This window comes from Gorilla gorilla, chromosome 2 (genome assembly GCF_029281585.2).
Source record: "Gorilla gorilla gorilla isolate KB3781 chromosome 2, NHGRI_mGorGor1-v2.1_pri, whole genome shotgun sequence".
Lineage (NCBI taxonomy): Eukaryota > Metazoa > Chordata > Mammalia > Primates > Hominidae > Gorilla > Gorilla gorilla.
In genome coordinates this window covers 101,132,336-101,276,514 of record NC_086017.1, presented here as the reverse complement: position 1 = coordinate 101,276,514, position 144,179 = coordinate 101,132,336, and the positions used below count along the sequence as shown (strand labels likewise).

Sequence of the window (144,179 nt, the reverse complement as noted above, 5' to 3'; positions counted from 1 at the left end):
GCCTTCGTTGGGAATGGGATTTCTTCATATAAAATTAGACAGAAGAATTCTCAGTAACTTTTTTGTGATGTGTGCATTCAATTCACAGAGTTTAAACTTTCTTTTGATAGAGCAGTTTTGAAAAGCTCTTTTGGTAGAATTTGCAAGTGTATATTTACAGCACTTTGAGGCCTACTGTAGAAAAGGAAATATCTTCATATAGAAACTAGACAGAAGCATTCTTAGAAACCAGTTAACGATGTTTGCATTCAACTCACAGAGCTGAACATTCCTCATTATAGAGCAGTTTTGAAACACTCGTTAGTAGAATCTGTAAGTGGATATTTGGACCTCTTTGAGGCCTTCATTGGAAACGGGATTTATTCATATAAAACTATACAGTAGAATTCTCAGAAACTTCTTTGTGATGTGCGCATTCAACTCACAGAGTTGAACCTTCCTTTTGATAGAGCAGTTTTGAAACACTCTTTTTGTAGAATTTCCAAGTGGATATTTAGGTCGGTTTGAGGCCTATGGTAGAAAAGGCAATATCTTCAGAGAAAAACTAGACAGAATGATTCTCAGAAACTACTTTGTGATGTGTGCATTAAACTCACAGAGTTTAACCTTTCTTTTGATAGAGCAGTTTTGAAACACACTTTTTGTAGTATTTGAAAGTGTATATTTAGAGTGCTTTGAGGCCTATGGAAGAAAAGGTATTATCTTCATATAAAAACTAGACAGAATCATTCTCCTAAACTAATTTGTGATGTGTGCGTTCAACTCACAGAGTTTAACCTTTCTTTTGATACAGCAGTTTTGAAACCCTGTCTTTGTAAAGTCTGCAAGTAGATATTTGGAGCGCTTTGTGGCCTTCTTTCGAAACGGGAGTATCTTCACATAAAAAGAAGACAGTAGTATTCCCAGAAACTTTTTTGTGATGTCTGCACTCAACTCACAGAGTTAAACCTTTCCTTTGATAGAGGAGTTTTAAAACACTCTTTTTGTAGAATTTGCAAGTGGATATTTAAAGCACTTTGGGGCCTTAGGTGGAAAAAAAATTATGTTCATAGAAAAACTACCCAGAAGCATTCTCAGAAACTACTTAGTGACGTTGGCATTCAACTCACAGAGCTGAATATTCCTCATTATACTGCAGTTTTGAAACACTCCTTTTGTAGAATCTGCAAATGGATATTTGGACCTCTTTGAGTTCTTCGTTGGAATCGGGATTTCTTCATACAAAACTAGATAGAAGCATTCTCAGAGACTTCTTTGTGATGTGTGCATTCAACTCACTGTGTTGAACCTTCCTTTTGATAGAGCAGTTTTGAAATACACTTTTTGTAGAGTTTCCAAGTGGATATTTAGATCATTTGAGGCCTATAGTAGAAAAGGAAATAACTTCATAGAAAAAGTAGACAGAATGATTCTCAGAAACTACTTTGTGATATGTGCGTTCAACTGACGGAGTTTAACCTTTCTTTTGTTAGAGCAGTTTTGAAACAATCTGTTTGTAAAGTCTGCAAGTGGATATTTGGAGCGCTTTGAGGCCTTCGTTGGAAACGGGGGTATCTTCACATAAAAAGTAGACAGAAGTATTCCCAGAAACTTCTTTGTGATGTCCGGACTCAACTCACAGATGTGAACCTTCCTTTTGATAGAGAAGTTTTGAAACACTCATTTTGTAGAATTTTCAAGTGGATATTTAAAGCGCTTTGGGGCCATTGGTGGAAAACGAAATATGTTCATAGAAAAAGTACACAGAAACATTCTCAGAAACTACTTTGTGATGGGTGGGTTCAACTCACAGAGTTTAAACTTTCTTTTGATAGAACAGCATTGAAACACTCTTTCTGTAGAATTTGTAATTGTATATTTAGAGTGCTTTGAGGCCTATGGAAGAAAAGGAAATACCTTCACATAAAAACTAGACAGAAGCATTCTCAGAAACTATTTCATGATGTTTGCATTCAACTCACAGAGTTGAAGATTCCTCTTGATAGAGCAGTTTTTGAAACACTCTTTTTGTAGAATTGCAAGTGGATATTTGGACCTCTTTGAGGACTTCGTTGGAAACGAGATTACTTCATATAAAACTAGACAGAAGAATTCTCAGAGACTTCTTTGTGATGTGCGCATTGAACTCACAGAGTTGAACCTTCCGTTCTATAGAGCAGTTTTGAAACACTCTTTTTGTAGAAGTTCCATATGAATATTTAGAGTGCTTTGGGTCCTACGGTAGAAAAGAAAATATCTTCATAGAAAAGCTAGGCAGAATGATTCTCAGAAACTACTTTGTGATATGTCCGTTCAACTCACAGACTTAAACTTTTCTTTTGATAGAGCAGTATTGAAACACTGTTTTTGTAGGATTTGCAAGTGGATATTTAGATCGATTTCAGGCCTATTTTAGAAAAGGAAATATCTTCATATAAAAACTAGACAGAATCATTCTCCAAAACTACTCTGTGATGTGTGCGTTCAACTCACAGAGTTTAACATTTCTTTTGATAGAGCAGTTTCAAAACCCTCTTTTTGTAAAGTCTGCAAGTAAATATTTGGAGCGCTTTGAGGCCTTCTTTGGAAATGGGAGTATCTTCAAATAAAAAGATGACAGTAGTATTCCCAGAAACTTCTTTGTGATGTCTGCACTCAACTCACAGAGTTAAACCTTCCTTTTGATAGAGGAGTTTTGAAACACTCTTTTTTGTACAATTTGCAAGTGGATATTTAAAGAGCTTTGGGACCAAAGGTGGAAAAAAGTATGTTCATAGAAAAACTACACAGAAGCATTCTCAGAAACTACTTAGTGATGTTTGAATTCAACTCACAGAGCTGAACATTCCTCATTATAGAGCAATTTTGAAACACTCCTTTTGTACAATCTGCAAGTGGATATTTGGACCTCTTTGAGGCTTTCGTTGGATACGGGATTTCTTCATATAAAACTAGACGGAAGAATTCTCAGAAACTTTTTGTGATGTTTGCATTTAACTCACAGAGATGAACCTTCCTTTCGAATGAGAAGTTTTGAAACACTCTTTTTGTAGAATTTCCGATATTTAGATCGATATTTAGATCGGTTTGAGGCCTATGGTAGAAAAGGAAATATCTTTTTAGAAAAACTAGACAGAATCATTCTCAGAAACTACTTTGTGATGTGTGCATTCAATTCACAGAGTTTAACATTTCTTTTGATAGTGCAGTTTTGAAACACACTTTTTGTAGAATTTGCAAGTGTATATATAGAATGCTTTGAGGACTATGGAAGAAAAGGGAACATCTTCACACAAAAACTAGACAGAAGCATTCTCAGAAACTATTTTTTGATGTTTGCAACTCTGCGAATTGAACATTCCTGTTGATAGAGCAGTGTTGAAACACTCTTTTTGTAGAATATGCAAGTGGATATATGGACCACTTTGAGGCCTTCGTTGGAAACGGGATTACTTCATAGAAAACTATACAGAAGAATTCTCAGAAACTTCCTTATGATGTGTGCATTGAACTCATGGAGTTGAACCTTCCCTTCTATAGAGCAGTTTTGAGACACTCTTTTGGTAGATGTTCCAAGTGAATATTTATAGTGCTTTGAGTCCTATGGTAGAAAAGGAAATATCTTCATAGAAAAACTAGGCAGAATGATTCTCAGAAACTACTTTGTGATGTGTGCATTCAACTCACAGAGTTAAACTTTTCTTTTGATAGAGCAGTTTTGAAACACTGTTTTTGTAGGATTTGCAAGTGGATATTTAGAGCGCTTTGAGGTCTATGGTGGAAAAGGAAATATCTTCACATAAAAACTAGACAGAATCATTCTCTGAAACTACTTTGTGATGTGTGTGTTCAACTCACAGGGTTTAAACTTTCTTTTGATACAGCAGTTTTGAAACCCTCTGTTTGTACAGTCTGCAAGTAGATATTTGGAGCGCTTTGAGGCCTTAGTTGGAAACGGGAGTATCTTCTCATAAAAAGAAGACAGTAGTATTCCCAGAAACTTCTTTGTGATGTCTGCACTCAACTCACAGAGTTCAACCTTGCTTTTGTTAGAGGAGTTTTGAAACACTCTTTTTGTGCAATTTGCAAGTGAATATTTAAAGCGCTTTGGGGCCAACAGTGGAAAAAAAAGTATGTTCATAGAAAAACTACACAGAAGCATTCTCAGAAACTACTTAGTGATGTTTGCATTCAACTCACAGAGCTGAACATTCCTCATTATAGAACAGTTTTGAAACACTCCTTTTGTAGAAACTGCAAGTGGATATTTGGACCTCTTTGAGGCCTTCGTTGGAAAAGGGATTTCTTCATATAAAACTAGACGGAAGAATTCTCAGAAACTTCTTTGTGATGTGTGGGTTCAATTCACAGAGTTTACATTTCTTTTTATAGAGCAGTTTTGAAACACTCTTTTTGTAGAATTTCCAAGTGGATATTTAGAACAGTTTGAGGCCTATGGTAGAAAACGAAATATCTTCAGAGAAAAACTAGATAGAATGATTCTCAGAAACTATTTTGTGATGTGTGCGTTCAACTGACAGTGTTTAACATTTCTTTTGATAGAGCAGTTTTGAAACACACTTTTTGTAGAATTTGCAAGTGTATATTTAGAGTGCTTTGACTCCTATGGAAGAAAAAGGAAATATCTTCACATAAAAACTAGACAGAAGCATTCTCTGAAACTATTTTGTCATGTTTGCATTCAACTCACAGAGTTGAACATTCCTCTTGATAGAGCAGTTTTGAAACACTCTTTTTGTAGAATCTGCAAGTGGATATTTGGACCTCTTTGAGGCCTTCGTTGGAAACGGGATTACTTCATAGAAAACTAGACAGAATAATTCTCAGAAACTTCTTTGTGATGTGTGCATTGAATTCACAGAGTTGACCTTCCCTTCTATAGAGCAGTTTTGAAACACTCTTTTTGTAGATGTTCCAAGTGAATATTTAAAGCCTTTCGAGTCCTATCGTAGAAAAGGAAATATCTTCATAGAAAAACTTTGCAGAATGATTATCGGAAACTACTTTGTGATGTGTGCGTTGAACTCACAGAATTAAACTTTTCTTTTGATAGAGCAGTTTTGAAACTGTTTTTGTAGGATTTGCAAGTGGATATTTAGAGTGCTTTGAGGCCTATGGTAGAAAAGGAAATATCTTCACATAAAAACTAGACAGAATCATTCTCCAAAACTACTCTGTGATGTGTGCGTTCAACTCACAGAGTTTAACATTTCTTTTGATAGAAAAGTTTTGAAATCCTCTGTTTGTAAAGTCTGCAAGTAGATATTTGGAGCGCTTTGGAGCCTTCTTTGGAAACGGGAGTATCTTCACATAAAAAGGAGACTGTATTATTCCCAGAAACTTCTTTGTGATGTCTGCACTCAACTCACAGAGTTAAACCTTCCTTTTGGTAGAGGAGTTTTGAAACACTCTTTTTGTAGAATTTGCAAGTAGATATTTAAAGTGCTTTGGGGCGTAAGTTTGAAAAAAAAGTATGTTCATTGAAAAACTACCAGAAGCATTCTCAGAAACTACTTAGTGATGTTTGCACTCAACTCACAGAGCTGAACATTCCTTATTATAGAGCAGTTTTGAAACACTTCTTTTGTAGAATCTGCAAGTGGATAGTTGGACCTCTTTGAGGCCTTCGTTGGAAATGGGATTTCTTCATATAAAAGAAGACAGAAGAATTCTCAGAAACTACTTTGTGATGAGTGCATTCAACTCACAGAGTTGAACCTTCCCTTCTATAGAGCAGTTTTCATATACTCTTTTTGTAGAAGTTCCAAGTGAATATTTAGAGCGCTTTGAGTCCTATGGTAGAAAAGGAGATATCTTCATAGAAAAACTAGGCAGAATGATTCTCAGAAACTACTTTGTGATGTGTGCATTCAACTGACAGAGTTTAACGTTTCTTTTGATAGAGCAGTTTTGAAACGCTCTTTTTGTAGGATTTGCAGGTGTGTATTTAGAGGGCTTTGAGGCCTATGGTAAATACGAAATATCTTCATATAAAAACTAGACAGAAGCATTCTCAGAAACTAATTTGTAATTTTTGCTTTCAGCTCACTGAGTTCAAGATTCCTTTTGATAGAGCAGTTTTGAAACACTCTTTTTGTAGAATCTGCAAGTGGGTATTTGGACCTCTTTGTGGCCTTCGTTGGAAATGGGAATTCTTCATATAAACAAGAAAGAAGAATTCTCAGAAACTACTTTGTGATGTGTGCGTTCAACTCACAGAGTTTAACGTTTCTTTTGATAGAGCAGTTTTGAAACACTCTTTTTGTAGAATTTCCAAGTGGATGTTTAGAGCACATTGGGGCTCATGGTAGAAAAGGAAATATCTTCATAGAAAAACTGGACAGAATCTTTCTCAGAAACTACTTTGTGATGAGTGTGTTCAACTCACGGAGTTTATCCTTTCTTTTGATAGAACAGTTTGAAACGCTCTTTTTGTAGAATTTGCAAGTGGATATTTAGAGGGCTTTGAGGCCTATGGTAGAAAAGGAGTTATCTTCACATAAAAACTAGACAGAAGCATTATCAGAAACCATTTTGTGATGTTTGTATTCAAATCGCAGAGTTCAACATTCCGTTTGATTGAGCAGTTTTGAAACACTCTTTTTGTCGAATCTGCAAGTGGATACGTGGACCTTTTTGAGGCCTTCATGGGGAACGGGGTTTCTTTATATAAAACTAGACAGTAGTATTCTCAGAAACTTTTTTGTGATGTCTGCACTCAATTCACAGAGTTAAACCTTCCTTCTGTGAGAGCAGTTTTGAAACACTCTTTTTGTATTATTTGCAAGTGAATATTTTGGGCGCTTTGAGGCCTATGTTAGAAAAGGTAATACGTTCGTAGAAAAACTAGAGAGAAGCATTCTCAGAAACTGCTTTTTGATGTGTGCGTTCAGCTCACAAAGTTTAACCCTTCTTTGGATAGAGCAGTTCTGAAACACTCTGTGAAGTCTGCAAGTGGATATTTGCAGTGCTTTAAGGCCTTCTTAGGAAACGGGAGTATCTTCACATAAAAAGTAGACAGAATTATTCTCAGAAACTTCTTTGTGGTGTCTGCACTCAACTCACAGTGTTGAACCTTCTTTTGAGAGAGCAGTTTTGAAACACTCTTTTTATAGAATTTGCATGTGGATATTTAGAACGCTTTGGAGCGTATGGTAGAAAAGGAAATATCTTCATAGAAATACTTCACAGAAGCATTCTCAGAAACTGTTTTGTGATGTGTGTATTCAACTCACAGATTTTGACCTTTCTTTTGATAGAGCAATTTCAAAACACTCTTTTTGTAGGGTTTGCAAGTGTATATTGACAGCGCTTTGAGGCCTAAGGTAGAAAAGGAAATATCTTCACATAAAAAGTAGATAGAAGCATTCTCAGAAACTGTTTTGTGATGTATGCATTCAACTCACAGAGTTAAACATTCCTCTTGATAGAGCAGTTTTGAAACACTCTTTTTGTACAATCTGCAAGTGGATATTTGGACCTCTTTGAGGCCTTCGTTGGAAAAGGGATTTCTTCATATAAATCTAGAAAGAAGCATTCTCAGAAACTACTTTGTGATGTTTGCATTCAACTCAGAGAGTTCAACATTCCTTTCTACAGAACAGTTTTGAAACACACTTTTTGAAGAATCTGTAAGTGGATATTTGGACCTCTTTGAAGCCTTCATGGGAAACCGGAATTTCTTCACATGAAAACTTGACAGAAGAATTCTCAGAAACTTTTTGTGATGTGTGAATTCTACTCACAGAGTTGAACCTTCCTTTTGATAGAGCAGTTTTGAAAAACACATTTTGTAGAATTTGCAAGTGGATATTTAGAAAGCTTTGGGTCCTATTGTCGAAAAGGAAATATGTTCATAGAAAAACTACACAGAAGCATTCTCAGAAACTACTTTGTGATGTGTACATTCAACTCACGGAGTTTAACCTTTCTTTTGATAGAACAGTTTTGAAACACTCTTTTTGTAGAATTTGCAAGTGTATACTTAGAGTGCTTTTAGGCCTGTGGTGGAAAAGGAAATATCTTCACATAAAAACTAGACAGAAGCATTCTCAGAAGCTACTTTGTGATGTTTGCATTCAACTCACAGAGTTGAACATTCCTCTTAATAGAGCAGTTTTCAAACACTCTTTTTGTAGAATATCCAAGGGGAAATTTGGCCCTCTTTGAGGCCTTCGTTGGAAACGGGATTTCTTCACATAAAACTAGACAGAAGAATTCTCAGAAACCACTTTGTGATGTCTGCATTCAATTTACAGAGTCTAACCATTCTTTTGATAGAGCAGTTTTGAAACACACTTTTTGTAGTATTTGCAAGTGTATATTTTGAGTGCTTTGAGGCCTATGGTAGAAAAAGAGATATCTTCACATAAAAACTAGACAGAAGCATTCTGAAAAACTATTTTGTGATGTTTGTATTCAACTCACAGAGTTGAACATTCCTCTTGATAGAGAAGTTTTGAAAAAACCTTTTTGAATAATCTGCAAGTGGATATTTGGGCCTCTTTGAGGCATTCATTGGAAACGGGATTTCTTCATATAAAACTAGACAGAAGAATTCTCAGAAACCTCTTTGTGATGTGTGCATTGAATTTACAGTGTTGAACCTTACTTTCGATAGAGCAGTTTTTAAACACTCTTTTTGTAGAAGATCCAAGTGAATGTTTACAGCACTTGGAGGCCTATGGTAGAAAAGGAAATATATTCATAGAAAAAGTAGACAGAATCATTCTCAGAAACTGCTTTGTGATGTGTTCGTGAAACTCGCAGAGTTCAACCTTCCTTTTGATAGAGCAGTTTTGAAACGATCTTTTTGTAGAATTTGCAAGTGTGTATTTAGAGTGCTTTGAAGCCTATGGTAGAAAAGGAAATATCTTCATGTAAAAACTACACAGAATAATTCTGAGAAACTACTTTTTGATGTGTGCGTTCAACTCGCAGTGTTTAACCTTTCTTTTGATAGAGCAGTTTTGAAACACTCTCTTTGTAAAGTCTGCAAGTGGATAGTTGGAGCTCTTTGAGGCCTTCTTTGGAAACGGGAATATCTTCACATAAAAAGTAGACAGAAGTATTCTCAGAAACTTCTTTATGAAGTCTGCACTCAACTCACAGAGTTGAACCTTCCTTTTGATAGAGCAGTTTTGAATCACTCTTTTTGTAGTATTTGCAAGTGGATATTTAGAGAGCTTTGAGGCCTAAGGTAGAAAACGAAATATCTTCACATAAAAATTAGACAGAAGCATTCTCAGAAACTGCTTTGTGATGTTTGCATTTAACTCACAGAGTTGAACATTCCTCTTGGTAGAGCAGATTTGAAACACTCTTTTTGTAGAATCTGCAAGTTGATATTTGGACCTTTTTGAGGGCTTTTTGGGAAATGGGATTTCTTCATATAAAATTAGACAGAAGTATTCTCAGAAACTTCTTTGTGATGTCTGCACTCAACTCACAGAGTTGAACACTCCTTCTGAGAGAGCAGTTTTGAAACACTCTTTTTGTAGAATTTGCAAGTGGATATTCTGAGCGCTTTGAGGCCTATGGTAGAAAAGGAAATGTCTTCACAGAAAAACTGGACAGAATCATTCTGAGAAACTACTTTTTGAGGTGTGCGTTCAACTCACAGTGTTTAACCTTTCTTTTGATAGAGCAGCTTTGAAACTCTCTTTTTGTAGAATTTGCAATTGTATATTTAGAGGGCTTTGAGGCCTGTGGTAGAAAAAGAAACATCTTCACATAAAAACTAGACAGAATCATTCTCAGAAACTACTTTGTGATGTTTGGATTCAACTCACAGAGGTGAGCATTTCTCTTGATAGACCAGTTTTGAAACAAAACAAACTTTTTGTAGATTCTGCAAGTGTATCTTTGGACCTCATGGAGGCTTTCGTTGGAAAAGGGATTTCTTCATATAAAAGTAGACAGAAGAACTCTCAGAAACTTGTTTGTGATGGGTCCATTGAACACACAGTGTTGAACTTTACTTTCAATAGAGCAGTTTTGAAACACTCTTTTTGTAGAATTTGCAACTGTATATTTAGAGCGCTTTGATGCCTATGGTACAAAAGGAAAAATCTTCACATAAAAACTAGACAGAAGCATTCTCAGAAACTACTTTGTGATGTTTGCAGTCAACTCACAGAGTTGAACATTCCTCTTGATAGAGCAGTTTTGAAACATTCTTTTTATGGAGTCTGCAAGTGGATATTTGGACCTCTTTGAGGCCTTCTTTGGAAACGGGATTATTCATATAAAACTAGACAGAAGAATTCTCAGAATCCTTTTTGTGATGTGTGCATTGAACTCACAGATTTGAACCTTCCTTTCGATAGAGCGGTTTTGAAACACTCTTTTTGCAGAATCTCCAAGTGAATGTTTAGAGCAATTGGAGGCCTATGGTAGGAAAGGAAATATCTTCATAGAAAAACTAGACAGAAGCATTCTCAGAAACTACTTTGTGAAGTTTGCATTCAACTCACAGAGTTGAACATTCCTCTTGATAGAGCAGTTTTCAAACACGCTTTTTGTAGAATCTGCCAGTGGATATTTGGACCTCTTTGAGGCCTTCCTTGGAAACGGGATGTCTTCATATAAAACTAGACAGAAGAATTCTCAGAAACTACTTTGTGATGAGTCCGTTCAACACAGATTTTAAACTTTCTTTGATAGAGCAGTTTTGAAACACTCTTTTGTAGTATTTGCATGTGGATATTTAAAGCGCTTTGGGGCCATTGGTGGAAAACGAAATATCTTCACATAAAAACTAGACAGAAGCATTCTCAGAAACTAATTTGTGATGTGTGCATTCAACTCACAGAGGTGATCCTTCCTTTTCAGAAAGAAGTTTTGAAACCCTCTGTTTGTGAAGTCTGCATGTAGATATTTGGAGGCTCCAAATGGAGCGTTCATGGGGAACGGGGGGAACGGGGTTTCTTTATATAAAACTAGACAGTAGTATTCTCAGAAACTTTTTTGTGATGTCTGCACTCAATTCACAGAGGTTCAGAGCCTTCCCATGCTTCAGATCTCTCTAACTTATGCTGCTGTGTCACACTGCCTCCAACCTGAGAAAGTTTTCTGCTTTTAAAGGCCCATGCGATTAGATCAGACTACAGGGATATCCAGGAAAATCTTTTCATCTAAGATCCTTAACCTTAATTACATCTGCAGAGCCCCTTTTACCATGTAACCTAACACATTCAGAGGATCCAGGAATTAGAGCATATGTGGAGGGTCACTGATTCGGCCTCTTATAGTGAAGGTTTTCTTTTGAGGTGGGAGTATGGAGTGAAAACAGCTTTTTGTATCACTTTTAATCAATTTTACATGTAAGTCACCATTCTTAATTTATGTAGAATACTAACGTTTCCTGGAGGTTTGTAGCTAATTTACTTTACTAGTTTAATATATCTTAAAGTTGAAAAAAGGTATAAGAAATGAGTTCTTAACAGAAATATAAAAAGTTACTGATTTTCTTTTTAATGATATTGAAGGAAGATAGAAAAATCGTTCCTGTCTTATCAACCAGCTACCTAGAACAAGGCAAATAAACACTGCTGTAAATAGTAGACTTTGTAATGAGATTACATGTAGTGGCTGAGATGTACTGAGGTACTTTGTGTGAGAGCTGTTCAGTAATACATGTTCACACACCTTTTAGCATTCTAAGAGTTTGTTTTATGTATTGTTTATTGAACACATATTAAAGGAACTCTTACTGGTTGCCTCACATGATGTTAGGTTCTAGGGATACATTTATTTCTGCCTTTGTAGGACTGAATAGTTATCAGTAAAAAGAGAAGTTTAACTAAAGTAATTATAATAAATCATGATGACTCTTGGCATAGTGGAGGTATGTGATTATATGAGAGCACATAGCATCCTGGAAATAATGAAACTTTGCTTGTCACAGTGGTCTTGTAGCTTATCTCCAACCAGACATTGTAGATTTCCCTTAGTCCTCTGACTCCAAAGTTTCTCAGGAATTTCTGGATTGTGGATACAGGATACCGGGAGCCTTGTATGTATGCAGTAAGCCAAGAACCAAGATACCGCTGGAAAGTAAAATTTATGATTTCTTATGCTTTTTTAATAGTTTTAATATCTGCAGTTGTTAAATTTCCTATTCTTCACTCATTGGGTTTCTTTAAAACATTGATCACTCTCTGGTTAAGTTACAAAGGAAAATTAGTGATTTTACACTGTGTTAGTCATAAAACACTAACAGTACAAAATAATAATGATGTTATGGGAAATAATATTTTTAAAAGGCCTGAGAAAGCATTGTGGCAGTATTTGTGATATATTAGCAACAAAAAGCAACTTGTTGAATGCTATGTAATAGAACTTTCTGTGATGATGGAAGTGTTCTATACCTGTACTGTTTAATCCAGTAGCCAATAGCCACTTACAGGTATTGAGCATTTGAAACATGGCTAGTGCTACTAAAGAACTGAATTTCAAATTTTATTTAATTTTAATTAATTAAAATTTTAATTTCAGCAATCAATTTTAGTTAATGGTATCTGTATTTGATAGTGTAGTTCCATATTGTATTTGAAATTTATTTAAATAATTACATATTTTTTTAAATCATAGTAGTGGGGCTTAGACTTTCAAATCTGAGGTAGCCCTGGAAAAGCTATATGTATGGAGCTGTTATAAGCAATTGTGGCCACTGAGGGTCATGAGGCTCCTAAGTCAGGGCAGCTCTCACATCTACTGGTGGGGATTTTGCCTCTGTACCTGAATGAGCTGTCCACCTGTGCAGGACTGTGGTAAGGATTCCATGGAAGAGGAATACTTGAAGCTGCCCAGCTAGCAAGCTGTGATTTCTGTCCTGGATCTTTCCGAGTAATCTGATGCCACAAGGGGTCTATGGCATAGTCTTGTGAGTCTAAATGTTTAGTTAACCTAAGAGCACCCCCTGGCATTCCAGAACCAATTAACCTTTATTTACTCAGAGTAAACACAAAACAAAATTAATAAATTGAGCTGAGGAAAGGCAGACGACCAAGACTCACCAAAAGTTTAATGCACTCTCAATTGTTTCTAATTACTATTTGGAAAGTAGTGCTAGAAAGGATAATACAAGATGAATTTTAAATGCCCACTTTTAGTAGTGGTATCTTGGTTCTTGACTTACTGCATACATACAATCTACCAGGAACAGTCATCAAATGTGTACAGTGGTGGAAACAAACAAAAATGTGTATAGCGGTACATCTTCCCAGGTCTTATTGAGGTGTGTCCTTAATCATCCAATGTAAAGTCACTCTCACAAGTGCTTTATAATATTTTCTCACTATGTTATGTTTTCTTCTCAGCAACATCACTAGTTGGAATGATAGTTTTAATTTGTTTGCTTGTTCAGTATTTTTTTGCCTAGGGTATGAGCTCCATTAGATGAAGGAATTTGGCCATCTTGTTTACCACTATCTCCCCATTACTTATAATAATGGCATAATAGGACCTCAGTAAACACTTGAATGAATGAATAAATGAATGAATGGATGAGTGAATTATAGAAACTGTCAGGTTAAAAAAATTTTTCCTTTAATTCCGTTTTCCAAGCTGCTAAATATTGAGACTGAATGAGATGGTAATTTGGACAAAAAGCTGATGGATTTTCTGTTATTTCCAAAGGATAACTATGATAAAGAAATGCTTTTTATCTTCGTAGAAATGTACTGCTCTTTTTACCTTTTGTTTTGGGACATAGAACTCTTCTTTATGCAATCAGGAACTAATCATGGAGGACAGAGAGTACTTTCTATTCCTCTGCGTGATCTCAGAAGTGCTCCCTCTTTTTCTTACCAATGACTTATTATTGGGGAACCTGCCCCGATATTCACGTAGGTTCTTTTCTATTTTCCTTAAGCATCAGCCAGCTTGAGAAATAAAGGGACAGAGTACAAAAGAGAGAAATTTTAAAGCTGGGTGTCCAGGGGAGACATCACATGTCGGTAGGTTCCGTGATGCCCCACAAGCCGCAAAAACCAGCAAGTTTTTATTAGGGATTTTCAAAAGGGGAGGGAGTGTGCGAATAGGTGTGGGTCACAGACATTAACTACTTTACAAGGTAATAGAATATCACAAGGCAAGTGGAGGAAGGGCGAGATCACAGGACCACAGGACCGAGGCGAAATTAAAATTGCTAATGAAGTTTTGGGCACCATTGTTATTGATAGCATCTTATCAGGAGACAGGGTTTTTGAGATCAACAGGTCTGACCAAAATTTATTAGGCAGGAATTTCCTCTTCCTAATAAGCCTGGGAGCGCTATGGGAGACTGGGGTCTATTTCACCCCTGCAGTCTCGACCATAAGAGATGGCTACACCCAGGGGGGCCGTTCATAGGCCTACCCCCAGGCGGGCATTCTCTTTCTCAGGGATGTTCCTTGCTGAGAAAAGGAATTCAGCAATATTTCTCCCATTTGCTTTTGAAAGAAGAGAAATATGGCTCTGTTCTGCCCGGCTCACCGGCGGTCATAATTTAAGGTTCTCTCTCTTATTCACTGAACAATTGCTGTTATCTTGTTCTTTTTTCAAGGTGCCCAGATTTCATATTGCTCAAACACACATGCTGTACAATTTGTGCAGTTAATGCAATTATTACAGGGTCCTGAGGTGACATCCTCCTCAGCTGACAGGATTAAGAGATTAAAGTAAAGACAGGCATAGGAAATCACAAGGGTATTGACTGGGGAAGTGATAAGTGTCCATGAAATCTTAACAATTTATGCTTAGAGATTGCAGTAAAGACAGGCGTAAGAAATTATAAAAGTATTAATTTGGGGAACTAATAAATGTCCATGAAATCTTCACAATCCACGTTCTTCTGCCATGGCTTCAGCCGGTCCCTCTGTTTGGGGTCCCCGACTTCCCGCAACAAGTTATTCAAATGTTGACCACTTGTATTCAAAAACAAAACCAGAAACAAAACTGTTACATACCTTGCTCTTTTGATCTATGAAATGAAACCCTTAAACATTATGAGGCATTGTCAATGGCTATGTGAGACTGAAGTGGCGTATAAGGAAAGGATGTAATATGACTGTTGGACTGTGACTTTTAATAATAATCCTCATTAACTGTTCCAGCACCTCCTACCAAAGCTCCCAAAACATTGTGGCAGTTATTGGGGAACAAATGTGAGGGGATAATCCTAGAATGCCATAAATGTGTAATAGCTAATCTCAGTAGCATTCCACATTGTGTAAATTATTTGTGGGGGAATGGGAAGACGTTGTCCATCATTTTAACGTATTAATTTTGCTGGATGTTGGAACTTTATTCCCTCGACCTCTCACTTTTTCATGACTAGCCTATTATGAATCCTTTCTTTATTGTAGTCATTTGACTATCCTGGACCCAACCCAAAACCAAAACTGTCTGTATTTGGCTTCATCATATTACTAGAATATATACTAAGAATATAGAGAGTAAAGGAACATAAAATTTTTACTCATGAAAATAGATATGTTTGTTGGGGGTCTTAAAGTTATATGGTGAAAATACCAATGTAAAGCTGTAGTTTGAATATATGTTACAGGGGTGTATGTGTGTATTTTACTTTTAAAATCAATTTTATTGAGGTACAATTTATACACAAAAAATCCACCCATTTAAAGGGTATAGTTCAATGTCTTTTGACAAATGTACAGATATTTTTATAGAAAAATGAGATGCAACTTTCACTTATCTTGGAGTTCATTGGATTTTGGTTATAACTTGAAATAAATAGGAAAATATGGGCCACATGGGGAAGATGAGGGAAACATAAAATAAAGTAGCAGTTGTACTATTTATAGTTCCTACCTGATATGGAAACCCTTATGGTCCTGATTTTTATGGATATTTTAGCCTTTTGGAATCATACAATTTCTCCCAGTTATAAAGAAAGATAGATCATTACACTGCATGTTGTCTGATGGTAGTTTTCTGCGGAGACTTTTTTTAAATAAAGTTGAATAAAATTTATGCTTGTGGAAAAATAATCTACATTCAACCAATTTAAAACAGAATTTTATTGATTGTGTTCTCATTTGGAATAACTGCAGGGAAAATCACCTGGGCTAATACAAGCTGGATATCATTTACTAGGGATTTAGCTGGAGAAAAAAAACCCAAACTCATTTCAATTTCAGTGGTGAGAGCTGTTGACTGAATTTTCCTGTGATATCCTTCACCACAGGAAATGATATATTGTAGCTTTGGTTCCTTTGATTTCCTACCCACCTAACAAATCCAAAGTGCAGGGACTGTGCTTTCTAAATGTCTGAGTGGCTTAGTTTATGTGGATAGGGTTTTTTTTTTTAACACCCTAAGTGGGTAAAATTGTGATTGCAAAAAATAGATATATGGGTAATGTACAGAAACATTTATTTCCTCTTCCTGAAATTGTTTTTCCATTTGTGCTATTATTACACCTGGCTTTATGTGAAAAGGCTGTATTGGAACTTGGTATACTTTTAAGGAATGATGTAGGAGATTACAGTTCATTTTGAAACATGTATTAGCTTACTTTTTAATGGTCCAAATAAATATGTTTCTTTGATGCAGAGATCAGTTTTGATTATTTGTGATGCTTTCTTCACTGCTTTTTTATTTTATGCTAATTTAAAAAAATATGATAAACTATAACCTGCCAGATAGAAAGGAGTAAATGGTGTTAACCTCTTTAGGCTTAAGAATACTGGGAAATGCTTGACAAAGAATGGAAATATGTTTTATATGTTATTGTTTTATGAACGTCAGAAACTCTGTCTGCTGGTGGGGAGGGAGGGCAGAGAAATACCCCCTGAGGATGAGGGAGGAATTCTTTCCACTCTGGCTTAGGATTTTGCTGTAAGCCACATTTGCATCCTGTCTATTATGGCTTCTTACAAATGAGAGAATGGACAGTTGCAATTAGGTATTGAGGTTGAGGTTGGCCAAGCAGCCCCAAAGCCTCGCAGATAAACATGTCACAGCTTTCTTTGTCCCCAGAGAAACAATTCAGGTTACCGCTAAGCTAATCAGAATTCAAGATTGCTTCCCTAATAGTATAAATGGCAAACTATGACTTAAATATAAAAATTTGATTCCCAAGTAAAATGTTGTAAAAACAAGCACATTTACAGTAAACTTGAAGCACTTCTTTAGTTGGCCTAATTGCAGCCTGTATTTTGTTTATGACTGGCAGAGATTGATCTTAGTGTAGCAAATAGAAGTCAGGGCAAGTCATCTGGCTATTCTATAGGTATACCTAGTCCTCCAGTGAACTATTTGATTGTTTTATGTCATTGTGTCCTCACTATACAATAATGCTATCCAGTAGAATCATAATGAGAGCAACAAATGTAAGCCACATATATAATTATATATAATTTTAAATTACTCAGTGAAATTAATTTTGATAACATACCTTATTTAACTCTTATTCAAAATAGCTTTTATTTATTTATTTTTTTAAGAGATGGGGTCTTGCTCTTTTGCCCAGGCTCAGCTACTTGAACTCCTAGGCTAAAGTAATCTTTCTTCCTTAGCTTCCTGAGTAGCTGGGACTACAGATATGTGCCACCGCACCCAGCTCAAAATATTTTAATATGTAATCACTATGAAAAATTGTGAATGAAATATTTTACATTTTATGTACTAAGTCTTTGAAATCCAGTGTGTACTTTGTACTTGTTGAACATCTCAATTTAGTTTAAGCTACATTTCAAGTGCTCAACGGTCACATTTGGCTAATGGATACTATATAACAGTAAAGCTTTATAAAAATGGATTTCATTTAAATCTCTACTGTTTAAGTTGAATATTTGTACTTTGGACACTTCCTAAAAATGTAAATATAGACTATAATGATAGACTCACAAAATCTTCCAGATATCAGGTTATTCAAGGACATCTAAATTCTCCTATTAATAGTTTGAGGTTAAACATTTTATGTGATAGTATGAAGAAGGTTGGAAGGAAATTATTTTTTCTAGTATTCATAGGAAGAAATTGGTGAACGTTAAGAACAGAGAAAAAAATCCAAAATGTTTAAGAATAATAAATTTAGGCCGAGATGATGATGATGTTTATTACAATTTAAGTGAAAAATCCTGTGATAAACACTACAGACATTTCATTTGTCCTCACAACAACTTTTTGAGAGCAGCACTTTTGTGATCTGTTTTATAATCCCTGTTTTGCCAGTGATTAAGATGAAAGCAATTAAGAAACCTTTGCAAAATCACACAGATAGTGACTGTATGCAAACTTTTGCATGACTCTTGAATTCTGAAACTTACCCTCTTAATCACGCTTCTCTATTTATTGCCTGGTTCTTTTATGCCTCCATGATTGCCTTGGGCAAACTGGACATGGAGAAATTATACAAATGAAGAGAAGTTGCAGCCAACTCCTAAAGTGTTGCAACTATTCCACTACTTTCTGTTTACTCTGTCAAATTTTCATCAGTAGTCTGAAAAGGAGAAAATGACTGGAGTTGTAATCATCCATGAAAAGCTGACTTTTGCCCTCCCATTTTGTCAGTAATGCCCTGTGGCATTTATGTCACAGTAGTGGAGCTGGTGAATACCACTCTTGGAGCTGAGGTGTGATGATCTATCTTCTGCTAACAATCAGTGCCACAGCATGAAAAGATTATTATTATTTTTCTTAACCAGCTAATCTTGCCATGAGACCCATAAATCCACTTTCATGTAATTTCTGCTTTTTGTTTTCAACTCTGAGTTTCAACACTCAAAAACAATTCCCTGTTGAGTACCTAAGTGCTCATATTGATATTCGTGGTACATTGAACAGGACTTAAATTTCTGTTGTTTCTACAAAGTCCAGGAGTAGGTCTGCCTTTCACTACAATTCACAGATCAGATGTGTGCAGATGTATCTCTTTCAGATTTATCCTTTTATATATCCATGGTATTTTTGCTCTGTACATTAGACGTTTGTGAGACAGTATTTGGGGGAAACTCTAGTTTAGTGTGGGTGTGATTAATTATGCCTTGCTGTCTTGGTCATTCCCCAACCCCTGCATTCTCCAAAATTAGATTGATTTAATTGGATTTAAAATGGGATCATTTAAATTTGGTTGCGTAAATATGTGTTTTGTGTGTTTTGAAAGTCTTAACCTTTCTCTTTTCAGCCTATAAATTATTGAAATTCTGTTAGCTTTATAATTTTCTGTTTACTGTGATTTTAAGCTATATTGGAAAACTAGCCATGCTGGCCTCTTATGTTTAATGAGTGAGATAATATGACAGGGAAAATTCCTCAGGTGCGACTGTGTTTTAATTAAGTTTTATGTAAGTTTATTGAACAAATGCAACCATTAAAAGATGCTTTTGGCTGGGCACGGTGGCTCATGCCTGTAATCCCAGCACTTTGGGAGGCCGAGGTGGGCTGATCACCTGAGATCAGGAGTTCAAGACCAACCTGACCAACATGGAGAAATCCCGTCTCTACTGAAAATACGAAATTAGCCAGGCATGGTGGCACGTGCATGTAATCCCAGCTACTCGGGAGGCTGAGGCAGGAGAATCACTTGAACCGGGGAGGCAGAGTTTGTGGTGAGCCGAGATCATACCATTGCACTCCAGCCTGGGCAACAAGAGCAAAACTCCATCTCAAATTTAAAAAAAAAAAAAAAAAGGATGCTTTTATATATTTTGTGTATCATGAATTCTCTTATAGCAGAATATATAATTTAAGACCATCACCAAAAAACAAAACAAAACAAAAACACCAGATTACTTTTGCGTAGGCAGAGTTCGTTATACACAATTGCAAAATTCTGTTTTCTTAGAAGGCACTATTATATGTACACTTAGGTGTTTAGAAACCTGGAGAAAACCTCAAATTTTCATGAAAACAGAAACTTAGCACTATATTATTACAAAGGAAATAGGACTTAAAGGGGTTTTTTAAATTATATTTTAATGGTCTTTGATTAAAGACCTATCTCAGTACCTACCTAATTTCCTACCGAATTTCTCCCCCACCCCCTGCCCACCTGCCTTTGCTTGTGTTTTTTCTCTAACCTAACCTCTTCATCTATAAACTACTTTTTAGAAATTTTCTTGGCTTTGCTTCTCTTTTCTGCCCCTCCATCTGTTATGTGATAACCCTCCAGATCCCAAGAAAAAGACTTTATTATTCCAAAATGCTATGCCCTTATCACATTCTTACTTTAAAACCCCTTCAACAACCTTAATAAACTTTAATCACATACTTTTATGAACCTGGTCAAAATGTCAGAATGTTTTAATATATTCAACATTGTTAAACTACAAATGATAAAGATATTAAAACAACCAGGTCTTTGACTTTTTTTGTGATTATCACATCCTACTTCTAAACCTCCAAGCTTAAATTATTTTCCGACTACAATCTCTAATTCTTCCACTTTACTCCCTAGTTGCTCATTCCTACTGATTGTCATCTTCCTTTCATCCCAGACTTCTATTTCAGTTCCCCAAGATCACCTCCCCCTGTGGCTCAGCAGGCTTCTCTATTCAACCTAGACCTGTTGTCTGGCATTTCAACAACATTCTAATAACATTCTAGAATCCTGTAGTCTGTGTTTCTAAAGCATAACTCTCTCTATTCAGTGCCACTGTATTGCTCAAAAATCTTTAATGCTCCACATTGCCTACCTTTTCCTCTCACCCTTCATTTAGAAGAGACCTCCCCTCTGCGGGCTTGAGGAACAATTGTTTTGAGCATTGTGGCACTCATCACATTATCCTCCCTGGACTATGTCTGGATCCTTCACTGCCTGGACCCTTCCTTGGTCACAAAGGTGCTTAATAAATGTACGCTGAGAAATAGGGGGGTCATACAGGGATTCCTGAAGGTGTGTGCATGGAGTTTTTTGTTTGTTTGTTTTAGTAATTAGAATCTTTTACATCCAGATAAGGACAACAACTGGGATGTGGAAAAAATGTGTCTTATAGAGAGAGAATCTGACAATCTAGTGATATTAGAAAAGTAGTTTGTCCTGGGTTTTATGCATTTATATGGTTCTGTTTCGGTAGTGAAGGTGTTTATTTTGCTGTTACAGTGCAGTAATTGTTACATTTTAGCAAAAATACACTATATCCTTTTACAATCCAGTGTCTTCAGTTAGATTTCTAATGTAATTGAATATGCACTGAACCACATCTTTATTGTTTTCACTACTTTTCTATAACTTGAGAAAACTGATATTTCACCCTTAATGCCTTTCACCTGATACTTTAGCAAATAAATTATGCATAGGGAGTGTAAGTAAATCACTGCAATTCCTTATCCATTACCACACATATTTATGGATGAAAAAAATTGATGCATAGCTTGCCTTGTCTTTTTTCCTTTTAAACTTGTGGAAAATTAGTGGCTAAACTGAGAATTAAGGAAATCAAATACATATTTTTCAAGATTCTCTGATTAATCAAACATTGCCCTTTATATTTGGCAAAATAGTCGTTAATGACATAATTTGAATTTTGTGACCCATTAAAATGTTCTTCGGTCTTCTATATTGAAAAAATGGTATTTGTGTTACATCTCACTTTATTCTTTTATGAAACATTAGGAGTAGGAAAGCTTTTATGCTTACTGAATCCCTTATTTAAAAAACTATGTTGGTGACAGTGAATGTCTCTCAAAATAAAGCTGTGAGTATTTTAAATGGACAGAAAACTGTTTTCTGCTGAGTTTGCATGTGTTTATAGATGTTGAAGCAATTAGAAATGTTTTTTGCATTTAAAAATAACTTTCCGTGTTTTCCCAATATAATTACTAAGACATGTTCCCTCATAAAATCGATCATTTTCAAATCATGAAAATAAGAATATATTTTGACAATTCATTAATATAGCAGCTTCATTTATTTGGCAGCAGTATGATAGAAAGCTGGCGCTGAGCTCTGAATGGAGAAGGGTGCGTCTCTTTCCCTGGCTACCTGTTAGGATTCTCCTTTAGAACCATCTTTTGGCACTTCCAGGTAAAAGCCAGTTTCATGAGCCAATGTGAATTACTTTTAAGGGTTTTTTTTATTTTATGGCAGCATTATTTGTTTTTCTTATACCTTGATTTTTGAGCTTCTGTCAATGTTTCATTATTATGAGGAAAAAAACCGTTCACCTGGAAACATTGTAAAGATGAGTGAAGAAAATTTATTATCAAAACTTGTATTTTCATAATTTCTTTGTAAGTTTATTCCTGAATTACAGTTTTATTGTTTAGGCTAAATAGTTTTTATCTTGTGGAAAGTGAAATCATGGCTTGGAAGCACTCAGTCACTCAGGCTAGAAACTGATCTGTTATTCTTGACTTTTCTACCTCCTTCATCAAAGCATATCCATTCTTTTCCAGAAAATTTCCTGAACCCATCTATTGCCTTCCTTTCTCCATCATTACCACTACTTTACTCAGGCTCTCACCTTTCCTCGCCTGGATGTAACATTGCCTACAGTATTCTTCCAGTTAGTTGCCAGTCCCTCCCCTTTCTAATTATTTCCCCACACTGCTTTGTTTCTCGAGTGTAAAGTGGATTATGTCAGTTCTTGCCTCACATCTTTTTCATGATTTTTCACTGCCTGCAGAGCATGGGATACAGGCTTCTCACCATCTGCCTTTCTTGTGTTGTTGTATCTAACAATCCCCCTGCCCCCCAGCTATCCTTAACTAGTTCAAATAGGTTTAAGTAGCTGTAATGTTTATTATCACTTCCTCTAATGCAGACATAAGCAAGCCTTTCTGATTATAGATGAGTAGAGGAGAAATGTCATTCCTAATTCTGATACTTAACATCTTCATTTCTATCATATTCTTCCCCACCCCCATGGGTTCCATACTTGCCCACACTAGGCTGGTGGCCTTCTTTCTGTTACGTATATTTTTTTAATAGAGTTTTTATTTTTTATTTTTGAGACAGGGTCTCAATCCCTCATCCAGGCTGGACTACAGTGATGTGATCATAAATCACTGCAACCTCAAACTCCTAGGCTCAAGCAATCCTCCCACCTCAGCCTCCTGAGTAGCTGAGACTACAGGTGCGTGCCACCACACCCAGCTAATTTTTTTTTTTTTTGTAGCGATAATGTCTTGCTATATGTTGCCCAGGCTGCTCTCTAACTCCTGGACTCAAGCGGTCCTCCTGCCTTGGCTTCCCAAAGTGCTGGGAATAGAGGCATGAGCCACTAGGACTGGCCAAAAATATTTTTAGAAGTTTGATGTCTACACAGTTTAAGTCTACTTATATTCTCTCTGTAGGCATTTATACCAATAAAGTCTTTGCATTCATCGTTGCTAGCATTCTCTTGCTTTCTTTTTTTCCTTGAAATTTAGCCCTTTTGTATATTCTAGTGAGGTGTGGAAGAACAAGCATTTTATACTGTCATTTAGGCAAATGTATATGTCCTCTTTATGTGTCTTCTCTTTGTATTTAGTATAGTATGCATTAATCTGGGCTGAGAACAACTTCCTTGTGGCATAGTAATCATTTGGCTTCATTTATTCAATAACTATAATTCTGTTTGTACATCATTTTACCATTTATAGAGGCCTTTCATATTTGTTTATTTGATCTGAACAATCCTGTTACATCATTGTAATCACCACCTTCAGCTGATAGACTAAGAAGCTGAGACTTATAAGGGTCAATGGCATGGCCTAGTACTTCCCAGCTGGGTGATGGCTCGTCTACAGGATCATGCTGTTGTCTCTCTTACAATCCTGTTATTTCTGTACTTACTGGTCAAGAATGCAATTGCTCTTTATGCTGGAGTATGCTTTACTGATTTTAATTAGCACTTTGGATACATTATTTCATTTGATTTCCCCAGTATTTCTGTTAATTAGGCAGGGCTGGCATTATTAGTGCCATTTTACAAATAAGGATGATGCAAATCAGAATGGTTAAGTGACTTGTCCCAGTTTGCAGAACTGGTATTTAAAGAACAAAAACCAGCCGGGCGCAGTGGCTCACGCCTGTAATCCCAGCCCTTTGGGAGGCCGAGGCGGGTGGATTACGAGGTCAGGAGGTCGACACCGTCCTGGCTAACACGGTGAAACCCCGTCACTGCTCAAAAATACAAAAATTAGCTGGGCGTGGTGGTGGGCACCTGTATTCCCAGCTACTCGGGAGGCTGAGGCAGGAGAATGGCGTGAACCCAGGAGGCGGAGCTTGCAGTGAGCCGAGATCGCCCCACTGCACTCCAGCCTGGGTGACAGACAGAGCGAGACTCCATCTCAAAAAAAAAAAAAAAAACCCAAGAACGTGTCTTCATACTCCTAGCCTACTGCCATTCCCAATGCCCCATGCTGCCTCTTTCCTCTACTGTAAGACATGTTGGAAAAAGAAATAACATTTTTATTCCTGAGATTTCACTGAAACAATTATCTGGTTATGCTGTGTACTAAAGTCTAAAACATTAAAGTTAAATGGCAGCTATCAATTTAACTTTGCATGAGTTTTATATGCCATTGTGCTACTGCAATTAATGGAATGCATAGAATCCAATAACACATTGTCAGAAAGGTGTTACTCAAGGGAAAGATAATTCAAGGCAAGGGAAAATAATACAAGAGGAGATGTGTTTTAGGATATGGTCTCATAGGGGAAGAAGAAGAATTTTTTCTTCAAGCCCTATAGGTTGGAAAGGACCCATGTAACAAAAGACAGATTAATAGGAGAAAAACAAACAAGTTTATTAACATTTTGTATCAGTTTTCTGTGCTTATAACAGAATATCTGAAATTGGGTAATTTATAAAGGAAACAAATTTATTTCTTGCAGTTATGGAGGATGGGAAGTCCAAGGTCCAGAGGGTGCACCTGGTGAGAGCTTTCTTGCTGGTAGGGACTCTCTGAAGAGTCTTGAGGTGGTGTAGGGTATCACATGGCGAGGGGGCTGAGTCTATTAACATGCCAGCTCAAGTCTCTCTTCCTCATTTTGTAAAGCCACAAGTTTCCTTCCCATGGAAACTCATTAATCTATTAATCCTCTATCCATTAATCCCACCTCTCAATACTGCCACATTAGGGATTAAATTTAAACATGAGTTTTGGAAGGGACAGATATTCAAACCATAGCACATGTGTGTGCTATGGAAGACATATGCATGGAAAACATCCAGAAAGTAAGTAGTTCTCAAAAAAGGTGCTTTCAGTTCAAGTTTACATAGCAAATTCAACTAAGAGCAATACATTTCTAGAGAAGTGACATGGCAAAGGAAAAGGACTTTGAGTCTCTGGTGGCAGCAACTTGTGAGAAGGCAAATAAATGGCAGATAAAGACCAGTTGGTAAAGCTTGTTCATATAGTTTCCTCTGGTATCATCTCCACATAATAAGAATCTGAAGTTATCTTCACTGATCAACCTTTGTTCTCACTGTAAAAGCTGGGCAGGATGACTTTTGTCTTTGTAAATCTGTGTTTTGCTTTTAGGCAGATAGAGGGAGGGCAGAGAGCTTTCCTGAATCTGCTTCTTCTTAAATTGCCTTCGCTCAGTAATCCTTCATATTTTGGGGGTGGCATCTTCTGGTTTCCCTCAGTATAAGTCTACCCATTCTGCTCTCAGAGTAATTCTCAGGTCCTTCTTAGCCTGTAGAAAGAGGACTTGCGGGGAGGGGAAATCTGTACCTTTTTTTTTTTCTTTTTTTTGATACAAGGTCTTACTCTGTCACCCAGGGTGGAGCATGATCTCAGCTCACTGCATCCTACACCTCCTGGGCTTAAGCCATCCTACTGCTTCAGCCTCCTGAGTAGCTGGGACTACAGGCACACACTACCACGCCTGGCCAATTTTTGTATTTTTTGTAGAGACAAGGTTTTGTCATGTTGTTGCTTAGGCTAGTCTTGAACTTCTGGGCTCAAGCCATCTGCCTGCCTCAGCCTCCAAAAGTGCTGGGATGACAGGTGTGAGCCAGCTATATTGTGGTTTTGCTTCATAATCCATACCCATTGTTTAATCAGTAAAATTGATTGATTATGGAAACAACAGCCTATCTACAGAGCATCTTGAGCGTATATGTGGTTCAGCAGGAAGAATCTGTAACTGAGCAGATAGAAAGTAGTATCTGGATTTTTTGTTTGTTTGTTTGTTTGTTTTTTTGAGACAGAGTCTCGCTCTATAGCCTAGGCTCGAATGCTCAGGCATGATCGTGGCTCACTACAGCCTTGATCTCCCTGGCTCAAGCAATCCTCTTACCTCAGCCTCCAGAGTAGCTAGGACTACAGGCATGCCACCATGCCCAGGTTTTTGTTTTTGTTTTTTTAATTTTTATTATTTGTAGAGACAGAGTCTTACTCTGTTGCCCCAGTGGAATTCTTTATGATCATAATGACTCTTCACTCCAGGGTTTCCCTTTAGTTGTGGTATTTGTATAATCTTTGGTTTGATTGTGAATTTCTATGTAATCTAGCAGCTGTTTTTTGCTATGTCGCACCTGCATGCACCTGAGTCTGTGTTCATGGAGTTGGGCATGAGTAGTGTGTTGTGTGAAGGAGGTGAAACATTACTGAGGTGGGTGGCTTAAGGTAGTATATACCAAGTTATGTTTCCTAATTTGAAGATAATCATGCAGGAAAATTTATTATAGGGAAGAGGATGATACGGTGCAGTGAAAAAATGGGGAATTAGGAATCAAAAGGTTTGAGTTCTCACTGTACTGCTGACTTGCTTTCTGATCCTAACAAGTTTCTAACTCCTCCAAGCCTCCATTCATCAAATGATATACAGAAACGCTCTTTCAGGGTGTTGCAAGGATCTAATTAGAGGCTATTGAGGACTCTTTGTACACTGTAAAATGCTATTCAGATATTATTTATTTTAATAAACAGTGATTGCTTTGTGTCAGGCTCTTTAACAAAAATTCTTACAATTCAGACCTCCTATCAACACTGCAAAGCAGGCATTATTATTGCCATTAGTCAATAAGGCACCTGGCATACAGAGAGTAACTAAGTAACTTGCTCACCTACTACTTTTAAGTGATGATTCCCAATTTAAGTTCCAGCTGCTTTTTTGCTATGTTGTCGTGCTGTTAATAAAGGATAAATGGTAGAGGTTTGAACTTTAACAACTTGGATTATGCTTCTAAAAAAATGGAAGTGGTGCTCTAGACTAGGAGTCAAGAGGTTGAGACTGTTACTATATTTTTCAATTATTTTGGGGTAAGTTACTTAAATTAATTTCATTAAATACGTTTAAAACACTTGGCTATGTTTCTGCTAAGGTTTACATGTAAAATGCTTTCTTATTTTAATCATATTCATAATTTCAAAAATTTCCTTCGAAGGGATCGAAAGTATTTTGTGAATCTGTTTTAATATTTTTTTTCCTTTTTTAAAGTCATTCCTACACTGGCCATGATTACAGTACCCAGGGAAATGTTGGGAAAATTTCTTTAAATCAGATTGATTTGGTAAGTAGAACATTCTTTTAAACTTAGAACTTTATCAGTGGAGGGAACATAGACTTTCTTAAATCAAAGACTTTTGGGTGAGGAGATAGAATACTATTTCACTGCTTGCTGATTAATTTGAAAGAAAATCCCATGTCCTACTTATATGATTTTAAAAAAATCATAGGAAAATGATTTAATCAGAAAATTATCTGTACTTTTATGAAAACAGAATTTAATCAACTATTCCAAACAGGAATTCTTTTAAATAGCTAAATGGAGTTTGTGTTTACATTTAAATACTGTATACATTTAATAAAGGGGAAATGGAAAACACTAAGTGTATTAGTTTGTTGGGGCTGTCATGACAACAGAAATTTATTTTCTCACAGTCTAGAGGCTCGAAATCCAAGATCAAAGAGATAGTAGGTTTGATTTCTTCCAGGGCCTTTCTTGTCTCACAGATGGCTGCCTTCTCCTTGTGTTCTCCTGTGGTTTTCCCACTGCTTGCATACATCCCTGGTGTCTCTTCTTTTTGTAAGGACACTTGAGTATGTGAGACCAGAGCCCCACCCCCATGGCCTCCTTTAATCTTAATGAGTTCTTTAAAGGCCCCATCTCTAAATATAGTCACATTTGGAGCTACTAGAGGTCAGGACTTGATATATGAATTTCAGGGGGAGAGGACAATTCATCATCTAGTGTAGGCTACGAGATTAATAGGTAGCTTATTTTAGCATCATTTGACTTTGTGGTTCCATAGGGTAGCGTACTTTGCCATACTTGTAGAATTTCTCTTTAATACATAACAGCATTTGCACTCCATACACAAAGGGAAAATAAGCCAGCCATAAATAATCTTGGGTTGGACAACAACCAAATTATTCACAATAAATTAAAAATACACAGGGATTTTAATGCTTGGAAACAAGAACTGTAATAAGACTAGTAGAGAAAGACCGTGAGGTTGGATCAGAATGAATAGGTCATCTTCCATTTGAAAAATGATAAAAAAGTACTGGCAGTTAATATGTCTAGAAATAACAATAGGGTTGCCTACTTTACACAGTTGATTTGTTGATTTGAAATTTGTTCTCAAAGATGTCCCATCTTTTAATATTTTTATTAAACACATCTCTAACAGTCCCCTTTCTCACTTCCACTCATGTGATTTGTGCTTATATAATGTGAATGGTTGGAGGTTAATTCTGTTCTTAGTTCTAGCTAGATGTTTCCCCATTCACAAGCAAATGTGAATTTGGTTGGATACTGTTGGAGTTCATAGAAATATTAATTCATTTAATGGATATGTATTGAGCCCATCAGTTATGTAGCAGCCATTGTGCTGTGGATACAGAAGTGAGGAAAACAGAAAATGTCCCTGCCTTCATGGACCTTACATGAGGGAGAGGGACAACATAATAAATAATAAATGAGCAATATAATGTTAAGTGCTATGATGATGATCCTGTCATGGGTCTGTTCCTGAGACCCCGTGGTGAGTAATACAGATGTATCTTTTTTTGGACTGCCTCCTAACTCTGTATCTATATTGTTTGATCTTCACAACAGCATGTCATTTGCATATCCCTTGGTATTTGCAACTCTTCTCCAAATGTTTTCTTTAGTTTTTTCTTCTAACAAATCTGGCTTTCTCAATGCTGTTTCCCCTGTGGGCCTCTTCAAGTAGAGACAATTTTCCCCCCGAGTTCGTATATAGGTATGCAGTGAGTGTCTTTCTTGGTCCACATTTCTCTGCCTTCCATTGTTACACCTCCAGCTCCTTTAAAGCCCTTGTGATCTTATTATATCATCTGATACCTCCTTTGTTGCTATTCCACCCCCTCCCCCCACACCTGTATTCGTTGATGATTTGAACACCTAGCTAATGGTCTTGTGTACTGGCGCTATTCTTATTATTGTTCTTGGCCTCTGCAAGATCCAAGTTGATAATTTATCCCCTATCCTGGACTTATGATTCTTTTGTTTGCTTGTTTTGCATGATCATTTTTTCTATCTGTATATAGCCAGACACTATCTTTTTAATTTTTATTATTTGGACTACTGCCCACACCTCTTAAGTATCCCTCCTGCTTCCGTTCTTACTCTCATACAGTCTTTTCACTACATAACAGCCAGAGTTCTCTTTGTTTATTGAATCACATCAGTCTTCTGGTCAGAACCCTCTTGTGGGTTTTCATCATATGTAGACTTAAATCCAAAGTCATGTTGAGGCCTCTGAAGCCATATGTGCTCATCATTTCTATTTTATCTTCTGCTCCATTCCGGCTCACTCACTTGCTCTGGTCACATGGATCTTATGCTCTCTTTTAGCACACCATGTTTATTCCTTCTCAGGATCTTCATTTCACTAGAATCCAACTTACTTTGTCTTACTTGAAATGCCATCTCCTCAAAAAGTCTTCCCTGGCCACCCAAATTGAAGTACCTCTCCCCTAATCACACTTGATTTCATTTCTCTATTTCACTTCCAGTGTTTTGGCATCAGATGTTATCTTTTTAATGTCTGTATTCATTGTCCGTCTCCTCCTATTAAAAATAAGCTCTTCGAGGACAGGGTTTTTGACTTCTTTGTTCACTACTGGTTCCCCAGGGCTGTACACATAGTAAGTGTTAAATAAATATTTGTTGATTGAATGAATAAGAAATAATCAAGGAATGTGCCAAAAGAAATAGAAATCGAGTTGGGTCTTGAATGATGACTTGGCTTTGGCTACATGGCATGTGCATGAGAAGGGTGCACCAGGCAGGGCTAGCAGAGTGAGAAAATTGAGAAGCTACAGAGCATGACTGTGTGGTCATGGGATAGTGAATAACTCAGTGGACTGGAGCCGAGGACTCATTTTGGTGTAGCAATAATATACTGGGCTTTCCCAGGCTCCCTGTCACAGTGCTTCTGTGGTTCTCAAGTTTTGCCCTTGTTGGAGCCCTCCTTTTATCATTTATTTCATGTGTTTAACTTACATAGTAGTGAATATAATAATTGTTGTGTCTTTTTCCTTAACTGAATTAAAGGGGACAATTAGGTCCTAGCTTATTTTCCAGAACACTTAATAAATAATTGTTCTGTTATGAATAATTGAAAAGTAGTTATTGGCCAGGCACAGTGAGTCATGCCATCTGTAATCCTAGCACTTTGAGAGGCCAAGGTGGGAGGATCACCTGAGGTCAGGAGTTCGAGACCAGCCTGGCCAACATGGTGAAATCCTGTCTCTACTACAAATACCAAAATCAGCTAGGCATGTTGGCAGGCACCTGTAATCCCTGCTACTCAGGAGGCTGAAGCAGGAGAATCGCATGAACCTGGGAGGCAGAGGTTATAGTGAGCCGAGATGGCACTGCTGCACTCCAGCCTGGGCAACAGACTGAGATTCCATCTCAAAAAAAAAAATAAAAAAAGAAGAAAAAAAAAAGAAAAGTAGTTACCAGATATTGAGGAAACCTTGCATGTTCATACTAAGGATGTTGAATATTGATTGTATGTATTAGAACAATGTTTAGAAAAAAATCAGATATTAATACAAAGGAACAAAAATGGTCTCATGAAAATGAGCTGAAAGGCTTTCTAGTTAGTTCTACCAAAGGAGGATATAGGTCTGAATGAACTAGACTGGGGATGGAAACATTCAGAAGTTGTTACTGTAAAAGAATGAAGAGAAACTAGATGGTCACTAGAGGGAGCAACAAAGTCAAGCAAAGTGAGACCTGCTCTTTCTTTCTTATAGATGAAGTGAACTTGCTAAGGCATATGTGAGGGAGTAAGAATTTAAGTCTTGGGAGGTTATTTAAGGAAGTCATAGAGAATGCAATTGAAACCGTAAGTGAAAAATTAAAGTAGGCAATGATATTTCATTTTTGGCACTAAGGCACTAACTACACTTTGTTCCTTTTAACTTGGTTTCTTTAACATATTTATTTGAATTTTCCTTATGAGAAGTTTCTCTTATTTTTGTGTTCTGCTTTGTATTTGAGTTATCTTAAAAGTTCATCTGCTATTCAGCAATTGTACTTTTATCTCAGGGAAATGAAATCTTATGTTCACATAAAAACCTCTTAAAGAATGCTCATAATAGCTTCATTTGAAATAGCCGAAACTGGAAACAACCCAAGTGTTCTTCAATGAGTGAATAAATAAATTATGATACATTCATACCATGGAAAACTAGTTAGTAATAAAGAAATGAGTTTATATACAACTTAGATGAATCTTGAGGGAATTCTGCTGAGTAAAAAACAACAATCTCAAAACAATACATATTATATGATTCTATTATACTCTTGAAATGACAAAATTATAGAGATGGAGAACCAGATCAGTGGTTGCCAAAGATTAGGGAGCTGAGGGAGGGGAGCAGGGTGCAAAAGATAGATGGGGGTGGTTATAAAATCATGAGAGATCCTTGTGGTGACAGAACTGTTCTGCATCTTGACTGTGGTGGTGGATGTATGAACCTACATGTGACAAAACTGTATAAAATTTAATACGGAAGTAAGTGCATGAGTACAACTGAGGAAACCTGAATAAGACTAGTGGATTGTATCAATGTCAGTATCCCGTTTGTGATAATCTACTGTAGTTGTACATGATTTTATCTTTGGGGGAATTTGGATATATGCTATCTGTTTGTATTATTTCTTGTAACTGTATGGGAGTCTACAGTTAACTTCAAAGAAAAAGTTTAATTAAATTAAAAAAACAGGTAAAATAAATTTTAATAGTATGTTATTTAATCCAAAGTATCTAAAATATTATATTAACTTGTAACCAATAAAAAATATTAATAAGAAACATCTTATACAGATAAGAGTCATCTGTAACCACAGTAATAAAGTGGCACTTTCTTACGGTGTTTGTTTTTTTATTCCAATTACATTGAATTAGCAACCATAACAAATATTACAGGGGACCTGATAAGTCTTCCACTGAACTTAAAACTCTACTGTTTTTTCTTGTAGCTTTCTACCAAATCCTTCCCACCTTGCATGTGTCAGTTACATAAAGCCTTGCGGGAAAATCACCATCTTCGTCATGGAGGCCGAATGCAGTATGACCTATTTCTGAAGGGCATTGGTTTAACTTTGGAACAGGCATTGCAGTTCTGGAAGCAAGAATTTATCAAAGGAAAGATGGATCCAGACAAGGTAATTTTGAAAAAAAAAATCAGAGTGGTACCTGATATTTTAATTTGGTCTGAAAATGAAACGGTCTATTTTTTTTTAAAATATGCTCCCTGCAATGTAGTTGAAAATTCTAAAAGGATAAATGTGTTGACAATTCAGTTTAGATAAAAAGAAACTTGCATATTAATCTAATATAAAAGACTGGGAAAGGAATGTTTTCCTTTGTAGGTATACTGCCAGTAGTAATTATAAGACTGAAATTGCTTTCAGAGTTATGTATCTGTAGGAATGTATGTGTGTCTATACATATGCACATAATGTTTTGAGCACTGGGAGATATCATGAACAAATAAAATGAAACAATTTAAAATATTTTCTATTATGTTATGCAGAATCTTTTATAAGCTTTTGTTTTTTTTTTTTTTTTTTTTCGAGACAGGGTCTTCTTCTGTTGCCCAGGCTGGGCTGGAGTGCAATGGTGCAATCATGGCTCACTGCAGCCTCGACCTTCGGGCTCAAGTGATCCTCCCACTTCATCCTTCCCAGTAGCTAGGGCCGCAGGTGGACACCATTATGCCTGGCTAATTTTTTTCTTTTTTTAATTTTTTGTAGAGATAGAGTCTCACTATGTTGCCCAGGTTGGTCTCAAACTCTTGGGCTCAAGCCATTCTCCTGCCTTGGCGTGCTGAAGGGTTGTGATTACAGCTGTGAGCCTGAGTCATCATACCTAGCTTATAGAACATTTTTAGATGGACAATAATTACTATAAACCTGAACAACTTTTTAAAAACCCTATCTGCAGTGCTTATATTCCCAATCCTATGCCTTATTTCTCTTTAATAGTGCCAGCTAATAACATTTTACTTGGAAATATGATTTCTTGCCCCTTCTATGCCATGACACTGTGGTATGAAGAACATTTTTAACTGTTTATTTCTTGATTTGCTGCCTCCTAAAAGTAAATTATAGAAGAAAGAATATTTACCAGGTACATTTTATAGTACTTTATTATGTTTTCTGTTAGTTTGCAAGCATTGCCAAAATAAAATACCACAGACTGGTTGGCTTAAAAAACAGAAGTTTATTTCCTCACACTTCTGGAGGCTGGAAGTCCAAGATCCAAGTATTGGCAGATTTGGTTTCTCCTGAGGCCTGTCTCCTTGGCTTACAGGTGGCCTTCTTCTTGCTTTGTGCTCACATGGCCTTTTCTCTGTGCATGTGCATCCCTGGTGTTTCTTCCTTTTTTTATAAATACACTAGTCTTACCGGATTAGGGCCCCACACTCATCTGATCTCATTTAACCTTAATTATCCCTTTAGAGGCCCTATCTCCAATTACAGTTGGATTTGGAGTTAGGGGTTCAACAAATGACTCTTAGGAGATCGCAATTCAGCTCGTGTCTGTAGCTATATACTTTATTAAAAAGCTTAGATTTTTAAAAATAACATTATAAAAAGCTGTTACAGTTTTTTCAGATTTGTTTTAAAAACTGTCTTCATCGACAATTATCCATAGAATCTTAATGAAGTCATTTAATAGGATTTTCTTTGAGCAGTTTTGGATAATGTTTTTTATATTTCTTTTAAAGGTAATTTATTCTAATTATAGAAAATATAAAAAATACAGAAAAATTCACCTGTTATCCTCCAATTTGAAATAATTAGTGTCAACATTGTAGCCTTTTACTCTAGTCTACAGAACTAAACACCACTGATTTTCACCATTCTAAAAATTGTCATTATATTATGATTATTTTTCCATATTTTTGACCAATCTTTGAAAATATCTTAATGAGTTACATAATATATCCTTTGAAAGTGATGTAATTTGTTTAATCATTCTCCTATTGTTGGACATTTGCTTGTGTCTAATTTGACTCTGTTATATATGTTACTAATATAAATAACAGAGTCAAATAGCTAATATCCTGTGGACATAGATAATTGATTGTAGTTTTGATTATATGTGTGTGTGTGTGTGTGTGTGTATATATATATGCATTCACCAGGAAATAAAATTATAAGAAACTACACACAGCTGGGCAGGTTGGCTCACGCCTATAATCCTAGCACTTTGGGAGACTGAGGCAGGTGGGTCACCTGAGGTCAGGAGTTCAAGACCAGCCTGGCCAACACGGTGAAATACCGTCTCTACTAAAACTACAAAAATTAACTGGGCATGGTGGAAGGTGCCTGTAATCCCAGCTACTGCGGTGGCTGAGTCAGGAGAATCACTTGAACCTGGGAGGTGGAGGTTGCAGTGAGCTGAGATCGCACCACTGCACTCCAGCCTGAGTGACAGAGCGAGACTCCATCTCAAGAAAAAAAAAAAAAAGGAAACTACACACAATTTTAAAGTTTTAATGCATGCTGTGAAATGACTGTTCAGAAAGGTTTTAAATTAGACCCTCTTCAAGCGATGTGAGAATTTTGCTCTGCCATTGACATCATTATGCATTATTAATTTAAAACAGTTTTTGATCTTTTTATTAGGAATTTGATGTCTTAAGTAGGTAGATATATTAGGGTTCTCCACAGAAATGGAACTGTGTGTGTGTCTGTCTTTCTATCACTTACACACACATGCACACAGACATACACACACTCTCTCTCACACACACACAGAGTGAGAGATAGAGAGAGAGATGGGGGTTATGGAAGTTGACAAGTCTCAAGATCCGCAGTTGGCAAGTTGAAGACCCAGGAGAGCCAATGTTGTAGTTCTAGTCTGAATCCAAAAGCCTGAAAACCAGAAGAATGATAGTGTACAAGGTGATCCTTGAAATACACAGGAGTGAACTGCATGGGTCCACTTATATGTGGATTTTTTTCAATAAGTATATTGGAAAATTTTCTGGGGACATGCAACAATTTGAAAAAAACTTGCAGATGAAACACATAGCCTAGAAATATCAAAAAAAGTAAGAAAAAATTAAGCATATATGAATGTATAAAATATATACTAGTCTTATTTACTAACATGAGATATACAGAAATTTATTGCAAAAAGTTAAAATTTATCAAAACACATGCACACAAATGTACAGACCATACATGGTGCTATTCCCAGTAGAGAGAAATGTAAACAAATGTAAAGATGCAGTATTATAACCTACATAAAATTAACTGTAGCACATTCTGTACTACTATAGTAATTTAATAGCCCCACCCTGTTGCTATTGTGGTGAGCCTATAAGTGTTGCAAGTATCTGCTTAAAATGCTCTGTGATGCTAATCATCTCAGCATAAGCAGTTTGCACAGTAAATTGTATATTACAGTAAAGTGATCTCTCACAGTTCTCGGGTATTTTTCATCGTGTTCAGTGCTATATCATAAACCTTGAATAACACCGTGGGGCTCATAGGAAGTGTCACTAGTAATGCTGGAAATGCTTCCCCAAATCAGAGAAAAGTAATGATATTACAAGAAAAAGTTGAATTGCTTGATATGTAATATAGATTGAGGTCTCCAGCTAAGGTTGACTGCCATTTCAGACAGATGGTTCATCTTGAAAATAGATAATGTAAACTTATGGTATTGATCAATGTAGTACAGTACTGTAAATGTATTTTCTTATGACTTTCTTTCTCTTTTTGTATTTTTAGTTGAGACGGGGTTTCACCATTTTGGCTAGGCTGGTCTTGAACTCCTGACCTCAGGTGATCTGCCTGCCTCAGCCTCCCAAAGTGCTGGATTACAGGTGTGAGCCACTGTGCCTGGCCTATTATGACTTTCTTAATGTTTTTTTTCTTCAATTTACTTTATTGTGAGGTTACAGTGAATATATATAATACAGTGAATATATGTAATATTCAAAATATGTGTTAATCAGCTGTTTATGTTATCGGTAAGGCTTATGGTCAACAGTAGGGTTTTAGTTGTTAAGTGTTTGGGGAATAAAAAGTTATACATGGATTTTTAACTGTATGGGGTGAGGGGTGGAGGTTGTTGCCTATAATCTCTGTGTTGTTCAAGGGTCAGCTTTAGTTCCAGCTCAAATACCAACAGCTTCGAGACCCAGGAAGAGTCAATGTTTCAGTTTAAAAAATGAGGTCCCAGTTTAAGGAAGTCAGACAGAAGGAAATTCCCTCTTACTCACAGGAGGTCAGGATTTTTGTTCTGTTTAGGCTTTCAACTGATTGGTTGAGAATTATTCACATTAAGTAGGGCAATCTGCTTTACTTTAACTACCAATTCAAATGTTAATCATATCCAGAAACACCCCCTCAGACACACCCACTGTAATGTTTGACCAAATGTCTGGGCATCTCATGGCCCAGTCAAGAACTGGGTTGTTGTTGTTGTTGTTGTTGTTTTTGAGACAGAGTCTCGCTCTGTCACCCAGGCTGGAGTGCAGTGGCACAGTCTCAGCTCACTGCAACCTCTGCCTCCCAGGGTTCAAGCAATTCTCCTGCCTCAGCCTCCCAAGTACCTGGGATTACAGGCATGCACCACCATGCTCAGCTAATTTTGTATTTCTAGTAGAGATGGGGTTTCGCCATGTTGCTCAGGCTAGTCTTGAACTCCTGACCTCAGGTGATCCACCCGCCTTGGCCTGCCAAAGTGCTGGGATTACAAGTCTGAGCTACTGCCACCATGCCCAGCTGGCAAGCTGCGTTGTTTTGAAGTGAAAAGAGAGAAGTTGAGCTAGCATTTTAGCTTGGTTTGTGCTGTAAACTGAGAGAAGAAAAAGGAAAGTAGAAAGGGAAAACCAGCTGCACCAGCCTATATGGATTCTTACCCTGAGTACTAAGTCTTTGGCTTGGACACTTGTTCATTGACCTACCTTCTTTTATGTACATCTGGAATAGCCTGTGTAGCAATATCATCAGTAGTCTTTTTTTTAACTTGTATGTTTAAATTTTTTTATTATGGAATTTTTATTTTGCAATGCAAACTTTTTTCAAAAATTCTTATAAAAGAAAATAAATAATTTTTTAATTTTCTAGATAACATATAGTCTATATTTTTGTTAGCTTATTAGTTACAGCAAATGTTATTTTGACTAAAGGATTATAAGACACATTTCTGACTTGCTATGACTATTTAGTGTTCTGTTGTTACATAGTCCGTATTGTAAATGTTCATGTTTTTCTCAACTATATCGTTTACATGTTTTCTCAATGACATGTAATAAACTAAGGCATACTAAATTACAATATTCTCTAATTGAACCATTGTATCTATTTGCTAAGTGATACATACAATTAAAAATATTCTTAAGAGGTATAAAAATTGTTGGCTTAAAATACTGCTTATAGGATATTTTTTAGGATGATTATAGAAGATGTTAAACATTTATTATAGTGTTAATTAAAGGACTTGGGTGTTGAACCCAGCTCGAATGATTTGAAATAACAGCTTCTGTTTGGACAGCTTATGTCCTAACAGTGTAAGAAAAAGGATGTGGAAACAGACAATTTCAACTGGAATTTTTCTGTACTATTGTTTCACAAATGATCATAATGTCTGATTTCTTTCTCTTAATATTTGTGTCCTCATTGTGACTTATTTGGGATACATTGCTATGTGAGTCTGAGCAAATATTTTGGGTACTTAGCCAGTACTTTTGAGTCAGCAGAGACTGGTATAATATCTCCAGCAATTTTGAGCTCTAACTCTGCAGCTACAACTACCTTTCCTAGATATACTGCCTGGAACCAAATATTTCTTTACCCTAACTTCGAATGCAGCTCTGTTCTTGAATTGACTGCCTGATCGGTATCTGTCTCTTCCTCCCATCTCTACTTACTTGTGCTTGTTGCAGGCATTTTTTTTTTTAACACTTTGCTTTTAAAACTAATGTTATACTTAATGTTGGAGGGGAATGTGTTGTCTGTATTCTAAAATAATTTACACCTGTATTAGTGTTTGTAACTGTCATCCAAAGTATAAATATTAAAGTATTGTGTCTCTAGATACCTTTTATTAAGGTTAAGCAGTTTTTGTGTTATAATGCACATAATTTCTGTTATAAACATTTTTGAGTAGTAATAATGGATTGTGGAAGCAGCTTAAAGTTCTGATGCTCACTGTTATTTTTTTATTAGGAATTTGATGTTGTAAGACTTAAAGAAGGAGGAAAGAATCATGAAAAGCAGCTCAACAGTCAAAGACAGGTTTATTTTGGAGAATAAACCTGACTGGGGCTTCTGGCCGAGTTTGGTCAGTAATGCTGTCTCTTACAGACTGAGAGTATTTATTGGTGAGAGAGCTTGGAATGTTTCTGTGTGGGGGAGAAGTTTATGGCAGGTTTGGAATGTCTCTGGTGGGAGAGGAGATTATGTTGGGGCTGACATCTCTCCAGCTGGAGGGGAGGTTATGTCGGGGCTGGCATGTCTCTGGTAAGGGAGGGGTTTGGTGTGTTTCTGGTCACAGATGTTATTTGTGGTTTATGGTCATGCTGACTTTAGCCATTAAGCTGATGCCCTTTGGATTTAGGCAGTTTTTGATCAACGTAAATTTTAAAATGACGGTGCTTGTCCAAGACAGCAATGCTCCTGCTCTGTCAGATGTATTAAGTCAGTCCTATATATGTAAAAATTAGCCATCTGTCTATAAAACGGTTATTCAGAGTTACTAGTTTGGATTATTTTTCTTGCCTTTTGAAACTATTTTCCGGCTAGCATATATATTCCAATAAATGATATTGGTTATTTGTTACCAGATTATGTTCTTTTAATTTTGGGTGCTTATGGCTACCTTATATTTATTGCTTATTTATTCATTTATTATCTGTATCCTACAATTAGAATGTAAACTATATAAAAGCAGGTATCTTGTCTTTCTTGTTGACTGCTGCATGTTCAGGCACCTAGAACATTGCCTGACTCATAGCAGGCATTCAATAAATGTTTATTGAATAAACTAATACATGGAAATTTCCATATTATTTACATGGAAATAAATTTTCATACATGTTCATAGATATTATTTATTTATATTTTGCTGAATACATGGTAAATTCTACCAAATCTTTAAAGTTTGGCTTTTGATATGAGAAAAAATAATCTTTATCTGTTTTGGTTCTTTTTAGATAGAGCTGTTTCTAACAAGTTATAGAATTTAAGTCATTTTAGTTGCTTTTTTATTTCTAAGAGCAGTAGATCTCAGCATCAGCATCATTTGGGAATTTGTTAGAAATACAGATTCCCAGAATCAAATTTGTTGTCGTCCATGTATTTTTCTAAATCAAAATATGGATTGGTAGAATATACAAATATACAAATATTTAACATAGTATCATATTACGATTCTTATAAAAAGTACAGAGAAATATATTTCTGTGTACATGTATATACTTAGATACATACATATGTACATATTCCATCTACTTGGCATAGATCATTCAGCCGATTTTTATTGTGTGTTTATCATGAACATGTACCATTCTGAAGATACTGAAATAAAAGAAACAGCCCTTATTTATGAAGACTCTCCAAGACCTTATTTTATTTATTATAATTATTTTTGAAATGGAGTTTTGCTCTTGTTGCCCAGGCTGGAGTGCAGTGGTGTGATCTCAGCTCACCACAACCTTCACCTCCTGGGTTCAAGCTATTCTCCTGCCTCAGCCTCCCAAGTAGCTGGGATTACAGGCATGTGCCACCAGACCTGGCTAATTTTTTTTGTATTTTTAGTAGAGGTGGGGTTTCTTCATGTTGATCAGGCTGGTCTCGAACTCCCGATCTCAGGTGATCTGCCCACCTCGGCCTCCTAAAATGCTGGGATTACATATGTGAGCCACCATGCCTGGCCCCTCCAAGACCTTATTTATGAGAGTCTTCCAAGAGATTTATTTGGAAAAACCAGACAAATACAAATGTACAGACAGAGAAAGAAGGGAATTTCATGTTAAAGGGACAACACTGTAAAGGACCTTAAAGTGTAGTCCATCCTGTAGGTGGTAGGAACCTGAACTGTACCAGTGTAATTGTGGCAAGAGGGGAGTCTGGAGACATAGATTTTTTAGCCTAATTACTAAAGATAGATTGAATTAGTAGGCCAGTAGGAACTGGTCTTGTTGGGTAGGTAGGTGCCAACCAGGATCCTGTCAGCCAGGATAGGGTCGATTGGTAACTGGAATTTAGTCAAATATGTGTAGTTTCACAACTTTGAATATTTACTAAAATAATATAATGAATGTTGGATGCTATGCAGGTTTACTGAAAAGCGGAAAATAGTATGAGTAAAGTTTCCACTTGGTTCAAATTAATTTCGCCTAACTTTGGGTTTCTGATTATATAGGCCAACATTGATTTTTAAGAAACTATTTTGCTTTAAAGTAAATTTAAAAGTTTTAATCTACTTGGTTATAGTTTAATTGAGAATGAAGGAATTGGAAAACAGTTCCAAAACACGATGGTAAAAAGGAAAGTATTATTAATGTGATGTGGAGTAAGAAAGTTATTAGAGTGGATGGTGTTAGAGACCAATCTTGAATTAAGATTTGGGGAAAGTGAATGACATGGATTAGTTGAGAAAGAACTGACAGCAAGAATACACAGTGAACAAGGAATGAGGGGAAAGTAAGCAAAACGTTGTTAACTCTTCCATTATTTTCTTTATTTTTATAATTATTTTAATAAAATAATTTTACAGTAATAATTCTTCCATTTATTACTCGTTCACTTAGGCTTTTTATTACCTATTTTTGGGATTGTTGTGGTTTTGACTGTTGTGATTTAAAATTCTCCATTTCCAGACTTTTTGTAATTTACCTTCTCAGTATATTTGAATATTGTTTTATTTAGATGCCTATTATACTTGAGGATAGAGATTTTAGTATTAAAACATCAACCATTTCCAAGAGAACATTCCATTGTTGTATGATCTTATAGCAAACCAATTGCTTTTCACAGTATACCTTACTCCAAAAAACATTGGTTTCATAATGTAGGGTTTTTATCCTTAAATTGTTGAATATGAATATTGATATATTTAAAATGTTCAAATAAAGCTCTTTGAGTTAACCCTTGTCAGTGAAGGATGGAGAAATTTGAAAATTGCACTTAGGTTGCTGAATCAGATTTTTTGGATTTGTGAATGATTCACAAGAAGTATTTAAAGTTTTGAACATCTTATTCCTTAATTTCCCGTATTTCTGAAATAAGTGCACCTATGCTTTATACGAATAAAATTTAATTAGTCAGAGTAAAGTTTTTCATGTTTTTCTTAGTTGTAATTATAATTTACAAGCCTGTCTACCTGAAAAAAGCATCACCCTGGGTGCAAGAGATATAAAATCAAACCTTTATTTATTTATTTTTTATTTTTAAAATTTCAACTTTTATTTTAGATATAGGGGGTACATGTGCAGGTTTGTTACCTGAGTATATTTTGTGCTGTGACATCATCTCCCAGGTAGTGAGCATAGTACCCAATAGGTGGTTTTTCAGTCCATCCTCCCTTCCGCCTCTAGTAGTGCTCCGTGTCTATTGGTCCTATCTCTATGTCTGTGGGTGCTCAATGTTTAGCTCCCACTTATACGTGAGAGCGTGCACAAAACTCTATTTAAAGTATGAATACCATGAAAATATTCTTTTACTTGGCACTTGGATATTAAATCTCTTCGGCGACTAGCTTTGTTAAGTATTACATTGAACTGGATAATTCTTCTAATAAATTCAAAGCATGTGTCCTGTCAGATTGCTCATAGTGTTGTTATTCTGAATTGCTTTAAGCTGGTTTTATTGGATATTAAGTACAACATTGATAATGCACATTTTCTGTAGCTGCGGTTTCTGTCCTTGATGACAGCATGCTTAAGGTCTATTATATGTTGTTATAATTGGGTCAAGGAACATTTAGCACTGTTTAAAAAGCTTATCTTTTCTTCCAGAATCTAGCTTTCGTCAAGACTTAGAACAAACTTGTGTTGTTAAAAATTGACTACTGAAGGATTAAATATTTGGCTGGTGGGATGTGAATATATGAAACATTTATTGTTAGGATTTTTTATTTCAGGGACCAGTAGATCTCAGCATCAGCATCATTTGGGAATTTGTTAGAAACGTGGAGTCTCAGAATCAAGTTCTGGGGTCAGGGCCCACAATTTGTGGTTTAACAAATCATCCAGATGAAATTGATGCACACTAAAGATTCAGAACCACTGTTTTAACTACTACCCTGTCATAGTCCATTTTCTAGTGCTTATCACAGAATATCTGAAAGTGGGTAATTTATAAAGAAGAGAAATTTATTTCTTCTAGTTATGACTGAAAAGTCCCAGGTCATAGGGCTGCATCTGTTGAGAGCCTCTTTACTTGTGGGGACTCTCTGAGGAGTGCCAAAGTTAGAGCAGGACTGCCAAAAGTTAGAGCAGGAACCAGATTTCCTGGTCTTAGCATACAAGAAAATGGAGGCGATGGGAATAGAGTGTGTGTTTCTAAAGTTTAAGAAGTCAGGCAGAAAAGAAATAGAGCATACTAGGTATAGAGGGTGACTGTGCCAAGCAAGGTTTTCAAGTTGGGGTGGGCAGGAGCAGTAAAACTCATGGAAATGGAGGATGTGCTGAGAATACTTGAGGAAACAAGGCCTGAGGAGATGGAAAGAGAATTTAAAACATTTATTTATTATGTGATTATTATAATATGAACCTCTGTTTCCTATGTGATGTTCCCTGAGTGTAGAATTTGTTTCTTTCTTATGATGATATACCCAGCACTTGAGATGGCACTGACAAGATTGTATATGCTCAGTAAAATTTGTTGAATTACTGAAAGAATTGCATTAGGAGTTTAGTTTATCTCACACCTGATGGATATATGAAAAATTATGAATTGGTAAAGGAGTGTTTAAAAGTGGAAAGAAGAGCTGTGGGAGCTCACATCCACTGCTCATCTTTCCAATAAAGTAGGCAGGGGAATCGCTTACCAGAAGGATTTGGTGTATTTAGGGCTTAAAGAAAGTTGAAGAGTCTAGAATAACACCTTCCATAAGTGTGCTAAGGCATTAACTAATAAAAAAAAAAAAGATTGCTAAGCTACAGAATGGTTACAGTTTGAGCTCCTAGCATATGCTAGGCACTATAATATTCTACATACACAATTTTATGGAATCCTTAAAACAATCTTAGGAGATAAGTATTATTTATGTTGAGTTTACTAATGAGAAAACAGTACTAGGCTATAAATTTGTAACTGGCTAAGTCAGCACTATTATGTTGCTTTCTCTAGCAGTGTCTTATGGCCTTAGAGCAAAAGCAGAGATGGCATAAGGTAAAGTTTATTCAGGTTTAGGAGTTAGCAAAGCAGGCATGCTGCTTTAAATTCTTCCTATGTTTTCTGTTTAATTTAATCTCACACCACCACCATGAGGTAAATATTATCTTCCTTCGATTGAGAGTTTAATGCGTTTTCCTCAGGCAGCAAAGGTGGTACATGATCAAACCTGGGTTAGACCCAGGTCTATTTTATTCCAAACCCTGAACTTCCCCCAGTACTCTCAGAAGGAAGACTAGACTTAGTGTTTAGGTTGACACTGATAATGATAACTATGTAAACTTAAGAGAACACAATTAACAATAGAGATTTTTCAGTTCTTGAGGACAATAGTAATGTCTGCTAAAATATTGCAAAGAATTAAGTATATATGTGAAATACTATGTAATCTGTAATGTACTAAAGAAATATTGAATAATTTTAAAATGTTGATAAAGGGGTTATTCTATATCAGTCACATTTTCTCAATATATTTGTAAGCCTGTTAACTTCTAGACACAAATATTGTTTTCTAATTGCCTATGTTTTGGTTTTTCTTTCAAAGAAAAACTTGTTTTGTTTGAATGTTCGTGTTAGTGAGATCCTAGGAAAGTAATTTGAATGTAATGAAAAAAATAGTTTCTTATGGCTTATGCCTGTAATCCCAGCACTTTGGGAGGCGGGCAGATGACCTGAGGTCAGGAGTTTGAGACCAGCCTGACCAACATGGAGAAACCCTGTCTCTACTAAAAAGACAAAATTAGCTAGGTATGGTGGTACATACCTGTAATCCCAGCTACTCGGGAGGCTGAGGCAGGAGAATTGCTTGAACCCAGGAGGCGGAGGTTGTGGTGAGCTGAGATCTCGCCGTTGCACTCCAGCCTGGGCAACAAGAGTGAAATTCCGTGTCCCCCCTAAACCCCCCTCAAAAAAAATTTCTTGCAAAAACAGTCTAATCTTTGTCAGTATTATTTTTGGGCAGCAATTTTAAAGGTACCCTTAACAGCTACCAAGTCATTTAAAACATATTTTTGAAGCTTTATTGCAGTGAAATTTGTTATATTCTCTCTTATAAATATTTTGGTGTATAATAAAGATATGTGTATGTTAAGGGTTTAATTCTTCTCTTGATGCTTTCCATAGCATGTGGAATACCAATTCTAGATTATACAGTATAAGAATTAATATTTAAACATTGACTTGAACAGGTTGGGCTTGCTTTCATGAATTGTCAAGAGGCTAGCTAGTCAAAATTCAAATTAAATTATGTATTGGGTTAAGTCTATCATTAGAATAAAACAGGTGTTATTATCCTTCTCCTAACACTATTCTGGCAAATATTAGCTTTAGTAAATTTAATTGCTCTTGACGTTGTACTCCAAATACTTTTCAATTCTTAAATTATGGAAATAAGATAAAAAATAGAAGACTTCAACTCTGTCATTCATTTATAAATGTCATTTTGCCAGTGATACCTTATGGATTATGCTGATATATTAAAATGAGATTAAAAAATAAAATGACATTTTATTCAACATTTTAAAAGGTGGGTCAAATTTTTGTTGCTAATATATGTGGTACTCTTAGGGGAAAATGACAATAAAATATGTATCTTCTTAAAAAGATGCCAGTTTAAGATATCAAGAGTATGTTTTAATTGGCCATGTCTCTGGACAAATTGGGTACATATAAGCTCCAAAATGGATCAGACTTCTGATACTGAAGGATTTTTCTTTGGAAGATTTATTAATATTAGGAATCTCAGGGGCTTGAAGTGTGGGGAAAGTATATTCCTGGCTTTCTTTAACAACCTGTTGTGTGTTTGTCACCCATCTTTTGCCTGTAAATCTTTGTTGAACTTATTATTTTGTTTTTACTTAAAAAAATTACTTTGAACCATCTTTCCAGTTTGTTTACTTCTATGTAAAGTAGGATTTTATTTTATTTAAAAAATAACCAAACAGTTATTTTGCACCTGCCTGTGCGCATTACTCTTTATAGTAAGAGAATATATAAGTTTAAACTGTTGTGGGGACCCAGAGAATGGTTGGGTTTAATAGCTTTAATAGTGTGATTGTTGTTGTTGTATGCAGCTCAATCAGAAAAGCAGGAATCCTAATCAGGAAAGGGCTAGAGGGATGTTTACTCAAGGGGAAATCTAGATGGTTACTGTTCTGTATTGATAAGAATGTCACCTGTTAAGTGAAGTCAGCCTTTTAATTGAGAATAAGTTCAGAGAAGGAGACACAAAAACTCAGATTTAAAAAATTTGAATGATAAGGATGATATTGATTAGGCACCCTACGAAGTAGATTGCTTTTCGACTTTGATCCCAGAATAAGCTTGTCATTTTCTTTTGTACTATCTCAGACATAACCTGCCTTTTCCTAGGGGACTGTTTAAAGAGTGTATTTTGTTCATCCGTTCAACAAACATTGAGTGTCTACTATGTCCCAGGCGGTCTTCTAGCTACTAGAGGTATAGCAGCAGTGAACAATATAGAAAAAAAAAATTAAAACTCTGGAGCTTACATTCTGGTTGAGGAGAGACAGTAAACAAGTAAGTGAATTATTGATATATTACTTGGTGATTACTGCTATGAAGAAATTTTTTCATGAAGAAGATAGGGAATGCTGTTTAGTGCCTGGATGTGGTTTTAAATAGGGTGGTCATGGAAGGCTTAAACAAAAACATGATGTTTTGCCACAACGTAAGTTTTATGTAAGAACTCTAGGCTTGGCATTTTTCTTGTCATATCTTAGTGGGATATGAATAGCAGGTCTGAGTGTTCACCATTTTACAATGAAGAAACTTGAGGCAAAGAGAACTGTCCAGGTGTACTCAGAATTAACAGACAGTGGATCTTATAACCTTTTGATATGATTTCAGTCTGTGGAGGTTTGAGCTGTAATGCAACCAGATTTAGCTAAAAAGTCAGTGGGTTCGGGGAAGGCCAGCAGGAGGCAGTGGAGCACCAGCACAAGCTGAGGCCAACTCCCATTGGTGAGGCTTGGGCAAATGTAGCTTAAGTCAGGTGAGAAGCACTGGCTTGGTGGCCTGGGCTTACATGAGGCCTACACTAAGCTCACTGCGTCTCTGCTCTCAGTGAGGAAGGTAGTTTCAGACCCTTTATTTTGGAGGGGCTGTCATTTAAAACAAGGTACCAGGCTCTGTCTGTGACTCTAGGACTGATAAGGCAGATTTCCTTGCTCTCAAGTCTTTGATCCCTGTAGCCTACCTACTAGGATTGAGTAAAGCAACACTGTCTTAATCATGCCTAGGCTCAAGGATCTTGTGATTTAGTCAAGTTCTTAGAGAGGGGAAAAGGATTTTCTACTAAAATCTCAAAAGAATTCCTATATTTTTATCCCCCACTGGAAAGATACTCCAGAGGGAAATGAATGATGTCTACAATAAGGTGTGTGAGTCTTGGGCACAATTAATCTTTTTACCTACTATATGCTTTAGTTTGTCTCCACATCTTTAGACCTCAAGGCCTTTTATTTCAACCTCTCATTTCCTTTTCCTTTGCACTGGTTGAGACATTTTTTTAGCTCTCCAGTTGCATTCCTGTATGCCATCCTCACCCTTTAAATTTTCATGTAAGCCTCAAAAAAACAAATATTTCTACATAGTTTCTCTCCACCTATCTTTTCTGCCCCTTCCTTTGGCAGTTTTTAGACTTTTTTTTGTACGAAGAAACCCCTTGTTTTCCGTAGTCTTTCAAAACAACACTGTGATGAACATTCATCTCAGATTTTCTCCACTGTAATATTTAAAAATTGCAAATAAATTGTATTTTATTCTATTAGATTTAGACAGTGTACTCAAAAGCAAAATGTTTGTCAGAATGAGTAAATATGAAACAATACCATTGTCACTAGCTTAAATAGTGGTTAAGTGATATTGTTCAGTAAATCCATATGTAAGGATAAAGTCAGAATGGTAAAAGCTTGACATTTCACAGGAAATGTGTGGATTAAAGGGATTTTTATTTGTTTAAATATAGTCGCTTTGTAATTTAGATAGAATAATACTGTTAAACCAATTTGAAGATAAGGTGTGCTTTCTATGTTGATGTTTTTAGGTTATATTATAATTTGATGTCTCTTTACCAACAAAGGAAAGATATACATATATAGATTAATTCTCTTGGATATGAGTTTTATCACAATAATGCTTTTATTTCTACCTTTAGTTTTAAAAATACTTAAAATTGCCTCTCGAAAAATCTATATTTAAAAAAACATGAATCCAGGACATAGTCATTTTAATTACTGTATTTGAATATAATGTTCACTAATGAGAATGATCTCAAGGTAATTCAAGAAGAGATCATGAAGTCTTTGTTTTTCTAGGAAATTTCCAATTTTTTCTGTCTTTAAAGGTGGACTTATTTTTAAAGGTGGACTCTTTTTTTTGCCAACATTGCATGCACTTTCGTTGCCCTTCTTGTTTCCTGTTATGCTTGCTGTAACTCACTGTGTAAACCTTGAGGCTCCATTACTTGCTTTGAGGTTTGGTATCCTATTCTTTAGTGATATTGTGACTGCAGAAACACTGCAGTGTGGTCTTTAGAATTTCAAGGGTGTCATAGTACTTAAGGCTACTTTTTGTCCTCCTTTTTTGCTTCCTTATTCCTTGCAAAGCTTTGCCTTGGCCACAGGTGAGTTCAAGTAGCATGTTTCCACAGTTTCTAAATTCTTACTCTAAGGAATTAGGGACAAGATGATTTCCCCAAATCATCCCTATCCCATGTATGGGCCTTCTAGGAATAGTACCATAAAAATCTGTCTTTATTAATAGGCCCTTTCTGACAAATCAACACTTAAACATTATTTTAACACAGTTTTATGATGATGATTATCTTCTAGAGTTTTATGTATTTTAATCATTAACTTATTGATTGTGCCTTGAGGCCTCTTACATAAAGGATGCAATTTGAATAATGCCTTGGTAAAACCATTTAATCTCTGTTTACAACTATATTATGTTTCATCCCAAACAGTAATGATGACTCCTTTCTATGGATAACATGGCACATATTGTTTACATGTAAATGTTATTTTAAAAGCTATATTTTGTTAGACTTAGATTTTCACATTCAAGATCATTCCTAAAGATTTATGTGATTTTTTAAAAGATAATTTTAATCTACCTATAGTGTGTATAAATTTATTACCTAGAGAAAAGGAAGAAATTATACTGTCTGGTAGGGGAGAGAATTCTGAATAATTAAGGGGCAACTAGTTGGAATTAATTTTAGTACTCTGGGGATGAACTAGATTTAGTTTAAGCCTCTGTTGATAAGAGCTCTAGAATCCTTTCTGTTTATCACAGAAGGCCCAGCCCTGTGTTAATCCTTTCCTGAGCACCTTAGCCAGCAGTGACTAACACCTCTTTCAATCTCCACTAAATTTTAAGTGTCTAAATAGCAGGGATTCTATCTTAAAGTTTTTATATTCTCCCCACCCATCTCTTGCATAGGAAAGAATGCTCTGCACCTAGTCTTTTCTTAATATGTATTCGTTGGCCAAAAATGGACCTAAGTGTGTTAAGCCATTAGTTTTCTCTTTGAAAAATTGAAGGATATGCTACTTCATGGTTTTTTCCTTCATATTTAAATCTTGCTGTTGTCGTAAAGACAGACTTTTCATTTAAAAAGTATAATTGCTAAGGAATGTGTTTTCGTTCTTTCAGGGAACCCTTCCAGCCAGATCATTTGCTTTTCTGACTGTTGTGTATAGACAGGCTTGTCCTTAGAGAAAGCAGACTGTGAGTGCCACAGTGAATGCCTTGTATTATTTTCTCTTTACAAAGATAAACCAAAGCTCTAAAAGAGCACATTGTCTGCTTTATTTGTAGGGAAAGAATGTGTATCAAAAGGGGATATAATATTTTGTTGACAGAGACAAATGGACTAAAAAATAATGTTATTTTTCTTTGAAACATTTAACATTTTAAGTGGCTTTTTGAGAAGATGGCTGATTTAAAGTAAACTTGCTATCCTTTGGCATGGTTGAGGCATTTAAAATAATTTGTTAGAGTGGGGAATGTTAACCTTTATTAAGTCCTGCAGTATGTCTGGCACTTTGTGTAAATATTGTATCTATTTATTTATTTGAGACAGAGTCTTGCTCTGTCACCCAGGCTGGAGTGCAGTGACATGATCTTGGCTCACTGCAAGCTCCACCTCCCAGGTATGAGAGATTCTCCTGCTTCAGCCTCCCAAGTACCTGGGACTATAGTTGTGCACCACCACGTCTGGCTAATTTTTGTATTTTTAGTAGAGACAGAGTTTTACTGTGTTGGCCAGGCTTGTCTGGAACTCCTGACCTCAAGTGATCCACCTGCCTCGGCCTCCCAAAGTGCTGGGATTATAGGTGTGAGCCACCGTGCCTGGCCTACTTTGTATAAATATTCTTATTTAAGCTTTAGAAATTCACCATATAAAAATAGGTATAATTACCTGGATTTTGCAAAGAAACACCCTGAAGATCAGTGAGTTTACTGCTAGGTAGAAGCTCCGGGATTCACATGATTTTTCTGTTCATTGGATGGGTCATACCACAAACACTTGATAAGCTTTATGACATTGTCTTCTTCCTTTAGAAAAATGAAAAATAAAAACAAAATATTGAAAGGAACAGAGAATTAGACATTGCTGAACACCTGGCTAAATTAATTATTCTACTTGAGCCCTAACTTTAGCTAAGGGGGATAGAAAAAGTCCATGATTCTCATTTTTGGAAAGAAATATAATTTTCTTGGACAAGAAGAGCTTTTATTTTCATATTTATTAAACTCTGTCTGTATACTAATGTTTTAAGGACTGTCAGTAATCAGGAACACAATGCCACCATTCACAATTGCCATAATAAGAATAACATACTTAGGAATACAGCTAACAAGAGAGGAGAATGAGCTCTACAATGAGAATTAGAAAATACTGCTCAAAGAAATCAGAGATGACACAAACAAATGGAAAAATATCCCATACTCACAGATAGGTAAAATCAGTATCATTAAAAGGGCCATTCTGCCCAAAGTAATTTATAGATTCAATGCTATTCCTATCCAACTACCAATGACATTCTTCACAGAACTAGAAAAACTATTTTAAAATTCATATGGAACCAAAAAGGCCTTAGTAGCCAAAACAATCCTAAGCAAAAAGAACAAAGCTGGAGGCATCATGTTATCTGACTTCAAACTATACTACAGGACTACAGTAACCAAAACAACATGGTACACAAAAACAGACATAGACCAATGGAACAGAATAGAAAGCCCAGAAATAAGGCTGCACACCTACGACCATCTGATCTTCAACAAAGCTAACAAAAGCAATGGTGAAAGGACTGCCTATTCAACACGTAGTGCTGGGATAACTGACTAGCCATATGTAGAAGATTGAAACTGGACCCTTTCCTTACACCATATAAAAAAATCAACTCAAGATGGATTAAAGACTTAAATGTTAAACCCAAAACACTACAAACCCTGGAAGACAACCTAGACAGTACCATCCTGGACATTAGAAATGGACAAAGATTTCATGACAAAGATACCAGAAGCAATTGCAACAAAAGCAAATATTGGCAAATGGGATCTAATTAAACTTAAGAGCTTCTGCACAGCAAAAGAAACTATCAACAGAGTAAACAGACAACCTACCAAATGGGAGAAAATATTTGCCAACTGTGCATCTGACAAAGGTCTAATATCCAGTATCTATAAGGAACTTAAATTTAAAAGAAAAACAAAAATAAGTCCATTAAAAAGTAGGCTAAGAACATGAACAGATACTTTTCTAAAGAAGACATACATGTGGCCAACAAGCATAGGAGAATAAGCTTAGTATCACTGATCATTAGAGAAATGCAAATCAAAACCACAGTGAGATACCATCTCATACCAGTCAGAATGGCTATTATTAAAAAGTCAAAAAATAATAGATGCTGGTGAGGTTGTGGAGAAAAGGGAACACATACACTGTTGGTGGGAGTGTAAATTAGTTCAACCATTGTGGAAAGCAGTATGGCAATTCCTCAAAGAGCTAAATACAGAACTACCATTTGACCCAGCAATGCTATTACCGAGTATAAGAGGAATATAAATCATTCTACCATAAAGACATATGCACGCGAATGTTCATTGCAGCACTATTCACAATAGCAAAGACATGGAATCACCCTAAGTGCCCATCAGTGACAGATTGGGTAAAGACAATGTGGTACACATATACCACATTTTATGGCTGAATACTCTTCAGCCATAAAAAAGAACAAGATCATGTCTTTTGCAGGAACATGGATGAAGCTGGAGGCCATTATCCTTAGCAAATTAATGCAGGAACAGAAAATCAAATGCTGCATGTTCTCGTTTATAAGCGGGAGTTAAATGATGAGAACTCATGAGCATAGAGAAGGGAACAACAGACACTGGAGCTTCCTTGAGGGTGGAGGGTGGGAGGAAGGAGAGGAGCAGAAAAAAATAACTATTGTGTACTAGCTTAGTATGTGGGTGATGAAATATCTATACACCAAACTGTTATGATGTGAGTTTACCTATATAACAAACCTGCACATATTCCCCAAACTTAAAAGTTAAAAAAAAGAAAAAGAAAAAGATATGACTGTTGACCTCAGGGAACATAGTCTATACTAGACTGTTATAACTTGTATTTTAATATAACTATTGAATTGCCTTGTAAATAATAATAACCTCTTGGGAGACAGATACCACATTTTGTTAGGTTTAAATTCAAGTAAGTATTGGATAGTCAGAAATATTTCACAAAACTTAATAAATAAATAGACATTAGTCTCCTGAGAGGGAAGTTCTCTTGTTTTGGAAGGCACTGTGGTGTGGCGGGGAGAATGTAGACTTTGGAATCAAACCAGAGCCCAGACCTATTTGCCAGTTATTTGCCATGTGACTTTGGTTAAGTCAGCATCTCTGGACTTAGTTTTCTCATCTTTCAAATAAGGATAATGATGGGATTGATATGAAGATTACGTATGATAATAACCCTTAGTATTGTGCTTATTAGCACAGTGTCTGATACATAGCAAATGATCAATAAAATGCCCTCCCCTAAGTTTTTATTTAATATGATGTAGAAAGTAGTAAGCATAGTAGGAGGACAAGCTCAAGAGTAAGATATATCTACCTAGAAGACTCAGAGAGGGCTTCATGGACAAATTGATATTTGAATTGAACCCTGAAGGATGGTAAGATTTGGACATACAGAATTGGGATGCATGAATATTTTATGATCCATGAAGTATTCATATAAAGGTTGTTGGTAACATAATAAAGGACCTTTTAAACCATGGTTTGGCTAAACACATAGAACCATTACTCAAGTGGAGAGTCTTACGCTGAACCTTTGTAAAAGCTGAGAGCATGTTATTAAGTTTCAGTTAAAGTATTCCTGCTGGATGCTGAGAAATTACAGGTTGGTTTTATTGCTGTCTTCTGATCTTTATCTTTCTTTATATATATATAGAAGTTAGAAAATATATATGGCGGTTCCTTGATACACGTGCTTTTATTTCTTTTAAAATGTCAGATGTCCAAAGCAAGTTGGTTGAGGGTGCTGAGCTCTTTTCAGGGTTCAATTTTCTAATCAATGCCAAGATGCTAACTTTTAGGTAGTCATTAACGAGATACATTTTGGGGCTGGGCATGGTGGCTCACACCTATAATCTCAGCGCTATGGGAGGCCAAGGTGGGAAGATCACTTGAGCCCAGGAGCTCAAGACCAGACTAGGCAACACAGCAAGATTCCCTCTCTCCAAAAAAATAAAAAAATTAGCTGGGTGTGGTGATACACACCTATAGTCTCAGCTATTTGGGAGGCTGAGATGGGATTGAGCCCAGGAGTTCAAGGTTACAGTGAGCGATGAGCATGCCACTTCACTCTAGCCTGGGAGATAGAGTGACACCCTGTGTCTTAAAGGAAAAAAAAAAAAAGTTTTGGGCTTTGAGGTGATACAAAGATATAAGATCAGTGCCTCTCAAACTTTTTATGTTTGTCACACATTTTTTGAATATTTGAATTTTTGGTAGCATGCTTAAAGTGTCTAAGTTGAATCCATGGAAGCTATTGTTGCAGAAATCACTTGGGTCACCCTTCAGCACTGTGTCATCATCCAAGCAGAACTGTTGACTGCCCTGACTTCAGTGTTTTCCTATTCTAGTGAATTCTTGCAGTCTTTTTTTTTGGCTTTACCTTGTACTTCTTATCTGCAGCTAGTTATGTCTTTCTCAAAATTGTATCTAAGGGCCTACTCAGGTCAAGGTTCCATCTGATTGATTTCACAATAACCAACTTTCCTCATTTTCAGCAAAGATAAATTTACTTGCTGATTTAAAATAATTGAAGAATTGGTTTAGAATAGTACATAGGATACTTGACGGGATAGATCCTAGACAACATAGATGTAGGTATTTAACATCGCTGAGGTGGTACTGGCATACCTAGAAGATATTGCAGGTTTTGTTCCAGACCACCACAATAAAATTTAAATAAAGGAAGTCACACAATTTGCTTTCCCAGTGCATATAAAACTCATATGTATACTACACTGCAGTCTATTAAGTGTGCAATAGCATTATATCTAGAAAAACAATGTAGACACCTTTATTTAAAAATACATTTTTTGTTACTAAAAATGGTAATGATCATTTGAGCCTTTGGTGAGTTGTAATCTTTTTGCTGGTGGAGGGTCTTGCCTTGATGTTGATGGCTGCTGACTGATCAAGGTGGTAGTTGCTGAAGATTGGAGTGGCTCTTACAATTTCTTAAAATAAGACAGCCATGAAGTTTGCTGCATTGATTGACTTTTCCTTTCATGAAAGATTTCTTTGTGGCATGCAGTGCTGTTTGATAGCATTTTACCTATAACAGAACTTCTTTCAGTATTGCAGTCTATCCTCTCAACCCTGATGCTGTTTATAAGTTAAGTGTATGTAATAATCTAAATCTTTTGTTGTCATTTCAACAGTGTTCACAGCATCTTCACCAGGAATAGTTTCCATCAGGAATAGAAACCACCTTCTATGCTCATCCATGAGAAGCAACTCTTTATCCACTAAAAAGTTTTATCATGATGTTGCAGCAGTCAGCTCATCTTTAGGCTCCACTTCTAATTCTAGTTCTCTTGATATTTCCACTGCATCTGCAGTGACTTCCTTTCCTGAAGTCTTGAACCCCTCAAAGTCATCTGTGAAGGTTGGAAATCAACTTATTCCAAACTCCTGTTAATGTTGATATTTTGATCTCTTCCCAAGAGTCACAGATATTCTTAATGACATTTAGAATGGTGAATTCTTTCCAGGTTTTCCATTTACTTTGCCTAGATCCATCAGAGGAATCACAATCTATGGCAATGATATCCTAATTAAATATATTTTTAAAATAATAAGACTTGAAAGTCAATATTATTCCTTGATCCATGGGCAGCAGAATGGATGTTGTGTTAACAAGCATGAAAACATTAATCTCATCATACATCTCCATCAAAGCACTTGGGTGACTAGGTGCTTTGTCATGAAGCAGCAATATTTTGTAAGGAATCCTTTTATCTGAGCACTAAGTCTCAATAGTGGACTTAACTGTTCAGTAAACTCTGCTATAAACAGATATGCTGTTACCCACATTTTGTTGTTCCATTTAGAGGTCACAGGCAGAGTAGATTTAGCACAATTCGTAAGGGCCCTAGGATTTTCAGAATGCTAAATTTTCTTTTACTTCAAGCTACCAGTTGCTATAGCCCCTAACAAGAAAGTTAGGGGCTAATTTGAAGCCAGGCATTGACTTCTCCTTTCTAGCTGTGAAAGTCCTAGATGACATCTTCTTCCAATATAAGGCTGTTTTATTCACATTGAAAATGTGTTGTTTAGTATAGCCACCTTTGTCATCTTAGCTAGTTCTTCTGGGTAACTTGCTGCGGCTTCTCCATCAGCACTTGCCGCTTCACCTTGTACTTTTATATCATGGAGATAACTTCTTTCCTTAAACCTCGTAAACCCACCTGTGCTACCATCAAACCTTTTTTTTTTTTTTTTTTTTTGTGGAGATGGAGTCCTGCTCTGTTGCCCAGGCTGGAGTGCAGTGGCATGATCTGGGCTCACTGGAACCTCTGCCTCCTGGGTGCAAACGATTCTCCTGCCTCAGCCTCCTGAGTAGCTGGGACTACAGGTGCACACTGCCATGCCTGGCTGATTTTTTGTATTTTAGTAGAGACGGGGTTTCACTGTTGTTGCCCAGGCTGGTCTCGAACTCCTGAGCTCAGGCAATCCGCCCTCCTTGGCCTCCCAAAGTGCTAGGATTACAGGCGTGAGCCACTCTGCCCAGCCAATTGCTTTGAACTTTTCTTCTATAGTTCCCTCACCTCTCAGCCTTCACAGAATTGAAGAGAGTTACAGCCTTCCTCTGGATTAGGCTTTCACTTAGGGGAATGTTGTGGCTGGTTTAATCTTCCATCTAGACTACTCAATCTTTCTTCACATCAGCACTAAGCCTGTATTGCTTTTTTATGATTCACATGTTCACTGGAGTATCATCACTTTTGATTTCCTTGAAAAACTTTTTTTTTGCATTCACAGCTTGGCTGTTTGGCACGAGAAGCTTAGCTTTTGGCCTATCTCACTTAACTTTCTCAAAGAGGCTAGCTGTCAGCCCATCTTTGTTTTGCACATGGCTTCCTCACTAGCCTAATAATTTCTAACTTTTTACTTTAAGTGAGAGATGTGCGAGTCTTTTTTTCACTTGGTCAGAGTCCTTATTAATTGGCCTGATTTAAATATTTTTGTGTTTCTGGGAATAAAGAGGCCTGAGGAGAGGGAGAGAGACAGCGTTATGCCCAGTTGATGGAGCAGTCAGAAGACACACAACATTTATCAACTAAGTTTGCTGTCTTAGGTGGGTGTGTTTGTGACACCCCAAAACAATTCCATTAGTAACATCAAAGATCACTAATCACAGATCACCAAAACAGACATAATAATAAAATATAGAGAATGAGATATAATAATGAAAAAATTTGAAAAATTAAGAGAATTACCAAAATGTGACACACAGACACAAAGTGAGCATATCCTGTTGGAAAAATGGCATGGATAGACATGCTCGATGCAGGGTTCCACAAACCTTCAATATGTAAAAAATGCACTATCTATGAAGCACAATGAAATGGGCACAATAAGATGAGGAATGTGGGTATTATATTCTTCTTAGATAGTTTAGCACTCCAGGAAACACCTTAGTTCTTTATTTTACACTCAGGTGATCTCATCCTTTCTTATGGCTTCACATAGATCTATATGCCAATAACTCCTAAGGGCATATTTTCAGCCTAACCACCTCCCTGAGCTCTAGACCCAGATATCCAAGTGCCTACTTATGATCTACAGATGATCTATGTTCTAGATTATACAAACATCGTAATACTTAGGTGGTATCTCAGACTTAAAGTGCTTAAAACTAAGCTGTTGGTATACCATTCTGCCCCAAACCAACTCATCCTATCGTCTTTCCAATCTCAGGTAATGGCAATCTCATTGTTTTAGTTGCTCAGGTTAAAAACCTTCATGTATATAGTCTTTTACTCCTTTCTCTCATACCGATGCTCTCAGCAAATTCTTCTGGCTCAACCTTGAAAGTATGTCATTATCCAGTTTGTACTGCCACAATATTGGTCCACACCATCATCATCTCTTATCTAATTATTGCAATAGCTTCCTAATTCCTCTTCCAGCTTCTGTCTCAGAAGATTTGATCAGTGTAATTATAAGCAGAGAGTACAAGGGCCACTGTTTGGGCCAATTTTTTTCAAAAAGGGGATTTAAAATTTCTTCAAGTCCTAGGACAGAATCTCTTAATGCCCTATAGAATTTCATGTCCCACGTCTTGAGAGAGGTGATTTTCTCCTCTATGTATAGTAAATTGACCATAATATTAAGAGCTTTCCAGTATAACCTCTGTGAATATCTGATTTTGGGGATAGCCTTTTGATGGACAGTTGCCCTATATATCCTAAATATGTTACTAATCTTAAAATAATGAGAATATAATGAAGTGTACTCACCACTGAAAGTCTACTGAACATAATCATTTTAATCATTTAGAATGAACTTCAGGATTTGGAACATGCTTCAGGCTGATCATTAGGAACATCAATTATCATTGTATAGTAGAGGAAGCACTGGTTAGTAGAGATTTCCAGTTGAGTTAGTGTCAGAAAAAGCAGCATTCTGTCTTCTAAAATTAAAAATAGTTTAATTCTTTCTGGTTATTTTCCCCTCTGAAATTTGGGGCATAAGGTTACCTACTGATATTGTGGTAGCAGTGATGGTTGACTGGATTTATATATTACTTAATGGCAGATTTTACTTTAAAAAGGGAAGTTCAGTCATTGAATTTTGCAAACACTTTATCTGACTTGTATATGCCTTAGCTTTTTTATTTATTTATTTGGAGACAGACTCTTGCTTTGTCGCCCAGGTTGGAGTGCAGTGGTGCGATCTTTGCTCACTGCAACCTCCGCCTCCTGGGTTCAAGCAATTCTCCCGTCTCCAAGCAATTCTCCTGTGTCAGCCTCCCGAGTATCTGGGATTACAGGCACACGCCACCATGCCTGGCTAATTTTTGTATTTTTAGTAGAGGCAGGGTTTTGCCATATTGGTCAAGCTGTTCTCAAACTCCTGCTCAGGTGATCCACCCTCCTCAGCCTCCCAAAGTGCTGGGATTACAGGCGTGAGCTGATGGTACAGCTGGCCTTAGCTTTTTAAATTTTATATGAATTTCCCAACTATGTAGACATGAAGTCCTTTCTGGTTTAGTGGCAAAATAAAAGATACTAATGAGAATGTTTTTGGGACATAATTATGTAGATTTAAAGGAGTGATGTAGTTTTAATTATGCCCTTTAGCTAGTGTACTTCCATATTAAGCTCATTCATGTCTCCTTTTCCCTCTGAAACATTGCTTTTCTCGAGCCCTAAATTAGAAATCAGCTCATGGGTGTACCTGAAGTTTATGTAAGTTAAGTTGAAGGCTGCCAAAGAATGTGTTTAAACTATTAATCCAAAACATACAGTTTATAGTTAGAAAAAAATGGCCCATGGGTTTACAGTGTTCTTTGCTGGATTGACATGGAGGAAATTCCAGCCTTGTATGTGTATGTGTTCCTTTCTCTTTCCCTCCCCAAATAAAAAACATCCTTTGGTTGGAATGCATTGAAACATGTAATATATTGTCTCCCTTTGGCTATTTTTATTAAACTCAGGGAACGGGAAGTAAAATAATAATAGTAATATGAAATTATAAGTTTTCTTTCTTTTTTTTACCTTTTTACATTTTTGGTTTGTTTGTTTACTTTTATTATGGGCTTCTGGATTTAATAGAAAAGTAGCTATCTCGAAGCTATGAAATGATTTATTCACTTTAGGGCAAAACTTATGAGGCTACCAGCCCCTATTTTGTGGGTGGTTTTGTTTTTATTTGTGAGAAGCTAGATAGGGAAAATCATTGGTAAATTTTAAAAAGAAAGGCTCTGAAAATGTTTTGAGGCTAAATTTTCTCTTAAATAATAGTAAAACTGTAGAATTTATAATAGGAGTTAGTAAACTTTCTTTAAAGGGCCAGATAGTAAATAAATTTTGCTTTATGAACCATGTGGTTTCTGTTGCACTTACTCTGCTGCTGCAGCATGAAAGCAACCATCAACAATATTTAAACAAATGGATGTAGCTGTATTACTATCACAAAAACAGGCAGCCGTCTGGATTCGGCCTGTGGACTGGCCATTAGTTGGCCATCTCCTAATTTAGAATGTGGATTCCTTAATTTTTTTTCTTTATTCCTTTTTCAAACTGACATTAAAACACACTGACATTAAAACACACTGATATGTGTTTTAGCTACTTTTATATAATTTTTCTCAATGATCATCATAATAGTTTATGAAACAAGTGGAGAAAATACTTTAAAAAAAATTTAACATTATCAAAAATTCCAAATGTATACAAATACAAATTCTCACATATCTGTCGTCATACTAAACAGTTATCAGTCTTTTCCATATTTTATTTATTTATTTATTTATCCCTTCTTATTATTTGTGTTTTAGCTATTTTTGAAGCAAGTTTCAGACTAAGTCATATGCTGCTCTCTCTATATAAAGAGATTTTTTACGAGGAAATGGCTTATGTGATTACGAAGCCTGAGAAGTTCTATGATCTGCTGTCAGCAAGCTGGAGACTTGGGAAAGCCAGTGGTGTAGTTCAACCTGAGTCCAAAGGCCTGAGAACTGGGGGAGCCAGTAGGTCCCAGTCCAAGGATAGGAGAAGACCAGTGTCTCAGCTCATGTGGTCAGGCAGACAGGAGAATTCTCCCTTCACCTTTTGTTCTATTCAGGCTCTCAATAAATTGGGTGCTGCCCTCCTACATTGGGGAGAGCAGTCTTCTTTACAGATCCTACTGATTCGAATACCAGTCTCATCTGGAGACACCAAGACAGTCTCCAAAATAATGTTTAGCTAAATATCTGGGCACGCTGTGATTTAGTCAAGTTGGCATGTGAAATTAACCATCACAGATACCTATACACAGCAGTATGCACCTCTAAAAAAAAAAATACACTTTCTTACATAATTGTAGTGTTACTGTCTCATGACTTGGCAAAATTAGCAATAATTTTTGGTGACATCAGATATCCAGATCATGTTCAGATGTCTCCAATTGCTTAAAAAATGTTTTGTGTTTGTTTTTACATCTGGTTTGTTTGAACTAGGATTTACATCAGGTCACATGTTAGATTTGGCTGTTGTCTCATAAATCTTTTAGTAATCCCTTACCTCTCCTTTTCTCTCTCCTTTTTTGTTTTTGTTTTTTTCAGCCCATTAACTTGAAGAAATGAGCCAGTTCTATATGTTTCACATTTTGGGTTTATTTGTTTGCTTTTTTTGTGGTGTCATTTAATTTGTTACTGTATAACCCATTTTTTTTTTCTGTAAATGGAATTAGCTCTAAAGACTTATGTAGATTCAGGCGCAACCTTTTTGGCAAGAATCCTTCATAAGTGGTACTTTATTTTTCATATTGTGTCACATAGGAAGCATATTGGGTAGCAGTAGTTTGAACCCTCTGTTTTGTTAAGTTCTTCAACAAGTCTTCATCTAATGGTTTGTCTATTGAATGATCTTTCCAAAATCACTTATATTATTTTTATTTCTAAAGTTATTAGCTGGAATTCTTCTGTAAGAACATTTCCAAATCATCTTAAGTGTTTGGCTTCCTCAGAAATAAATAAGGGAGATCATATTTTTATTCCATTCTGTACCTTAGAATCGAGTCTCAAAAAGGTTAAATGAATTGTCCAAACATATAAACTTTGTATCCTATATAGCTCAGAATCAAACCTAAGTTTTTGATACCAATTCTAATTATTTCAGATGCACTGCCAATGGGAGTCAGTCAGTTGACATCGTAACAGGTTCTTCTTTGTTGTTGTATGTATAGCTTTAAAAGTTAAGGGATGAGAAATAGGATGATTTAGGATAAGCCCCTTTCCTGTTTTATTTTCTGCATACATTCAGGAAAGAATAGGTAATTTCATCTGACAAACTACAGATATAATTTTCAGAGCAATTAAGTGCTTGGAAATACAATTACTTGGATTCAAATTCTTGCTGTGCAACTTAGCAGCTGTAACCTGACTTTTGGCAGTTTCCTTAACCTTTCTGTGCTCCAGTTTCTTCATCTGTGAAAAGAGGATCCTAATAGTATCTGTCCTAAAGGGTTGTTGTGAGTGCTAAGTAAAGCTAATACAAAGAAAGTGCTTAGAACCATGCCTTGTACATAGTAAGTACTCAATATCATTTTGCTTTTCAGAAATAAAACTGTCCCATGGCTATACCTTTACTTCTACCAGTCATCCAAACGAAACATTAGAAATATTGTAATTTTGATCAGCATGGGGATTAGAAAAAAAAGAAAAATATTGTAATAATCATAAACTTGTAGATAGTGGTTGAGAAGATGTATAAAATCTGAATGTTTGTGTTTTAGATTTTTTGTGTTTGAATTTCTTGATGGCTTGACTTAAAATTTTTTTATTTTATGATGTAAAACCATTCTGTTTTTCACTTTTACTACAGTGTTCAATACATTACATGAGATATTTAATGCTTTTATAAGGTAAGCTTTGTGTTGGATTAGTTTGCCCAACTGTAGGCAAATGTAAGTGTTCTGAGCATGTTTAAAGTAAGCTGTGATTTTTGGTAGGCTGGGTGTATTAAAATTCATTTTTGTCATGATATTTTCAACTTATGATGGGTTTATCAGGACATAATCCCACCATAAGTCGGGGAAGGTCTCCACTTTTCTTTAGAGTCTTAAAGCTCTTCCCCAAGTGCAGTAGGAAAAGCTATCATAAGTATTGCCTTATATTCACTAGGACGTAAAATACGTTATTGTGTAGTATGTGAGAAAGCAAAATGCCCTTTGCCTTTCCCCCCCGTTTTTCATTACCTACTTGCTAGAGTTATAGATAGTATCACTTGATTGAAATTGTGTTTATAATCACATCTTAGTCATGTTGGGGGAGATTTTTTATAGACATATTTTAAAAGATCCTTTTAGCAGGCTATTTTTCATCATTTAGAGCAAGGGAAATCATATTTTTCCAGAAGTACTGCAGTGAAATCTGCCTGTAACTATAATTCTGCATTATGTTTTCATAGTTGACATCTTAAAATGTGAACGAAGGTATGTATATGCATTTGGTTTGATTTTAGACTGTTTGTTTGTTCATAGGCATTTCTTCTCTGATTTGTTATACAATATTATGAAAAGCTTTTTGCTATATATTTCCTGAGCTGTCAAAAAGTATCTGACTTTTTGAGTATGACTGAAAAAAAATACTTCAAAAGGACAATTGTGTTCAATAAATATATAGTCCATATTATTTAAAAATTTGCCCAGTATTTGAAAATGCTTTGTATTTGACCACATAAATCAGAGTGGGTATGCCCAGTCCAATTTTCTAGGTGGATAGGTAGGAAAATATGTTTTTCCGTGACCAGTAATGTCATTTATTATGTCACCCAAATCCAATGAATAACTTGGTTTTGTTTTACTGTAAAGATCCTAAACCTTCTTTTATTGGTCTTTTCCCCTCATTGTTTATGTGAGATTACGTCACCTAATCTGAGGTAGGAAGAGCTGCCATCTGAAGAACTGCAGGTTTGCAGGCTTCTGTGTCAATATTTTATGGGGAAAACCCCTACTATTTATTATTTATTCCTTGAATCAGCTTTTCAGTATTACTTGTTCACTACACGCCCCAGCATTTCTGTATTTGAGAATGAAACACCATTGTAGAACATTATGATAGAATAGAATAAAATTGGAAGCAGTAATCATGGCTTTTCTATTTAACAGTTTTGATTGCCAAAGGAAAATGTATAGAAAATTCTATTCTCACAAAGATATTAAGGGAATAATAAAAATGGTGAGCAACCATGTGGTTAAATGTGAAGATCGGAGAGCTATCTAAGACTTAAAGGGGGTGTGCCTGTCCAGGTACTTTGCTACAAATACATGCGTTTTCAACTATGCTGGTTAAAGCCTGAGCATTAGAAAGAAAATTGGATCTAAAGGCTGAAGGCCACAGGCCAGGCCCTTGCAACCTCTTTGGGAGCTCTGAAAAGCTTTTTACCCTCTCTGGGCCTCTGTTTTCTCTCCAACTAAAGAAAAGAAAGAATGCCTGCTTTTTGGTGATGATCAAGACTTAAGTACGTTTTCTATAAGTGTAAGTTCTTTCTGAACTTCAGATTGCTATTGCACCAAAGTTAGGATGAGCTATATTGGTTATGAGGGAGTACAGTTATGATTATTTGGGTCAGTTAAGATTTAACTTGGTTCATTTTATCATTCTGGTCAAGATACTTACTTTTCCTAAGGTCTGTCTTATGCTCTCATTTTTATATGGGAATAATAATCTCTATTTTTTGTGGGTTCTTGTGAGGAGCGGGGATAATGTCTGTCAAGTGCCTGACACACTGCTGAGCACATATAGGCACTCTGTACGTTGTAGCTGTTGTTAATTTACTTTAAAAAAATTATTGATAGTTAACAAATACTATTTTATGCATGTTAATTTGAAAGGAAGTAAATGAGCCCTTTTGATAGTAGGAAAAGTTGCAGATATTAACAGTAAGTGGCATTTGTGAAGAGCATAATTTTCTAATAATTTTTAAGTAATTGGATTAGTTAAAAATTAATTGTTGCAAAATTAAGTAATATTGATTTTTCTTAAAACCAAAACACTGATAACTACAAAAAGTAAGCAAGTTCTAAGTCTAGATTTGCTTATGGTCTTTCTTTTCTCCCTGAATGCCATCATCTATGTTCATTACTCAGACTTTTTTGAAAATAGAATTTGAACATAAACTTGTAGAAGTATAATTAAATGAGAAAAATATATATTGAGGTTTATAATCTGCCTGTGAATTCTAAGGTGAATTCATCAACCTGCAGTTTTTATTTCAGTTCTTACCCTTTTCTTTTTTTTTTTTTTTTGAGATGGAGTCTTGCTCTGTTGCCAGGCTGGAGAGTAGTGGCGTGATCTTGGCTCACTGCAACCTCTGCTTCCCAGGTTCAGGCTATTCTGCCTTAGCCTCCTGAGTAGCTGGGACTACAGGCACATGCCACCACACCCAGTTAATTTTTGTATTTTTAGTAGAGACAGGGTTTCACTGTGTTAGCCAGGATGGTCTCGATCTCTTGACCTCATGATCCGCCTGCCTTGGCCTCCCAAAGTGCTGGGATTACAGGCGTGAGCCACCACACCCTGCCACTTTGCTTAACTTTATTAGTTATTCTTGCCCATTATTTTCTTGTGATGTGAAAATGAATTGTATGTGCATCAGAAACCATATTTTTAGTTCGTTAACTCATGGCAGCTGCTGAGCCATGGTGAGATCTTTAAGAAAGGTAATAGAAACACTTGTCTAAGAAAATGGTAGGAATCTAAGTTAACTGATGTGAAAGAGCTGTGTATACATCTCTTTATTGTGCTGTTTTATATAGGTTTATAATGAAAGCCAAATGCCTTTGTTTCATCTTTTTGGTTTGATGCCTTGCCAGTGTCATAGAGCAGGAAATGAGCTTTATCATTTCTTTTGTGATCACCTAATTAGCAAATGTCTTTAATTTCCTTTTAGAATTCATGAACTTGATTATATTTTCCTATTCACTGTCAGTAATAATCTTGACTATCCCATTTCTCTATATGCTGCTGGCTTTCTCTTCATATCTATGAACAGCACTGTTTTTCTAACATTAAGATAATTTTTCTAATTGTGTTGTCAAATACTCAGGAAATGAACATTGAAAGATGGATTCTTTTCTGGGGATTCTAATAAAAAAGTATCAAGTGGCTTTCCAGGATGTGAAGCAGCAATAATATAGGTAAAACAGTGCCTAGAACAGAGTAAGCCCTCAATAAATAGCTATTATTATGGTTAGAAAATAACTTTTATTTGCCAAACAGTAAATCATAAATTTTGAACTATGCATTCAAGATTATTGAATTTTGCAGTCACTATTTTATGGCTGATGAGAAGATAAATTTCCACTGGTCATCAGTTTTTAGTGAGAGACTTCAAGAAAGTGTGTAAACTTTCTTCATCTTCAGGTTGTAAAGCTGAGGAGCATTTTTTTAATTAAAGTTACCATGAAATTTGTGTCATTCCTGTAATTTTTTTGCCAGCAAGATATGCACAGGGACAATTTACACATAGAATTTTTTTGGAAAAGAAAATCTATTTGATTTACATAATGATAAAACAGTAAAGAATGCTGTGTTCCTCTAGTTCCCTCATATTGAGGTATCTAAAACCCAAATAAAAAATACATGAAAAGCATTTTCTCATCTTTTTTACCTTTTAATCATTTCCCTTTAGAACACCTATCATTTCTGTCAAAAGATTTTTCATAAACTTAGAATTTTATTACATTATTATTTTGAGCTTTAAGATGGCAAATTACAAATGGCATATCTTCTTTAAATTATTATCAAAGCAAAAGTTCCTACATATCAGTAAGGTAATGAATAAGAATTATGTTTTTTCCTCATGATCTCCCTATTGTGCCTATTATTATTATACAGAACAAAAACAACAATGAAGGCTGGGTGTGGTGGCTCACGCTTATAATCCCAGCACTTTGGGAGGCCAAGGTGGGCAGATCGCTTGAGGTCAGGAGTTCAAGACCAGCCTGGCCAACAGGTGGTGAGACCCAGTCTGTACTAAAAATACAAAAAATTAGCTGGGCATGGTGGCGTAGCCTGTAATCCCAGCTACTTGGGAGGCTGAGGTGAGAGAATTGCTTCCACCTGGGAGGTGTAGGTTGCAGTGAGCCGAGATAGCGCCACTGCACTCCAGCCTGGGCAACAGAGCAAGAGTCCGTCTCAAAAAGAAACCAAACCAAAAAACCAAAAAACACAACAGTGAATGCATTCCCTTCTTACGTAAGAAACACATGTCAGGCTCACAAAACCAAAATTTATTTCTGAGGGTTCCAGCAAATTTGGCAAATTAGTCATTATTAACTGGGTTCATAGCCTCCAAAGACTTAAATTCATAACCCCATTTCTAGTGGATGACAGAAAATGTGCAAGGCTCCTGAACTGTTTCAGTCATCAAGGTGGAGCTGTCTTGATTCATGTAAAATCCATGAGAGGAACCTCTAATCACTCCTAGTTCTGCCTCCATGTCAACCCCTGTATGTGTTAAATACTTACCATCTTACTTTGTATTTGTTGAAATGTTTCTCCATATTTGTTTTATCGTTCATGAATATTTTGTATCTCCAACTACAATTTGTAAATCCTAGATTTTTTCTAACTTATGCCTCTTACTTCCTGCCTGCTTCCTCAGTGTCCAGTATAGCACACTACAGTCTATTTCTTTAAGGGAAGAAAAAGTTTAATTAATGAACAAGATGCTGTCAATGTAGTATAGCAAAAAGGAGAAGAAAAGGCACATTAAAGCTCCCTTTTATTTTGCTTTGTTCAATCCCCAGTTGAATGGAATAGTGTTGAGTGGCAACCAAAACCATGGAATTTGAGATTACTTGTTTCAATATTGAATGAAGGCTCAGCTCAGAGAGACGGGTTTTAGTGCATTTTTTTTCCCTTAGTGGAATTAAGGTGACTTTCCTTTGCACGTTGTGTCACCTCAATTTAAGAGCTAAACAGCTTGCGCTTGTTGGTTGGGTAACTTAATTTTGCAGGTTTGTGGATATGATGTTTTCATAACGGAAGGGAAGAGTAGTTAATAATCCTCTGAACCTTTAAGGAATTGAGATTTAACAGTACATTATACATTTATATGCAATTTTGTGTGCATACCTGTGGAATTTAATTTATAGTTTTTCAAGATCCTCACTGTCAAGCACAGTGGGCATAAGGCAGAGAGATTTAAGGGAATAGAGAGATGTCCCTGCCATCACAGTTCACTGTCCAGATTGGATGAATATAGAAAGAGAGTCCAAATGATGTGATGGGGGGTACATCCATTGTTTAAACAAGCCAGAGCAGCACATTTTGTGAAAGGTGTGTTATTTGGTATTATAAGGTAAAACAAATTGTAGCCTTCTTACAAATCACCTAATGCAGCTGCTTGGGAAAGGGCTCTCATCTGCCACTACTTAAGTTTGAAAGTAATGTTATGCTTTTCTTTATTTAGTTACTTATTTATTTACTTTTATTAGAGATTGGTTTTTGCTCTGTCTCCCAGGATAGAATGCAGTGGCACAGTCATAGAGTAACCTCACTGTATGTGAGGTTAACCTCAAACTCTTGGGCTCAAGCAATCCTTCTGCCTTGGCCTCTCAAATTGCTGGGATTACATGCTTAAGCCACCGCACCTGGCCTATACTTTCATTTATTTAGAAGCAAGTTAATTTGTCAACTTGTTTTGGGGATTATTATTATTCAACAAATTACTCTTGAAGCTGCACATCAAAATAATATTATTCCCGTAATTTTACATGTGTTGTGTTTCTCATTATTGTTCTGCTCATTTGTATGCTATATAGGACATCAGAGGCAGCTTTTGAGTTTTAAAGAAAGTTCATCTACATGTGAAGTGGCTAGTGGAGTTGTGATCCTAGAAGTTGTCCTATCAGAACACCATGCTCAGATTTGCATAGTCATCCTCAGCTTTCTTTTTTTATTACAGTCTATTTAAATGATTAAATTTGAATTAATATATATTAAAGTTCTTCAGGAACAGCATTTCTTTATAAAACAGAATAGAAAATAATTCTTATTTTATGCTCAGTTTATAACATGATAAACCAAAAAGAGAACTATGGAAATTGTATATAGCAGTATGGTAATTTAAAGATCACTCATATAGGCTTTTAAAGATTATATATACATGTGTGTGTGTTTCAGAAGAAAAGTTGTTTCATGTGATAATCTATGCAGGTAAAGTATCCAGGTAAAATGATAAGCAATTGGATTTGTCTTTGGAAGTTTCTAAATGTGATATAGCATAGGAAAACAAATACAAGCAGAAAAATCCCTTAATGTAATTAAATAGCATAGTAACATCCTTACACACATATATAGAGTTTCCGCATAGTCGGTGGTAGAGACAAGTTGTAATGAATTAAGCCCAAAATTGAACTTCAGGACTTTTGAGTTTACCTATCTACTCTTCTGCTATGGCTTTGGAGAAATAATCTATTACTCAGAAACTTTAGCTATAAAATGATAACTGTAGTAGTGAGGCAACAAAAGAATAGGCTCTGAAGGCAGGGAACCTAAGGCTAATTCATGCAAACTTCCTGGAACTAAATTCTAGGACCTTCATTTGCATAAGGTGCCTATTCACACCAGCCTCTGACTGGCCATGAGGCAAACCTGCACTGTGGCCTATGATTGGTCCATTTTAGGACCTTCATTTGCATAAATAAGGTGCCAATGCAGCTTGTCTTTGATTGCCCATGGGCCAGTTCACTTAGGCCTCTAATTGGCATGAGCCAGCCCTTCATTTACATAGGGTGTAACCAGTGGGAGACCTCTAGAGGGTACTTAAAACCCCAGAAGACTTTGCTACCAAGGCTTTTGAGCCACTTGCTTGGGCCACTGCCATTCTGTGGAGTGTACTTTCACTACTATTGCCTCCCACTTCAGTAAGTCTACACTTTCCTTGCTTGTTTGTGTGTGCTGTTCAGTTCTGTGTTCAGTGTGCCAAGGACCTGGACAACTCAACGATCAGAACCTTCTACCCGGTAACAGTACTGAGAAAAATACTGTAAATTTATTTAAAATCAACTAGTTATATAATTTGCAAGTGGCTACTTTTAATTTTCTAATAATTACCTATAGGAAATATTAGGAAAAGGTAATTTCTGTCATCATCACCACCAACAATATTTAGTGTGCCTGTAATGCACTAGCCAGGAAAGAGGGAGACTGAGACCGTTGGGGTCTGAAAAGGAGCAAGGACCAACTTCGGGATCTTCTACCCACTCTGCTGTGCTCTTTTTCCAGTAAGGCAGGAATTTTTTTAGCTCAGATCCAGAGGAGAGACTGTGAAATGAAAAATTACAGGGTATCATTTATTCAGTAAGTACTAGATAGAATCATATGAAGTTGGTGTTAATATAGATCAAAAATAGTACAATGTCATGGCAGTTTCATGTAGTCCCATCTAATATTTATAGAGCTCTCGGTATGTCCTGGGCATTGTTGTGGGTGCTTAAAGGTATAGAACTTAACAAAATAGACAAAATCCCTGTTTTCCTGGTGTTTGCATTCTCATAGAACCTCCAGCCAGACTGCTCTTCTTACCCTAGAGTCAGGTATACCCAACTACCTGCTCTGTGTCTCCCCTTGGATGCCAAATAGGCTCCTCAAACATAACATGGCACAGACCAATCTCCTGGTGGATAAACAATACACTTAGATTTTCTTCCTGCCTTATAGATAGAAATCATGGCTAGAAGGACCATGAACGACCTAGCCAAAGATCCATCTTTTTGTCTCTTTCTCACTGTCGAGTTAATAGAGCCAATAAATAAGATAGTAATTTCTATCACACTAAATGGTGATTTTTATCTGTTGAATTGTAAAATGTACCCAGACATGAAAAGGGAGGCTGGTAGACTGCTGAACACAACTATGATGTATTTGCTTTTTCTAATACATTGTGACAAGCTATTCTGTATCCTTCACTACACATTGTAAATAGCTGAGAGGTGTTATGATTCAGTGAATGAGCTCTGTATAGGGAATCAGCAGACCTAAATTGGAGTTTTAGATTTGCTATTGTGGGACTCTGTTACTCAGCTAGCCATCAGCAAATATAAATAAGTTAACTATTCCTACATACTTAAATGATATTGTGAAAATAAATGAGATAATTACCAAGTGGTTGGAAAATTTACTCTTGAGGGGTGATAATTGTTATATAAAATATAGGTAGTTTTAATATTCAGTTTAATTAATCTGTTTTTTTTCTTGATTAAGGTACTACAGACTTCAAAACTTTGATACGCTTTAAAGTGTATTAAATTGTCTGTTTTTGTTTGTTTGTTTTGAGACGGAGTTTTGCTTTTGTTGCCCAGGCTGTAGTGCAGTTGTGCGACCTAGACTCACTGCAACCCCCACCTCCTGGGTTCAAGCTATTCTCCTGCCTCCGCCTCCCAGATTGCTGGGATTACAAGCAAACGCCACCACCCCTGGCTAATGTTGTATTTTTAGTAGAGATGGCTGGTCTCAAACTCCTGACTTCAGGTGATCCACCCGCCTCTGCCTCCCAAAGTGCTGGGATTACAGGCGTGAGCCACCATGCCCAGCCTAAATTGTCTGATTTAGTCTGTGCTGAGCTTGTTTTTCCCAACTGTTGTTTTAGGCATGTTCATGATAATATACCGTTGATATCTTAATTTTTGAGTTAAATTCCTATAAATAAATATGATAAATTTGTTAGGATATTTAAAGCATCTTCTAACCTTTAAAAATATGTGCTTTTAAAAATTATTAGGTTGTAGAATTGGGAAAAAATGCAATTTGTCTTATCTTTTTCTATTAGCATGTTTCCAGTGTACAGTTCATTCAAAGGGGGGATAGTGTGGCAAAACAAATTCAGTTTCTTTATGATAAATCACAGTGAAGTACAGAAGTAAACAGATAACCTGAAGCCGGACAATGAAGTTTACATAGCCCTTCCTTGGCAGAGCCATCCTTCTGCACTGCAGAGAACACAACCCATCAATAATTTAATTCAGTTACATTTGGTTATGAGAAAGGAACCACTTTGTTTAGGGGCTTTAATTCTGATCCTTTATTGTCATTCACAAAATGAAGTAACCTATCATTACTGTGATGCCTGTAACGTATCACTAAAAGGGAAAAGGAGGAAGCATTTGTCTTCCGTCATGGACATTTTCTCAGATATTTCTATAGGGTTTGATATGCTGCTTCTTTGTATTAAATAATATTTATGTGGTGTTTATGTAGGTAAATGGTTTAATGTTGCAAATTGCAAGGAAAAAAAACACTAAGACATCTGAAAATTCCCCTCTTATCTGTTTTAGGTATTTTTGAACTATATAATAAAACATCTATGCCTATTGAAGTTAAATGACCTGTTACAAAATCATCTTTTTTATACTTCATATTGGGTAGCATAGCAGTATATTGTAATTTGTATAATTTTGTGAGACTTGCTGGATGTCATAGTAAATACAAATGACTTTATTTAAATATATAGTAATTTGCCTTTTTGACAGAAAACTATGTTTTCCCCAAAACTGCATATTTTAAGCAAATTAAAAATTGCCACTAGATTCTGAATATAGCCTCTGCTGCTTTTTTAACATTGCTGCCACTTTAAAATTTTACTCTAGTTTTAGAAGAGATTACTTGTGTTTCTTGGGTGGGTACAGGCCTGTGCAGATCCTCATAACATGGTAGAAGGAATGGAGACTTTGAACAAGTCATAACAAGGTTTCAGTCCTGACACATCTTACTGTGCGCATTTGAACATTTCACTTAATATTTCGAAGTCTCAATTTCCTAGGCTGTAAAATAGGGATATTCACACCACCTTTGCCTAGTTATTAGGAGAATCAAATGAGGTAATCTATGTTGTACTTTTCCATTGCCTGGCATATAAATTTTTTTTTTTTTTGAGACGGAGTGTCACTCTGTCACCCAGGCTGGAGTGCAGTGGCACGATCTTGGCTCACTGCAACCTCCACCTCTGGGTTCAAGCGATTCTCCTGCCTCAGCCTCCCGAGTAGCTGGGATTACAGGCACCCACCACCACGTCTAGCAAATTTTTGTGTTTTTAGTAGAGATGGGGTTTCACCATATTGGCCAGACTGGTCTCAAACTCCTGACCTCAGGTGATCCACCCGCCTCAGCCTCCCAAAGTGCTGGATTTACAGGCATGAGCCACTGTGCCGGGCCACAAACTTTTTATTTGTGAGAAAAGTTTAGATTAATGGAAAAGTTACAAAAACAGTACAAAGAGTTCCATATACTCTTCACCGAGCTTCTCCTAATATTAGCATCTTGCACAAATATTATTCAACTATCAGAATCAACAAATTAACATTGGTACAATACTGTAACTAGAGACTTTATTCACATTTTACCAGTTTTCTCACTAATGTCCTTCTGCTATTCCAAGATCCAGTTCAAGACTCCACATTGCATTTAGTTCTCATGTCTCCTTAATCTCTTCTAGTCTGTGACAATTTCTCAGTCTTTCCTTGTCTTTTCATGACCTTGATACTTTGGAAGGATACTGGTTACTTTGGGTTTGTCTGAAGTTTTCTCGTGATTAGATTGAGGTTATGCATTTTTGGCAGGACACGCGTGATGTTCGCTTCTCATCGTATCCCTCTAAGGGCATGTGATATCAACACTTATTACTTATTATTAGTAATTATAACTTATTGCTGGTGATACTAACCTCGATCACTTGGTTAAAGTGGTATCTGCTGGGTTTCTCCACTGTAGAGTTACTATGTTCTCCTCAGAACATCTTGGGGGACATACTTTTAGACTATGTAAATATCCTGTTTCCCCACTGATTTTTGTCATCCCTCCATGGATCTTGCCTGCAAGTATCATCACTAAGATGCTCTAAAGGTTATTTTCTATTTCCCCTATTCCATCTACATTTATTATTGGAATGTTTCTATAAGGAAAAACTGTCCTTTCTCCCCGTTTATTTATGTATTCAGTTATTTATGTTGGTGCACATTCATGGATATGTATTTCATTCTATGGGTTATAATCCAGTCTTTGTTGTTGATTTTGTTGTCCAAAATGTTCAGCTTTGGCCACTGGGAGCTCTTTCAGGTTGGTTCCTGTGCTTTCTTGACACACCTCTTTCCTTCTTTTGAGCACGTCCTCTCTAGCACCACAAGATGCTTCAGACTCATCTTGTATTTTCCCTGCCTCAGTCCTGAATCAACCACATCTCCAAAAAGTCTTGTAAATTCTCTTAAAAAAATAAATTAGCCATCTGTCAGCTAACATACGTTTTTTCTAATTCTTGATACAGTTTTTTTTTTTTTTTGGATACATTTCTCTCTTGATCTCCTTCAGAGGCAGCCCTTAGGGAATTTAGTCTCACCAAGTGTGAACTATTGGCTCCTGACCTTTAGAAAAGAAACAAACCCTTGCCTACACCAGGAGGCTTATAGATCCATGTTTTCTTTGTCCTTGAAATTGTACAGGAACAGTCTGGCTTGTCACAGTAAATTAAAACTTCATCTCATCACATTTGTCATGTCAAGGCACGTTATAGTCTTCTATTATTTATTGCTAGCTTTAAAAATTTTATGTAATTTTGTTCTTTCGGTTGTCTGTTATGTAGTAATGCTTAGATGACTAGAAGATAACGTGTAATCTAATAAGTGAAACATCTCAGGATATTGTTGTGACTTTGTGAAAATAATTTAATCCTTCAGCAATTTAGTTTAAGAGTTATTCTGGAGCTAATTTGATAATTAACAGTGTAAGTAGAAGTGTGCTAAAGATCTTGTTTTTTTTGTAAAGTTTGATTAATTTTGACATTGACAGAAAAAGGTATATTTTAATATGCTATGAGTAACCACTAGAGGGTAGCCCTGGGTAACCAATTGCCCATTTGCTGCTTATTTAAGTTGTCCTGACACAGAAAGATTGAAAATAAAGGTGGGCATGGGGAGGGAGGGTGCAGATAAAAGCAAGGGGAATTTAAAAGAAACTTGGAGTGACAATGTTATACAAAATGCAGTACAAGGCGAAAAGTATTAAAATGGACAAAGTTATATTTTTATATGTGATAAAAGGTATAGTCTAATAAGGCAATTCTAAACCTTTATGCACCCAGAAACATATTGAAATATATCAATATATAAACATATTTAAATGTTTATATAAAAATATTGTTTTTCTTAACATTTGTAGGATTAAGGAGTTATATTTTGCAGTCTTCTTGGTAGCTCTTCAAAACCCTAGACTTTGCCTGTAATCTCAATGAGGCTCAAAGGCCTCATGCCTTTGAGAGGCCCAGGACAGAGGGTTGCTTGAGGCCAGGAACTTGAGACCTGCCCCGGCATCATAGCAAGATCTCCTGTTTACAAAAAATAAAATTAGTTAATTAATTGAAAGTTTAAAAACCTTAGACTCATTGCACATAATAGTTTTACGAGGTTATGAGTAGTGTAGGCGAGAAAAGATTTTTTCCTTACCCATCTTCAGGTTCACGGCTGAGGTCCTATAGCAAAAGACAGATTAATAAGAGAAATGCATACAAATTTATTTCATATGGGTTTTATATAACATGGGAACCTTCATAAGGATATGAAAACTCAAACAGGAAAAACTTTTTATGCTTAGTTTGATGAAAAGTGGTCATAGGGAAGTATGATAAGATAAAAGGGATATAATCTAATAAACTGGGGAGAAGCTTGCAAGGCCTATTTGTTCACATTCTTCTCTGTATCCCTGTGTCTTCAGCGATAAAGACATTTCTTTCCTCCAGGGCAACTCTGGAATGAAGTTCTTACTGAGAAGAGAGGTCAAAGAATTCTTTCTAGGTTTTATAACCTGCTTTAGGGGAGAAGGGTCGAGGAGATAATGAGAGTGATTTTTCTGCTTTTGCTATTTCCAGAAATGCCAAAGTGCCATATTTTGGGATAACATGTTTTGAACCCCATCTGTAGTATCTTTAGACATCTTTTTGATGATCAAGTTAAATTTTAAAAATTCTATCAAAATAGTCAATACTTGAAAATATTCACTGTTGAGTAAAGTGGCCAGATAATGAGTTCTAGAAAAACAACTATGAAAGAAAAAAAAAAAAAAGGGAGGTGGGGACAGAAAATAAATCTGGGAAAATAAGTAAATAGGGTGAAACTAATCTAGTAAAAGTGAAATAAATTTGCATTTAATTCCTCAAAACATTTTTAAAAATCATAATTCTTGTTTCTGTGAAGAAAAGGCCGCTTCTCTCTAGATTAGCTCTGATTAGCTAATTGTGCAGTCTCTGAATGCAGTATTGGATGATGTTTTCAGTTTTCTTGTTTCTGTGGAGTGAAAAGACCATTTATTCAAGCTGAGCCAACTATCTGGGACTAGCAAATTCTACATCACTCACCGTACTCCTGTGGTTTTCTGGTGATACTTGTTGGCTCCTTTTCTGCTACTGAGGTAGAGACTAAATTGACCACCTTTTAAGGATTACTAAATCTAGTCTTTTAGGCTAGAGGTATGTGATTAGTAAATGTTTTACTTCCTAAGTGAAGGGTTATCTGTGGTTTCTATCTCAAATTTTGGCAAATTATATTTGGAAGTTTAATAAATTTTCATTGCTGTTATATCAGTGGCATTCATATCAATGAATAAAGCAGATTTTTCTGAAACAAGGGTGAAAATTTTATCATTAATATATCGTTAATAGTAGGCATACCTGTCTGAACAGATAGCTGATGAAAATTATCTCCCGTAGAACTCCCCCTGACCATTTCCTCCAGGTTGAACTGTTGAAGGCCTCTATTTAAATAGTATGTTAAGTTATAGTATTTAGGGGCAGGAACTTACTTGCTAAATCTTTTTTTGGCACTGAAAGTTAACAGAGAAATATGTCATAAGATTAGCTTTCAGTCCTCTGGTGGGGATGACCCTATGAACATACAGTCCAAAAAAGATTCCTAACAGTTCAGCCAAGTAAACATTCATTGAGCAGCTGCAATTTGCTAGGTTTTGTGCTACACACAGGGTTTAAAGAAGTGAACAAGAGGCTCATGAACTAGGCAACGCAGGGTCTAAGGCCTTCCAGACCAGCATCCCATGTAGCTGGGACTACAGGCATGGGGCAACATGCCTAGCTAATTTTTTAAATTTTTTGTCTCACTATGTTGCCCAGGCTGGTCTCAGCCTCCTGGACTCAAGCAGTTCTCCTGCCTCAGCCTCCCAAAGTGCTGGGATTACAGGTGGGAGCCACCATGCCTGTTAGAAAGGTTTTTTTTCTAACTCACTTAGAAACTGCAACTTAGGGTTAGACCCTCTGTTCCTTGTTTTACTATCAAATAATGGCTGCACTAGGTAAGGTCTGAAGCCTGTTCCAGCTTTTAAATCCTAATTCTAACTGGTAAGAAAACTAAATTTGCTTAGGCTCCAGATCAAGTTGCTAGTTTAATAAGCAATGGCGTGTTCTATATCCTTTCCTCTCCATTTGTATACTTCCTTTTCTCTGATTTTGTACTTCAGTTCCTTGTCGTGTCCTCAACTTGATAATTATAGGAAGTTGGAATGTGAAGAAAACTGGCCATTTGAAAGCATACTGAAACACTATTTAATATTTTTTAGTTCAGACTTTTAACTTCAAGTTTGCCATATTTTATTATTCTAAAGTTCTGTTAAATTAGAAACTGGATAAATAATATGAGTGACTTGTTAGAGTTACTATTTCTTTAGATCGTAGATAACTTTTCTCTGGTTTTCATTGAAATCAGAAACATTTTGTTTAACTGTGGTTCAGTGTGACTTTCAGATGACCCTTGAAGCAACTGAGTGACAGTGGGGAAGCAACCTGTAGTTGAATGGATAACTGATAGTTGGTTATATGTGTTTATTTCTTTTCTCCATTTATAATTTTATAATATTTTCTTTATTATTATTATTATTATACTTTAAGTTTTAGGGTACATGTGCACAAAGTGCAGGTTTGTTACATATGTATACATGTGACATGCTGGTGCACTGCACCCACTAACTCGTCATCTAGCATTAGGTATATCTCCCAATGCTATCCCTCCCCACTCCCCCCACCCCACAACAGTCCCCAGAGTGTGATGTTCCCCTTCCTGTGTCCATGTGTTCTCATTGTTCAATTCCCACCTATGAGTGAGAATATGCAGTGTTTGGTTTTTTGTTCTTGAGATAGTTTACTGAGACTGATGGTTTCCAATTTCATCCATGTCCCTACAAAGGACATGAACTCATCATTTTTTATGGCTGCATAGTATTCCATGGTGTATATGTGCCACATTTTCTTAATCCAGTCTATCATTGTTGGACGTTTGGGTTGGACATTTAGGTTGGTTCCAAGTCTTTGCTATTGTGAATAGTGCCGCAATAAACATACGTGTTCATGTGTCCTTATAGCAGCATGATTTATAGTCCTTTGGGTATATACCCAGTAATGGGATGGCTGGGTCAAATGGTATTTCTAGTTCTAGATCCCTGAGGAATTGCCACACTGACTTCCACAATGGTTGAACTAGTTTATAGTCCCACCAACATTATAATTTTATAATATTTTCTAGAATGTAGAAGACTAGGATTTTAATTTCAGGTTTCCCATTAAGTAACTGAAATAACTATCCACTTGACTTCTGGAAACCTTAGTTTCCTCATTTATAAAATACAAATATCTAATTTGCATACCTTACAGTTAGTGAAAAGTCCAGGAAGAATCATTTTGTTAAACACTAAAGATCTGTAGAAATGTAAGCTACTGTTGTTGAAACATCACTAAGTGTTACCCTGTTTTTTTTTGTTTTTGTTTTTGTTTTTCTTTTTGCTAATAACAGTAGTGCATTTGTACGCAATTCCCCATTAGGAATTTAGAAATTTTATTTATTAATTATCTGACTGAATATAATAGATATAGTTAGAATGATGCAAATCACAGAGCCCCAGGTGACAAATAGCCCTCAAATCTTGTTTTCTGAGTCTATTTGGGTATAGTGAAAAAGATGAAACAAACCCACTAGCCAGCCTACCTCCAGTATTCCTGAACAGATAGCTCTCCATTTTCCTCTGATGATTATGGCAGGGCCTTTGATACACAGCTGACCTTTCTTTTGATCTATTGACATCACTGAAAGTGTTCTGCTTAATGAGTGGCCACATCAGTTTACATAAGGTTATTCTATTTAATACTCATTCTATGGATTTTTGGCATTTCACTATTTCCTTTCCATTTTCTGAAAACAATGTGGTCAATGAAAATTTTAAAACTGTGTCTTGACCTTGCCCCATGGGAAATTTGAGAAAGAAATTCTGTATACTCTGGAGTCCAGAACTGAAAATGTTCTCCATGGCTTCAGGGGAAGAGATTAAGAAATGAAGATGAAGAACCTGTGTCCTGCTTTTTTGGATGGAACCTTCATAATAGGTGAAATTTTTACAATTTTTAACACCTTTTCAGGGGAACTCCCAGGAGTCTTCAGAGATATATTTGATTATAAAATGAACTATTTTATAAATTTCACCTTTCAAAAATGGCACAAACTAGTTTCTACAAATTTTATACACATAATTGTAGCATATAATACATACTTACAGTTTAGTCTACAAAGAGACTGAGGTAACTTATAATTGCCTAACATAATTCAGCTAGTAGGTGGCAGAGTTAGAACCAAAATCTGTGTTATCTCTGTAACACCTTGCTGCTTCACAAGCCTGTGAAAAGTTCTCACCGATGAGAAATGAATTAACTCTTACAGAGCAGAAAAATGAATATTTAATATACCATAGGAGGTAATTGGCTGAATTAGAATAACAAAAGCAATGTTTTCCAGCTGTGTTACAGACTTCAAATTGCTTAACTGATATTTTTAAGCTCCAATGAGGAGTTAGAGAGAGTAACTAGATGCAGGTTTTTCTAATGAAGAAGCTGGAGGCAAAACATAAGTAATTTAAGTAATATTAAACAACACACCGGGTCTGACCTACTCAAGATAGCTTTTCCTAGTTAATAGTAAAACTGACAACCTTGATAATGTTAGTAACTCTAAAGTATTGAGTGCTTACTATTTTTTAAAGAAAAGCGGAGCTGTACATTACACTAGTTAAAGTGGTAAAAACAGATTGTATTCAGGAACTACTGTAATAGGGGAAGAGAGACCTTAGTATAGAACAGGGTTCAATTCTGAATACAGCATAGACCAGTGGGGATTTATAGCCAAAGAGCAAGATGACATTAATGGATGAAAAATTACGGAGATGAAAGAAACTTAAGCAGTGGGGAGATTGTGGTTAAGCCAACCTAAAATGATTCTTGCTCAAGACAGGCTGAGTGTTGAGATACCAAGGCGGGTGTTGGAGAGTGCAGGGATGCAGAATTTGATTAGATACCGAGGGTGATCAAATATTGAAGGTGAACAGGTAGTGAGGGTAGGGGATTCTCTCTAAACTGACTGCAAGATTATTACTACAACTGTGCTATGCAAAATTGAAACCAAAGGTTAAGGTCTAGTTGAGAAGAGGATTCCAAGGAGCCTGACTTAAGTTTGGCCAAGGAAGGCATCTTGTCAGTTGCTCCTTTTGTTCAAGGAAATAAAGCATTATTCTCTTCTCTCAGCAATCTAAGTCCATCTTGTGTTCAGTTCCTTTTCAGTAAAGACGAGCTGAACCATCTGTTGAGACTTCTTAATGTCTTGAGATCATGGGTAGAACTTATGCCCAGTTCGTGTAGCTGTTCTTTCTAAGTCACCACCTGAGTAACCAAGATCACCTACAACAGAACCTGCGATGTTCTGGATACCTCTTTTGCTCTCATAGTGAGAGTGAGGTCAACTGGAGGGAGTGAGTGATTGTTTTAGAGATAACTTTAAAAAAGGAAAGGAATTATGGGGAATCAAGTAGATGAAGGGATTAGTAAGATTAGAGAGGTAGCAAGATCCATTCCAGTTGGCTGGTAACAGCTAATAGGTTTGAGTTCCACAGACAGAATAAGAATCATTGAGCGCTAGCCTGGAGTCATAAGATAATTATCTGATGGCTGAAGGTGACCAAAGAATAAACATTTCGATGATTGAGAAAGGATTTTTTGGAGGTGGTCTGTGTGTGGTTGGGTTGGGTGAGAGAAATTAGGCTGAGAGGGGAAGTGGGGACATTTCCATTCGTATGAGAGATGTCCAGGAACCTGTAGTGGCTTGGAGGCATTATGTTACATTTAATGATGGCTGGAGAAGTGTAATGACAAATGCTTGTTCCCAGAAAAGAATTGATGGTAAAATTATGATGCGAGTGGACATGACCCTTGCAAGGATAGACTGGAGTATATTCAGAGGTTTTTCTCACAATGGGTATTTGTCTGGTTTAAAATGGTGTAAGAAAAGAGAGGGAAGGTATAGCAAAATAGGAATTCTGATTTCTCACAGGAATCTTGGAAATGCCAGATGTGCCCACAGGAAAGGAAGCACAGTACCCTTGGTCTGTGGCGTTATGGGAAGTGGTGACTAGTCCAGCCCAGGCTTGCCAAAGGCTCTGTGGATGAATAGTCTTGCTAACAGATAAGGAAAAGGCAGAGCTGGGTGAGAACAAGGAGCTCCTAAATTTAGGGACAGAAAAATGTAAGAGAAGACTAATCTCAGATGAGGAAAAGTCATTGTGAAGGCTGTGAACCTTAAAGGCTATCATCAGTCTATGAGAAATTAGGTACCCACATCCTACAATAGCCCACAAGATCCAAAAACCTCTGTTATTTTGTTTCAGGAAGAGGAAAATGATGAATAGTAGAAGCTCTGCCTGTGAAGATAATTTTACCTGCAGCTGAAATACCATGACCCAGATATTGAACACACAGAATAATTAAACTTTTCCTCTAGAAACTTTGTGGTCTTTTCTTGCCATTGCCTTAAAGTATTCAGTGTCCTAAAGGGAGTTGTCATAACTGAAAGTGCATAGAAAGAGGTCATTTACATATTGGATTACAGTGCAGTCTTCTGGGAATTTTAAGTCCATCAAATAAGTTCATGAGAAATATGTAGGGCCATAGTAAATCGTTGGGTCATAACAGTCCAGATGTATTGTTTATTTTCCCAGGTGAAGGCAAAGTAGTGAGATTCTTTATGAGGGGAATATTATAAAAGGCAGAACACAGCCGAGAGCGGTGGCTCATGCCTGTAATTTCAGCACTTTGGGAGGCCGAGGCAGGCTGATCACAAGGTAAGGAGATCGAGACCATCTTGGCTAACATGGTGAAACCCCGTCTCTACTAAAAATACAAAAAAATAGCTGGGCGTGGTGGCGGATGCCTGTAGTCCCAGCTACTTGGGAGGCTGAGGTAGGAGAATGGCATGAACCTGGGAGGCAGAGCTTTCAGTGAGCTGAGATCAAGCCACTGTACTCCAGCCTGGGTGACAGAGTGAGACTCTGTCTCAAAAAAAAAAAAAAAAAAAAAGGCAGAACACAAATGAATCACCATGAAATATTGCATGTTGGAAGAGATAACAGACAGGATAGTGTTAGGATTAGCCACCAAGGGAAATCTTGATTTGACAGTGTAATTGATAGATCCCAGGAAGGAACTGATATCCTTTCCCACTTGACTTTTTAATAGCCAAATGGGAGTAATGCATGGATTAGAAGTGGGGACTTATGTCTAATAAGCCTCTCATTATCAGGGAGAGCAACCGCTAGTCCTTGTGGTTTTAAACGATATTGGGGAATCCTGGGGAGAGGCTTGGAAGGATCTGTTTCTACCTTATATGGGTTCTGTATCGCATATGCCTTAGATAATTTTAATAGTTTGCTTAAATCTTTATTTAAGTAGATAGGTTGAAGTGGGCAAAGGAACTCCCTGCTTGGGGGAAGTCAGACAAAACCATTAGGGGACATAGACATGAAGAGGAAGACTCAGGGGTGGGTAGAAGCAGTCCAGCAGGAATTTTTGTACCTCCATTCATGAGAAGATACTTTCCACACAAGTTTACTGGGGTAGTGGAGCTGAGTAGAAAATTATGTTGACCTTTAAGAGGTCCCTTAGAGATATGAGGATGAGCTGGGGGCAAAGCATCAAAACCCACCACTGGGAAAGTTTGGTGACTGTGGGGAAGGGGGCAGGAAGTGAGGTCACGTTGAGGGTAGAATGTGTTGTCCTGGTATCGATGAGAGACGTGGAGGCCCTTTAACTTGTAGCATTATTTCTTCAAGCAAGTTTAGTAGTAGTTGAGGGCATTGGGACATTTGCTTCTCTGGAGGAAAATAGACAATTCTCTGGTGAGGAGGGGGACTTGGGTTCTTCCCTCCTCTTGAGCACTGGGCAATTCCAGGCCCAGTGTCTTTTTTCCTCACGATATCAGCACATTGTTGAGATCAATGGGAGCCTTCCATTGTGGAGCTTGCTGTGAGTTAAAAATTTCAGGTTTTTCCAGTTGTTTTAACTGCAGTGCCACAAGCTTACATTGTATATTTTCCAATGTTTTTGAAATACTATTTTCATATTATTGGGCTAATGTCTGGAGCCTAGATGTGTATACATTTTGTTAATTAATATTATTTTTCTGTAATGTGTCATGGAGGTCTGGCCTGAAACTATTTACAAAGATTGCATGGCCTGAGCAGAGGCTGTTTGGAAAGTCAGTTCCACCCCTGAATTCTCTTTCCATGTTGTCTTTAATTGATGGTGATAGCTACAGTTTCATCAGTTTGTTATTTACAATGTTAGATACGTGATCAATCAATTTTAATGGGAGAGATTTGATGGATGGCTCCTAGTAATTTCTTACTTCCCTCGGGGTATCAGGGGTAGCCTGAGACCCTTGAGTGCACCCAAGGAAGGAACTGAGGTTCATCAGAAATAGTGGTCCATTTAGCTTTTTCAAAGCAAAGGGAGGCATTTCCAGGCCCAACCAACAGGCAGATAAGTTGATTTAAATCAGGGAATTCCAGAGAGTATGCACCTAGAATGTTTCTAAATTGTTCAACAAACCTTTCCCTTTCCTTTCTGTGGTCAGGAAAGTATTTGGTGATAGGATGCAATTTGGACCTAGACCAAGGTTTAAATGTTCTCTCTTCTATTAGCCTCACTTGGGAACAGGTACTGGCTGATCCTGGGCTTCATCTGAAGGAGATGGAGGCCAGTGAACCTTTTGGTTACAGGGAGGTGAGGGACTGGATGAGGGGGTAGATGGTGGAAGAGAGTTTGGGAGAGGAGGCTGTAAAGGAAAGCTGGGAGGGGAATATGGAGGTGCTGTTGAGAGCTCTAGGAACTTTACTGAGTCAGAAAAATTTTTCTACAGACAGTGTGAAAGAGCCTCAGTAGTTTGACTGAGATTTGAATTATTTAGCTGTTTTTTGGCTTCTTAATACCAAGTGAAATAAGCAGACCGCTGTGCATCCAAAAGCTTTGTTCCTTTTTGCTCTAGGGCTGTTTTCAGATGGACTAATTTAGGGATATACCAGGAGCCTCCACCACAGCTGAAGAGAGTTTTTGGTAAGGCTTTGCCAGTGAGAAAGCAAGCAGACAGTATTAGAACTATAGTGGCAAAACAGGAGTTTGATAAGGTGAGGTTTCAATTGAGAAGTTCCCACGGGAGAAGCAGGATTAAACAGACAGAAGAGAGAGGCCTCATAAAGAGCAGGGAAAAAATTCCAGCCCAGGCATTGGGGAGTGGATCCCCACTGGAAACAAAGAACCAGGAAAAGTCTTCATCCCAGGAGACAAAGATCCAGGAAGAATTTTCCAGCGAAGAGCCAGGCTCAGGAGTCAGGGAGTAAATGTCTTCTTGATGCAGTGAGCCCCAGAAAGAAAGACGTCTAGCTGAGTAGATGCCTTTCAAACAAAGAAGTCTGGGCCTCTAATCCAGCTTCAGACAATGTAATCAGAATCTTAATCAAAATCTGTCCTCACTGTGATTCGATGGACATTTATCTGGAGCACTGGATATTGGAGTCACTCACCACCAGATACCCAAAAAGCAAGCAGACTGAAGACAAAGTCTTGGTGTGTGCTTAGAGATTGGTTATTGTGTCCAAGAGTCTAATGGTGGTTCAGATCCAGATCTGAATCATGGATCAAAAACTGTTAAAGAAAAATAAGAGATAGTAGTTAAAATGGTAAAAACAGATTTTATTCAGGAAAAGCTGCAATAGAAGAAGGGATTCCAGTATAGAACTGGGCTTAATTCCATATAGAGAGCATGCACAAGTGGGGATTCCTAATTCCAAATAGCATGGACAAGAGAGCAGTGATGGGGGTCAGTGGATGAAAAATTACTAAGAGGAAAGAAACATCACAGGTAAGGTGATTCTGGTTAAACAGAACTAACAGGATCCTTGCTGCAGGTTGGCCAGGGTGATAAGATACCAGGGTGGCAGTGAGGAATTTGATCAGATATTGAGGGTGATTTCAATATCTGGGGAGTTCTTTCTCAACTGACCTTGTAAGATTCCTGTTACAACTGGGTGATGTAAAGAGGAACACAGAAATCCAAAGCTCTAGGCCTAGTTGAGATGAGGTTCAGAAGAGCCTGACTAAAGTTTGGTCAAGGAGAGCATTTTATCACTGTGTGCAGGACGCTATACCAAGTACTTTATGAAAATGAGCTAACTTAATCCCCAAGTCAACCCTATGTGATAGATATAACTCCTTTTTTACATAAAAGAGAATTGTTGCAAAGAAGTTAAGTAAACTGTCCAAGGTCACACAGCTAGCATGTATTAGAGACAATATTTAAACTTGAGTATCTGACTTCAACCATTAGTACTTACTGCCTCCTGGACTCCTTGGGGCCTCCACATCTCCTTTGGTGTGTTGTTTGGTTAGAATATGTGTGATGTTTCAATGATCTCTAAGAGTTAAACTGTGTTTGAAGTTAAGAGTTAAAGGGAAGTATTTGGATCTATAGGTGACTGATTACAAATTTAGTTTAATAGATAGTAATTGAGTAATTTAGTTACATAAGAATTTAAAAGGGGGCACCATATATTAAATGCCTATAACATCACTCTGGTTATTAAAATTATACATCAGACTTTAAGGTAGTGACTCAAGACAACATAATCAATAGGTCAAAAAATTATCACAAGAATGTGTGCTAAGAAAAGGCCATAAGATGGTTTCATGCCCTTTTCCTCCTGATAGGTTCACTTATATGTGTGACCCTGATTCTGAGCTTGAGTTTCTGTTAGTACTTATGATAACTAATCTTCATAGGACCTGCTTCTAATGATTTTGGTATCCTAAATTCTGGGCACTGGTGAGTAATAATGAGGTCACTTTGTAGTTTAGCAGACTCTCACTTTGTTTCTTTTAATATGGAAATTGGAGTTCCAAGTTCTTGAAGGTAAGAAACACCTGCCATTAAAAAGAAGTTAAAATGTCCTCCTGAAGAAATGTTGTATCTGGCTGTTATTAAAAAGCCAAAAATTAATGGATGATGGCGAGATTGTGGAGAAAAGGGAATCCTTACACACTGCTGGTGAGAATGCAAATCAGTTCAGCCCCTGAGGAAATCCCCAGTTTGGAGATTTCTCAAACTAAAATAGAATTACCATTCCACCCAGGAATCCCATTACTAGGTATATACTCAAAGGAAAATAAATTGTTCTACCAAAAAGACACCTGCACTTTTATGTTTATCACAGCACTATTCACAATAGCAAAGATATGAAATCAACCCAGGTACCCATCAAAGGTGAATTAGATAAAGAAAATATGGTACATATACATGAAGGAATACTACACAGCCATAAAAAGAACAAAATCATGTCCTTTGCAGCAGCATGGATGCAGCTGGAGGTCATTAACCTAAGTGAATTAACACAGGAACAGAAAATCAAATACTGCTTGTTCTCACTTATAAGTAGGAGCTGAACATTGGGTACGCATGGACATAAATATGGGAAAAACAGACACTGAGGACCTAGAGCCAGGAGAGAGGGAAAAGAAGAAGGGTTGAAAAACTACTTATTGGGTACTTTGTTCACTACTTGGGTGATGGGATCATTAAAAGCCCTAACAGCTTCACACAATATAATGGTATAACAAACCTGCATGTGTAATAAATTTAAAAATTAAAAATTTTTAAATGCCATATCCTTATGCTGATTTCTGTGCACATATACATGGCTCTTTTGCCTCATTTAGGTCAAGAAGATGTTCCTTTTTGAATACAAATCTCTCTCTAAAGGATACTTTTTAACCATTCTCACTTTATTGTTCAAGCCGACCTTGTATAATGAAGTTTTTGTTGCTTTGAAAATAGGAGTAGTAGGCCAAGCGTGATGTCTCACGCCTGTAATCTCAGCACTTTGGGAGGCTGAGGTGAGTGGATCAACTGAGGTTAAGAGTTTGAGACAAGCCTGGCCAACATGCAACATGGTCTCTACTAAAAATACGAAAATTAGCTGGGCGTGGTGGAGGGCACTTGTAATCCCAGCTACTCAGGAGGCTGAGGCAGGAGAATGGCTTGAACCTGGGAGGTGGAGGTCTCAGTGAACCAAGATCACACCACTGCACTCCAGCTTGGGTGACAGAGTAAGACTCTGTCTCAAAAAAAAAAAAAAATAGGAGTAATATTTAGTCTGTGTTTTTTTCCTTGTAGGAAAGACTTTATTCTAAGGAAGACCATGCAATGCACTGTCCATGTCAGCAAAGAGATGTTTATACCATAGTGTTTGAATAGATTTGGGCATAAATACTTTAAAAAATATAATAAGGTCACTAGACCCTGGGTGGGCTTGGGATAGAAGACAAAGTTGCGAAAGAGGCTCTGAGAACAGGGTTGGAACTGGATAAAGGTGTGCCTGCTTTACAGTTTTTCTTGAGTTCATCATTTAACATAATGCCTCTGAAAGTAACTTACTGCTGTCTTTGATAGAAACACATATTGATGTATTGCCAGTGCCACAGCTGGGATGTCTGGACTAATTTTGAAGGTTGCAAACTGCCACGTACCCACCTTCAGACCTGTCTTGACTTTCTGGCCTTTCCCCACACTGAATGAATGGAGTGGGAGGGAAGAGCCTAGACAGAAACATATGTTTTCTATTTATTTCTTTCTACCTCTTTTTTTTTTTTTTGAGATGGAGTTTCGCTTTTGTCACCCAGGCTGGAGTGCAGTGGTGCAATCTTGGCTCACTGCAACCTCTGCCTCCCAGGTTCAAGTGATTCTCCTGCCTTAGCCTCCTGAGTAGCTGGGATTACAGGCATGCACCACCACACCCAGCTAATTTTTGTATTATTATTAGAGATGGGTTTTCACCATGTTGGCCAGGCTGGTCTCGAACTCCTGACCTCAAGTGATCCACCCGCCTCGGCCTCCCAAAATACTGGTGTGAGCCACCATGCCCGGCCTTCCTACCTCTTTTCATACCCAATGCTTAGAGGTTTTCCTTTGAATCGTGGATATGAAGACCTAGAAAGTATTTGCTAAAAAATATCTCCAAGTAAATACAGTCTCTGTACAATATTTCTTGAATTTGTAAATTTGAAAACCAGAGATGACAATTTGTTTGGTAAATACATGGATAGTTTGAAAGCTTAGTAAGATCCAAGTTTCATTTATTTTTATTTTTTTCTTGTTTCCAGTAGGCTTGGAAGGGTCCAAATTTTAGACATGTATACAAAGGCAGTACATGAATTGGAAAGAAGAGGGAAGTTAATACTTTTAGCTTTTCTCTTTTAGAGAGATTAGCTTTCTATTATTTTAACAGAATAGCTTACCAAAATGTTCTTTCCCTATTTTGTGATGAACATAACTGAAATCTTGTATCTAATTAAATTCAATTCCTACCTAAAAGTTTTCACAAAAAAAGATTATAGTTCATGTTTATGACTAAAGAAACAAACAGAAGTTGTTTAGAAAGTGTTTGGTGGAAATTGTAATGTCCTTGTTTTCACCAGTGAAATTAATGATGGCTTGAAAGTCTTTCTACTTTCTTGAAAGTTTTCTTTCCTTTGAAATGCTATTTGTTTTTCTGGTTATTGGTTACTTGTTGACAGATAGCAGTTGTGAAGACATAAACTAGTGATTGTTAAAAATGTCAGCATTCTCTTTTTAAAAGAAATCGGCAAGCCAATTCTAAAATTTATATGGAAATGCAAGGACGTAGAATAGCCAAAATAATCTTGAAAATGAACAAAGTAGGACTCACTTACCTTTGAAAGTTACTCTAAAGCTATTGTAATCAAGACTGTGTTATTGGCAAAAGGACAGACATATAGATCAATGGGATCCAGTTGGATCTGATCCAGTCAGATCCAGTTCCAAAAATAGAACTACACATATGTGGTCAAATTTGATGAGGATTTAAAGTGATTTAATGGGAAAAAGAAAGTGTCTTCAACATATGGTGTTCGGAAAGGTGTTTTTCCACATGCAGAATAAAAAGGACTTTGATTCCTACCTTACACCACAGACAAAAATTAACTTGAGATGAATCAGGACCTAGACTTAAAAGCTAAAACATTACAATTTCTAAAGACAACATAAAAATATATTTGCAATTTATCTTAGGACACAGAGAGCACTACCATTAAAAAGTTGATAAATTGGACTTCATCAAAAATAAAAACACCTGCTCATCAGAAGATAACATCAAGTAGATAAGCCTTTGTTACAATTATATTTGACAAAAGGCTTGTGTCCACAATATATATAGAATTATTCAATTATGGAATAATTAAAAGAAGGCAATCAACATTTTTAAATGGGCAAAAGATTTGAACAGACATTTCATAAAATAAGGAATATAACTGGTCAAAAAGCACATGAAAAAGTGCTCATGATCATTAATCATCAGGGAAATGCAAAGTGAGATACCACTGGCTACCCACCAGAATGGCTAAAATTAGCAAGATTGATCATACCAAATGTTGGGGAGAATGTAGAACTGTCAGTAATTGCTGGTGGGGGTATAAAATAGTACAACTACTCTGGAAAATGTTTGGCAGCAATTCCACTTCTATGTATTTATCCCAGAGAAATGAAAATATATACCTACAAAAGTCATATGTAAGAATGTTCATGGCCACTTGATTGAGAATAGCCAAAAACTGTAAAAGCCCAGTGTGTATGGTAGGAAAAAACCAATTTTCTCCTACTGTACTCTTAACACAAAGGGTATAGTGACCAGATGTGTGGATTTTTCTCACACTGACCAATTCTCTGATGCTAGCCGGATAGCCTATATTCAATTCACTTCTGACACTAACTAGAGCTCGTGCAGATCTCTCATGGATTAAGAGCTCAGTCTCACAAGACTGTGCCCTACTTCATATACCAATTGCAAGCAGTAGGTTCCCAGGTCACCACAACTTCTGACCAGTTTGGCCACAAGTGGGAGGTTACCACAACCCCCTTCTCAGGTTCAGTAATGTGCTAGAGCAGCTCATAGAACTCAGGGAAACACTTATATTTATCAGTTTATTATAAAGGATTGTTTTAAGGGATACAGGTGAACAGCCAAAGAAGTACTCTGGGTAAGATATGTAGGAAGCGGCATGGACCTTCCAGGTCCTCTCTGGGTGTTCCACCCTCCTATCATCTCCATGTCTTCAGCATCCCAGATTCTTTCTAAACCCTGTAGTTTAGGGATTTTTATGGAGGCTTCATCATACAGGCTGAGCATTTATTAACTCATTTTTCAGCCCCCTCCTTTTCCTGGACGATGGCATAGTGTGGCTGAAAGTTCCAGGCTTCTAATTATGGCTTGGTCTTTCTGGTGACCAGCCCCCATCCAGGAGCCCACCAAGAGTCACCACATTAGAACAAAAGACACTCTTATCAATGCCCAGGAAGTTCCAAGGGATTAGCAACTCTGTTAGAAACTGGTGCCACAGACCAACTATTAGAACAAAAGATGCACCTAGCATCCCTCTTGCTCAGGAAATTACAAGAGTTTTGGGAACTCTCTGCGAGGAACCAGGGTCAGGGATCAAATACACATTTCTTATTGTATCACAATATCACATCCAGGTGTCCATCAGCAAGAGCCTAGACAAGCAATCTGGTATATCCATACAGTAGAACACTGCTCGGCAATAAAAAAGAACAAATTGCTGATACATGTAATGGCAAGGATAAATCTCAGAAGCATTAAAGGACATGAAAGAAGCCAGACACAAAATACTTTATACTGTATGATTCCATTGATATAAAGTTATAGAATAGTTAAAACTAATCTGTGGTAACAAAAATCGGATCAGTAGTTGCTTCTGGTTGTGGAGGGAGGGGAATGTTGACTGAGAAGAAGCAGGAGGGAATTCTACAGGTTGATAGAAATGTTCTATCTTCTGGTAGGGGTGTGGGTTATATAGGTATAGCCACTTACCCAAACTGATCAAACTATAGACTTAAGATATCTGCATTTCACTATATTTAAATTATAACCTCAAATTAAAAAATCTCACACAAAAAATAGCAAGGTATTTTCCTATCTCTTAACCTGACTCTCTTTCTTATTCTCTTAAAGTATTGGACAGCCCAGTCCCACTATACTGAGGCAATTTTTGAAAGAAAATAAAATTTATTACTTTTATTATCTTTTAATGTATCCACTATACTCTATATAGGGCATCATTTAAACTCTTTTTCAGTCTTTGTTGTTGTTGTTACAGTGAAGAAGAAAAGCTATCCAGAAGAACAAAATAGCACAGCCGTGTAAACTTGCAATGATTTGGCAAGTTTTTGAAGTTATTTAATCCTGATAAGTTAAAATCCCTTGAAGCATATTTATACATTCATCTTTCCAAACAGCTACCGCTTATTTGCTCTTTCATTCAAGTGAAGGTTATTGAGCACCTCCTATGAGTAGATGTTTTATCAGATACTGAGTAGGCATGCTACGATGAGTACGCAACCAAGTCCCTGCCCTTAACAGCATTCCTAGTTTAGAAGTGATAAATACAAAAATAAATTCCATTGCAACAAGAAAGGTACAGCACTGTACAAACTGCTGCTGTGCATTCTTTTGAGGGAGCAATGTCTTCTGCCTTGGGTGCTTGGGAAGATTCCACAGAGGAAGTGACATTTGAGCCAGTTTGTATGAATAGTTAGAGTTGTGGATAGGAGTTGGAAGAAGGGGGACATTTTAAGAAGATGACTAGAAATGTAATTGAATAGTTTAGTGAGTCTTTTATTCTCTCTAAACCTTTAGGTAAAGGTTCTGTTAGTATCTACTGAAATAGAAGTCTTTTGCAGTAGCATAGTCAGTGTTTAAACTAGGACACCAAATATTTTCCATTTTTTCCCTCACCAATAGCAGCTAATATTTATTGAGAACAAAGGATGTGACAGGTACTCTGCTTAACGTTTTAATTTAATTTAATATAATCTCCATAGCAATTTAATGCATTAATATTACTGTCCCTATAGATTAGGAAAATTGAGGATTGAAGTAATAGCCTTTATAAGTGGACAAGCTGGGGATTCTTTCCCAGGTTTCTCTGCCTCCCAAGCCTGGGATCTTTAAAAAGCCTACTCTGTGTGTGTTGCTCTTAGTATGAACCCAGAGAAAGCAAGCCAAGGCAACTCTGAAGTGTCTTGTGGTCACTTAAAAGAAGGGGGATTTACCTGTTTTCCAAAATATGGCCTGCCCACCTTTTGTATTTAAGTTTCAGTTCATTGCCAATATGTATAATTATTTATAAACTCAAAATAATCTGTTTTATTTTTATTTCTATCTACATGATACTTTAATTTCATGTATGAAAAATTGCCAGGTAATCATTCTCTAAGCTTTCTACAGTATCCATTTTATAAGTTAAAGAATCATAGCAGTAAAAACTATAAGCTCTTTATAGCCATTTCACTCTAATTATTAGAGTGAGAACCTTGAAGATTTTGCCCTTTGAAAATGACTTGTTATTTGGGCAATCTGGCTTCTCACTATTTAACAAGTGTTGCTTAATGTATCATGTAGGAACATTTGATGTGCTCCACAGCCACTCACAGCTTCTGATAATTCTGTTTGTGCCAGCCTTGAGAGATCACCGAGTGGTAGTTTAAGATTGTGCTCCAGTATAAAAGTGGCAAGGTTTGTCTTTTAAACAAACATGTATTTTTTTTCAGAGTGGAAGATAAATTTTTGACTAAATCAGTCATTTGCCATACTCTAAAATTCATTTTAGAAACTTGGTTTTAGGTTTGTAGTTTTTGCCCAAATGACCACTTAACATGGGACACCCACCCTAACCCCTACCTCTTTCCCAGGAAAATTAGATTTTTGTCCAAGATTCCACCAGTATTGAATATTTGCTCTTGCCAGATATCTTGTCAAAGGTACACTGTCTGCTTTTGGTTGACCAATGGGGTATGGGTTGTTATGCCAGATGAGTGTCACCTAGTAGTGGAATTAGAAAATCATCAACCAAGGGCCCGGCATAGTGGCTCACATCTGCAATCCCAGGGCTTTAGTAGGCCAAGGTGGGAGGATTGCCTGAGCCCAGGAGTTTGAGACCAGCCTGGGCAACATAGCAAGACCTTGTCTGGTGACACACACCTGTAGTCCTAGTCACCCAGGAGGCTGAGGTGGGAAGATCACTTGAGCCCAGGAGTTCTATGAGCTGCTCTAGCACATTACTGAACCTGAGAAGGGGGTTGTGGTAACCCCCCACTTGTGGCCAAACTGGTCAGAAGTTGTGGTGACTTGGGAACCTACTGCTTGCAATTGGTATATGAAGTAGGGCACAGTCTTGTGAGACTGAGCTCTTAATCCATGAGAGATCTGCATGAGCTCTAGTTAGTGTCAGAAGTGAATTGAATATAGCCCACATTCTTTCTGTAATACCACACTTCCTTAGTAATAAGAAATAACAAAATATTTAAAAATAATAACTTGCAGTTAAATCTTTTTAGGACATAACTTCTCTCTTTCAGACTCCGTTTTAAATGACACTTCATTTTGTGGTCCAAAATCAGAAGTAATCTCTTCTTCCTACATATTTCAATAGCATTTTACCTATACTTATACCTAGACCTCTCTAGAAGATTTATCTTCATAACATATTTGATTTTTATAGCACTTTACTTCTTTTATGACACATTATCATGCTATTTTCTATTAATCACGCATTCACATAGGTGATTAGTTCCTCCAGGACCATAAACTCCTTGAGGTAAGATCTGTCTGTTGGATCTTTGCACCCACCTCAGTACCAGCATGCATGAAGAAAAAAGTGTGAAGTACTCCTTGGTCTACTATAGCATTAGGAAGGCTATCAACCCATTATTCTGCTTCCATTAAATGTTTTCCAATGCATGATGGTTAGTGACTTTTTAAATTTAATTTTTAATTTTTCTTAGAGTCAGAATATTGCTCTGTTGCCCTGACTGTAATGCCACGATCATAGCTCACTGCCTCAGGCTCCTGAGTAGCTGAGACGACAGGTGCATGCCACCACACACAGCTAATATTTCATTGTTTTGTAGAGTTGGGTTTTGGAATCAGCCTTGTCTGTACATGTCTACCATTTAATAACTGTCATACATCACATTGCTTCATTCTTTGAACTTCAGTTTTCTCAAGTGTAGCATCATAGAGGAGTTGTGATTATCTAAATGATTAAATGGGATTACACTTTTAAAAGCTCCTACAAAATGCCTGGCACCTGGTCACTTTTCATTATATGCTGGTTCCTTTTGTTCTCCTGTCTGACCTAGTTCAAAGCCCCTTCTGTCCCATTAGCTTGTTTTATGAACATGGAGGCAAGGATTCTGGGTAGGAGGCAGTTGTAGTACTTCATTCATTAAGCATTTGCTGACTACTTTGTATAGTGGAAATCCAGAGGAAGGGATTATTATTATTATTATTGTTATTATATTTTGAGACCTGGTCTCACTATGTTGCCCAGGCTGAAGTACAGTGGCACAATCATGGCTCACTGCAGCCTCAACCCCCCAGCCCAAGTGATAATTCCGCCTCAGGCTCCTGAGTAGCTGAGACGACAGGTGCATGCCACCACACCCAGCTAATATTTAATTTTTTTGTAGAGATGGGTCTCACTGTGTTGCCCAGGCTGGTCTTGAACTCCTGGGCTCAAGCGAACCTCTTGTCTAAGCCTCCTGAAGTGCTGGGATTACAGGCATGAGCCACTGCACCTGGCCTAGGATTAACTATTTTATAGGCATTTAGGAAGTAGAATGGGTAGATACAGGAATTCAGGGAGAATTAGGGGAAGGTGGATAGAAAAGAGGCTAAACTGATTTTCTTCTATAATCTTTGGAATCAAACAAAGAAGGGCAAATCGATTATTCTTCTCAGGAAAAGATTTACTTTATCTTTAAATGTATAGGTAACATTAGCTGTCTTCTACCTGATAAATTTGTTTTCTATAAGTTTTGTACCTTTTTTAAAAAAAGAAATTATTTGTATCATAAAGGACCTAAATAATATACATGGCATGAATGTACATCTGCCTATGAATGCTGAATTTATTCTAGAAAATATTGCTTTGCACTCTTTGATTCTAGCTTGTGTTGCTGACCTCACTAGTATAATTATTGGCTGACTTTGTCTCTTTTTCCATTTCCTCCCAATCAGTTTGGTAAAGGTTACTCTTACAACATCCGTCACAGCTTTGGAAAGGAAGGCAAGAGGACAGACTATACACCTTTCAGTTGCCTGAAGATTATTCTATCCAATCCACCAAGCCAAGGGGATTATCATGGTAAGTGCCTCCACTGGATATGTTGGCCAAGTACAGAAATCCAAGAGCTCTGTTGGAAACACTGAAACAATGTTGTGGCTTTTTGCATTCCTGTCAGGACCTAGTTTGTAGCTTATGTCAGTCGTCACTGTCAAGCTAGAGCTCCATTACTCTTAGAACAATTTGTCTTATTACTGAACTAGGTAAGGCAAGAGAAATTCATTCAGCTGCACTTCAGTTTGTGCTGGATTAGACTTTTCAGTTCTAACTTTCTTCCTTCCCGCTGTTCTCTGTGTCCCTCATCTTCTGCAGTGTTCTGCGAGTGTCTTAGAGGGCGATGTAAGTTTTACAAAGCTTTTTGAAATTAGAATATTCTAAGTTTGGAATAGTAGATTCATTAATTTTCCAAAGGCTAACTACTAAGGAAAAGCATGAGGTTTTTTTCTTATCACCATCATCTGATTAACCAACAAAGATTAAGTGGGCAATTTAACATGTCGTGATATCTGCCATAACTATCAGTTTGCCTGAGTTATTTAAAAAGAAAAACAAAACATCTCATTTGTCTGGTATGTCCAAGAATGAATTAATAGTTTATATCAGTAAATTTTCTGGATTATCAAAGCTTACTACAGTATGTGTCAAAACTTATTTTTGTTTTAGAATCTTAAACACTTTTTAAAAGACTGCACACTTTTGGACTGCTAAAGATCAAATAATCATAAACAATATTTTTAGAAAGACATTCTATGTGACCAAATCTTTAAAAAATGCCTATATATTCATTAGTTAATAGATGAAGAAGTGGCCAGCACTAGTTATATAGATAGACAGATAAGATAGATCTATATGTAGACATAGATTTTTTTTTTTTTGAGACAGAGTTTCGTTCTTGTTGCCCAGGCTGGAGTGCAATGGCGCGATCTCGGCTCACTGCAGTCTCCACCTCCTGGGTTCAAGCAGTTCTCCTGCCTCAGCCTCCTGTGTAGCTAGGATTACAGGCACCTGCCACCCAGTCTGGCTAATTTTTTGTATTTTTAGTAGAGACGAGGTTTCGCCTAGTTGGCCAGGCTGGCGGGCCTCAGGTGATCTGCCCGCCTTGGCCTCCCAAAGTGCTAGGATTACAGGCCTGAGCCACCACACCCAGCCTGGTAATAGATATTGAGTGGTTTTTATCACTTATTTCAGAGTCCCTTGAGGTACTTTTTTAGAAATGCAGATTCTCAGGGTGCACCCTCAGTCATATAAAATCAGACTTTATTTGCAAGTACACTGGGTGAGTTTTATGTCTTCTAAAGTTTGAAAACCATGGGTCCAGGTACTTCTGTTGAGGAAGCCTGAAGCCTTTTTTAGCTTAGCAGCCATACCAGGCAGTCAACTTATGATTAAGCTTGTGGCCAAGTAAAACTCCCAGGGATTTGTCTGCAAATTTCCAGGTTCTAGCATTTGTCTCTTAATTAGTTGGTTTTCATTAGCTTAAATGCAAAACTTTATTTCTGTTAAGTTGTATCTTGTTATCCCAGTGCTTTATGTTATTATTTTGTTTCTAAGTTCAACTCTGTCAGTCAAGAAATATTATACTTAGCACTCAATGAACTCATTATTTGTTGGACATTTACTTATTCCGTTTTTAAAAAGTAATAAACTTAATTTTTTAGAGCTGTTTTAGGTTCACAGCAAAATCGTGTGGGAAGTTCAGAGTTCCCATATACCTCCATGCCCCAACATACGCACAACCTCCATTGCTGTCAGTATCCCACACCACACTGGTACATGTGTTACAATTGATGAACCTACATTGACAAATCCTTATCATCCAAAGCCCATAGTTTACAAGAGTTCATTGTGTATTTTGCATAACAGTACTTTATCAGATTTGTCTTTTGCAAATGTTTTCTCCCCATCTGTGCTTCTGTTCTTTTCTCTCTTTTTTCACCTTTTGGGATTTCATTTACACACACGTTATACCTTTTATAGTTGTCCCATAGTTCTTAGGTATTGTATTTTGTTTTGTTTTGTTTTTGTCTTTTTTCTCTTTGCTTTTTAGTTTCAGAAGTTTCTATTTGTCATATCCACAAGATCCAAGGATTTTCCCCAGTCATGTCCAGTCTACTGATGAACCCATTGAAGACATTCTTCATTTCTGTTACAGTGTTTTTGATCACTAGCATTTCTTTTTTGTTCTTATAATTTTCATGTCTCTGCTAGCTGGTTATTCCAACACATTTATTGAATAGGGAGTCCTTTCTCCATTGCCTATTTTTGTTGACTTTGTTGAAGGTCAGATAGTTGTAGGTATGCTGTCTTATTTCTGATTCTCTATTCTGTTTCATTAGTCTATGTGTCAGTTTTTGTACCAGTACCATACTGTTTTGGTTACAATGGCCTTATAGTATAGTTTGGAGTTAGGTAGAGTGATGCCTCTGGCTTTGTTCCTTTTGCTTAGGATTGCTTTGGTCATTTAGGCTCTTTTTTAGTTCCATATGAATTTTAGAATAGTTGTTTTCTTATTCTGTGAAAAATGACATTGGTAGTTTGATAGAAATAGCATTGAATCTGTACATTACTTAGGGTGGTATGGCCATTTTAATGATATTGATTCTTCCAATCCATGAACATGGAATGTTTTTCTGTTTGTGTTGTCTCTGATTTCTTTCAGCAGCATTTTGTAGTTCTTCTTGGAGAGATCTTTCACTTCCTTGCTTAGATGTATTCCTAAATATTTTATTTATTTATTTATTTTTTGGTGGCTACTGTAAACAGAATTGTGTTTTTGATTTGGCTTTCAGCTTGAACATTGTTGGTATATAGAAATGCTACTGATTTTTAAGGCTGGTCATGGTGGATCATGCCTGTAATCCCAGCACTTTGGGAGGCCAACACGGGTAGATCACTTGAGGTCAGGAGTTCAAGACCAGCCTGGCCAACATGGTGAAACCTCATTTCTACTAAAATTAAAAAGCAAAACAAAAATTAGCCAGGCGTGGTGGTGTGCACCTGTAATTCCAGCTATTCAGGAGGCGGAGGTTGCAGTTGGCTGAGATGGCACCACTGCACCAGGTGACAGAGTGAGACTCTGTCTCAAAAAAAAGAAATGCTACTGATTTTTGTATATTAATTTTGTATCCTGAAACTTTGCTGAAGTCCTTGATTAATTCCAGGAGCCTTTTTGGTGCATTCTTTAGGGTTTTCTAGGTATAGAATCATATCATCAGCAAAGAAAGACAGTTTGACTTCTTTTCCTATTTGGATGGCTTTTATTTCTTTCTTTTGCCTGATTGCTCTGGGTAGGACTCCCAGTTGTATTTTGAGTAAGAGGGGGAGAGTGGGCATCCTTGTCTTGTTCCCATTCTCAAGGGAAATGGTTTGAGCTTTGGCCCATTCGGTATGATGTTGGTTGTGGGTTTCTCTTAGAGAGTTCTTATTATTTTGAGGTATATTCCTTTGGTATCTAGTTTTTTGAGGGTTTTTATCATGAAGGAATATTGGATTTTTTTTTTTTTTTGGAGATGGAGTCTCACTCTGTTTCCCAGGCTTGAATGCAGTGGTGCAATCTAGGCTGACTGCAAGCTCCACCTCCTGGGTTCATGCCGTTCTCCTGCCTCAGCCTCCTGAGTAGCTGGGACTACAGGTGCCTGCCGCCATGCCCAGCTAATTTTTTGTATTTTTAGTAGAGATGGGGTTTCACCGTGTTAGCCAGGATGATCTTGATCTCCTGATCTCGTGATCCGCCTGCCTCGGCCTTCCAAAGTGCTGGGATTACAGGTGTGAGCCACCGCGCTTGGCCAGGATATTGGATTTTATTGAAAGCTTTTTCTATTGAGATAATATGGTTTTTGTTTTTAATTCTGTTTATGTGGTGAATCACTTTTATTGATTTGCATATGTTGAGTCAGACTTGCATCCCAGAAATAAAGCCTATTTGATCATGGTGAATTTGCTTTTTGATGTGCTGCTGGATTCAGTTTGCTAGTATTTTGTTGAGGATTTTTGATTCTATGGTCATCAGAGATATTGGCCAGAAGTTTTCTTTTTTTCATTGTATCTCGGCCAGATTTTGGTATCAGGGTGATGCTGGCTTCATAAATTGAGTTAATGGGGGGAGTCCCCCCTCCTCAGTTTTTTGGAATAGTTTTGGTAGGATTGGTACCGATTCTTCTTTGTACATCTGGTAGAATTTGGCTGTGAATCTACCTGGTCCAGGGCTTTTCCTGGTTGATAGGATTTTTATTCCAGATTCAATTTCAGACCTCATTATTGGTCTGTTCAGATTTTCACTTTCTTCCTGCTTCAGTCACGGAAGGTTGTGTGTTTCCTGGAACTTAGTCATTTCCTCTAGATTTTCTAATTTGTGAAAAATGCACAATTATTAACTTACAAATCTATCATCTGTATGACTGAAAAAACTTTTCTGTATTAAATTTTTAATAAGCATTTTGACTTACCATTGCAGTTTGTTAAAATATCTAAAATTTTGTAGATTTTGTCCTAAAACAGCTTTTGTATTTCAAATTCTTCTGTATTCTTATTTATGTGAATATTTCTAGTGGTCTTTCATTTTTTTCATGAAATAATATAACGATGACACATATCCACCATAAATTGTTTTTCTATGAAATAGTTTATTTTTTCATCTCATTTCCATCCATGATTCTTTTACATTTTCATAGATTCTATGCTTTAGGAAATAGGCATATAATTTACATTTGAAAATGATGTTGAATTTTTTTCTTTCTCAGAGTTTGCATGTTTTTCATTTTGTTTATCTATCTTCCTTCTCTCATATGCCTTTTATATAATTTTTAGACTAGAATATAAGAAGATTGTTAAAGTTTTAAAATAAACTATTACACAGCTATTTTGTGATTATTTGTGCTTGTTAGCAAGGAGCATAATTAAAGCTGTTTTCCCTCTTCCTGTTGAATGGACATCTTAGCCTGAGAATGCTGCAATGTTTTATGTAACTCTTGAGCCTGGAGTGCCCTGATAACCATACAGCTAAGTAATCATTTAGATGAAAAGAGGAAAGCAGTTGCACCCATGGGCAATTGCCTTTTTTTATTAATAAGCTGTTAGACAATTAAGGGGAGCTTAGATGGTCTCTCGAGTGTGGTATTGTACTAAGTTGTGGGTAAATAACCTTGTTTGTGTGCTGGCTTATTTTTTTGTTGTCAGGGTGCCCATTCCATCACAGTGATCCAGAGCTGCTGAAGCAAAAGTTGCAGTCATACAAGATCTCTCCTGGAGGGATAAGCCAGGTAGGTCATATTCTTCTCTCTGCATCTGCAGTAATGAGGCCTTAGACAGATCTGTCGGTTTTATTTAATGTTCTTGCAGTGATGCTGTGTACTACTTGTCAGGCCTCACACCAGACATCTTATCTTCAAGATGAATTAAGTTAAAATCTTGACTTATCTGGTTTAGACTCTTGGGAAATTCTAGTTCTTCTGTCTGCTAAGCTGCATTTTTATTTTTCCTAGTCATAAAGGAAGCTGGAAACCTTCCTCCACACCTCAGTTTGTTTTACTATCTCAACTGGGGACTACATCTTTAAAAATAAAATTTTTGAGCAATGCATGGAAGCTTATTAATGAAGCTGAAAATTAATGACAGCATATTGCAGTTTGGGAAATTGTTTTCTGAGCAGATGATAATGTAGTACATACTGGCTGAATGTTCTGATAGGCATCAGTTATTGCTGTGTTTAATCTACACTTCTGATGGTAGATCAAATAGTTTGTCAAAATACTTTGTCTTATGAACAATGGAAATGCTCAGGTTGTAAAACCAAACATTAAACAGTACATTTTTTAGTAGTAGTAACTGTACCTTTAAAAAATTAATATTGTGACATAGCAAAGACTATTTTCTATAGTGTGCTTTCAAGTTGACTGGAATTTTGAAGGAATAGGGGAAGAGCTTCTGCTTCCTTAGCTTAAGAAGAACATTATATATTTTAGAGTTAGAACATCTAAATCATCATACATCTTTAAACTGTTATTTTTATTTAAAGAAAATTGTTACTCTAGACAACTTTACAGCTGCTTCTGTGTCCAAAGTTCAGATAACAAATCTTACATAGTTTTTTAGTACTTTGAGCAAAGCAGTGTTCAAGGTGCCATAGAGTATGCAAGGAAGAATCAGATATAAATCCTGCTCCCACAAAACCAGTGTCTGAAAAAAAAAAAAAACATAAACCAAGTGTCATGAGAGGTACACATAGACTGTTTTGGGTCTTCTGATGAGGGAAAGACTATAACCAGCTGAAGAGGTCAAGGAACCCTTTATGGAAGAGATGCCCTTTGAATTAGGCCTTGCACGAAGGTTGGGAATTAGGGAGAGAGAATGCACAAATGAAAGACTATAGGAGTATTAAGATTTCAAGCTTAGGATAATGGTGGCACCAATACATAAATACTAATAGATAACTTAAAGGAAGTATAGTTGGTTTCGGTTTGAGTGACTTAATTTTAGTGGTTATAAACTGCTGCTAACATATTTGATAAGGAATCTAGAAATAAAGAATTAGTGGCTTTTTTTAAGCAATCATAAAGGATCACCTTTTTGAAAACAATACAAGTTCTTAATGTATCTATGTTAACATAGTATGTCTGCATTTAAATGGTATTAATGTGGATTTAGGGCATTAGATAATTTAGGACTAGAAATCTGATGGTCTTTTCAGTTAGAATTGTAGCATAGGTAGAAAGCCATTCTCTTTTTTGGAGTCCTAGGATGTGACATGCCATGGTGCATAGGTAGGAAGTCAGTGGTAGAACCGAAAATTGAAGCCAGGCTTTCTGACTCTTAAGATTTTTTTTTTTCCCTGAACTCCACTCTACTTTAGAGCTTATTATCATGAGTTTGCTGGAGGGAGAGAAGAGGTAGGGTGTCAAAAGCTGTGTTTGAAAATGTAATCTTGGCTAATCCTTCTCTTTGTCAAGCATTAAAAGGAGGTGGGATCAATGAAGACTGAACAGAAATGGGGAGAGAGGGAGAAAATACATTAGGGTAGTGAAGTATCACAAAAGTCAAGGAGAAAATTTTGAGAAGAGAATAAGTTCCACAGAGTCCCTTGTAGCAGAGATTTCTTTTCATGGAGAGAACTAAGAAAAGGTGGTTGGATATGCTGAGAGGATTATTTGACTTTGACTTTGGTGAGGTGTCAGTAAAATGGTGGAAACCAAAAGCAAGATTATACTTGCTTAAAAAATTAATGAAAGACAGTAAATAACCTTTCCAAAAAATGTGTCAGGCCAGGTGCAGTGGCTTGTATCTGTAATGCTAGCACTTAGTAGGGAGGCTGAGGCAGGCAGATTGCTGAGCCCAGGCATTCAAGACCAGCCTGGGCAACATGGCAAAAACCTGTCTCTACAAAAAATTAGCAGGTGTGGTGGCATGCAACTGTAGCCTCAGCTACTCAGGAGGCAGAGGTGGAAGAATCACCTGAGCCCAAGAAGTTGAGCCTCCAGGGAGCCGTGATCATGCCACTGCACTCCAGCATTGGCAATGGAGTGAGACCCTGTCTCAAGAAAAAAAAAATGTGCCAGTAAAGGGGATGCTATAGTGGTATTAGCTTAAGCATCATAGGATTGTTCATTTCTGGGTTTAAGACCTGAGCCTATCTGTAGAAAGAGGAGGAGAAGAAAGAACTGTCAGAGAGGGTGGGCTTGATGAAGATATAAAAGAAAGAAAATATCTCTCTAACCGAGCAGAATTAAGTTCTCTTTCCTTTATACCATGACTGGATTGTACATACCTTTGCTCTTAACATTTGTTATACTTGATTGTAATTACTTGTTTACCTGTTCATCTTTCCCAATAGTTTGTGAGTTTCCTGAAAGGAGGACTAGATTTTTACTTAACTTTCTGTCTCATGGTAATCCAATGAGTTACACTTGTTAGGTGCTTTAAAAATGTTGGAAGAGTGAATGGGCATATTTAGGTATGAGGTGGATGCTAGAGTATGCATGGTGGTATGCAGAGAGAGGCAAATAGGAACTCAAAGACACAAGTGAAAAAGTAACTTATTGGAGGAAGGACGATATGTACTTGAACCAAAGAATGGTGACAGAGAAAGGCATACCCCTCAGCAATGTGGGAACATAGAGGAAATAGTTAAGACACAGCAAAGGGAAGTTGATGGAGTGTATCAACTGGTCTTACTCTTCCTTGTAAATAAAGTAAGGTCATCAGCTGGAGAGTAAAGGGGTTATGAATGATATTCTGGTTATAGAAAATGTTAGAAACTACCACCAACAAATGTGATAGGGAATCTAGAAGAAATTAGAGGCGTTTTTTAGCAGTCATAAAGAATCACCTTTAAAAAAAATCTTAATATACTAACATTATCTCAAGAAAATTAATGTTTATAGTTAATAGTAATGACCATGTTTGTATACTCTTTGCTTTTGACTCCACTGTATTTCTCCATTTGCCCTTGATCCACAAGGATACTCCTTACTTAGCTGAAGCTGGTTAGTAATTTTCACATTACCCTTTAGACCTGCATTGTAACCTTTTATCTGAGATGAACACAGATGTATAGTGCATGCCAGCAAGCTGTAAATAATATCTTGCTTTTATATGATGTCTTTATTGAGTGGATCTCACTAGAGTGAAGCAGCTGGTGGACTGTATTCTAAAGGGCAGAGAGTTAATGAATGAAAATGCCATGTAAAACATTTTGATAAGGTTGAATTTTGCAGGTTGGCCTAAGTGCAGATTAGATCTTGAAAACTCCAAGCGTACATTAAAATATTGAATGAGAGTTAAGAAAAACATCACTAAAATGTATGTAAGGTAGAACTCCATGTGGTTATTTTTATCTCAGAGAAAACTACTTGAAAAAGATACCTTCAACTATAGGAAATAGATTTTTTTTAATTTTTGGAGACAGAGTCTTTCTCTGTCTTCCAGGCTGGAGTGCAATGGCGCAATCTCGGCTCACTGCAACCTCCACCTCCCGGGTTCAAGCGATTCTCCCACCTCAGCATCCCAAGTAGCTGGGATTATAGGCACCCTCCATCATGTCCAGCTAATTTTTGTATTTTTGTAGAGATGGGGTTTCACCATGTTGGCCAGGCCAGTCTTAAACTCCTGACCTTGGGTGATCCACCTGCCTCGGCTTCCCACAGTGCTGGGATTACAGGCGTGAGCCAGCATGCCTGACCAAGAAATAGATGTTTTAAATAATCAGAATGTTGGTGATCAGAAAAGAGATCATTGTGACTTAGCTGGTGTTGCTGATTTTTTTAATAAAACATACTTACAGGATCACATTTCATTTTCCTTTTTAATTAACCTTAATAGTGTTACAAAATCTCTGAAAATTAATGAGCTTGGTATCCAGCTTAAGAAACAGCAATTAAACAACAGAATATGGCCAAAGAAAATGGGCACCCCTGCATTTATTCTCCTCTCCTCCCCGAAAAGAGAAATACACAGCAGTCAATTCACCAACACGATATAAAAATTATAAATATTTATGCCCCAACAACATAGCTTCAAAATACATGAATTAATAATACAGAACTGAAAAGAGAACTAGACAAATCCACAGTAACATTTGGAGACTTCAGCACTCCTCTTAATAATTAACAGAAGAAGCAGGCAGAAAGTCAGGAAGGATATAGAAGCCTTGAACAATACTGTCAACCAACTTTACCTAATTAACATCTGTAGAACATGTTACCCAACAACAGGAGACATGAAATAGTAACCCAGGTAGATCATAGTCTAGGTCTTTAAAATCCATTACAAATGTAAATAATTTGAAATCCTATAATGTAGGATTTAAAGCAGAGCAATAAAGCAAGAAAAACAAAAGATTAGAAAAGAAGAAAGAAAACCTTTTTCTATTCTCAAAGTGATTATCAGTGTAAAAAATCTCAAAGAACCTAGCAAGATGCTACTGTAACTAGTAGGTGGAAGGATACTTACTCAATATACAAAAATCAATTCTATTTCTTACAGTGAACAATTGGAAATTAAACATTTCAAAAAGTATTAGTTTGCTGCAAACATAATTGTGGCTTTTATGGCAAATACTTTTGTAGCAACCTGATACCATATACAGCAGTACCAGAAATCCAAAATACACATAAGATCTTTATATGAAAGACTGATGAAAATGAAAAAGTGGAGACACATATTTCCTGATTTCAAAACTTACTGAAAATTATTGTAATTAAGATGGTGTGGTATTAGGGAAATGATGAAGACAGATTAATTGGACAGAATAGAGTTCAGAAATAGACCCACATATATACGGGCAACTGATTTTTAAACAAAGGTGCCAGAGCAATTTAATAAGGAAATGGTAATGTAGAGTTCCAGAACAACTCCAGAGTTCTAGAACAAGTAGATCTAGAACAATTGGATATCCAAATGCAAAAATCCTAGACATATACCTCCAAGCTTATATAAAAATTATTTAAAAATGGATTATAGAACTAAGTAACTGTAAAATGTGAAACTTAACAAAAGAAAACAGAATATCTGCACGAGCTTGGGTTTGGTGTGTTCCCTGAAAGAAAATAGTGATAAATTAGACTTTACCAAAATTAAAAATTTTGCTCTGCAAAAGACAGCTTTAAGAGAACAAGATAAGCCACAGACTGGAAGAAACTATTTGCAAATCATAAATTTCATAAAAGATGTGAATCCAAAAGATATAAAGAACTCTCAAAACTCAGTAATTAGAAAACAGTTTTTTAAACGGGCAAAACATTTGAGTAGACAGTTCACCAAAGAAAAAGTGTGAATGGTAAATATAAGCACAGGAAAAAATATAGCTCATTAGTGAAATAAAATTTAAAACTACAATGAATACCATGATATGCCAAATAGAATTGGTCTAATTTAAAAAAATATAGCAATACTAAGTGCTAGTGAGGATGCAGAGTGACTGAAAGTCTCATACAATAGTGGAGGAAATGCAAGTCATAGAGTCACTTGGAAAAGGAGTGTGGCAACTTCTTATAAAGTGAAGCTTACACATGCTATGTGACACAGTGATACCTGTAACTAGTATTTATAGAATTGAAATAAAAGCATAAGTCCACATAAAAATCTGTTGCTAAGTGTTTATAGTGTAGGCATTATTCATAATTGCCAAAAACTAGAAACCACCCAGATGTTCTTCAGTGTGTGATTGGATAAACAAATTGTGGTATAGTCATACAATGGAATATTACCTGGCAATAGAAAGGAATAAATTACTGGTATACCCATTAACATGTAAGGTTCTCAAATACATTATACCAAGTGAAAGAAGTCAGACTCAAAAGCACTATGGTATATAATTCTATTTGTATGACAAATCTGTAGGTACAGAGTGATTGCTGGGAGCAGGAGAGGTGTTATAAAGGACAAGGGAAATATTTTTGGGTAATGGGAATGATCTGTGTTGATTGCAGGGTAATATCAAAAGTGAATTTGTCAAATGTTGCAGAACTATGATAAAAGGAAATATATTTTATTAAAAACTTTTACTTTTTTAGAAAAAACTTAGTCCCTGAGTAAAAAGGGGATATATTTTACTGTGTGGAAATTATACCTTAATTTTTTTCTTTTTTTTCTTTTCGCTTTTTTTTTTTTTTTTTAATAGACAGGGTCTTGCTCTGTCACGCAGGCTGGAGTGCAGTAGTGTGATCATATCTCATTGCAACCTCGAACTCCTGGGCCTAAGTGATCCTCTTGCCTCAGTCTCCTAAGTAGCTGGGGTTACAGGTGCACATCACCATGCCCAGCTAATTTTTTACTTTTTTGTAGAGATAGAGGTCTTGCTATGTTGCCTAGGCTGGTCTTGAACTCGTGGCTCAAGCAGTCCTGTCACCTTGACCTCCCAAAGTGCTGGCATTATAGACATGAGCCACTTAATTTCTTTTTTTAATGGGGGGAGAAAGAAAGGGTAGATGATAAGTAGCATAATGAGCCAAAATATTTACTTTTCATAGTAAAAATGCAGTGGATTAAGTTTATATCAGGAACTTAAAGTATAAACATATAATTTAGAGTGACATAGACAACATCCTATGTAATAAAAAATGGAAATGGTTAAAGTAATTGCCTCTTGGGAACTAACCAAGCAGTGGGAAGAAATGTGATATGAGAACTGTGGATTTTAATAATAAGCCATAATGTACTTCAGTTTTTTTCCTTACATACATTACTTTGATTAAAAGTTAGAAAGAAAGTACAATGTTATTAATGAAGTTTAAGTTAAATGGTCGTGTGCCTAATGGATAGATGGTAATAGCAGTAGTACTAGATGACTGCAAGGTCTTTGGGTATGAAATTCTAACCCTTATCCCTCTGAGCTCCCAGTACCTAGCATAGTATCTGATCCATGTTAGGAACTGTGAAGGATCTGAGATTTGACCCTACTTGCAAGCTAAGAACTTAGCTGCCACACTTCTATGGATTCTGGCAGAAGACATGACAATTCCAGCAATAGCAGTATGTCAGCCTTTTCTTGCATTCATTCCTTGAGCCCTACTTCCCACAGAGCAACATGAAGGCCAGGTACTACCTGCACATGCAGTGGCTTGTGTTGGAGGAGGGAAACCCTGAATTTAGGGAATCTGAACCTTTTATTATGGACAGTAAGTATGTCTACTCTTTTAATTTATTTTTAATTAATTAATTATTTTTTTGAGACAGAGTTTTGCTCTTGTCACCCAGGCTGGAGTGCAATGGCGCGATCTCTGCTCACTGCAACCTCTGCCTCCTGGGTTCAAGCAATTCTCCTGCCATATGTCTGCTGTTTAATCCAGTGGAAGGAACCATTGTCTTCCAGGGCTGTTCATTATATCAGAGGTCCCCAACCCCTGGGCCACGGACTGGTACTTGTCCATGGCCTGTTAGGAACAGCAGGAGGTGAGCCAGGGCAAGCAAGCATTACTGCCTGAGCTCCACTTCCTGTCAGATCAGTGGCCATGTTACATGGTACTGGTCCATGGCCTGTTAGGAACAGCAGGAGGTGAGCCAGGGCAAGCAAGCATTACTGCCTGAGCCCCACCTCCTGTCAGATCAGTGGCCATGTTAGATTCTCATAGGAGCTCGAACCCTATTGTGAACTGTGCATGCGAGGGATCTAGGTTGTGCGCTCCTTATGAGAATCGAACTAATAATGTCTGATGATCTGAGGTGGAACAGTTTCATCCTGAAACCACCTCTCCACCCTGGCCCGTGGAAAAATTGTCTTCTACGATACTGGTCCCTGGTTCCAAAAAGGTTGGAGACCATTGTGTTACATGAACATCTTTGAAAAAATGGTCTGAAGTAAAGGCCGTTGTTGCCTCTATTTGCAAAATGTTCAGAAATTTAAGACTATTGGAAAGTTATTTCTCAGGAATACATAGCTGATGACCAGTGAATAATATATAGGTATACAATCTATATTGGTCATTTCTTATTGGAACCTCAGCTTTTTCTCCTTAAAATATTGGTGTACGTTGGCTGGGTGTGGTGGCTCACACCTATAATCCCAGCACTTTGGGAGGCCGAGGCGGGCAGATCACAAGGTCAGGATATCGAGACCATCCTGGCTGACACGATGAAACCCCGTCTCTACTAATACAAAAAATTAGCCGGATGTGCTAGCAGGCACCTGTAGTCCCAGCTACTTGGGAGGCTGAGGCAGGAGAATGGTGTGAACCTGGGAGGTGGAGCTTGCAGTGAGCAGAGATCATGCCACTGCACTCCAGCCTGGGCAACAGAGCGAGACTCTGTCTCAAATATATATATATGTGTGTGTGTGTGTGTATACATTTTAATCTCAATACTTTCATTAATTTCTTTTCAAAATTGGCAGTGAGTTAAAAAATCCTTTCAATGTTTTGTTAGTTTGGGTATCGTATCTATCTATCAATAGTTTCTGCCTAAGTTAGATGTCTGAAGTTTCTAATTATTCTAAAAACACTTTTGATTTTAGCTTTTATTTTCCACTTCAGCTTTTCCTTTAAAAACCTGCAATTTTATGATAGAAATATTTATATTTTGAGATACAGAAATTTTAGAGCTGGGCGCGGTGGCTCATGCCTGAATCCCAGCACTTTGGGAAGCCAAGACCTATGGGTTGCTTGAGCCCAGGAGTTCGAGACCAGCCTGGGTAACTTGGCAAAACCTAGTCTCTACAAAAAAATATAAAAATTAGCCAGGCGTGGAGGCATGCACCTGTAGTGTCAGCTATGCAGGAGGCTGAGGTAGGAGGATTGCTGGATTGTTTGAGCCCATGGGGACTGAGTGAGCCATGATCATGCCACTGCACTCCAGCCTGGGACACAGAGTAAGACCCTGTCTCCGAAAAAAAAAAAAAAAATTGAGAATATGTGTTCAAAATATTGACAGTAAAATCTCTCATTGGCCTTAAATGGTTTGTTTCTCAGAAGAAGTTTTTACTATTGTGGAAAGATGCACATGAAATTTTCAAATTGTACTTTTTTTCATGGGCTTATAATGGTGTGCTATGTCCTATTTTAATGGAAAAATTGGGGCTCGCCACAGTGGCTCACGCCTGTAATCCCAGCACTTTGGAAGGCCGAGGTGAGAGGATTGCTTGAAGCCAGGAGTTGGAGACCACCTTGGGCAACATAGGTAGACCCTGCCTTTAAAAAAGTAATAAAAATAACAGTTGTGGTGGTGCACACCTGTAGTTCTACCTGTTTGGGAGGCTGAAGCAGGAAGCTTGCTTGAGCCTAGTAATTGTTACAGTGAGCTATAATTGTGCCACTGTACTCCATCCTGGAAGACACAGCAAGACACCATCTCTCCAAAAATTAACAAACAATAAATACATAAAGTTTATAGGAAAATTGTCTTTTTGTTATACTGAATCACTTGTAGCATATCCTTAGTTCTCACAGAACTTAATAAATAAACAATAATTGCTGCCTACGGACTAATCTAAAAGTGGTAGTTCATTGTAATATATGCCACAATGAAGTTAACATCTTTTATTGTAATCTCTGAATGCTATTACTCCTTAATAGTTTTTTTTTCTTATTATGTAGTAATGAGGGGTGTGCTTGATCTGTCTCTGGAAATAGAACAATTTGAAGCCATGGTAGTTTGTTTTATTTTTGGCCTGCTTATGCAAAGCATTGTGATGGAGGCTTTACACAAATAAACTGTATCTCATTTGATTCCCACCACTACATTATCCCTATTTTATAGATGAGAAAGCTGAGGTTTGGAGAAGGCAAGAAACTGCTCAGAACCATGGAACTAATATATGATAAGGCCAGAATTCACACCTATGCCTGACAGTGAAGCTGAAGTTTCTTACAATACATTGTTCTGATTATCTGTAGTATTTTTCTATTTTAAATCCAGTTGAAATTCTTTTTGGTTTCTTCTTTCATGGAAAGCCATCACTGTGAAGTGAATGGTAATTCTTATGTACCTAAACTTAAGAAAATGTATAATGCATTGTTGAAACACTGACAAATGTGAAATAAAGATGAGAATAATTCAGAAAATGTAAATTATGTATGGTAACAGATTTTCAAAAGATCTGATTGCTTTTTTTATTGAGGTGAAAGTCACATAACATACAAATAACTATTTTAAAATGTACAATTCAGTGCATTTAGTACATTCACAATATTTTACAACTACTATTTCTATCAAGTTCCAAACCTTTTCATCACCCCCAAAGAAAACTTCATACCTATTAAACAATCACCTCCTGCTGCCCCTAGAATCTAATAATCTGCTTTCTATCTCTGTGGATTTACCTGTTCTGAATATTTCATAAAATAGCATCATACACTGTCTGGCTTACTTCATATAGCATATTTACAAGGTTCATTTGTGTTTTGTTCTTTTGAATGGCTGAATGATACTCCATTGTATGTCTGTACCACATTTTGTTTATCCATTCGTCCTTTGATGGACACCGGGTTGTTTCCACCAACTGGGTGACTTTAAAAATTTATCTCACAGTTTTGGAAGCCAGCAGTCAAGGTGTTGGCAGGTTAGTTCCTTCTGAGAGCTGTGAGGGAGAATCTGTTCCCACGTTTTTCCCAGCTTCTGGTGGTTTGTTGGCAATCTTTGACTTGTAGATGCATCACTCCAAACTCTATCTTTATTTTCACATGGCTTCCTCCCTGTATGTCTTCTCACCATCTTTGCTCTGTGCATTCTTTGTCTAGTTTCCTCTTTTTAGGAGGACACCAGTAATATTGGATTAGGGCTTACCTTAATGACCTCATTTTGATTACCTCTGTAAATACCCTATTTCCAAATAAGATCACATTTTTAGGTAGTGGGAGTTAGGACTTCAACATATCTTTATTTGAGGGAGACAATTCATTTCATAACACCATCCTTTTAAGTATGCAGTGATATCTCATTGTGGTTTTGATTTGCATTTTTCTAATGAATAATGATGTTGAACATCTTTTTATATGCTTTTTGGCCATTTGTACATCTTCTTTGAAGAAATGTCTATCCAATTCCTTTGTCTATTTTTGAATTGGGTTGTCTTTTTGTTGAGTTTAAGAGTTCTTAATATATTTTGGATACAAGACTCTTATCAGATAGATATATGATTTGCAAATATGTTCTCCTATTCTGTAGATTTTCTTGTCAACAACTTCTTAATGTCTATTGGTGGACAAAAGATTTTAATTTTGATGAAGTTTGTTTTCTTTTGTTACTTGTGCTTTTAGTGTCATAATTATCTATAGTCAAATTCAAGGTTGTGAATATTGACATCTATGGCTTTGTATAAAAGTATTATAGCTCTAGCTTTTATATTTAGGTCATTGATCCCTTTTGAGTTAATTTTTGTAGATGGTATGATGTAGGGGTTTATCTTCATTCTTTTGCTTGTGAATATCCAGTTTTCTAACACTATTTCTTGAAGAGACAATTTCCCCATTGATGGTCTTGCACCCTTGTCAAAACTCAATTGGACATAGATGTATGGGATAATTTCTGGAATCTCAATTTCTACTGTATTGGTCTATATGTCTGTCCTTATGCCAGCCAGTACCACACTGTTTTGATTTCTGTACCTTGTTTTGAGTTTTGAAATCAGGAAGCATAGAATCTTCCAATTTTGTTCTTTTTCAATATTATTTTGGCTATCTGGAGCTCCTTGCAATTCCATATAAATTTGAGGATCAACTTTTTTATTTCTGCAAAAACAGCCATTAGAACTTTGATACGGATTGCATTGAATCTGTAGATTGTGTATAAAGAGGGATCATGGCAGATGGGAGGCAGGACTAGATTGCAGCTCCTGACAGAGCAGCATGTGGAGGCTTAAATTGTGAATTTTAGCTCCAGATCGACTGCAAGAACAAACCAGCAATCCTGAGAGGACCCTCAGACTCTCTGAAGGAAGCGGACTGCTCCTGCAGGACTCGGGAGACACCCCAAATACTCTGGGAGGTGAAAGCCTCAGGCAAGTTTTCAAGCCCACCTTCCACCTGGAAACAGATCTGGGGCTGTTGTGGGGGGCATGGTGGGAGTGAGATCAGCCCTTCAGTTTGCATGGGAGCTGGGTGAGGCCTGTGACTGCTGGCTTTCCCCCACTTCCTTGACAACCTGCATGACTCAGCAGAGGCAGCCATAATCCTCCTAGGTGCACAACTCCAGTGACCTGGGAATCTCACCCCATACCCCACAGCAGCCACAGCAAGACCCACCCAAGGAGAGTCTGAGCTCAGACATGCCTAGCCCCACCCCCCACCTGACAGTCCTTCCCTACCCACCCAGGTAGCAGAAGACAAAGGACATATAATCTTGGGAATTCTAGGGCCCCACCCACTGCTGATCCCTCTGCACTGCTACTGCTGATGCTCTCTGGAAAGCGCCACCTCTTGGCAGGAGGCCAACCAGCACAAAAATAGAGCATTAAATAACCAAAACCAAGAACCCTCATAGAGTTCATTGCACCTTCTGCTGCCTCCAACGGAACAGGTGCTGGTATCCATGGTTGAGAGACCCATAGACGGTTCACATCACAGGACTGTGCAGAAACCCTCAGTACTAGCATGGTGCCAGGTAGACTCACTGGATGGTTAAACCCAGAAGAGAGACAACAATCATTGCAGTTCGGCTCACAGAAAGCCACAACCACAGGAAAAAGGGAGAGTACTACATCAAGGGAACACCCTGTGCACTAGAATCTGAACAACAGCATTCAGCCCTAGACCTTCCCTCTGACAGAGCCTACCCAAACGTGATGGAATCAGAAAACCACCCCTGGTAAAATGACAAAACAAGGCTCATCAGCACCCCCTAAAAATCATACTAGTTCACCAGCAATTGATCCAAACCAAGAAGAAATCCCTGATATAACTGAAAAAGGAATTCGGTAGGTTAGTTATTAAGCTAATCAGGGAGAACCAGGGAAAGGCAAAGCCCAATGCAAGGAAATTCAAAAAGTGACACAGGAAGTGAAGAGAGAAAGATTCAATGAAATAGATAGCTAAAAGAAAAAACAATACAAAATTCAGGAAACTTTGGATACACTTTTAGAAATGCAAAATGCTCTGGAAAGTCTCAGCAATAGAATTGAACAAGTAGAAGAAAGAAATTCAGAGCTTGAAGACAAGGTGTTCGAATTAACCCAATCCAACAAAGACAAAGAAAAAAGAATAAGAAAATATGAACAAAGCCCCTAAGAAGTTTGGGATTATGTTAAACTACCAAACCTAAGAATAATTGGTATTCCTGAGGAAGAAGACAATTCTAAAAGCTTGGAAAACATATCTGGGGGAATAATTGGGGAAAACTTCCCCAGCCTTGCTAGAGACCTAGACATGCAAATATAAGAAGCACAGCGCCAGGTGCGGTGGCTCACACCTGTAATCCCAGCACTTTGGGAGGCTGAGGCAGGTGAATCATGAGGTCAGGAGATCGAGACCATTCTGGCTAACACAGTGAAACCCCGTCTCTACTAAAAATGCAAAAAATTAGCTGGGCGTGGTGGCACACACCTGTAGTCCCAGCTACTTGGGAGGCTGAGGCAGGAGAATCGCTTGAACCTGGGAGGCTGAGGTTGCAGTGAGCCAAGATCATGCCACTACACTCCAACTTGGGTGACAGAGTGAGACTCCATCTCAAAAAAAAAGACAAAGAACACCCAAGAAATTCATTACAAAAATATCTTCACCTAGGCACATTGTCATCAGGTTATCCAAAGTTAAGATGAAGGAACAAATCTTAAGAGCTGTGAGACAGAAGCACCAGGTAACCTATAAAGGAAAACCTAACAGATTAACAACAGATTTCTCAGCAGAAACCCTACAAGCTAGAAGGGATTAGGGCCCTATCTACAGCCTCCTCAAACAAAACAAACATCAGCCAAGAATTTTGTATCCAGTGAAACTAAGCACCACATATGAAGGAAAGATAACAGTCGTTTTCAGACAAACAAATGCTGAGAGAATTCGCCATTACTAAGCCACCACTAGAAGAACTGCTAAAAGGAGCTCTAAATCTTGAAACAAATCCAGGAAACACATCAAAACAGAATATCTTTAAAGCATAAATCTCACAGGACCTGTAAAATAAAAATACAAGTTAAAAAACAAAAACAAAAAACCAAAGTATGCAGGCAACCAAGAGCATGATGAATGCAAAGGTACCTCACATTTCAATACTAACATTGAATGTAAATGGCCTAAATGCTCCACTTAAAAGGTACAGAACTGAAGAATGCATAAGAACTCATCAACCAACAATCTGCTGCCTTCAGGAGACTAACCTAACACATAAGGACTCACATAAACTTAAAGTAAAGGTGTGGAAAAAGGCATTTCATGCAAATGGACACTGAAAGCAAGCAGGGATAGCTGTTCTTATATCAGATGAGACAAACTTTAAAGCAACAGCATTACAGGCAGGAGCTGCCATGCCAGGTATTTTGCTCACTGCTTTCAATGATGTCATGTCTTTTTTGTCCCTCAGTTTCTCCATTAGTACCTTCTTTTGCATTAAATTTTTTTTGGTAGTGTACTTAGTGTGTTTTGTGCTGCTGTAACAGGATACCACAGACCAGCTAATTTATAAATGAAAGAAATTTATTTCTCACAGTTATAGAGGCTGAGAAGTCCAAGGTTGAGGAGCCTATTTCTGATCTGATGAAGACTTTCTTGTTCAATCTTCACATTGCAGAAGGACAAGAGAACAAGCTAGCCAAATGCCACCTGAAGCTGCTGCTGCTTTTTTTCTTTATAAGGGCCTTAGTTCTATTAATGAGGAATGAGCCCTCATGGCCTCATCATGTCTTAAAGTTTCCACCTCTTAATACTAGCAGATTTGCAGCACCTGAACTTTGGAGGGGACACATTCAGACCACAGTATCATAGTACCATTTTTATTCCCATCACTTTTTTTTGATGTATTTTTTTCTCATTATTTGCTTAGTCATTATCCTGGAGACTGTAACCTTTTATATGTATAACAATTTTTAATATCAACTTAGCATCTATTATATACAAAAACTCCACTTCTGTATAGCTCTGTCCCTCCCCCTTATATTGTTGTCACAAATTACATCTTCATACATTGTGTGCCCATTAACTTATAATTACTGTTTTATGCATCATCTTTTAAATCATTTGAGAAAAAAGAGTTACAAATCAAAAACACAATAATACTGGATTTTTAATACCTATATAGTTACCTTAGCTCGTGTTCATTCTTTTTGAATGGCTTTGAGTTACTTTGTAGTGATCTTTTCTTTCTGCCTGAAGTACTTACTCTAGCATTTCTTGTTGGGCAGGTCTACTAACAACAGACTCCCTCAGCATTTGTTTATCTGGGAATGTCTTACTTTTTCCTTATGAATCTTGGTTGACAGTTTTTTTCTTTCTTTCTTTCTTTTTTGAGATGGAGTCTCACTCTGTCGCCCAGGCTGGAGTGCAGTGGCATGATCTCGGCTCACTGCAACCTCTGCCTCCTGGGTTCAAGCAATTTTCCTGCCTAAGCCTCCCAAGTAGCTGGGATTACAGCCAGTTTGTTGTAGCTCCAGTATACCACTGGCTGTAGTAAAATGTACACCAAGTTTCACAGAGTAATAATAGTATCGAAAAAAAGCATTACAAAATATCTCAGTAATATTTTTATATTGATTACATTTTGAAATGACAATATTTTAGATATATTGCTTTGAATAAAATATATTACTGAAAGTAATTGCTTATTTTTACTGTTTTAATTGTGGTTATAGAAAATATAAAATTACAGATATGTCATATTTCTGTTGAGAGCACTGCTTTAAGTATCGAGCACTTGAGAATGTTGAGTATTCGAGTGATTAGGTTCTGTTTCTACAGTGTATTTTAATGTTTGCTTCTGCTGTACAATTGTGTTAGACCTATTACAACCAATACTTACTTTTACATGTTGGCCCATAAGTAAGTATACATAAGGCTATTCATTTTTCAAGATTTTGATTGAAATGATACATTATTTACAAATGTATTTCTGCACTAATGTTTTTAAAACTCTCTTTTTATTTCTTATTTTAGTTTTTTTAATAGAGGAAGGAAATGTGTTTTAGAATTTTCACTCAACTATTAATGATTTTTAAAACAAATCTAATTGGTGCTTCTAAGAAACTTAAGAGTGAATTAAAACCATGAAATATGAAAAAAATGTATGCTCTTATTGCTTTTTGAGAGGTGGTTAACCTCTGTTTTTCACAGTCAAAAATTCTCAAGAAGTTAGTGACTATATTAAATCTAAAACTGGCAAATGCCTTTTAATGAAGAAATCTTTCAAAGGGGACAGTTTAAAAGACTTAAAAGTAACTCTTTGTCAAGAAGATTTTATGATAAAGATAAATTTCAATGACTCTTTATTTAATGTTCCTAAAAATCTGAGCTACCTAAAAACTCCTATGATTTTCTTAGGTAAGGGGGACTTACCAGTGGATGATAGTATTCAGGCTGTCTATTACTTTATGGAAAGTAACTGCTTTTAAGGGGAGCTTTTGTATCTATTTCATCTTCAGGAGTATCTCTTCTGATTTTTGAGAATGGTAGTTTGATTGCTGCACTTAGCTTTGCTTTTCTTAGTGTTGTAGTTGAAGATGTGTAACGTTCTTGGTAAAACTCAGAACTGCATTAAGGAAAAGATGGGAAGTTGAGCATTAGAATTGGTGTCACCAGGCCATGGTTGTACTTTTGGCTTTAATACTTGATTTCTGTGTATATCCTTCCTTTCTTATAGGCTGAAGATAAATGGTTGCTTGAAGATTTAATGTTCAAGGTGGTTCAAAGAAAAATCACTTTGAAAGTCAAGTAACATATGTCATTGTTAGCTAAGCCTATTAATTAAAACTTATATTCATTAAAATTGCATTCAAATGGAAAACATCCTTTCTTAAAATTTAATACTCTGTTTATATAGTTACAAATCTTTCTATGTTTATTATGTATTCATTACATGAAAAATTACTGATACCTATGGAAGAATTTTATTCAGTCACATATGATACTGTCACTTAGGATATTTTTGTAAAGCCAAACCTAACTACCTATAGTCATAAAACTATTCTAACTTAGTTCTATTTCTTGATCAGTTTTATAGAGTATACTCCCAGAGGCATCCCGGCTTCTTTTGAAGAAGTAAGCTTAAGGTACCCAGAAGGTTAAGCAAATTTATTTCATAAAGCAAGTAGTTTAGATTTTTAGACTGGGTAGCTTTAAGTCATTTCATTCTTCTTGGTGGTGTTTACCATCAATTTGCAATGTATTTCTTGTTAAAGTTTCTATCTCTGAATTTATATGATTATTTTTACTTCTTAATTCTTAAGTGACAGATTTTAACATTAGCTTCTGTTTTCAATAGCATATCCAGGAGATATGATACATCTTTTAATAAACAATCTAAAGTAATTATTAAAGCAGTACATGATACATCTTTTAATAAGCATAATCTTCTAAAGTAATTATATAATCAGTATAAATATCTTTCATTATTTTCATAAAGATCATAGAGCATAGTGATTCTGAAGTGGCCTGCTTTTATATTAGGCCAAAAAATAGAATACTCAAAGCACAGTAATAATTAGTAACTGAACTATGGAACTGAGGTTTGACAATACATTTCTCCGTATCTCTAAGCAGGCTTTACATGTGTCTTCTCGTTTGTCCTCCCTTCCCCTTCGTTATCTTTCCTCTCTTCTTCCTTCTCTTTCCTTCCCTCCTTGCTTTCTAAGTTTACTTAGTTGTTAATGTTCCCTAAGAGCTTAAATCCTTTAATCCAAAATGTTGGTATTAATGTGCACTAAGAAAATCAGTATTTTGGGTAGCAGTTTAAATTGCTTCTCAACAATCCTTTTATTGGTACCTAACTACAATAGAGTATGATAAGTGCTTTAATAATTAACTATTATAAAGTATGCTAAATGCTTTTATAAAAATATATTCAAAGTGCCAGAGGGGAAAGATCTTCTGTTGAAGAGGGAGCAGAAGAGAATGCTTCATATAAGAAGTGACATTTTAATTGGGTTTGAAAGTTGAGTAGGAGTTTCCCCTGTGCCTGATGTAAGGCAGATTAGGCAAAAGGAGCAGCATTCATTCAACATCAACAAATAATAATTGCGTGAGGATTGTATTCCATTTACTGTTCAAGACATTGGGAATATAATGATGACTAAAACTAGTGAGACTTCTACCTTCATGGAGCTGATATTCCAGTGGGGAGACAGACTGTATTAGTCTGTTTTTATGCTGCTGATAAAGACATGCCCAAGACTTGGTACTTTATAAGGAAAAAAAGGTTTAATGGACTCACAGTTCCATGTGACATAGGAGGCCTCACAATCATGGTGGAAGGTGAGAGGCACGTCTTACATAGCAGCAGACAAGAGAGACAATGAGATCCAAGTGAAAGGGGTTTCCCCTACAAAACCATCATCAGATCTCGTGAGACTTACTCACTACCATGCGAACAGTATGGGGGAAACCACCCACACGATTCAATTATCTCCCACCAGGTCCGTCCCATGACATGTGGGAATTATGGGAGCTACAGTTCAAGATGAGATTTGGGTGAGGATAGAGCCAAACCATATATCGCAGATAAACAAGTAAGTGTAGTGAAATAAAACTATGGCAGGATAAGAGAGAAGAATGAGACTTGTGGAGGTGACTCTATTAATTTAAATAAGGTTGTTTGGTGTGTTTTGAGGAACCCTAGTCCTGAGAGATCTATGAAAAATGGATTCTGGGGACAAATTAGTCTGAGAAACGTTACCCTATTAAGTTCTGCCATAAAGAAACTTAGGTAATTGTGGATTAAAGCCAGTTAAACAAGTTATTAGACAAGAAAACCCCCGATCATCACTAGGATTTTGTGAGCTAAAGCTCCAAAGAGCACATTGCAGGAGAAGCTGGACCAGAGTATGAGGATCCAGTGGCCAGGTAGGACAGGGTAGGAGCCTCTGAATCATGATGAAAAGTTTGTGCCCCAGCCATGCCAGGATTAGATTTGGCTTTTAGAAAAGGTACTCTTGTGGCAATGTGGCAGCTATCTTGAGTGAAGAAAGTATAAATCAAGAAGCTTTCCAATAAAAAAGAGAATGATAAAGACTTCAAAAATGGAGAGAAAAGGGTAGATTTTAATGACATTTGGAGGTAGAATTGACTCAGATAACTTTGTTTATAGATAATAAAGAGTCAGAAAAATTCTTGACATATAATGTTTTAAAGAAATGAAAGTACGTCTTCAAGAGAGGGAAACTTGGCCCTGATCTGCCAGTAAGTGAAGGTCACAGCAAGGCAGCAGCAGGCTAAGCTGTGCTGAATGTGTGAGAAATGGGAGCAAAGTCGTATGTTCAAAAATGTGCAAGACTTGGCATCTCCACCACATTTTTCTTTCACCTTTGAAATATGGGAAGGTTAGAAACGGAGTGGAAAAATATCAGCCCAGTCTAGTTTTGAAAGATTGAGTTTTTTAGGAAGAAGCAAGCTTGTTATTACTTTCAAATAAGACAAAACTTGACCTTGAATTAGATTAGCCACATATCTAATTGGTGAGTGCAGCATACCTAGCTGTACAGCGCTCTGCTCACCAAAGCCAAAGATGGGCAGGTGGCTGCATTCTGCTGCCAGGTAATCATCTGAACCTCGTTGGCAGGCATTGAAGCAAAAGAGAGAGAGGAATTTGCAGCTGGCTAGAAATATTAAGAGAATTAGCAAGAGGGAGGAAGTGTGGCTCAAAGTTATAAAATGTTGTGTGTGTATAAAAAGAAGAGAGTTCTATTTTTGTATATGTGTGTGTTATAAATAGACATACCTATAGCATTTCCCACCAGTGTTCTGTATCATCTATGTTCCATCACTGATTAAATCAGAAAAATATCACCTTATTTGCTTTTTGCTCCTCAACGCAAAGATGTCTTTGGTGAGGTGCTTTACTAGAATTCTCTTACAGAAAACAAAAAAGCAGTAATTCATCTTGAGGATGAAATAGTAGATGAAGTATAATTAATGCTTTTAGCAAACTTAGCAAATACAAATATGAACTTTTTGTGAAGATGAAAACTGCATTGCTTTTTTTTTTTTTTTTTTTAAGACAGTGTCTCATTCTGTCACCCAGGCTGGAGTGCACTGGCGTGGTCAGGACTCACTGCAGCCTCGACCTCCCTGACTCAAGCAAAGCTCCCGCCTCAGCCCCCCAAGTAGCTGGGACTACAGGCATGTGCCACCATGCCTGGCTAATTTTTTGTATTTTTATTAGAGACAGGGTTTCTCCGTGTTGCCTAGGCTGGTCTTGAACTCCTGGACTTAAGCAATCCACCTGCCCTGGCCTCCCAAAGTGCTGGGATTACAGGTGTGAGCCACCACACTCAGCCTATTTTTAAAATCCGTAATATTCTTACTGGTGGACTTTATTCAACTGATAGAGAATAGTTAAAAATAAAGAGAGGCCAGGCATGGTGGCTCACACCTCTAATCCTAGCACTTTTGGAGACCGAGGCTGGTGGGTTGCTTGAGGCCAGGAGTTTAAGAACAGTCTGGCCAACATGGCAAAACCCCATCTCTATTAAAAATTCAAAAATTAGCTGGGTGTTATGGTGCGCATCTGTAATCCTGGCTACTTGAGAGCTGAGGCAGGAGAATCACTTGAACCCGGGAGGTGGAGGTTGTAGTGAGCCGAGATTGCGCCACTGCCCTCTAGCCTGGGTGACAGAGTGAGACACTGTCTCCAAAAAAAAAAAAAAAAAAAAGTTTAAAAATATATAGAGTTTAAAAATACGAATTACCAAAATATTGTAGTTTGATGTCACTACTACTCACTTTTTCTTTCTTTGTTTTGTTTTTTTCTGAGACAGAGTCTTGCTCTGTCACTCAGGCTGGAGTGTAGGGTTGCAATCTTGGCTCACTGTAACCTCCACATCCCGGGTTCAAGCGATTCTCCTGCCTCAGCCTCCTGAGTAGCTGGGATTACAGACACGCACCACCACACCCAGCTAATTTTTGCATTTTTAGTAGACATGGGGTTTCCCCATGTTGGCCAGGCTGGTCTTGAACTCCTGACCTCATGATCCTCCTGCCTTGGACTCCCAAAGTGCTGGGATTATAGGCATGAGCCACCGTGCCCGTCCACTACTCACTTTTTCTTAGCCTTTTGATTACTGATGAACTAGATTAGAACAGTAAGTGGATTGTTAACACTTGACATTTTGTACTATATCTGGAATACTGGCATTAAAAACTAAGTCATATTGCCATTTGTATAATATTCTTAGATCTTTATATGAGTTTTTTCTTCAAATAAAAATTGTGTTTTTAAATGTCTTTGATATGATTGTTCAAATTGTTTGATATTTTTCTAAAACAGATTTAGGAAACTTCTGGCCCCAGCATCAGAATGGACCCTTGATTTGGTTTCCTCTGACCTTTGGAAAACTGTTCTTTGGTATTATTGCAATATGCAAGAGGACCTCATAAGGTGCTCTGGTTCTTTCAGAATGGAATATGAAAACTGGAGAGTTACTGTCAATGCTCATTGAAACATCTTTTGTGAGCTGTGGGTTAGACTTTGATGCTTGCAAGCCACATAAATAGCAAGCCATGGACTCCATTTACTTATCCCATTTCTCTGGCTTTCCACATTTTTCTTCCTATTCTTGTTTTTTGTCTCTTCATTATATTTCTTCCTCTTGATGGGTTTCCACCTCTATGTAGTATGTGTTTTCCTGACCTATTATATTTCTGACCCTCACTCTGGGCAGTCCTGGCCTGCCATCTTGGGAAGCTATCTTTTTAGGAGCCAAGACCAGCTTGTGAGGATGGAGGTCTGGGCTTTCAGAAGCTATGCTGCAGAAACAAACACAGGCAAAAAGTACTCTTGCCTAACAACATCTTCATTACTTTGTGGAGTATTTCAGTTTTTTAATACGTTTTTAAAAAGTTTTATTTTAGATTCAGCGGGGCACATGTGCAGGTTTATTATATGGGTATATTGCATGATGCTGAGGCTTGGGCTTCTAATGATCCCATTGCCCAAGTAGTGAACATAGTACCTGATAGGTAGTTTTTCAACTCTTGTCTCCCTCCCCCCAGTTTTAGAATCCCCAGTGTTTATTGTTGCCTTCTTTGTGTCCATGTATAACCAATGTTTAGCTCCCACTTTAAGTGAGAACATGTGGTATTTGATTTTTTTTTCTGCATTAATTTGCTTAGGATAATGGCCTTCAGCTGCATCTGTGTTGCCATAAAGGACATGATTTTGTTCTTTTTTTGTGGCTGCATAGTACTCCATGGTGTATAAGTATCTTGTGGAAATTTGACCCTAAGTTCTGTTTCACGCAGTGTACCTTAGGCATCTGTTCTTGGATTTTGGTGTTTGCCAGGTTTGTAATTTTGATCCTATATCATAAGCTGAAGTTTAGTGTCTTGGTCATACCTTAATGCTTCATTTCCTTCACCCGATTTTTAGTTTGTATTTCCTGCCTTGGAGTCATCAAACCCCCTCAGCAAGTTATATTAGTATCAACATCAAAATAGAGTTACCTGCAGAATATCTTAATACAGTGCTTAGTGGTGATGTTCATATTGGAAAAATTTAACAAAACAAAGTACAGAAGAAGTCTCAGGTTGCAGTCCATATACAAATTCTAGAACATCAGAATGACGTGGGAAGATTTTGACGTCAGCAAAGTGTGCATCTAAGAAGTCCTAACTCTAAGAGACATGAGGTATCATACTCCTGTTTCTACACAGAAAATATCTGTTTGTTAATCATATTGTTTAGTGTCTACTACGTGATATTTTGGGTATTTTACATTTATTTTATATGATAGGTTTGTTTTTCAGATTGGCATTTTCCCGAGTTTTAGAACTAGTTATTTAGGAAATCAGTTGGCAGGGGAAGGGGTTGAGTGGTAGCTCATGCATTATTTTAAGACATTGGAGGACAGGTTCCTCTTGAGTATTTTCATGGAGAACATCTGATTTTAGAAATATTTTATAGCCATTAAGTGGGAAATGCTCCTGTCTCCAAATCTGACCACTTACCATCACCACTGATATTGCCACCGTGGTCCATGGATCTACCATCTATTCCCTGAATTCGTGTAATGAGCTCCCTGTTTCTACCTCTGTCCTTTCCAATCTGTTCCCAGCACAGCAGGCAAAAATGAACCCTCTGTAAATGTCAGTTCACTTTAGTCCTGCACATAGAATATTGTATTAGCTCCCCATTTTACTCAGAGAAAAAGTCAAACTTCATTCCTTGGTCCATCTTTTCTTTTCCTATATCTCTGTAATATAGATCGTAATCTGAAATGAAACTATATATTCATTAGTTGGATTTTTTGGAGTAATGTTTTATATTTTCTACCTTAATTTTAAAAGCATGTAAGTTATCTTCCTTTAAAAGAAAGATTATTAATTTGTATGTGATTTTTAAAATTCTTTCTGCGGTTAATGGTCCTCACCCTCAGAAGACAGATACTCCAATTTTAATATATTTCCTCATTTCTGAAGTGAAGATAAAAGTATCTACCAATAATACTTGTTTACCTCAGAAACCTCTATTGCCTTTTTTTCTCATCACACCTTTACTTATTTATGGAAACCTTCACTTATCTCAAATATGATGGGACATGATTAAAGTTCTTTAAGCTATCCTGATCATAGTTGAATGACTTGTTTATAGATTTGCAAGCAGATTTTAAATAAAAATTCATCCTAATAAAATAAAACAAAAATAAAAGTAAATTATTTTTGTTAAGGAAGAGCCCTCTCTGCAAGTTGGGTCAGGTCAGGGGAAGATTGTAGTGTGATTAATTTAAATTTAATTTTTTTATGGACCCTAAAAATTGAACCTAAAATTTGCAATACATCTGTTTTTCTCACATTCTGTGGCTTTTATGTCAGTTTTCTTTAGTAAGTTTTTTACACGTGTGGATTACCCAACTAAATTTTTTATTAATATGATTTATTATTTCTTTATAGCATGTTTCCCAAACATATACATACTAGATTGTATGTATGTATGTATATCATGTTACATACTTACTTTTTATATGGTTGAGCTTTTTTATTTCTGTGAATCCATTTCCTCTTCAGGTAATTTATGGGATCATCTAAAGCTTAAATTTATGTTTGAAGTCTTTACTTCTCCAAAATTCTAACTCAGATATTAATATATTATTATAGATGTTTGTCAGTAATTATTTGCAAGTTTATCTCATCACAATTTGAAAATCTTTGTGAAGAGCATCAGACAACATGAACTCAGTGTTAGCGTTACTTGGAAAACTTGCAGAATAAATTTAAAAATGAAGAAAGTCTCATTTCAAATTGATTTTTCATATTTTGCTCTAATAATTCAAGAAAAGTAGACAGGCCACATAGGCAGACTGGCAGAAACCTGGCCTCTGTGGTTGGCTGGCATTTACACAGGTCTTTCATATATGATTTAATAAAAGGTGACACAAAATTCAGAAATGTAATCTATAAGACAATCAGAGAAAAACAATTTTTGAAGTGCATTCTTGTCAGTATTGTATAATGCCTGTCCTGTAACTGTAATTTTTTTGTGTGTATCCATCAAATGACTTTAAGCTATATTCAATAATGAGGATAGCAAGAATTTGAGACCCCATGTTCATTTCTTTTTGTGACAGGAAGATCAGCCTTTTAAAAAATAAAAGAGGAATAGAAATTAACATTTCTCCAGAATTATGTTTCCATTCATTTGAGGTTATCTCTTAATTCCAGCATTTTACTGCATTTGATAAATAGGCCAAATATGTGTTTTATTTATTTGAGGGCTTGGGGGAGGCAATGAAACTTTACAAATTTCAACTGGCATTGCAGTCTGCTGATAAGAATGGGAGTTTGAACCGCTCTGAAGAGATTACATGAAGTAGAATTGGAAAGCAAATTGTATTTACAAAAGATAGGATGATGTTCCTAATAGGTGTTCAGAATAGGCTATTCACTCTCATATTCTGCTGAGCTTTGCTAGAAATAACTTCATTTCAAAAAGGACAAATCTGACTGAAGGTAAAAGCATTCCCTCTTCACAGATACTTGTCCAAAAGGGTTTACATTAAATTTTCCTGATGGGCACACAGCAGTATTTTATGCTGTATCTGTATAAACCATTAACGTGGAAAATACATATCTAAATAGTACACTTGATTGCTTCATGCACCAACCATTAGATTACTAGATTTCTATCTACAGTTTTCGGAGAGATGTTGCAATATGATGTTCTGACAATAACTGTCAAAGTCATCATACCAGGATCCATTTTCATCTTGTTGTTGAGGTAAAGTTATTAAAATGTACAGTTGGTAGGTCAGAAAGATCACTATCTCTTGTCATCTGTGACTTAATGCTGACCTAAACCACTACTGTATAATGTCAGAATTATCACAGTGTCCAGGCTGTAGAAGTACAACATGCTACATGATTTATTGCATTTCCTGTCTGGAATGAAGATTATGAAAAGGCCAACAACTGTAAGCTACAGTGGTTTAGAAGAAAACTTAATTTCTAATTTTTATTTCTCTTTTTCCTCATTCATTTTAGATTTCGGATTTAGTAAAGGGGACACATTACCAGGTAGCCTGTCAAAAATACTTTGAGATGATACACAATGTAAGTACTTTTTTTAACTTTACATCCTAATTATTTGTCTTTTGTTACTGTGTCACATTCAGGGTTTTTAGTTGCAGCAATGGAAAACACTCTAGCTATTGTCAGCAGAAAAGGGGATTGCATGGTATTAAGTAACCTACAGCATTTATTGAATGACCAGACAAACTAAGCTTGGATGCTGCAGAACCAGGAATATTTGGTAACTAGGAGAAGCTACATCATGAGAAAATCTTTACTACAGCTGTCACCCACCACTCCATATCTAGGGATGAGACCAAGGGTCAATAAAGTTTTTCTGTAAAGAGCCAGAGTGTAAAAATTGTAGGCTTCATGGTCCATACGGTCTGCGTCACAGCCACTCAACTCTACTGTTGTAGTGCAAAAGCAGCTGTAGAAAATATGCAAATGACAGGTATGACTGTTGATCCAATAGAACTCTATTGATAAAATTAGGTAGTAGACCCAGTTTGACCCACGGGCCTTGATTTGCCAACCTCTAGACTAGATCTAGAATCTTTGCCACAGCTGCCTAGAAGAACCAAGGCTTTTGCCATCTTCCATGCAGAAAATCTGATCCTTGTACTTGTGGCTGCCACCTGATGTAACTGTAATCCACTTCCCAAGTCTCATACTTATCTGCATGGCAAAACCTAGATTGCATGTGGACCCCTAACTATACACGAGTCAGGGAAATGTGTTTGGTTTTTATCTTGCCAGCTTCCTTAGTACAAAAAAGCCTGCTTGATTATTAGAGTAAGAGTGGAAAGACCCAGTCTGGCACAGAATAGATTTTGAAGTGTGTAAAGCCAATGTCACAAACTCAGAGGCCTACAGAGATTGGGCATATAGCCCAAAAAAGTGAAGCTGCCTGAGATTAGTACCACAGAGTATGGCAGAATTATGGTGCACTAAACATGTTTGCCCTATTAGAGGCATTCACATTGACAAATTGTGAGGCCCTCTGCAGGCCAACAAAACACATCTCCAAGTCCAATTCAATCCTCTGGACCCTAGTTTGCATCCACTGATCCTGAGCCTGAATTTCTAACCTGGGAAAGACATCCAAGAACTGACTTTGGAGATCCTTGTACTTCTTGAAACATTTTGTCTCTGAGTACATATGTGTATTTTTCCAGAGTCCATGTTACTTATTAAAGATCCATGCCCTCCCAAAAAGGAAGTTGCATTTGTTGAAATCATCATCAGCTACCATGCTAAAGTTTTACAATTATTTTTATGTTTTTTATTTGGTTGTTACAAAGTAGTTTTTCTATTATGGTTATATAATTGCAGAATTTCTTACTTGATAAAATATCTCATAGGAAAAAGATATTTTATAATATTACCAATAATAATTAAAATAATAATAGTAATACCGGCCAATATCTATGGAACCCTTAATGCAGCAGTCCCCAAACTTTTTGGCACCAGGGACCAGTTTCATGGAAGACAATTTTTCCATGGTTAAACAGGGGCTGGTGGGAGGGCACATTAGATAATCACGAGAAGCAGGCAACCTAGATCCCTTGCATGCGGGGTTCACAATAGGGTTCACACCCCCATGAGAATCTAAGGCCACTGCTGATCTGACAGGAGGTGGAACTCAGGCAGTGATGCAAGTGATGGGGAGTGGCTGTAAATACAGATGAAGCTCCACTCACTCACCCACTGCTCACCTCCTGCTGTGAGGCCCAATTCCTAACAGGCCGCGGACTGGGTTGGGAACCCCTGCCTTAATGTATACCAGGCACAGCACTAAAATTTTTGAACGCATTAGCTCTTTTGATTGACATTACAGAAAGATACTATATGTATATTTCCCTGTCTATGAGTAAAACTTAGAGAAGTTAAACAATCTGTGTGGGGTCACACTACTTATAGGGGATAGAACTTAGATTTAAATTCTAGCTGTCTAACTCATCTAAAGCCTGTGAGCATAATTATGACTGTACTGTCCTATGATATTTGGTACTAAATTTGTGATAATGACAGCAGAGGTAATTGGCATTTTCCTGTTTATCTTCATAGCATGGTAAACAGGTAGGGACTCTAACTTGCCTTACATACTGTAATTGATTAATGGAAGATCTGGAGCTAGAGCCCCAGTCTGTTGTGGGTCCTGTCCTCATTCTTCTATACCTAACTTTTGAAAGTATTATTCTTATTTAAAAGCTTTTTTTAAAACAAAACTCAAGGAGTAAACATCAAGAAAATAGCAACAACAAAATCTCATTAGTTTTATCACACTAGGAATCTCGCCAGATAAGCCATGTTTGGCAACACCAGGTTTATATGACTCACTCTCTCGGAGACTGCATTCTTTAATTTGGTTGCTCCACTTGAGAGTTTTAATTTCCTATTGTTCTTTAATCATTTGTGGATGCTTTTAATTAAGAGGCCTCAGAATTTTCACAAGTGAGGTCTATTATCCAACCTCTTTTTATAAAAACAAGATATGAAAATTAGATTTAAACATTGAGTTTGTGGCATAATCACCAAACAGTAAGGAGTGGTTTTTATTTCTCAAATCTGCTTTTGTAATATCTCTCCTATTGATTATTCCCTCACGTACTGCCACTATTGCCAATTTTTAAAACTTGTTTTAGATTAATGAAGATTTTGGAAAGACATATATCTAAATCCCCTCATATATAAAAATAGTCTAACTTAAACCACACTTAAATCAACAAAATAAAAAGGCTGTTTGTATTTACTAGATCTCTCACTGTGGACTTTTAGATGTGAATATCCTCCTTCATTTATATTTTTTCTAATTTAATTTAAAAATAGAATCTATTTTTATTGTCAGGTTTCTGCCATCCTACCCCTCCCTCAAATAAATCCTATGTTTATTTTCCCGAGGCCTCTGTGATCAAACTTACTTAAATGGAAGTTTTGAAAATAAACCAGTTAATTGATACCATTTGCAGCAGCACTATGATAGTTCCATATGGCTTTTTTGGTAATACCAGCTGCCTCATTATAAGCTGTCATTGCAAAACCTCTTGATTAAAACCCAAATATCCCATAGGTAAAACAATATTGCTTTCATTCCTTCAAACTCTACATTTGCAGTGGCAGAAATATGAGACCCATGTTTGTGTGAAGGTCATTGTGTGCAGAATGTGCTGATTCCAAGCAAATGTTTGAGAGAGATTCATTTAGTAGATGTTAAAAGCTGGCCTGCTTGAAACCTGTTTTCCTCTGTATTTTTAGGGTCAATGTTTAAAATAATTTTATACTAATAGTATATTCTTTACTTTCTGCATGTTCCATGTATAAATGAAAACACTAGGTCATGTGTAGATTAACCACAGAATTTTAATAGAAAATAATGTTTTCAGAGGTAGACCTCTTTGGACACTGAGTAACTGTGGGTACTATTTTCCAAATGGCTGAGCATAATTTTTCCCCACCATATAAATCTCTAGAGAAATCTTATTAAAACCTATCACACATTTTCCTGCAATCTTAAACAGGATATATGTGATACAATTAAGCCCTTTTATAATAACTCAGGGTCATCATTATGGATATCACTTAGAATGCTGGGCTAGAAGCCACCATCATCTCACTTGGATCACTGCAATAGCTTCCTAACTCGTTTCCCAGCATCTACACATGCCCCATTCCAATTATTTCTCCTCCACACAGCTGCTGGAGTGACCGTTAAAATAGAGGAATCTGATCATTTCAGGAACCTGCTTTTTAAAACCTTCAATGGCTTCCTATTTCTCTTAAGATGAAATCTAAAATTTATAATGTATCCTCTAAAGGCCTCCACTCCACCCACCTTCCTCTAGACTCCTAAATTTGTTTCAGATCCTTTACAGGACTTTGGACCTGAAACACTAGGACCAAGCTAGTGTGGTAGAATGAAAATGCTTCACAGAATTTTCCCATCTCAATACATAAAATAATGCACAAAACATGATTTTTTAAATCATCAACCACAAAGAAAAACATCAGCAATAGTAACCAAAAAAGAAAACAGGCAAGGAAAGAAACAAAAGAGTCACAGTAGACAAAGTCATGAAAATGCTCACTTAATATTTCCAAACAGAGTAAAGGAAATAGCTGCTGACTTGAGAAGAAATAAGTGAAATGGAGGATTTAGATGTGTATACCTCTATTTCTCTATTCCTTTTCCTAATTTAATTTTAAAGTGAAGATTTCCATTCTGTTTAGTTTATGCTCCTCCCCTTCCCCCCACATGTAAAAAAACCCCTAAGTTTATTTTCCTAAACAAGACAAAAGGAAACAGCTATGTACACTTCCTTTAAAAATGAAAGTGAAAGAAGCAGAACACAAAGAACTCATCCTAGAAGAAAATAGAATTCTATAAAAAGGAAACTTCATAATTTCATTTTGCTATCAAGCAACTTAGTAGATCACAAAGAGCATCAAAAATGAGTTAAGGACAATTGCAGATCAAGAAAAAGGAGAAACAGCATCACAGAGCCATGGCACAAATCCTCACTTCAAGGCCCTTGGCACTGTTTTAGTGGTTAACAAAAAAAGATTAATTATCTCTGAAAAAAAGGCAGCAGCCCTAGTCAGGGGCTTATAGATAAAATCCCCATCTCCCTGGGATGGAGCACATGGGGGAAGCGGTAGCTGTGGGTGCAGCTTCAGCAGACTTAAACGTTCCTGCCTGCCAGCTCTAAAGAGACCAGCAGATCTCCCAGCATAGCATTCGAGGTCTGTTAAGGGACTGCTTCCTCAGGTGGGTCCCTGACCACCATGTTTCCTGACTGGGAGACACCTCCCAGCAGGGGCCGACAGACACCTCATACAGGAGAGCTCCGGCTGGCATCTAGCAGGTGCCCCTCTGGGATGAAGCTTCCAGAGGAAGGAACAGGGTACAATCTTTGCTGTTCTGCAGCCTCCACTGGTGATACACAGGCAAACAGGGTCTGGAGTGGACCTCCAACAAACTCCAGCAGACCTGCAGCAGAGGGGTCTAACTGTCAGAAGGAAAATTAACAAACAGAAAGGAATACCTTCAACATCAATAAAAAGGACATCTACTCAGAAACCCCATGCAAAGTTCACCAACATCAAAGACCAAAGGTAGATAAATCCACAAAGACTGGGAGAAACCAGTGCAAAAAGGCTGAAAATTCCAAAAACCAGAATATCTCTTCTCCTCCAAAGGATCACAACTCCTCACCAGCAAGGGAATAAAACTGGATGGAGAATGAGTTTGACAAATTGCCAGAAGTAGGCTTCAGAAGGTGGGTAATAACAACTTCCTCCGAGCTAAAGGAGCATGTTCTAACCCAATGCAAGGAAGCTAAGAACCATTGAAAAAAAGTTAGAGGAAATGCTAACTAGAATAACTAGTTTAGAGAACATAAATGACCTGATGGAACTGAATAACACAGCAAGAGAACCTCATGAAGCATACACAAGTATCCATAGCTGAATTGATCAAGCGGAAGAACAGATATCAGAGATTGAAGATTAACTTAATGAAATAAAGCAAGAGACAAGATTACAGAAAAAAGAATGAAAAGGAATGAACAAAGCCTCCAAGAAATATGGGACTATGTGAAAAGACCAAACCTATGTTTGATTGGTGTACCTGAAAGTGACCGGGAGAATGGAACCGAGTTGGAAAACACTTCAGGATATAATCCAGGAGAACTTCCCCAACCTAGCAAGACAGGCCAACATTCAAATTCAGGAAATGCAGAGAACACCACAAAGATACTCCTCGAGAAGAACAACCCCAAGACACATAATTGTCAGATTCACCAAGGTTAAAATGAAGGAAAAAATGTTAAGGGCAGCCAGAGAGAAAGGTCAGGTTACCCACAAAGGGAAACCCATCAGACTAACAGCGGATCTCTCTGCAGAAACCCTACAAGCCAGAATAGAGTGGGAGCCAATATACAACATTCTTAAAGAAAAGAATTTTCAACCCAGAATTTCATATGCAGCCAAACTAACCTTCATAAGCGAAGGAGAAATAAAATCCTTTACAGACAAGCAAATGCTGAGAGATTTTGTCACCACTAGGCCTGCCTTACAAGAGCTCCTAATGGAGGCACTAAACATGGAAAGGAACAACTGGTACCAGCAACTGCAATAACATATCACATTCTAAAGACTATCGACACTATTAAGAAATTGCATCAACTAACGGGCAAAATAACCAGCTAGCATCATAAGGACAGGGTCAGATTCACACATAACAGTATGAACTTGAAATGTAAAGAGGCTAAATGCCCCAGTTAAAAGACACAGACTGGCAAATTGGATGAAGAGTCAAGACCCATCGGTGTGCTGTATTCAGGAAACCATCTCACAGGTAAAGACACACATAGGCTCAAAATAAAGGGATGGAGGAATATTTATCAAGCAAACAGAAAGCAAAAAAAAAAAAAAAAAAAGCAGGGATTGCAATCCTAGTCTCTGATAAAACAGACTTAAAACCAACAAAGATCAAAAGAGAGAAGGGCATTACATAATGGTAAAGGGATCAATGCAAAAAGAAGAGCTAACTAATACAGGAGTGCCCAGATTCATAAAGCGAGTTCTTAGAGACGTACAAAGAGATGTAGACTCCTGCACAATAATAGTGGGAGACTTTAACACCCCACTGTCAATATTAGATCAACGAGACAGAAAATTAACAAGGATATTCTGGACTTCAACTCAGCTCTGGACCAAGTGGACCTAATAGACATCTACAGAACTCTCCACCCCAAATCAACAGAATATACATTCTTCTCAGCACCACATTGCACTTATTCTAAAATTGACCACATAATTAGAAGTAAAACACTCCTCAACATATGCAAAAGAATGGAAATCTTAACAAACAGTCTCTCAGACCACAGTGCAATCAAATTAGAACTCAAGATTAAGAAACTCACTCAAAACCGCACAACTACATGGAAACCAAACAGTCTGCTCCTGAATTACTGCAGGGTAAATAATAAAATTAAGGCAGAAATAAATAAGTTCTTGAAACCATTGAGAACAAAGACAGAACGTACCAGAATCTCTGGGACATAGCTAAAGCAGTGTTTAGAGGGACATTTATAGCCCTAAATGCCCACAAGACAAAGCAAGAAAGATCTAAAGTCAACACCCTAGCATCACAATTAAAAGAACTAGAGAAGCAAGAGCACACAAATTCAAAAGCTAGCAGATGGCAAGAAATAACTAAGATCTGAGCAGAACTGAAGGAGATAGAGACACAAAAAAACCTTCAAAAAATCAATGAATCCAGAAGCTGGTTTTTTGAAAAGATCAAAAAAGTACACTGCTAGCCAGACTAACAAAGAAGAAAAGAGAAACGAATCAAATAGATGCAATAAAAAATGATAAAGGGGATATCACCACTGATCCCACAGAAATAAAAACGACCATCAGAGAATACTGTAAACACCTCTACACAAATAAACTAGAAAGTTTGGAAGAAATGGATACATTTCTGGACACATACACCCTCCCAAGACTAAACCAGGAAGAAGTCAAATCCCTGAATAGACTAATAACAAGTTCTGAAATTGAGGCAGTAATAGCCTATCAACCAAAAAAAAGCCCAGAACCAGACAGATTCACAGACAAATTCCACCAGAGGTTCACAGCAGAGCTGGTACCATTCTTTCTGAAACTTCTAAACAACAGAAAAAGAGGGAGTCCTCTCTAACTCATTTTATGAGGCCAGCATCATCCTGATTCCAAAACCTGGCAGAGACACAACAAAAAAAGAAAATTTCTGGCCAATATCCCTGGTGAACATCGATGCAAAAAATCCTCAATAAAATACTGGCAAACTGAATCCAGCAACACATCAAAAAGCTTATCTGCCATGATCAAGTCAGCTTCATCCCTGGGATGCAAGGCTGGTTCAACATACGCAAATCAATAAACATAATCCAGTGCATAAACAGAACCAATGACAAAATCCACATGATTATCTCAATAGATGCAGAAAGGGCCTTCAACAAAATTCAACATCCCTTCATGCTAAAAATTCTCAATAAACTAGGTATTGATGGCACATATCTCAAAATAGTAAGAGCTATTTTTTGACAAACCCACAGCCAATATCATACTGAATGGGCAAAACTGGAGGCATTCACTTTGAAAACCAGCGCAAGACAAGGATGCCCTCTCTCACCACTCCTATTCAACACAAAATTGGAAGTTCTAGCCAGCGCAATCAGGCAAGAGAAAGAAATAAAGGGTATTCAAATAGGAAGAGAGGGAGTCAAATTGTCTCTGTTTGCAGATGACATGATTTTACATTTAGAAAACCCCGTTATCTCAGCCCAAAAACTTCACAAGCTGATCAGCAACTTCAGCAAAGTCTCAGGATACAAACTCTGTGCAAAATCACAAGCATTCCTATACACCTCTAATAGAAAGAGACCCAAATCATGAGTGAACTTCCATTCACAACTGCTACAAAGAGAATAAAATACCTAGCAATACAACTTCCAAGGGATGTGAAGGACCTCTTGAAGGAGAACTACAAACCACTGCTCAAGGAAATAAGAGAGGACACAAACAAATGGGGAAACATTCCATGCTCATGGATAGGAAGAATCAATATCGTGAAAATGGCCGTAATGCGCAAAGTAATTTACAGATTCAATGCTATCCCCATCAAGCTACCATTGACTTTCTACACAGAATTAGAAAAAACTACTTTAAATTTCATATGGAACCAAAAAAAGGCCCACATAGCCAAGATAATCCTAAGCAAAAAAAAAAAAAAAAAAAACAATGCTAGAGGCATCACACTACCTGACTTCAAACTATACTACAAGGCTACAGTAACCACAACAGCATGGTACTGGTACCAAAACAGATATATAGACCAATGGAACAGAACAGAGGCCTCAGAAATAATGCCACAGATCTACAACCTTCTGATTGTTGACAAACCTGACAAAAACAATCAATGGGGAAAAGATTCTCTATTTAATAAATAGTTTTGAAAAAACTGGCTAGCCATATGCAGAAAACTGAAACTGGACCCCTTCCTTACACCTTATACAAAAATTAACTCAAGTTGGATTAAAGACTTAAACGTAAGACCTAAAACCATAAAAACCCTAGAAGAAAACCTAGGCAAAACCAATCAGGACATAGGCATGGGCAAAGACTTCACGACTAAAACACCAAAAACAACGGCAACAAAAGCCAAAATTGATAAATGAGATCTAATTAAACTAAAGAGCTTTTGCACAGCAAAAGAAACTATCATCAGAGTGAACAGGCAACCTACAGAATGGGAGAAAATTTTTGCAATCTATCCATCTGACAAAGGGCTAATATCCAGAATCTACAAAGAACTTAAATTTACAAGAAACAAACAATCCCATCAAAAAGTGGGCGAAGGATATGAACAGACACTTTGCAAAAGAAGACATTTATGTGGCCAACAAACATATGAAAAAATGCTCATCATAACTGGTCATCAGAGAAATGCAAATCAAAACTGCAATGAGATACCATCTCATGCCAGTTAGAATGACAATCCTTAAAAAGTCAGGAAACAACAGATGCTGGAGAGGATGTGGAGAAATAGGAATGCTTTTACACTGTTGGTGGGAGTGTAAATTAGTTCAACCATTGTGGAAGACAGTGTGGTGATTCCTCAAGGATCTAGAACCAGAAATATCATTTGACCCAGCAATCCCAGTACTGGGTTGTACCCAAAGGATTATAAATCATGCTACTGTAAAGACACATGCACACGTATGTTTATTGTGGCATTGTTCACAATAGCAAAGACTTGGAACCAACCCAAATGCCCACCAATGATAGACTGGGTAAAGAATATGTGGCACATATACACCATGGAATACTATGCAGCCATTAAAAAGGATGAGTTCATGTCCTTTGCAGGGACATGGATGAAGCTGGAAACCATCATTCTCAGCAAACTAACACAAGAACAGAAACCAAACACTGCATGTTCTCACTCATAAGTGGAAGTTGAACAATGAGAACACATGGACACAGGGAGGGAAATATCACACACCAGGGCCTGTTTCGGGGGGTGGGGGTGCTAGGTGAAGGATGGCATTAGTAGAAGTCCCTAATGTAGATAACAGGTTGGTGGGCACAGCAAACCACCATGGCATGTATATACCTATGTAACCTGCATGTTCTGCACATGGACTCCAGAACTTTAAGTACAATTTAAAAAATATTAATTAAAATGAGGATTCATTAACGATATGCACATACCTTAAATATTATATCTTAAAGTTAAGACATTTAAATGCCATTTATTAGTTAGGGCAGGGTCTTTTGAGTATCGTTTAGTGTTTGGAATTTGATTTTATCTTTCTTTTATAAACTATACCCATAATATGGCATCAGAAATTTCCAGTTTGGATTCCTTAAAGTAGAAAAGGAACGTGATATATGCAAGGCAATAGGATCTTTCTCCCTCTCCTTCTGTGACCTCCACCTTTTTTTTTAAGTGACTTGCTTTTCTTGACTCTTTAAAAACATTTTCTTTAGATTTCATAGAACAACTCTTTTTTTTACATTCATTTTTATTTACTTTTCCCATAGCAACCCTATGACCTAACACTGTTATCTCCATTTCATCGATGGAGAAACTCAGACTTTAAAAAGATTACCCTATTTTGTGCAATAAATGAATTATAATTGATTCATTTGAAGTCTAATAAATGTATTGATAACTGACAACTTGAAGCGAGGTATAGAAAATGCCAAGATATTATTATAGCATAAGATACTAGGCTATTTTTGCATGAAATAATACAACTATGTTTTTATAATCTTTGTAGCCAAGTTTATCTCTAGAAATAAAATTTATAATGGAGATATCATTATCAGTATGATTTTGCATACAATCTCTTAAAACAAATTTCAGAGCAACTAATGATCTAGTCAGAAGGCCTGAATTTTAATTCAGACAAAACCAGTTACTAATTCTATGACCTTGAATAAACTATCTATTCTCCTTAGGCCTCTGTACATGGAGGAGATTGAATTTAATGGATTCCCCAAGGTCTTTCTAATCTCTGATTTTCTGTTTACAAACTATTTTACAGACTTTAATAAAGCCTTCTGATTAAAATGTATTAGACAATAAACAGACTTTTTGTGAAACACATTGCAAAATGCAAAATTTATATTGGATTTCCCAGTTTTTAATGAACTGGGTGAAAATTGAATGTAACAAAAAAGTTCATAATAAAACAGTTCATAAATGATTCCATTGTTAATAAAAATTATAAATATAAAACATTTCAGAAACATTTTGAAATCAAGCAGCTAAGTTAAAAAAATAAAGCAAAGATAAAAATTTGTTCTTAATGATCTATAACTCTTAAAATCAGTCTGTATACTATCCATCTGTTACACACTGGAATTACTATAAAATTAGCCTAACATGTATTAACAACTAGCAAAAGAGAACCAGAGATTCCTAGGGTGCTTAAATAAGTATTACCAGAAAAGACTCATGTTTCTGTCTGTTGGTCCGTCCACCAGTAGGGTTCATTCTAGACCACAGCAGCAACCCCTTTTTCCCTGGCCAATTCATTTTAATCTACTACAAGATTATACATAGCTTTAATCACACCACATCTCTTTTTAAGGGTTTTTGGTGACTCTGTTGCCTAGAGAATTAGGTCTTGACCACTTACCCTGATTTTCAACTCTCTCTCAGGCTGGCCCCTGCCTGTCTTTCCAACCTCATTCCTTATTGTTTCCTTGTATGTGCCTTTCATAATAGGCTATGTGAACTATTTAATATTTGCTTTCCCAGGACATTCCCTCTTTACCTTGCTCATGTGGCCCTGCTGCAAATATTGCCTTTCCCCTCATCATCCCAGCTTTTCACTCTCTCCATCTTTCCAGACGCAACTCAAATAGCACTCCTCTTACAAAGCCTTCCTTGATCTCCTCAGTCGAAATTTCTCTCTACTGTGGAGTGTAATAGGCCTTTATCTGTGACCCTCATCAGTTCTCCATTCTTGGTAGAGGTTTTTAGGTATATGACTTACTGGGTTGGAAATTTGAATTAGTCAAATATATTCCTGTATGCTGAATAGTGAATAGTTTAAAACACAGTCTTTTATATAGTAAGGCTTTAACTAAATATGCAAAAGTATCACTGGTATACACTATTTCTGGGTTCACTTCACCAAATATTTATTAGATACCTACAGTGTGCAAGTCACTTCAGTACGAAGGGTGAGATGTAAAAGGATTAGTTAATACAAGACAGATGAACAAAAGAAATGGAATCACTTCTCAGTTTCCAAAAACTTGATAAATGAAAATACCACCAAAGAAACCAACAGTCACTCACTCAAGCAAAATGATATTTTTGTTGTCAACTCCAACTGCAGAAGGCGAGAAGGCAGGGATTTGAGACTGTGGAAAGTGAAACTGAATATAAGGAGAGATTACTAGAGTGCATAATTTGAAATGATACTCAAAATTAAAGTTTAATGATAGTATTTGAGAAAAAATAACATAAGTTATGAACCAGGCATGTTTGTATTCAGTCACAGTGAAATTTACAAGAAGAGATTTTCTGTAAAAAGACCAAGGAAAGACCAAGATTAGAATGAAGAATTACATTGACTTAGGTTGCTTTTTCAGTTTATATCATACTAAATGAGTGCACATGCCAGACTTACAAGTCAGCTCTAAAACACAAGTGGTATCAGGGACCAGTATCAAAATGATCAAAAATGATTTTACGATCACTTAAAAACCCACAAATATTTATTGGCCTACAATGTGGTAGGCCTTTTCTTGGAACTGGGGATACAATAATGAATCACACAGGTCCCTAACCTGTGCCTCACTAACATACAATGTCATTCACACACATACACACACACACACACACACACACATACACACAGGTTTGTATTCCAAACACATTTTTATAGTTTTCTAATTTTTTGTTTTGATGTAATTGTCAACCAGAATTGGTAATGTTTTGGGTATTGCCAGAATTGAGGGCTTGGTGTAGATGGGAGGTGGCAGGTGGGAGTTGGGGGCTGGGGAGGTGAGAGAAAGGTGTCTAGTATGCCCCAAGGATGAATGGTGATACCAGTCACTGAGAGCAAAGGATGAGGAGAGGGGAAAGGATATGTTTCCTGTTGGGTTTGAGCTGCCTTTGAGCCATCTTAGATGTTGAGTAGGTGTTGGATATGGGACTGAAACTAGATAGGGAACTGGAGCCAAACACAGAGGCTCAGACTAGAAATAAAAATGTGGCAGCCATTTAGGTTTGGGTAGTGGTTGAAGCTCTCTTTGAATGAAATGGTGTAAGTAGCTGATTAAGTGTTAGAATGCATACAGCTAGAATCCATGTTTCAGGTATTAAGTTTTAAACAAGTACTAAAACAGCTTTTGAAACTCATATATTTATAGCTTTGCCATGTATTAATGCAATATAAATTTCCTTCCTTTACAGGTGGATGATTGTGGCTTTTCTTTGAATCATCCTAATCAGTTCTTTTGTGAGAGCCAACGTATTCTAAATGGTGGTAAAGACATAAAGAAGGAACCTATCCAACCAGAAACTCCTCAACCCAAACCAAGTGTCCAGAAAACCAAGGATGCATCATCTGCTCTGGCCTCTTTAAATTCCTCTCTGGAAATGGATATGGAAGGACTAGAAGATTACTTTAGTGAAGATTCTTAGGCAGTTTTGTAACCCTTTTTCCTCAATAGCCTGTTTCCTGTTTTTAAGATTTTGCCTTTGTTGTTGAAAAAGGGTTTCACTCTGTCACCAAGGCTTAGTGCAGTGACACAATTACAGCTGATTGCAGCCTTGACCTTCCCAGCTCAAGTGATCCTGCTACCTCAGCCTCCCAAGTAGTTGGGACCACAGGTGTGCACCCCATATCCAGCTAATTTTTTTCATTTTTTTTTGTAGAGGTGAGGGTCTCCCTATGTTGCCCAGGCAGATCTCAGACTCCTGGGCTCAAGCGATCCTCACACCTCAGCCTCCCAGAGTGCTGGGATTACAGTTGTGAGCCACTGTGCCTGGTCTTTCTTTTTTTAACCTTTTTGTTTAACTTCTCTCTTCATTGCATCCCAATCCATCTACAGGCATGCACACTTATTAGGAAAGCAGGTTTGAGGTAACAACAGAGACTTTCACTATATTTTACTTTGACAGAAGGAAAGAGGAAGAGTTTCTATTAAAATCTGTCATTTGAGTGATGTCATTTAAGTCCTATTTTAGGAGATAAAAACAGCTTTGGGGACTGGTTAAAGTCCCCCAGAAACTACAATAAAGAATAACTTTTGTTTTAACTCTTAATCACTTTGTAATTTTGACTCAATCCTTTTCTGGACCATTTTTGTTAATAAATATCAAAGTGTACATGACAGTGTCTGCATATAATTGGGATAGTCTTATGTCATAACAGATTGGACATTACTTCAGTTTTAAAGTGGTAATTTGAAGTATCCAACACACTGCTGATCACTAATGAATATTTTAAACTTTTCTTTACCTTTTTTTAAGAGTTGACCTATTTGTGGTTATTCTACATCAGGCACCAGACTCTCCTGAGTGAACTGTGACTTGGGAATTAAAATAAAGTATAGCCAGTTATATTTATTAAGGAATAATAGGGATATTTTATTATGTAAAATAATGACACGTCTTATCTGCTGCCATTACTCTGGGGACAGGTTCATGAAGAATAGACAATTACCAAGCAAGAAGGTTGTACATATAAAATAAAGTGTTTATTTTACCCTCCAACTTCCATACCTTATTACTTCTGTAGTTGCTGTGAATTACCAAATAGATTTGGTAAATTAATTAACTTCAGCAATGAATAGTGATACTTATAGTAACCCCCTCCTTTAAGTGCCAGCAATAGAATTTAATAAATGTTGTGGATGATTACAGACATACGAGATCAATGCCCTGTTCTCTCTGCCTGCTTTTGTCAAGGGAGTAAGGTGAAGTTGATGATCCCTGGCACGTATGCCTTGTGGAGCAGTGCCATTGTGGATACCCTCGTCTAAATAGTGATTTCCTCCCGGGGCTCTACTCACTCACCAATAGGATTTGGGGTGCTCAGGAAACCCTGTTTGAAACATAGTTCTTCCTCATCTATTACCTTGGAATATGTGAAAAGTATTAGTCTATTTCTGTCTTCTTTTCTTAGTAAAGAGGGATACTTTTATCCTTTTGAATCAGATACTAACTAAATTGAAAAGAGGACATTGTATTCAGAAAACTAGACTGTTAGCAGCACCATATTTTTAATCATGTGATAAACTGTGTCACGATGAAAAGGATTAAACAGGATCAGATCATCAGAAACTAAAAATGTCAACTAATTGAGTTTTCATTTTAGGCTTCTGAGTCAAAGATTTCTTGGAATATTTAGCAACGTATAATTAAATGAGATACTATCTAAACTTTTACCTGTCTTGGTGAATTATTATTACCTAGTTCAGAAAATAGTATTATTCCACTACAAGTTACCCGTATAAATCTCTGCCTTCTGAAACCATCTGCGACTCCCTTCATCATTTGTCGTTCTCAGCAGGAATCTGATGATTGCCTACCACTTTATCCATGGACTGCAAAACCACAAGTCCTTTTTTTTTTTTAAAAAAAAAAATAAGAACAAGTGCTACCTGGAGCTGTTTTAACCACAGAATTAAGTTAGCTTTAGAAAGCCAAGCATAGAAATGTAGGTCTTCGTTGTGTTCAAAGGGAGATATTAGAAGTACTCTCGCCACTGTAGTTCAATGAGAAATTTTCTGATAAAATGTTTTGTATCTGGCAGCATTTTGCAAGGCTGTCTTTTTCTACTGCTTCACATTCTCCTTCTTTTATGAAGCCTGTGCTCCCACCAGCTAAAAGGACAGAGTCATTAACGGCATGGTAGATGCAGCTTACTGGTCTATTTATTTTATACTGGCAGCCCCAGGAATTTGTGTCATCTTACTTGAATGTTTTATATGTGTCTAGTTGAACTCCAAAATAACACTAGTTTAAATATTAGTTGTATTACAGGTTCAATTCAATTTATTCATAATAAGGTTTGATCTCCTGTCATGTATTATACAGAAGAATATATAAACATTCTGTGAAATCTATAGATTAGAGGATAGGGGACACAGGTTTATAAAAGAAGATCAAAATTAATGCTTTTCTGGTGCTTTTTGGAGTTGGAAAAAGCAATTTATTTTTCATGCTTCACAGGTCTTGACAATTTTGTTTTCTTTGAGAGCAGACCTGTTTGAATTGGGTGATGTAAAGAACCCAAAAGAAAAAATCAAAAGCCAACAGCCTCTTTTCAAAACCGTAGCCAGTGAAAAAGAATATGAGTCTTCCAGATCTTTTAACTGTTAGTCTTTTACTATCTCTTCAAGGAAGAGAGGCTGTATGATTGTATCAAAGACAAAAGAAGAAACCACAAAAGAAAGAAACTAGGTTGGAAATTTGTAGCTGGTTGAAGCAATGACATTGTTAGGAGAAATTCTGTCATATTTCTTTCAAGTTGTTTTTCCATAATGTTTTTCACTCTGTCCATACAGTAAAAAACTTAATTGTCATGTGCATAAAAGAACACTAGGAAGGTTTTAAGTAAACTTTTTAGGACTGCTTATAATATTATAGAGTCATAAAAGTGAATAGTTATAGATTTCAAATGAGCTGGGAATGGAATAAAGCAATGGGAAAGATCTTTAATTCACATAGAATTTTAATAAGCTAAGGGAATTCTTCTCTCTCTAAAAGCATGCAGGGTGTTTTGCTTGTTACACTTTGCTGTCTTATTAATACTCAGGGTCTTTGCAAGCAAACTTCTGTAATTCTTTACAAAGAAGAGAAGAAAACTGGGATTTAAGCTTGAAAGGCGAAATGAGACAACTCTAAAGTTCTGTTTCAGTTAGTGTCTACTCTTTGCAAATTTAATCAAGGTCTTCCACAGGCATCAGCTTGACATTAAATTTAAGTGCCCATTAAAGTGAGAGTTTGACAGCAGTTCTGAATGTGAAGCTCAGTCTGAGGACATCTTTACAGCTGGAAGGGAAAAAAAAACGTTGAGAAGCCTCAAACCACTGTGGTAATTAGATCCATTTGTTAACTTCTTTTTTAATGTTGGCAAAGGGAGGGAGAGAAAAGGTTGACAGAGGCTGGAATCAGGAAGGCAGTCCAGAGCTCCCTGTAGAAATCAGGTAAGCACAGGGTCCTGTATTGCAGAGAATACTGGCAGATATTCCCTCTGACAAATGAGTGAGATGGGGAATTTATTTTATGAACTTCATTCGGTTTGTCTTCCTTTCAACACACAGAGCCATGGTGTGTGGAAGCTGCGTTTTGGATAGGTGTGCTGGTTTGGTTGTAAGGCCCTTTGGAAGACACAGAGCGTTATTTGGGAGTGGACCTCTGGTGGTACGTTGTTGGCCTGAAGAGTTAATATTTTTCACAAGGGTATCTAACTTATATATCACTTATTTACCCAAAGCATCTGGTCTTTTCGGTATTGAATTCCTTTTTCACAGGTCACGATTGCCCTAGTCTAAGGCTTCTCACTATAATTGGCATTGTAGGCAATTAGCTTCATGGAAATCATGTCACCGGTAGGAAATTATCTTCCTCCTTCACTGACCTGCCTGCCAAAAATGATACTAGTTCTTGTTATTGGTTTGCTTTCTATCCTGTAAGCTCTTTTTGTTCATTGCTTCATGACATTTTCCTTTTTCCAGAATTATCACTGTAGAACCTTATCAACGGCTAAAGAATATGTCTTTATATAAAACTCCTGCATTTCCCTTGAGCTTTCCATTGCAGTAGTGTTTTTGAACATCGATGACAAGGTAGTGAAACAACACTGCTAATAAATATATAATGGGTTTTTCAATTTAACCTTGCATTTCTAGGTATTCATTCACCACACTGAAACTATGAGGCTTTTTAAGGTTTTGTTTAGTTTTGCACTGAAAGCACAGGGAAAAATAAATTCAACAAATACTGCATTTAATTTAAGACTGACCATCTTGTGAACATTTCCCCGATTACTCCCACACATATTTTTAGGAGATCTTACCTTCTATTTGAGTCATGGGATACCAAGGTCTTCATTACTGATTAAAAATGACATAGTGATAGATACTTCTCTTTTCCCTTTCATTGGCAAGAATTAAACTGTGATTTAAACAATGTTCTATCACCCTTAACTCTTGGTTGTCCATAGAGTTCCTGCCTGGTTCTCTTCTTACTTCATGAGTCTGCCTGAGTGAACTCATTCACCCCTATGGTATTTTTTTCCATCCATATGCAAATAATCCCCAAATCTGTATCTCCAGCTGAGAATTCTCTGAGCACAGATCCATCTATCCAGCTATCTCTTGGATCTCTTTTTAGGTTATCCCACAAGTATCTCAAATTTAATTTGTTCAAAGATCAAACCTGTTCTCTCATC

General features: G+C 36.9%; 1 protein-coding gene across 1 annotated transcript; it reads left to right on the top strand.

The window, feature by feature from the left end:
- The first annotated feature begins 27,330 nt into the window (after positions 1–27,330).
- LOC115934923 (DNA primase large subunit-like) lies at positions 27,331–140,107 on the top strand. The gene is made up of 6 exons (XM_055382109.2): positions 27,331–27,401; positions 32,358–32,543; positions 94,540–94,666; positions 99,821–99,903; positions 125,674–125,742; positions 139,190–140,107. Exons 2-6 carry the CDS (start codon positions 32,385–32,387, stop codon positions 139,418–139,420), a joined length of 669 nt encoding a protein of 222 aa, XP_055238084.2. The 5' UTR covers positions 27,331–27,401; positions 32,358–32,384; the 3' UTR covers positions 139,421–140,107.
- The last annotated feature ends 4,072 nt before the right edge of the window (positions 140,108–144,179 follow it).

Excerpts from the sequence above, each read along its gene's own strand:
- LOC115934923 (XM_055382109.2), top strand. The coding sequence starts at position 32,385 with ATGTGTCAGTTACATAAAGCCTTGCGGGAAAATCACCATCTTCGTCAT. Across the intron at positions 32,544-94,539 it reads GAAAGATGGATCCAGACAAG|TTTGGTAAAGGTTACTCTTA; the intron begins GTAATTTTGAAA and ends CCTCCCAATCAG. Across the intron at positions 125,743-139,189 it reads ACTTTGAGATGATACACAAT|GTGGATGATTGTGGCTTTTC; the intron begins GTAAGTACTTTT and ends CTTCCTTTACAG.